Source organism: Martes martes (assembly GCF_963455335.1).
Source record: "Martes martes genome assembly, chromosome: 5".
In the NCBI taxonomy this organism is placed as follows: domain Eukaryota; kingdom Metazoa; phylum Chordata; class Mammalia; order Carnivora; family Mustelidae; genus Martes; species Martes martes.
The window spans coordinates 102,128,842-102,273,020 of NC_137892.1; the positions used below are offsets into that span (position 1 = coordinate 102,128,842).

Consider the following 144,179-nt stretch of genomic DNA (forward strand, 5'->3'; position numbering starts at 1 on the left):
TGGGGCAGGCCTGCCTAATTTGGCGATGTGAGGTGATGACACATAACAGGATCACAGGCACACTGTGGGGTGGGCACTGGGCATTTTCTGCTCTTGATACTTTATCTTGAGCTATTGTAATACAAAACCCCTCTCATTCCTAATGTTTCGCCTAGAAGGGCACCTCAAATCTGGTTCTCCTTATTCCTCTTGAAAAAGATTTCATGTTTTTATGCAGATCATTTCACATAAAGTCCTGCAGGGTGTGTGGCTTCACCATTTTACAGGTAAGGAAACCGAGGCTTGAGAGGCCAGCATGAGGTCTGAAGTAAAGTCAGTACAACCGCTAAGCCTGGGTTTTCACCTGCTATATCCTCCCCGTCAGCCCCTGAAGGCAGCCCATCCATCCCATGCTATCAGGGCAGGCTGGAAACAGACAGGGCCCCAGAAACCCCTCCTATGCTGGCTTAGCCCCCAGCAGTGAACTGGCCCTTGTAGCAGTGTGCACACAGGCTTTGGAATCTAGTCTCCAGGTAGGGGATTCTGTATTTTCTTTCAAGTATGCTCCATGCCCAATGTGGGGCTTGAACTCGTGACCTTGAGATTACATGAATTACATGCTGTACCTACAGACTGAGCCAGCGAGGCACCCCACTCGTGAGGGCTTTTATTTGGCCTCATAACATCCTCCACGGCATTCCAAATTCAGGCCTTTGACAGCTGTCCCTGTTTCTTTACCAATTCAGGTGCCGGTTTTGGAAAGCCTTTTCTGCCACTATCCCCCATCCTTATGCTGTGTTAAGTGTCCCGTCATCCCTATGCCCCAGCCTTCCTGTAGCAATACATACCAGTTACAACTGCTTTTTAATCAGTTTGACATCCCCTGGCTGACTGGGCTTGAGTGCAGGAATCTTCCCTGGGCATCCGGAGCTGAGCCCAAGGCAGGTGCAGGGGGAACGCTCCATTCTGACTTCTGGCCCCATCAGCTAGAACTCCCAAGGAATGGCCGCCAGGTACAGATACAAATGATTGTGTTACTGAAACTTCTGGGACCATCCCCCATACCTGCCCCTCACTGGAACTATAAGCACCCAGGATATACTCCTCAAAATCAGAATTCAAATGAAACCATATTTGAGTTTTTGGCATTTATTGTGTCTCAAACAGCCACTGGCTCTCCCTTAATGAATGCAATCTGTCCTTGGCAACCCTGTGGGTCTGGGTTCACAGGGCTTGGGGTGGGACAGCAAGGCCTCTTCACTTCCCGATCTTTGATGAGAATTCTCCTTATGTACCTCATGGGCCCACCTCGCAGAGGCAGCAAATGAGGAAAAGTTGGAGGTTCTTCGCACAGCTACCAGAAACGACTGAAGTTGTGTGAGCCAACAGATGTGACAGGAAGATGCTCAGACTATTCCAGGCCTGAGATGTGGGCAGGTGCACCAGGATGAATACCACGGGTGAGTTTCAGCAGCTAGTTCAAAGTGCTGGCAGTTGCTATTAAGCAAGCTTAAGAACAAAATGTTTTCCATAGACAGGTGGAAACGTTGTTTTGCAATCTAGTGTTTCATCCATGCAGACAGGCAAGAGTCCTCAGATTTTCATCAGCACCTCTCTGTGGAGGGAGGGGAGTGCTGTGAGAGGCTGATTTCACCACCCACCCCCATCCTTACGGCTGGATACCAGTGTGTCAGTGCAAGAGGTACCAGAGGAGGCTCCTGCGGACAAGCAGCCAGTCAAGGTGGTGGTCTTGGAGCCTTCTTGCTTAGACCATTCACATGACCAAGCTTTGGGCCAAGTCGACCTCTCCTCGGAGGGTTGGCAGCAGGTGAGAGGATGGAAAATCAGAAGCCACATTGCATTAATTCTTAAGATCAGAAGCTGTCAGTGCCAGGGTGAATGATCAGGCATCGGTTCAACAGGCAGGCAGAAGCAGAAACTTCCTTTCGATGTGGAGTGCCCACCTGCTCTCTCAGATCCAGAGCCTGCCTTCCAGTTGCATTCCTTAGAAGAGGAGAGCGGCTGACATTTGACCCATATCCCATTCTCAGGTAGGCTGGGAGCTATAGTGTTGGGGCAGTCTTGGGGGAGAAGTGTCACCCAGGCTAGCTCAGAAAACTCACTTTGAGATGAACTCCAGATAATGGCTGGCTCCCAGGAGCAGGTGATCTGGGCTGGTGAATCAGAAAGTCACATTCAGGAGCAACTGGGTAAGAGCAGCACGGGCCAGGCACTTGGCTGTTCACAAGAGAGGCCCATTCTCTACTTTGCCCAGTCCTGGCAGAAACCAGAGCGGTTGAGCACTGTTGGCACTCTGCCTGGCCGACAGGCTAGCAGTCCCACCAGAGGAGTGCAGCAGTCAGCCACAAATGTGATGAGGCACACTCACGAGTCAAGAGAACATCTATATTCTGCACAAGCATCAGGGTGGTACTCTGGACCTTCAGGCCCCCTCAGTGGTTTGTGTCTTCAGGTGTACCACTGGGACCCGTCAGTTCTGGAAGTGGTCTTCAGAGGTCACTCATGTAGATATACCTATTAAAGTTCACTCCCCTCACTGCAGACTTTGAAAACTGTATTACATAACAATACTCATTAGACCAAAGGGAGATCTTAATTAGAAAAGGGTCCCCTACAACGATGCTGGTTCCAGAGGTAAATGTCAAGCACTGGAGAACAAGGTGAAGTTTATAGAACAAAGACGTAAAGTTTTACAATCTTTAAATGTCAAAATGAAAAGCTGTCGGCAAAAGTTCAAAGGGTACTCTAAAAGTCAAGTCATTCCTTAAATATTTAAGATAAAAGCAGACAAATCTCTTTTCTTCTGCAGAAAGTTAATTAGAATTTCAAAGGACAGTGATTCTGTCATACACCCACAGCCCAAGAGCACAGCAGGCCACTGTAACTCGTCACACTTCTGGACTTCTAGACCGTCCATCCCACCTTCCTCCCTGTGCCTCTTCTCGTGTAGGCCACAGCATGGAATGAGGCACGCTGCTGAGTCAATGTCAAGTGAAATGAAGGCACATCATCTCTATTCTCAATTAAAAAGCAAACTGAGTTGGCTATCTCTGCTAAAAAAAAAAGTCCATCTGTGGCTACTGATTAGTCAGTGGCAGACGAAAGGCTCCGTCCCTGGCCTGCACTAAAGTGTCAGCATATAAATAAACTGTGAGTGTGCACTGGAGAGAATAGAAATTCTGTCCAACTTTTGGCTGGGGAATCAGCAGGTCCAGAAAGACTGAGGTACCCAAAGCCTCAGGTATCCTGTTGGCTGATCTGCTAATTCCCATTTTTGTTTACCTGGACTTACATGATTGAAATGTCCTCTCCTACAGTCACCAGCTACACGGGAGGGGGTTGTGTCCTTTTGACATATTGGGCCAAGTAGCAGAGTTTTAAGTTCATGTGGGTCACCGTAAAGGGGGATGCCGATTATAGCTGTAAATGTTGGGGGAAAGCTAGAGCTTTGTCTCCACTGACACGTGCAGGTTATCACACATCTCACAATTCCAGCTGTTTTCCTCAAAGACACAAATTTTCCATGGCAGTCATCTGGGGCTTTGATAACAGCACCTAGAAACAGAACCTGAGACTTTGGTCTGTTCCTTGTATAAATAAATAAATATTTAGAATGCAGTTCTGAGGCCAACACCGAGCTCCAGGTGACCGTCTTCTCCCCAGGGACACAGGCTCCTTCCCCAGACTTCTGTAAACACGGGCACTGGCACAGAGCAGCAGTTTCTGTCCCCAGATGAGGGGGAGGAAAGCCCTCCGTGTCTCTGCTCAGGGCTGAATATCACTTAATGCTGTAGTCTGGCAGGCAGGCCTTGGCTTGCAGAAGCAGAGAGGTTTCAGAAAACTTGCTAGGATCTCCAGGTTCGTCCCAGCCCTTCTTATCTTCATGGCTGGAAAATCTATCTCCAAGTGAGAAAAAACCAAGGAAGCCATCTCTTTAAAAATGATGGTCCCAGGGCCAGAGAGGCAGAGATAGCACAAGGCCTTGAGCCAGCCTGGCGGAGCTGGGGCTGCAGGACATTATGGGCCCTGGAGCCAAGGCTCACTGTGTGCTGCCCAGAACCCGCCTGCGTGACGGGCATGAGGTCACCAGGAGGGAATGGTTTTAGACTGGGAGTACTTCTGACACTGTCCCGGTTCTCAGTCACTGGGACCTGCAGAGAGAACCGAGCCCACTGAGCACCTTACTGTACACATCCGAGAAGGAAGTGCCTTCAGTGGTCAAAGTCCGATCCACTTCCAGCCTGGAGTGAGCCAGACACTATGCTCTTCCACTATCTGCCTCACCCGCCTCCCCACTTCAGCCTCACGGCCACCTCACCATTGGAAGGCTTCTGTACGGTTCCTGGCCTTGCCCAGGCCCTGCTCTGGAGGGTGGGCGGAGAGAAGGGCAGTCCTGCTACGTGGCTCCTGCCACGTGTGGCAGTAGACAGGAGGAGCGGCAGGACTAGGGTCTTCAGGGTTGGGTGGCAAGCCGGTGATAGCCGGCCTAGGAGAGAAGCTCCAAGAGCAGTCTCCAGATATGCACGGTGCCAGGGTTTTCAAAGCCGGGTCCTGCAGGGGCGATGCTGGCTGCCAAGAGGAACACCTCCCGCTGGCTATCGATAGCCCGCAGGCCCAGCTCCTGCTGTAGCTCCACCATACTCATGGACTCACTCAGGTCCTGGGATGAGACGGAGAAGCCGGTTGGAACAGAGCTCACAGTTTCCCAGCACCCACACTGTCATCCATGAGAAGAACTGTTCTTTGGCTATCCTGGGGAACACTGGGGCCTAAGTTCCCAGAAGTGGCCTCTGGGCCTCTTGGTCTAAATTCTCTCATCTCTGACTTTCCTTTGTACCAACCTCTTTTCATACTACCGTTAGCCACTGCAGTGAGAAACAGCTCTTCCTATAAGCCAGGCATTGTGAGAGGCACTTAAAGTTATCCTCATAATTATAGTTTATAAGTAGAATGATGATGTAATTCATCATCCAAACCAGGGTACTTCTGAGACAATAAAGTGGGCACTATTAATAATTATACCAGAACAACAGCCATAAGTGGGGGCCATACCAGGCAGACCAGGACATATGGTTACACGCTTATAAATGGTTGTCAAGGATATCCTGATAGGCAGGGGAAACTGGGATCAAAGACGTATAGCTTCTCTCCAAGTCAGGTTGGAAACAAATGCCATGGCTCTCAGGAATGTGGGCCAGGCCACAGGAAAAATGACAGAACTCTGTACTGTGGCAAGGTTTTACCTGGCATGTATTGAGAGTGGCACCCTTAGTCTGTGATGCTGAGGGTGGCTGGGCCAAAGGCCCAAGAGAAGTAGAGCATGGTTAAGAGCAGAATCTTTGAGGAAGATCAGAGTTCAAGTCCTGGCTTTGCCACATACCAGTTTTAACTTTGGGTACTGAGGATAATAACAAGGCCCATCATGGGGTTTTGTAGGATTTAAGCCAGGTCATGACTATCAGGTGCTTAGCCTGGCACATTGTAAACACACTTATAAATGTTATTTGTTATTGTTATTTGAATAAGTTCCACTTATCACTTCCCAGCTTAGATCTTTGATCTAGAGCGGGAAGTTACAAGGACATGGCAGAGTGGAAAAGGCAAAAGTTTTGGAGTTAGACATCGCACTTCCACTATTTTCCAGGTGTATAACCTTGGGGAGATAACAGAACCTCTCTGAGCTTCAGATTTCCAATCTGTAAAATGGATCCTGTAGGATCAATTAAAAGCATAATGTGAAATGTCATTCAAAACCATACCTTATATCTAGTGGATGCTTAGTATTTTTCTCATTTCTTCAGGATAGTGGGTGACAGGGAGGGGAGGAGGAAGGCGGACAGAGAATGAGGATCAGGGATGAGGAAAAAGCACAGGTGGAAGAGTTGGGGACAGTATCTCACCCAAGTGCTCCAGATCACAGGCCTGGGCTTGAATCTCTCTCCTGTGCTCCCTGCCTCTGCCCAGGAATCAGTGGATCAAGCCCAGTTGGTCTAAGCCAGCCTCCCTCCCATGGTTCTCACCTGCTTGTTGGCCACCACAACGACAGGCAGGTCAGGGTCCTTGTCCAGCAGCTTGTGCAGTTCCTGCCGGGCCCAGGGCAGCCGCAGCCGGTCAGCTGAGTCCACCATGAACACCAGCACGTCTACTTCATTCACAAACTCCTTCCAGTAGAAGCGTAGGTTCTGGCTGCCGCCGACTGAGGAGAGGCCAGGGGCCAGCTCAGAGCCTCCCTGGGCCCTGGCTCTCTACATATAGCCCCATACCACCCCACTAACAGGTTGCGGCAAAACCCAAAGGTACCATAAGCAATGCGCCTTTCACAGACTAGCATACAAGGTGCCCATTAAATTGTACTCTCTGGTTCTTTTTCCTGAGCTGCTTCCTGCCAGTTCCTAGCTTTCCCCCCCAGACAGTAATGGCGTGGTCAGAAGCCAAGACTCCCTGCCCAGCCTGTACACAGCCATTCCCCATTCAGTGTTTCGTGTTCAGTCTGGTCACTTCATTTTCTTTCCTTGAAAACAGCATACTCAGTCCTACCACCACATGGCTGCCCACATAGTACCCCCAACCTGGGTTGCCTTCTTGTCCCTCTGCATAGTCCCCATTAGCCACACTGCATCCTAGAGTTTCTGGATATACTTCTGACACTTGAGGACTCTGTGCTCTTTGAGAGTTAGAGCTGTTTACATCTGGATCCCCCCAAAGCCCTCAGCACAATGCCTGGCACATAGCAGGCACTCAACAAATATTTACTGAGTGCTTACTAGGTGCCAAGCACTGATCTGGGTGCTGGGGATACAGAGGTGAGCAAGGCAGACAGGGCCCTGCTCTCAAGGAGCTCCCTCTGTAACCAAGACAGACACAGCAATAGCACATAAGCACATTTCAGAAAGGAAATTAAAAAGAAAAAGTGAAAATGGCTTGGGGTGGCTTTGGATTGGACAGTCTGGGAAGGTCTCCCTGAGGAGGCAGCATGTGAGCTGAGTCTGGGATAACGAGAAGGAGCTAGCTAAGGGAAGAGGCAAAGGAAAGCATTACAAGCAGAGTGAAGAGCAAGCTCAATGTGTCTGAAAGAGAAGGCAGCCGGGGTGGCCAAGGCAGTGCCAGAGGGAGAGGGGAAGAAGCCACAGCTAACAAAGCTGGCCAGGGCTTAACCACACTAGGGCTGTCAGGCTACAGTGAAGCTGTGGGGGGGCCCCTTAAAGGTTTTACGCAAGAGTGAAATGGGTTTCTGAAATATACTGCTGGCTGACAGTAGGGGACAGAAGTGAAAGCAAGAAGACCCATAAGGAGGCTATTATAGTACTGAGATGATGGTGGCTTGGACCAAGCAGGCAGTGGTGGAAGTGGGGAGAAGTGGACAGATGCAAAATCTATTGGAAAATAAAGCTGAAAGAACTAGCTAATCAAATGGATAGGATATAGGAAGTGGGGCGAGGAAGGGAAGAGTCATCAAAGATCAACAAAGGGCTCATGCTTGGCTGGCCTCTAGGCCAGGCACTGTAGACTATAGCCAAGCGGGTGTCATGGGAAGGGAGAGTTCCAGGGCTTGAATGGGAGAGCTGGGTTAGAATCCAGGAGTGACTCTACTGAACCTTAGACTCCTGGGTAACATGAAAACACCAACCCCCTTCTCCTAGGTTTGGGGGGTACTGTCTCTGCCAGAGTGGGAGTCAAGTGCAGAATCCCACTTGACCCTTCTGCATCCCTGGCACAAGAAAGGGAGACCGGTAAAATCTTGTTTAAAGGACCAAATTCCAGGTGAATATCAATGTTTGCCACAAGCAGGGAGGAAAGATATAGCCAGGCCCTGAGTCTGATCCCACCAGCTGCTGCTTAACTAAACCCACCTAGTCTTTATGGTCTGAGCCCTTTGGCTGGCAGGAAGTCCACTACTCTCTCACACCCAGTCTGCAGTTGGACACAGGTGGCTAAGTACTGCTGTCTTCTGAATAGCCCCTCTGCCAACCTCTCCTGGAATCCCAAGAAGCCTAACACTGAGGACAGGGGCGGCCCAGACCCTTTCTGATCACTCACTCAACGAGCTCTCCCAGTTACCTGCTTGAGGCTGGGCGCTTGGGACCAAAGCTGGATCAGACTCATCTGTGCCTACTACTCGTCAGGGACATAGGCTGGTATGCAGCAAATGCCAGCTCAGAGGAAGAGCCCTTAACCTAGCCTGGGAATCAGATAAGGTTTCATAAAGATATCATGTTTGATCTAAATCTTTTTTTTTTTTTTTAAGAGTCATTTATTGTTTTGTTTTTTAGTAGGCTCCACACCCGATGCGGAGCTTGAACTCATGACCATGAGATCAAGTCGATGCTCTGTGGACCGAACCACCCATGTGCCTCTGATCTAAATCCTGAAAAGAGGTATAGAGTTTTTGAAGGGAAGAAGGGCTTTCCAGACTGAGGGAACAGTGCAAGCACAAACAGAAGAAAGAAAACAGCAAGTACCTTTCAGAAACAAGCAATGTAGCAGCATGCTGCTTAAAATCAAGAGCCTCCAGCCAGAGAGTCTGCATTAGCAGACTGGCAAACTGGGTGAGCCAGGATTTTATTTAACTTGCTGGGCCTCCCTTTCCTCATGCATGTAACAAGAGCAATAACTGTTTCCAGTTTTTTGTGGAGTTGTTGGGAGGATTTTATTAAGTAATGCCTGGCAGATGTTTGGAAACTTTAGCTTTTGGAATCTCAGTGTTAGGCATGTGAGCTTCAGTTGGGGTGAGGGACAGGCAGTGACCAGGATGGAATTGCCCAATCATGAATGGCCCATCATGACAGAATACAGAGTGTGGACTGTATCCTGTGCCCCAGAGAGGCAGGGGAAGAATATCATACAGGGATGTGTCCTGCTGAGATATACATGCTGGAGACACACCCAAGCAAAGACCCGGCTTGGGTCCAACTGAGGTGATGGGGAGACGGTGTGTCTGGGGGGGGGGGTCTGCTCACTCTCTAACAGGTCCACCTCGAAGTCCTTGGTGGGCAGCCTCACAGAGTTGAAGCCCCAGGTGGGGATGTGGCCTTCCAACGGTGGCTTTCCGGACAGCACGCGTAGGAACGTGCTCTTCCCCGAGCCGTCCAGCCCAAGCACCAGCACCTCGCGCTGCTCCAACTCCTCCAGCGCTGGCTCTTCGTCCTCCTCGTCTTCAGGCTGTGGGCACAGGTCAGGTTGCGGCCGGCACCCTCCTGCCGGACCCTTCCCAAGGGAAGACCGAAGACACCAAAGCACCCATCCCCGCCCTCCACCGGTCAACTGGCAGGAAGGCAAGGCCTAGTGCAGTGGGACCAGCGCTGCCTTCGGAGTCCTGAATCCCAAACCCCGTTCTTCTGGCTTCTCCCGAGTGACCTCGGTGAAATTTCTTCCCCTCGCGAAGCCTCAGCCTCCTCAGACTGACAGTCCCTACGTCCCAGGGTCGCAGGGGACACCGAAGGGGATAAACTCGCATCCCCGCCCCGTGCCGGGGAAGGGGGCGGCGGCCTCTCCCGACATGCCCTGGGCCGCGGTCTGTGCGCACTGCGCAGGCGCCGGGCGAGCGCGGGCTGGACCGGGCGCGGGCTCGACTGAGCTCCGGGGCCGCGCCCTCCGGGCTCCGGCGCCTACGAGGAGGCCCGGGTCTCGCGGCCGCGCAGGGCGGTGCCGCACACCCTCCGAAATGCCCACCCATCCCTCGGTTGTGGGACTCACGACGGCCCGGCTACCACTGCGCGCCCTTTCGCCAGGGTCTGCGGGCTCCGGCGCCGAGTCCCCGACCCAGGCGCTTCTGCCCTCGCGGGGCGTCACACCCCTCAGCCGCACACGCGGAGGCCCAGACCCTCGCCTGGCACTCACGTCCCACTCGTCCCACTCAGGAAGGCGGGCAGTCTCCGCGCCCCACCAGGCCTCGCCCCGATCCCAGCGCCGCTCGCGTCCCCGTCCGAAGTAGGCCTTCCAGAGGATGAAGAGTACTGAGCCCAGCACGGCCGCGGCGCCGCCCAGCGCCAGCACCAAGGGGCTCAGCGGCCGCGGAGCCATCGGACAGGGCGAGGGGCACGGGTGTGGGCTGCACAGGCCGAACCAGCCGGCCCGCCGAAGATGGCCCCGCTGCGACTGCGGCGGCCGCGCCCACCCACCCAACCCCAGCCCCACACTACAAGCCCCACAATGCACCACTGCGGTCGCGACTGGCGGCGGCTCGTGCCCGGGCTGCTGGAGTGGGGGGCGCTGACCCGAGCGCTGGCACTTCCCACTCCCACTGCTACGTGCGGCGGGGAGCTAAAGGATGTACGTGGGCAGGACGGGAGTCGGTGATTTTGGCATCTCCCGAGCACTTGCTGTATGCCTAGTGGTTAGCTGACCGATGTTCTCGGTTACTCCGTAAAATGGTGTTTCCTAGAATGGAAAGCGGAGGCCCAGTTCACACCGTAGTGCATTGGTGTAGCCGGGACTCAAACCCCAAGCCATGTTTCCTGGGCATCTCAAGACTTCGGGGATCAAGTTGAGGCAAGTCACACGGCTATCGGGTGTCAGGTTATGGAGTGGTAGAGGCGGAACTGGAACCCGGGTCCCTGACTTTTAGGACTCTACCCTCTCTTGGCTGCTTCTCAGACCCCAGGAGTTCTGCTCTCTTGGGATCCTGGGCATGCTAATGAAGAAGGTAGGATTAGGGGTCAGTGTTTAGATATCATCGCCTAGTCCTTCTCGACTTCCAGTGGCTGCCAAAGTTTCCAGGTGTAGCAGGAGAAACGGTCTGAGGTACTTCAAAGGAGGACTAGATGAGGGACTGCAGAATGGATAAGTGTTTTTATTGTAAGCAAAGCCAAACCATCTTGATGACCAGGAGGGACTCTGGGTTCTTTTCTGGTCATTTGCAGGTAATGCTCAGATCTCTTTTGTTTCAGGAAACTGTCCTCCCTCACTGGTACTACCTTTCCTTTTCATTGCAGTCCTACTTCGGATAATGTTCATTTCCTATTCTTCACCCAACCCACCCAGGGAAACTGCTCTCACCCGGTCTCTAACAAATGCTTCCCTGCTAAATCCGTTGGTAACATCTTAGTTCTTATTTTGCTTGACCTTGCAATATTTAACACTGTTAAATCTTAGCAGATGCCATTCAAAACCTGGCCAGGGTGCCAGCTCATTCCTTGAGGGATCACCTCCCTGGTGATCTTTGCAAGGTTCCCAAAGAGAAAAATTAGCACCAGTGAGTATCTGAAACTTTGCGGTCAGAAAATTTAAAAAAAAATAAAATAAAATTAAGGGATTTAGTCTTGGTATTCATGTAAGTTTTATGTCATTTCAAAAGATAGAACCTTAATCCCTTGAGCGCTAAAGGCTCCTGGAGGTCTAATTTGGCCTTACCTTACCTTTCCTGCCTCCTGACACACAGTGGGTGATCATCCCCTTGTCTCTCAGCTGGAATTCAGTCACCCTGGGTGGTCACAGTCTCTGCCTGAAGATGTCTGTCCTTCCACTTGAGGATGACAGACCAGACCTTTGTCTTCTTGGGGGTCTGATATGTTCAGTATAAGAATGAGGCCCAGAGTTCACACTTAACATATATTTGGAGAATTGAATCAATTGCACATTCTCCTCCCTTGGCCTCTATGACACATTCTTTTCTTGATCTTTTCCCTCCTCTCTAACCAATCCCTTCCAATCTCCTTTTGCCTGGCATTGGCTGCCATTAGCTGAAACTAACTGGACCATTTGGCAAGGAAACTCTGGAAATGGAATTGTCAGGACTTAGCCCCCTGTCATTGCAGAGCAGAGCAGGTGAAGGGTGAGGAGTGGAGCTGTGATTAAACAGGCCTATGGCCAGCACAGTCTACCCCTTTGCATCCAGTTTTACTCTTATATCCATTTTTAACTTTGTGCTTCCACATTCCATGATGCAATATCCATTAGAAAAATAGTCACTCTTTACCTTCTGAAAAAAGAGAAGACAAAGTCCCATCTGTCAATATATCCATCTCTGGGTGATGCTAATTCCTCTTCAGTCATGACCCCATCTGGATATTCTACAATTAAAGATTAAATTATAGGGGCGCCTGAATGGCTCAGTTGGTTAAGCATCTGCCTTCAGCTCGGGTCATGATCCCAGGGTCCTGGGATTGAGCCCCACATTGGGCTCGGCAGGAAGCCTGCTTCTCCCTCTCCCACTCCCCCTGCTTGTGTTCCCTCTCTCACTGTGTCTCTCTCTGTCAAATAAATAAATAAAATATTAAAAAAAAAAGATTAAACTATAAAGATAACCACTGCCAACTTCACTTATACAGTCCAACTTCCGTATTGCTACACAGCAGTCTTTACAAAAGAAAACCTGGCAATGTCATTTTCAGGTTAAAGTTCCTCAGTGGCTTCCCATCTCCACCAGGATAAGTACTACAAGTCTCTGATGATGGAGCAAGAAGGGCAGCAGGGAACTGACATTTAATCAACTAGATATCAACTGTACATTAGGCTTTGTTCTGGTGTAAAATGTACTACTGTGCAAACATTTGTCTGTCTTCATCTTCTGGGAATAGTTTTCCTAATGATTGAATTAACTGAAAACCTGCCATTTTTTTTTTTAAAGATTTTTATTTATTTATTTATCAGAGAGAGAGAGAGAGAGAGCGCACAAGCGCACAAGCAGGCAGAGGCAGAGAGAGAAGCAGGCTCCCTGCCAAGCAAGGAGCCTGATGTGGGACTCGATCCCAGGACGCTGGGATCATGACCTGAGCTGAAGGCAGTGGCCCAACCGACTGAGCCACCCAGGCATCCTGAAAACCTGCCATGTTTATATGACACTTGGCATGAATAATTAGTCCAAGGGTAATGACTTGGATCCAGCTGAACCAAGGAGACTGTTCCATGGGATTCTTAAAAGTGGTACCCAGCATCTTGAGATCCGTCTGTCTTGGGTGGATTAAGAAGTAAAACTCACCAGCTATAGGTAACCATTTTCCCCACATATGAAGAAGGCGGCTTGAGGTCAAAGAGGCTGAGGTAGAGCAGGAAAGGCAAAGTCAGAAGGCAGAGCTGGAATCCTGGTGCCATTTGCATCCGTGGGTACTGTTATTCCTAAAGTCCAGGGTATATTTGTGTTCAACCCTTTTGTAATTCCTTCCTTCCTTCCTTCCTTCCTTCCTTCCTTCCTTCCTTCTTTCCTTCTTTCCTCCTCCCTCCTTCCTTCCTTCCTTCTTCTCTCATCACTATCTGGGGAATCAAGTATGCCCCATCCACAGGGTGCAGTCACAAACAACATAGTATACAATGAGGGGAACTGCTTTACAGTGAGAGGTGCAGGAGTGGCTCCCTGACCACGGCGTCCCCTGGTTATATCATGTGCCATCTATCCAGGGATAGCCAGCTTCACAGAACACTGGCTTAACCTTCTGCTTTTCAGTTATTTATACCTTTTTCATGCCTTTTAGGGAATTTTCTGAACCTGGTCTTCCACTTGTTTATTTGGTCCTTGGCTATACCCACTCTGCTATTCACCCCAGCCTTTCAGGGCTTTATTTCGTCTATAACATTTTTCGTGTCTGGTTCTATAGTTGGTTCCTTATGATTTCTCGTTTCCCCCTTCATCTTTCCAAAATCCTCTCTCTTCTTTTTTAGAGTAATATTTTATTTTTTTTTAAGATTTTATTTATTTATTTGACAGAGAGAGATCACAAGCAAGCAGAGAGGCAGGCAGAGAGAGCGGGGAGGAACAGGCTCCCTGCTGAGCAGAGAGTCCAATGTGGGACTCGATCCCAGGACCCTGAGATCATGACCTGAGCCGAAGGCAGAGGCTTAACCCACTGAGCCACCCAGGCACCCTAGAGTAATATTTTAAACGGTTATTTTCATTTGTTGTCCTGCCAAGTCCATTAACTCTGGTGTGTTTGGATAAGGTAGTCCTGTATGGCATCTTTTCTCTCATTGGGTGTGTGCCCCTCAGGCATCTCTTATCTACCCCTGTGAGCTCCTTTCCTTGGGGCCAGGACTAAGTGCCTGGGGGAGTTGGCACAGCCCAAGTGTAGTGTATTGCTGGTGAGTTGGGAAGGAGACTCTCTGGGGTACAGTCTGCACCCCTAATTCTTACTGTGCTGAGCAGACACCTGCATCTCTGGAGAAAGTCCTTGTTCCTCGCGGCCCAGGTAAGTCCCTTACTAGAAGCTGCCACCCCCATTGCTATAACTTAGTGCTTAGAGTACAGGGAGAGGGAAGAGGAGTGGTAGGAGAGGGAAGAGGAGTGGTGGGAAAGGCTGCTGAAGTGCCGGCCAGTTCACTGCACTGGAGTTTGTTACTGACTTCCCCACCCAGCCACTGCCTTCTCAGCCCTTGGTAATGGTGATAGGACTGTCCAAGGTCTGCCCAGTGCAAGGCAGGGAAAAAGTAAGGGTCTATCTGTCCAAGAACCAACAGGGCCTGATTCCCTTCTTGGAGCTCTGTCTTCGGCTCTGGGTTGCCATTGTCCACACCCAAGCCCGGCCTTTTGCTGATGGCCACAGGGCTGGTCTCTCTGATCTGCCAGCTTCCCTTTGATTCTCAGGTATCCCTGGATCTGGGGCTTTTTTGGTTTAATAATATACATAAATGGTAATGTGGCATATTCTGATTGAATGGGGGCTGGCGCAGGTGATGAAAGAATACACCCAAGGCAGAACCAAAGAGAGAAAAGTTGAATATACTGCAAGGGAGCAGAAGGCAGGACAGCGAAGGAGAGACTGTCTGCCATGAGGCGGTCATGAAGAGCTATAGTTATAGGGTGGGGTGAAGAAGTAAGGGACTGTATGGAATTTTCCCTTTTTTTGTAACCTCTGGAACTGTGCCTGGTTGTAATTGGTCAGTTAGGGCCTATGGTTATTTTGAGGTGGGTCGCTTGATGAGCCTGTTACAGCTTGGTGGTCACTGTGGGCCCTTTTGCCTTTTTTATGTTTCCACTGCTCAAACCTGTTGCCTAAAAGTGACCTCTACAGGGGTGCCTGGGTGGCTCAGTCAGTTGAGCAGCTGGCTCCTGATTTCGGCTCAGGTCATGATCTCAGGATCATGGGATTGGCCCCACGTGGGTCTCCATACTCCGTGTTCAGTGCGGAGTCTGCTTGAGATTCTCTCCCTCTCCCTGTGCTCCCCACCCAGCACTCGCGCTTGCGTGCTCTCAATCTCTCAAAATAAATAAATAAATAGATAGATAGATAGATAGATAGATAGATAAAATCTTAAAAAAAAAAAAGTGTCGGGATGCCTGGGTGGCTCAGTTGGTTGAGCGGCTGCCTTCAGCTCCGGTCATGGTCCCGGTGTCCTGGGATCGAGTCCCGCATCGGGCTCCTTGCTCCACGGGGAGCCTGCTTCTCCCTCTGCCACTCTGCCTGCCTGTGCTCACTCTCTCTCTCTCTGACAAGTAAATAAATAAAATCTTTAAAAAAAAAAAAAGTGTCCTCTACTGGTAACATACTATTATCTTTGTTTAACACACCATAATGTTTTTGAGATTGACCATGTTGATAACTAGAGATCTAGTTCATTCATTTATAACATTGTGTAGTATTCCCTTGCGTGACTATATCACAGTTTACTTTTTTATTTTTCTATCGTCAAAATGTTTGGGTTGACCGTATTTTTGCTCTCACAAACAGTGAAGGTTGTTATAGGCGTCTCCTTGAGCACATTTGTGAGAACTTTTCTAAAGTATATTCTGGGAAGGGAGGCCTGGGTGGCTCAGTTGGTTAAGCATCTGCCTTTGTCTCATGTCCCCGGGTCCTGGGATTGAGCCCTGTGTTGGGCTCCCTGCTCAGCGGGGAGTCTGATTCTCCCCCTCCTTCTCCCCCTCCCCTGCTTGTTCTGTCTGTCTCTCTAATGAATAAATTAAATCTTTTTAAAAAAGTCTTTAAAATAAAATAAAGTATAACCTGAGGAGTGGAATTGCTGTCATTCTGTTGCGCATCTTCAAAGTTAAGATTGCCAGTTTGCTCTTCAGAACGGTTGTCCTAATTTGTAATCCATTCTAAGAACCTACTGCGTCTCTATTTCCCCATATTTTTGCCAACATATAGTATCATCAAACTTAAAATCTTTTGTAAATCTGACAGAAATGAACTTAAATCTCTTTGTTTATTGGTATTTTTCGCATTTGGAGTAAGGCTGAGCAACTTTTTATATACATATTTTAAGATTTTATTTATTTGACAGAGAGACAGTGAGAGAGGGAACACAAGCAGGGGGAGTGGGAGAGGGAGAAGCAGGCTCCCACTGAGCAGGGAGCCTGACGCAGGGCTTGATCCCAGGAAGCTGGGATCATGACCTGAGCTGAAGGCAGACGTTTAACTGACTGAGCCACCCAGGTGCCCCCCAGATTTATTTGAATTTAATTACCCTTTAAGGACTTTATCTCTAAATACTGTTCTGTTCTGAGTCACTGGGGTTTGAGACTTCAACATGTGACTTTTGGGAGGACACGATTCAGCTCATAACAGGCAGGGACAGTGTCCTCTTTCCCAGTGTATCCCTTGTGCGGGGGCCATGCTCATCTCTTCTGTATCATTCCAATTTTAATATATGTGCTGCTGAAGCGAGCATATCCTCCCCGGTGGATCTCATGCTCTGAGCATCATGCCTGACGTTAAGTAAGACACAAGAACACTTTTTCTATTTAATTAACTGCTAACTGTGTGACACCGGCCTGGTTCTTCTATGCTCTGTACCTTAGTTGTGCCACCTGTAATAATACCAGGCTGGGGAAGTTGTTCTTTAAGGACCTTCTTGACAGTTGACACAACCTCCTTTAATTAATCTCTTCAGTCAAAGCTCTCCCCCTCACCACTAGAGGGAGATGTGACTTCTAGTTTTTTTCTCTGTGGGTGGTGCCTTCAACCCTCCTGTCCCTGGGATATTAAAAGTGGAGGAGCTGAGGCCAAGGACACCGTGCAGCCAAGCTATCAGCAGGGTGTTCAGCCCTGGGCTTGAATTTCACCTCTGCCGTTTCCTGGCTGAGGTATCTTTGCCAAGGTCCCCTTGAGAGTGTTAGTTTTCTCTGCTGCTGAGTGGGCAATGGGAATGCCTCATCCATGATGATATGCGGGGCAGGCTTCCAGATGGAGCTAGCTCTCAGTCTAGAAACCCCAGAAATGCAAATGCCCCACTTGCTTCCTTCTCAGTAAACAAGTTCCTGTCTGCTGATAGGTCATTGAGAATGTTGGCAAGTCTGTCTAAGGAGTGGGCCTTTCCTGAGGGCTTGGACTGGCCAGGGAGGGCAGATGTCCAGAGGAAGGCAGGCAGGCAGGTTCCGTCCTGCTGCCTGCCTCCTCCCCCATGAAGCAGGAATGTAAGATGCTTTGGCACGGGGCGCCTGGGTGTCTCAGTCGCTGAGCGTTTGCCTTTGGCTCCGGTTATGGTCCCAGGGTCCTGGGATCCAGCCTCGCATCAGGTTCTCTGCTTAGCAGGAGGCCACTCCCCCTGCTTGTGTTCCCTCTCTATCTGTCAAATAAATAAATAAAATCTTTTTAAAAAAAAGATGTGTTGGCGCATCCAGTGTGGATCTCTCTCTGCCAAATAAATAAATAAATAAAATCTTAAAAAAAACCCAAGCTGATGCTTATCATTTATATAAGGGTGCAAAGTCCTGTTTCTCCCCCTTGACTGAAATGTGCCTTGTAGCCTATCCTCTTGATGGAGGAGGGCAAGGGGACAGCTTTACTTCTGCAGAACGTAAAAAATTATAGCATATTTTAAAAGTTCCAGATTAACAAAAGTAACATTTTTAATTTTTAAAAACATTTTACTTATTTATTTATTTTTGTGGGTTTTTTTTGGTTTTGTTTTCTGTTTTCTAAAAAAGATTTTATTTATTTATTTGTTTATTTGAGAGAGAGTGAGCGAGGGGGGTGGGAGGAACAGAGGGAGAACAACAAGCCTACTCTGCACTCAGGGCAGATAGGAGGTCCATCCCACAACCCGGAGAACACGACCTGAATCCAAATCCAGACTTGGCTGCTTAACTCACTGAGCCATGCCCAAAGTAACACTTTGTTTTCCCAAAGTAACACTTAACACACAAAAAAAATCACACTGCAAACAAACAAACAAATAAAATAAAAATCACACTGCAGTGTAATTGTGCTTTTCATAAGCTAATTCTAGAATCATAAAAGACTTGAATTCGTGGTGCACTCAAGCCCTGTGGTTTGGTAATGGCACTCAAAGTTTAAAGTTGCAGGAGCAAAGCCTGTGGGCCTGCCAGTAGGCCCAGCAAAGGTCCCAGGCAGAGTCTAAACTTGATCCACCTTCAGTCCTCAGAGGCCCCCTGAGATGAGCCCTGACGGCAAGTTTTGGACATGGGGTAGAAACGGGGATAGGGGCGCCTGGGTGGCTCAGTGGGTTGGGGCCTCTGCTTTCAGCTCAGGTCATGGTCTCAGGGTCCTCGGATCGAGCCCCGCATTGGGCTCTCTGCTAAGTGGGGAGCCTGCTTCCCCCTTTCTCTCTGACTTCCTCTCTGCCTACTTGTGATCTCTCTCTCTGTCAAATAAATAAAATCTTTAAAAAAAAACAAAAAAAGAAACGGGGATAGATTTCTTTTTTCATCTTCTTTTTCTTCCTCAACCTTGTTGTTCTGTCATATTTGTAAACACATTAGGGGGAAAAAGGATTTCTTCCTTCGAGATGTGACATTTGATATGTCATCTCTCCAAGTGTCACTTTTCTTAGTGTAAAAGGGAAATGATATTAGGACCACGTCACCGAGAGGAGAGCAGGCGCTCCTCGGTTGTGCTGTTAGTACGAACCCTGCCGAACCCAGCTCTTTCTGGAAGGGGGTGCCTGCTCACTTCACCTCTTCTTGGTCAAGTGAGGTCTCATCTCTCTGGGCCCCAACTTCACCTCCGCGAAACGGGTTTGAGGTGTCACTTTGCAGTGCCATCTCCATCTTCCTCAGCCTGTCGCGGACCAAGGCAGAGGATGGTGGTAAAGGGTGGCTTTTCTTCAGGGAGTTGGCTGGTTCTACACTCGGAACTGTAGTCCCGCAACTCACCACGCAAATGAAGTCGCGGAGCCTTCCCGACCTTAGACTACAGCTCCCAGCATGCCCCGAGGGCCTCTCGGGCCAAGTATCGCGTGATGTGACGAGACCTCGGAAAGCTTTTACGGGAAGGGTGCCGGCTGGCCCGGCGGCCTGTGTTCCCTTGTTGGTACCTGGGTCCTTCGGTGTCGCTACGGGCATAACGCTGCTCACACCATGGCTTGGGTCCATACTGCGCCACAGCGTCTCGTGAGTCGTGGGTCCTCAGAGCCTCTTTAGTGCCAGAGCTCGGGCCGCAGGCAGCCTCGCGGCGGCGGAAGAACAGGTAATCAGACGGACGGGGCCTGGACCTCCTTGGGGCTCTGTCCTTCGAGCATCCGAAGGGGCGCGTCTCTGGATCCTTCACCAAGGCGCCGACCCGGGGCCTCTCGGTCCCTCTCCCTTCGTCCCTCCCCAGGCGCAGAGCTCGGCCCGACTTCCCCTTGCCTCTCTTGCCCCGCCTTCTGGGGTCTCCCAGTGGGACTTCTCTCTGCGGGTCCCCCTGCATCCCCTGCACCCGGCCTAGCGTCGGCATCCTCAGATTGGCCCAGGCCGGGACCTCCTCGCCCTCACCCCCATGCCTCCGCCTTGCCCTGCCCTCGGAGGACCTTCGGCTTGTGCCAGGGCCGGGCCTTAATCTCCTTTTACTTAGTCTCGCGGGGTGGGAGGGGGGTTGGGTCAGACCTGGCCTTTCAAATCCCAGTGGCTTTGTTCCGTATTCCGTGGAGTCGCGTGAGCTCTGCGGGGGAGTGGGAACAGGGAAAGGGAAGGGGAAGTGGAAAGGATGTATGTGGGTCGGAATGCTTCCTGGACCCGGAGGACGGCTGAACTTTGGTTTCTGCGATGCTCTTTAATGAAGAACTAACTAATTTGTCCCCCGAACTTAATCAGGTGGAGGGGCAGTGTTGCAAGCTGAGAAGCAAATAACTTGGCTTTTTCAGGGCTTTGTTTTAATACCCCTGAAAATGGGAGTGAAGCCACCGGCCTTGCAGATGGGCTACTTATCTGTGACCTTGGACAGATCACATAATCACATCTCCTGATTTTTAGTTTCCTTCTTTTAAAATTTTAAGGGATAAATAATACGTGCCTTGCAGAGTTGTTGCAAGGGTTAAAACACAAGATAAGTGTTGTCTAAAACCCTTAGGAGTTTTCGTGTTAGCAACAAAGAATGGGTTTACCCATTATGGTAAATAGCATCTTACAGTTGGTTAAGTAAGTCCTAACTTACTTAAAAATGATGTGTATAATCACTCTTGCAAGGTTGTGGGGAATGCATGAAGGTCAGGAAGGTGTTTGGCAGACCTGAAGGGCTATACCAATGCTGGTTGTTTGTCACTCTTAGAATCTCTGAAATGGATGGACTCTTCCCGAGCAGCTTTACTAATGTGCAGCAGCTGGACAATGTTCCTCGTTAATACCTGTCTGTCATCATAATCAGTCATCACATCATTTCACTCTGGTAAGGTGACCTTTCTACCACGTATAGTGTCTTTGTCATATCACAGGTGTTAAGATCAGCCACAGGTGAGACCTTTGATTTTCTCCTTAAAAAAAAATTTTTTTTTAATCTCCTTTGGCACGTTTGTCACCCATTGGCTCTTTTATGTGTGCTTCAACCCTGTAAACAAGCCATAAAACTCTGTGTGCCTGTCAGAAGAACAGCACTGGAGCTATTCTTTGGTGTTCACTATAAGAAAATGCCCTTTGTTATTTTTATTAGGTGGCAGGGACTCAGCTCCGAATTCTATATAGAAAAAGCATCTGGATCCCAGTCTTTCAATGGCTTCGAGACAACCAGAAGTGCCTGGTAAACTTAATTCTTTTTGATAAAGTCTTACTTTGCCCTTAATGTTTTAAGCTAAATAGAAACCACTTTTTTTCTCAACTGTGTATTAGTGGTTACTTTCTGCCACCAGGCAAGTATTTAAATCTAATAGATTGGCATCATTTAAATATTATTTTATTAACCACCCAGGCAGGGTAGGAACCCAAACCCTAAACTTAAAGAGAACAGTCATTTCATACTTAAAGGTATGCCAGATTTGTCACTTTCCTACAGATATCAAATAAGAATCCAGAATAAGTTGTGTAGTTCTTGTAATATGTACCAAAACGATTGTACGTATTCCCCTTTTTGGAGGGGATTGGGGGTGGGCAGAACAGAGGTCTGGACAAAAAGTCTCCAGCCTGATTGAAAGGCAGATTAAACTTGGGGAATTAGGAAAGTGCTCACGGTAACGTTTAATGAATCCTGGGTCTGTGTAGGGCAATACTTTCTGCGTTACTGAAGTCATTGATCCCTCCCAGGACTGTTTTAGTGGGAAGGGCCAGTGATTTTTAATGAAATCTGCATCACTCAAATTTTGATTCTCAGTAAAGATAGTGCCTCTCTCTCAAGGTTGCTCTGAAGATAAGCATTACATACGTGGAAATGAGAGTTAAAAGTTAATGATGAATATATATTTACTGCTCAGACAATTTTTTTGGTCTCTGACTGTAGGAGTATATTACCTACTGAATTTTAGCTGGCTTTATTATTTTTAGGAGGGCTGTCGGATGGCTGCTGGGAGGAGCCTTTAGGATGTTTCAAAATTGCTCCCAAATTAAGTGGATTAATAGAGGAGTTTCCCCCATGTCTCCTGATGTGTATCCATCTCTGGTCTCTGACATCATCCGTTTGTGTTTTAGTTTGTCTTTCACTGTTGCTGTGGTTACCATAAACTTCCTGTAACCCCCTGGGCCATAGGGTTGCGCTCAGAAGGTTAAAGCGTTATAGTGTGGGGAGCATGGAGTATTGCACATAGAATGTGAGCACTGGCTTAGATCTGTTATGCCGGGTGTCACTTAAAACCTATGCTCAGTTTCCCGAGCTGGAAAATGGGAAGAATAACTGCTTACTGAGGATCAGGTAAGATGAGGGCTGTGGCTGGCCAGCAAGGAGGGATATTTGGTAATCATTATTTGCTGATGCCTTTGTTTTAATTGAGAGAATACAAATGTCATAAAATTCCCATTTAAAGTGAACAATTTTGTGATGTTTAGTATATTCCCATGGTTGTACAACCATCACCACCATCTAATTCCAGAACATTGCATCACCCCAAAAAGAAAAGCCTGTGCCCATTAGCAGTGACTCCTTATCTGTCCCATCCCAGTCCTTGGCAACCACCAATTCTTTATTTCTATGGATTTGTTAGTAATTATTATTAATAGTAATAAAAATAATAGCTGCTTGTTCCCCTTGCTGTTTAAATGAAGTGTCTTTGCGGGTTTGGGACTTATTGCCATTGAAGTTGATGCCTTAGAAAGTTACGGTATAATTTTAAGCAGGAAGACATCATGCCAAACATGGGATCTGGACTGATGTTCTGCTATAAAAGGATTAGCGGGCAAGCAAAATGAACTTTGCTCCCTGGTCTGGCAGAACTGAGAGTGCCCTTGAAGTGGGGTGCCTGCGTCACCATGGGACATTCTGCTAGTCCTTTCCAGTGAACTGGAATGGCAGGATCTCCTGGCAGTGTTCTGTGAGAGTGGTTGTCAACAATTTCAGTGGTGGAAATCGGCTCTGGTGTTTAAATGATACAGAATACTCGAAACTAGAGGTGACACTGGACAGCAAATTGTTTTAAATATTTCTTGTAACAGCACTTTTGTTTTTGGGTTTTTGTTTTGTGTTTTGTTTTGTTTTGTTTTGGTAGAGTTAGATAGGGAAGGCAGAAGATTTGCAGTTGAGCCCCAGCTGGCTACTTTCTGTATGAGCTTTGGCAAATCACTTTATACCGCTGGGGCTAAGTTTCCTTATCTATAAAATGGGATCAAGAACTTCATATCTTTAGTCCTGCATGAATTGAGAACCTTGGCATTGTGTGGGGTGGCTTCTGTGGCATAAAGAACATAAGCTTTGAAGTCAGATAGGTTTAGATTTTGATTCCAAACTGTACTTTGAAGTTGTATGAGTTTGCTCAAGTAAATTTAAGTTGAACTTTGTTATTCTACTCCATAAAAATGGATTAGGTCTTCTGAATGGGTAAAGTGGAGAATTCAGAGTGTCATTCATAAAGAAAGGACTTAGTACTATTACTTTTCCTTGAGTGGATTAGCTATTCCAGAATGAGCTATGGCTCTGTCCAAGAATAAGAGTGTTTCAGAGCTTTCCTGCCTAGAGATGAATTTAAAGATATTAGCATGTTCAGCTGCTTAACCCATCCTGACAGGTATCTCTGTTCTTAGCTCTTGAGCCTAGTGGGCCTCTAGGCAAGATGTCCCTGCCCATCGGGATGTACCGCCGGGCATTCAGCTATGATGATGCCCTCGAGGACCCTACACCCATGACTCCTCCTCCATCGGACATGGGCAGCATCCCCTGGAAGCCAGTGATTCCAGAGCGCAAGTATCAGCACCTCGCCAAGGTACCTGACTCCACTGACTGCTTCTGGCAAGCCCGACCTCTTTGTTTTCCTTTCTCTGCTCCAGAAGCCTTCAGTGGCTCTGGCCTTCATAGAATTGGGCGGTCACCAATCCCTGTATGTTTTCAGTCCCTCAGCTGGAGTTGGTGGGCCTTTTTTTCCTTGTGAATTCAAATGAGAATGGTCATGTCTGCTACCTGAGACTCTTCTGTGTCATCCCTCTGCCGGGTGATCCAACCATGCGAATTATTGAAGATTTCTTGCACTTACTGGGTATCTTACGCCTCTAAGTCTGGTGTCACACTGCTCGTTGCCTGGCATGTTTATAGTCCCCATCCTGTTCTTTCACCCCTCTTCCCACTCCAGCTGCCTGATAAGTGGTATCCTTTAAGTCTCAGCTCAGACGTCTTTTCTGTGAGGGTTTTCCTCCATCCCCCCGATAAAACTACTGCCTTTCCCTTTGAGCTCTTCCCTGTACCACAGACCGTTGTTGTAATCCCTACATTATTTTATCACCTTCCATTAGCTTTTTGAGGTCAGGGCCATGGCCAATTTTGTACTCCCATCGGCAGTACCTAACAGAGGACCTGGCATAAAGTGGGTTCCCAAAAAAATCTTCATTGGGTGACTGGGGGAAAATTGGCTCTTTTCTGAACACATGCTGTGCTTTTCCTCATGCTGTTCCTCCTGCCTCAGATGCCTCTTCCCACCGCCATCTTCTGTAAAAGCTTCCTCTTTCGGGTAACTGGGTGGCTCAGTTGGTTAAGAGTTTGCCTTTGAGTCAGGTCATGATCCCAGGGTCCAGGGATTGGGCCCCACACTGAGCTCCCTGCTCAGCGGGGAGTCTGCTTCTCCCTCTGCGTTCCGCTTTCCTGCTTATGCTTTCTTTCTCTCTCTCTCTCTCTCTCTCAAAAATAAATAAATAAATAAATAAATAAATAAATAAAATCTTAAAAGAAAAAGCTGCATCTTTCCTAAGGCCCACCACACACCCCACCCCCACCCCTAATTGCACCTTGATCTGCTCTCCAGCACTTTTGTGCAGTTTGGCTTCATAGGTTCTCACATGCTTGTGGCAGACTTGCTTCCTGAATGCGGGGGCTATGTGTCTCCCTCACCTCTGACTCTCCAGCCACCAAGCATGCCTGAATAAACTAGGCCTGCCAAGTTCGGGGAGGCCATTTGACCTGCAGCTAGTTTCACTGAACTTTGAGCCCTGTGACAGCTCAGGGCATGGCAGGAAGTACACAGTAAGCAGCTGGTCAAGCAGACCTCGGGTGTGAGTCCCCTAAGGGACTATGTACTAGCAATGACCTTGGGGACACAGCTTCACCCCTGAGTCAGTGTTTCTCATCTGAGAGCTGAGAATACTTTATGGCATGGACGTGTTGTGGGGCTTACATAGAAGAGGATTAGAAGGCTTGACACACTGGGTGTATAGCTGGTAGTGTGACTTCTGGCTCCTTGCTAAACTTTCACTTGGTAGAGCTGTATTTAATCCTTCCTTTCCAATGAGGCCCCCTTCCCTTGCCCATGAAGCTCTCAAAATAGGGAGCTTCTTTCTACGAAAGCGTCCCCTACAGCTCTGGGGGAAGTTTTCCGGATCAGTTATCTACTGAAATCTGACCCAGTCATTTGCTGAAGAGAAACCATTTAGTGTTGAAAGTCCAGGTAGTGCTTGGGAGAAGGGGCCTGGCAGCCTGGCTGTGAGGCCAGAGCAGTAGACTCGAGGGACAAGGGCAGAAAACAAGCATGGCTTCTTCCTTTTTTTTCCTAAAGATTTTATTTATTTATTTTAGAGAGAGAGGCACGAGTCGGGGGAGGGGCAGAGGGAGAGTGTGTTTCAGGCAGACTCAGTGCTGATGGAGCTGGATTCGGGGCTTGATCTCGTGGCCCCGAGACTATGACCTGAGCCAAAACCAAAAGTCGGATGCTTAAGCGACTCAGCCACCCAGGTGCCCCAAGCATGGCTTCTTAGAGTGCTTTGGCGGAGCACACCCATTTCTTGGTAAAGGCTGCTGCTTATTCCACTGGGCAAGGGATGGGCTTCCAGTTTTCTCTCGTGCCCTAGCTGGGACCGTTGACAGTTTGGAACAGCTGCTCTCTCAAAGGAAAGCTTGGCTTGACTCATTACATGCATTCTTTCATTTGTCCTGACACTCCATTGCCAAACTCAACCACGCTGCAAGTAAGGAAGCAGAGATCCCTTTTATTCGAGTAGGGTTACAGCTAAAAGATGTAAATCCTATTTTGTAACAGGGTTGCAGCATTTCAGGACTTTCTTCTGCTGTCCTCCTTTTGGACCATCTTTCTCCTCAATTCCTTTAGAGAAGCAGAGAACGGAATAAACACAGTTTTTTTTCCCTGCTACTCCTGAGCCTGGTGTCCAGTGTTTAGAAGACAGAAGGTGCTATGTCTCAGCTCTCTCATGTGAAAGACTGGGAGCTACTTAGATGATGATGATGATGATGATTATCATTATTTTGGTTTGTTTAAAAGACCATTACTTGAACCTTTTGGTCTTGGACACCAGCAGCATTAACATCACCTGGGAATTTGTTAGAAACATGAATTCTTGAGCTGCACCCTCCCCCGCCACCGAATCAGCTCTGGGCTGCGGCCAGCAGTCTGCTTAACAAGTCCTCTTGTGGGATTTTGATGCTCAGCAAACTTCAAGAACCACTTAGTAAATGCAATGATGAAGCAAAAGCCAGCACAGTGCCTGGTACATGGTCAGGGCTTAGTAATAAGAGTTTCTTCTGCATTCTTAGGGACACAGTAGTATAGGATATTGGACAGATAGGGGCTGGGAAGGTAGTAGACCTCAGAGTTTCAAATTCTGGCTTTCCCACGTTTATAGATTCACACTGTGTGTATAACGTCTTTGTGTGTTGTCACTAAAGATAATACCTATGTAATTAGGTCGAGACAGCCAACCCCTCTTCAGATATTTCCTTATGTATCAGATGAAAGGTAGTTCAGTACTTCTTCCCCAAAGGAGTAAATCTGGTTGTGTGACTCCCCTGCCCAGCTCAAGCGCCTCCTTACCTCTCTTGAACAGGCGGAGGAAGGGGAGGCCAGTGTCTCCTCCCCTGCCGTGACCCTGTCATCAGCCACTGACGGTGCGGACAAGGCCCTTGTGGTGAAGGCTAAAGCGACTCATGTCATCATGAACTCTCTGATCACAAGTAAGCACTTTGCATCTTCAGAATAGAGGGCCGTGGGGGTGGGAGGAGTTGGGGCTTCCTACAAGCTGGCTCTGGGGGATGGCACAGCATCTGCGCCTTTGCGTGGCATGGCCTGACAGCCTGGCACTTTCGGCATGGTCGCTGACGCACCGGTGCTGGAGATGCATTTAGGTGGAAGGTTGGCCCAATATGAAGCATCTCGGTTAATTTAGGTTCCCTCGCGTTGCTCTGTCAGTGACGTTCTTATTTTCCCGTATATGTCAGTGTGGCATTGGGCAAGTGACTTAACTCTTGAGGCTGTTTCCCTCTCCATGAAATAAGGAATCTGGTGGTTGGTGGCCAGGAGCCACTGCCGTGACTCCTGGTCTGTCCTGGAGAAGGAGACACACCATAGCATCTCCCACCTGCCCTGCCTGCACTACTTCTTCTTCTTTTTCTTCTTCTTTTTTTTTTTTTTTTGTTTAATTGAAAGGCTCCAAGTTGTTTCTCCTTCTGGACCTGAGGCAAGTTTGGTGCCTCAAGTGTCTTTAGCCTTAAGAACGTGTGGTTTGCGGTTCCAATGAGACCAGGAATAAGAGAGCTTGCTTTTCTTTTTCTTCCTTTTTTTTTTCTTCCTCTCTTTTAAAACCTTGTAAGCAGTTAAGGGAACTTGTCAGTTCTGGAGGGCGCTTCTGGAGGCTGTGGGAAGTTACCATCTATCAGATGCACAGCCCTGCCTGTCCGCAGTAGCTCGCACGGCACACGGAGGTGCTTTGGTTGGCTCAGTTTCCAGGTCGGAAGCTCTTGTTCATCTGCTCCAGGAGGGCATCCTCTTGTCTCGGGCAGTTCTGGAGAATTCACTGAAGAACTGAGAGTCCAGACTTTTACTCAGGCTCGTTTTTTTCCAACGTAAAGGACCGTTGGACTCGGCAGATAACTCCTGATGTGTTGCCGGCTTGAGGACATACCGTGGCAGGGCTCGAGAACTCAGCCTGCGCTCTCTTAGCACAGGGTCACTCGGTCATTGAAAACACTGCTCCTCACTGTACAGAATGTGCTGGCAGCCCAGTGTGCTGTGTCACTCAGACACTTGCCTGGTCTCGTCGCTTCCACTTTTAAACGTATTTTTATATGGTCACAGGTAGAGTAGACATACCATCCTATTTTTCTTAACTAGTATTTCCATGAACTTTGTTGCTCTGGTCTTAAATTAAAAACAAAACAATAACTTGAATTTAAAATCCTGGTACTCATTAAATGCTTTCCTGCTTTTTACATCTTCAGATGGCTACCTGGTAAGACTGGAAAACATCTTTATGCATTTTTTCCCTTTGCTTTGATTTCTAATGATCATAAAAGAGTTCCTTAGGAGGGGAATGACTAAGTCATAAAGGACATCTAGCATCTAGGCTTTGGGTCCGCAGCCGCCACATTCCCGTATGAAGGGGTAGATTACATAGTGTAGTGTGGGTGCCGTGGAGGCAAAAATGCAGCTGTCCGTCATTCCACAGGCTCGCTGACTTACGGGTGAGCTGTTAGGCCAGACTGAGCTAACACTGAGTTCGGCCCCTCTGTTACGCCAGGCACTGGGATGGCAGAGCTCATACGTGAGAAACCTTGGCCAGTTCAAGGCATGTTCTCTGTGGTTTGGATCTCCTTGGTGTGTTGGTGCCACGCAGCCGAAATGTGGCCTGTTTCTCTTTGGTGGAAGTCTGTGTGTGGGTGGTGAGTTGAAGCCGAGGAAGCTTTGCGCTTAGAGAACTTGGACTTTCCGGAATGTTAGCTGCCTTCTCCATGCTGCGTTTCTTGGTACAAAGAAAATGTCAGTGCACAAATAAAGGAGGGTGAGGAGTGTTTCCCTGGAGGTTATCTGACACTCCCTTTAGGAGTAACCTGTTCTTAGCATGGTATAAGGGAGGGCTTCCTTCTCGTTAGAGAACTTTTGTACGAGGTTAAGCATTAGTGCTGTGATGCTTGTCTGGGGGACCCCTCTTCCTCAGGTGGTCAGTGTGGTTGGTCTCTTGCTTCTGGGGAGAAGAGTGGCTGTCTGTCTTGAACTCCCCCAGTTTGTGGTGGGAGGGGGGATGGGTATGACCATCATCTCCTCTGTTCCCAGAACAGACCCAGGAGAGCATTCAGCGTTTTGAGCAGCAGGCAGGGCTGAGCGATGCTGGCTACACACCCCACAAGGGCCTTACCACCGAGGAGACCAAGTACCTTCGAGTGGCAGAAGCACTCCACGTAAGCTTGTTTCTTAGGAACTTTAAAAAAGCCCTCCCTGTTCGTAGCTTGAGGTGCGGCTGTGGCTTAGACGTTACTGGCTCGCTTAGCTGGGGAATGTGGAGAGCAGTGGAAAGAATTAGGCGAGCAGTTCAGATCTGGTTTAGTCCCACCGTGGGGGCGCTTTCTGGTTGAAAGCTCTAGGGCTCTTAGTCTGTGGTTTCCGCTAACCCGTCTATAAAGTGGGGGGATCTGCCTTGTTTCCTTATGGTTAGGAGGAGCAGCTGAGACTTGGAGCTTATACGTATGCTGTGTGTGAGCACGTTAGGGCCCACAAAGCGGGTACCTGGTGTACCAGAGTGACCAACTTTGAGGGAGAAAGGAGAACCGGGTAATGTTAACAGAGGTAACACTTTAGCGGGAAAGGAAGATCATGCTCTGTATTTCCTTTTTACAAAATTAAAATCAGATGTAGGATGGAAATGTTTCTGCCTTTTCGTTTCTAAAATTGTAAACGAGTGAAGAATGATTTTTGGTAGGTTAATAACGACCAAGCAGTTGATGGATGACATAGTTTCAAGGCATTTTCTGTTGCAGAATACCAGTTGGTACTTCATAGTGACCTGTGAGGCACTTGCTTTCACTTAATCTTTGTATTGATCCTGGAGGGAGATACTATTGTTTATATCTTATAAATGCAGAGACCGATCCAAGGTCATATATTTAACCAGTCATAGTACTAGAACTCAGGTCTCCTGTTTCCCTATTTCCTGGTGTTTTTCCCCCCATATTCCAAAGTTGTCTGAGAGTCTGGCTCCTGAAGGGGCTCCCAATACACAATATATAGAAGGCTCTGCAATAATACGGATCTGGTGGCCCATGGCCAAGGATAGAAGACATTGTGGACTGTTTGCATTTCACAGTGAGCGTCTCAGATGATTCTTTGCATTCTAAGTTTAAAAACCACTGCCACAGGGGATCAAGGTTGGGTTGGTGACCAGCTCAATCTCTCAGACAAGACAGAAACTTCTGGAGAGGGACACTCTCAGTCTTTGAGAACTTCCCAGGAGAGGTGTGAGTCAGAATTCCTCAGTTGGGCAGTTCACTGTGTATAATGGTAGAGTTGACTTCAGCTCATTTTCTGCATCTTGGCCACACGAGTAGAACATGAGGATGGCTGAAATGTCAGCTCACGTAAACTGATATGGTGCATGTTTGAGAACATTTAGACATGTTCATTTGTTTGAAATATAGCTTGGGCTTACTAGACATGGAGCACAGACAGTGGGGGGGGGGGCGGGGCTTGATCTAGAAGAACTGAGAGGTTGACTTGTCTCTCTCTTTCTAGACAGCTAGTCTGTATGTCAGAAGCATGTTTACAATGCCCAGGGAACCCAGAGTCACTGGCTGTGGGAGGGAAGAGGGAGAGAAGGGGACAGGCGCCACAGAGAAAGCATTTAGCTGGAGAGGAATAGCATGCCTGTCTTCTTGGCTTTAAGACACTGGGAAGGTCAGCGCTTGTACCTGGTAGAAGCAGCAGCCTAAGAGCTCAAGGCCCTACTTAAAAGGCCTGCAAAGTTTCCAGCTTGAGTTCTGGTTCTTCCATTTACTGGGCAAGTATGGAAAAATTACTTCTCCAAAAGTAAGAGCTCTAGTGTGATATTTAGTACAGAGCTGTTTGAGATATGTTGTAGAATGAATAGATTTTCTTAAAGATGGAATTTTGTCTAGTATGGCAAAATCAAGGAATATCTGTTCTATAATCCAAAATTATTCTACGTACTAATGTGGTTCCTTTTGCCTGACGTTGAAGTGTGAAGCAAGTTATTTACACCCAAAGGAGCTATTTTGTATTTGTTTTCATTTTAAAAGAGTTTCTCTTCTTACCCATCTGGACAGAAACTAAAGCTACAGAGTGGAGAGATAACGAGAGAAGAGAAGCAGCCGGCCTCAGCCCAGTCCACCCCAAGCAGCAGCCCCCACCCTTCCCCTAAGCAGAAGTCCAGGTGAGCCCTTCTCATGAGCCTCCCGAGCTGCAGTGTGCTTCTAGAAAAGCTAGTGCTGCATACAAAAGCGGACTTTCAGCCTAGTGGTTTTGGGGGGAACAGGGGGAGTGGAGTTCTCAGTCTCTCAGCACAGGACGCTTCTAGAGGCATAGGAAGAGGATATAACGATATGCGTTATTCTTTGTCTTCCAGAGGCTGGTTCACTTCTAGTCCTTCCACAGCCTTACCTGGTCCAAATCCTGGCAGCATGGATTCTGCAGGTGGGGACAAGGACAAAAACTTGGCAGATAAATGGAGCCTCTTTGGACCAAGATCCCTCCAGAAGTCTGATTCAGGTAATGCAGCTCCTTCCAAAAACACCCATGTGGATGGCATTTTACCATGTCCATTGGGGGTTGCCTACTAATTTGAAATAATTTGCTTTTTGGTTTACTTCTGTAGGAGGTTTTGCCACCCAGGCTTACAGAGGAGCCCAGAAGCCTTCTCCAATGGAACTGATCCGTGTCCAGGCCACCCGAATGGCCGAAGATCCAGCAACCTTCAAGCCACCCAAGATGGACATCCCAGTGATGGAAGGGAAGAAACCACTGCCACGGACGCATAACCTCAAACCCCGTGACTTAAATGTGCTCACACCCACTGGCTTCTAGAGCTCTTTGTGTTCCAGGGACTCTGGATAGAGGGTATCTTGTACCCAACTCCCCTTTTACCTTGGCTTTGACATAGGAAAGGGTTTTTTTTGTCTTTGTTTTTTCTTTTAAAACCTCTTAAACCAATGCTAGAGCTGGAGATACACTTGGTTTTTGAGAAATGTTAGTGCAAAGCTTATCCTTGTGTGGAAGAAGCCATGTTATATGGTTTAAAGTTAAATAATCCTGGCAGTGATGTATGGGGAACCTCATTACTCATTTTTGTATCATTTACCTTAGACAAGAACTTTGATCATTGCTTACTAGGTAAATAACGTTTGTTTTGTTCCGGAACTGAGGTTTCTTGACTTCTTTACCACTGTAAACATGTGCGTGGCCTAGTCATGGAGTAGACCTGTGCCTGAACTAGCTGAGACTTTGACCCTCATGACTGTGCACTTCTGTGTGCTCCAGTCTTGTCAGCTGGGGGACCTGAGATCTGTTTGGTGGCCAGACTTGGCAGGGACCCCCCCGCTTCCTGGGCCGAAACTGGAGCATTCTTGTGTTTGGTAGCCTTCCGGGTCACTTCGCCTGTAGCCACTTCTTACAAGAGCACTTCTGGCCAGTGCTTTTGGAGGGATGCTTCATTTTTCTGTATCACAGAATAAACACTAGTCTTGCATATCTTATTTTGCACTTTTAAAATGAAAATAATTTATCTCCAATTTGATTGAAAACTTCCTAAGGGAGAAAATTCAGTCTACTGGTTTGGTATAGATAAATGGATGTTAAACTTTTTTTCAAGTATGCACAAGGTGGCACCTACATTTAGATAGTAGTCTTGAGGTTCACGTGAAACTAGTGTCACCCTATTTTGATTTTCTTGTTCAGGTCAGGCATAAAATTTTTTTTTTTTTTCTGGGAAGTGCAAGAATTTAAAATTTTTCTGTATGAAATCATTGCCCCCAATAAAGAGCTGCATACTTTTATAAATACGTAAGTCACTGAGGGAAGGAACTAAGGAAGCCACTTAATTTCTCTTCACCATGTATGTGTTCAGTCATTGTCTTAAATGCAGTCTCAAATTCCCACTGTTGTTTTTTTTTTTGGATACTATCATGTCTACGTAAGGAGCTGAGCTGACCTTTCCATAGAGAAGCCCTGGAGTCTAAAATGATCAGAATAATTAATTTATTTGTGTCTTCTGTTATGCTTGTATCTCTTATTTGTTTTGACAATAAACAAACTTCTTAAACTGCTTTCTCAAATGTGGATAGCTTTTTTTTTTTTTTAATTTTTTTTAAATTTAAGAGTTGTTCTTACATTCTGCCTACTCACAGCCATAGAACCTAAGCATGGTAAACTTGGTATTTTGAAAAACCATTGCCTTTTTATTGTATCCTTTTAACATCAAATTATTTGTAATACACTCAGTCCTTTTGTTTCTACCTCCCACCCCCATTACATTAGATCTTAACAGACTGGCCACAAAGTCAAATTCATAGGCAATATAACAGCTCTAATATAGGATGTTTGTGTTCCATCAGGGAGAAATGAGTCTATCTTTCTCTTCTGAAACAGGTTGTCTGTACCTCAAATGACATACACTGATGTCCAGAATTTGTTCAGCAGAGGGCTTCTTTTTTCACATATTGAATGGAAATGTTAAACATATAGTGCATATAGTATTACCTGTTTCAAAAAAAGTATAGATAAATAATTTATGAAAAAATATATACACCTTGTATATTTAAGCCATATCTGAGAATGGGCTAGGATAGAATATCAAAAAAAGATATTTACTAAAGAGTTAGAAAGTCATTATAACCTACAGATAAATAAGACAGGTTTGGTCCTATAAGATTTTTAACTACTTCAGATACTTCTAGAACTTCCAAGTAGCTGGAGCTAGAGTTCAGGAGGTATTCTTGGTGTTCAGTGCTTCGAAGGACCTCAGGGGCTGCTCCAGTTCTTCCGAGGAGGCTCTGCATCAGGGTTCAAGTCGGCGGCATAGAAGAGCAGGAGCTTCAACAAGTGCACCTTGTCCTGGAGCTGGGGCGCCAGCGGCTCGCCCAGCATCTGGGTCAGGCGGCCACGGAAGGCCTCGATCTGCCTCTCCACGTCCACTGCCGTGATGTCATCCCCTTGCTGGGGCTTGGGCTTAATCCTTTTGATGATTAAGTCTTTCCGATCAATCACTGAACTCCGCAAGTGCTCTGCAAGAGGAGAAAAAGTCAGTGGAATCTTCTGAACTGCTTTTTATTCCTTTACTACTTAAGATGAAGTCCAATTTTAGTAGGTGGGGTCTAGGCAAAGACTTAACTGGTGGTTACTGGAGTACAAGTCAAAGGCCACTTAATATCTGTGGTCACTCAATTTCTAAAAGGTCCTCTGTTCTTGGTTCTCTCTGGTCCTCAAGTTTTGCACATTAAAATTGTACAAATTAAAACTGTCTTAGTTTTCTCCCTTTGTTGACTTAAGCAATGGACTTAATGCAACTATACTTCAAGTTAATATAACCACTTGAAAAAGACCCACGTGAATTTTTAATATCTTCTGGGAGATTGATTCGAACTATAAAAAGAATTGCAAAGAAATACTGAATTAGCTTTTTCGTTTACTGTAGTGTTGGTCTATCATAAAACATACACAAAATAGTTTCTTTTAAACCGAATTACTATAATATGTGTATGTTGTATGAGAGACCAAATAAATATATCCATATTCAAAATAGGGGTTCTTGCTGTGGGAGAAGAGTGATTCAGTTACAGAATAGGAGGAGAGGAAGAATTCTGAGGGGGTGGAAATTGAGGTATTGTTATGAACACCTATTTCTTAAAAAATTATGTAATTTACTAACTGTTGTCAGAGGGCCTAGAAGCAGGTACCCCAGTAGTAATTAGCGTACTTAGCACCCAGATTTTGATTTCTTAATGCTTTTCCTCACTCCCTACCAAGAGAAACCAGAATTTTTTGGGAAGAAAGGGTGATTCTAAGACCACAGAAAGGAAATTACAAGGTGAACCTGGAACATCTTTTATAAGAAAGTAGGAATGCTTAAAAACAAGGTGGGGGGAAAGCAAACACACACACACACACACACACACACACAGAGGGGAACACATCAAAAGGATAAAGAAGCCAGCACGATCATGGTTGGCTATGTTTGGGGCATGATCATAAAAAATAACAACAAATATAGATTATGCACATTAAATTTTAAAAAGTGCCAAGTCCATAATAAAAAAGGAGGGGAGGAAGAAAGGAAAGTGGACTTTAGCCATTCTGTTCCAGTTCGCAAGGCCTTGGATTTAATGCTTCGGTAGGCATGGGAGGTCTTAACATCAGAGGCTGTTGGTAATACTGTGTGAGGTGATTTATGTAAAGGTTTTAGCACAATGCCTTATACAAGATGTTCTGGCTCATAGTATTACTGTTAGGTTCCTGGATCAGGTTACCAGGGGTACCTATTATTATTACCATTTTAAAATTAGGCTATTTATTTATTTATTTTTTATTTATAGCAGGGGGAGAGGGAGAGAGAGACTCTCAAGCGGACTCCATGCTGAGTGCAGAGCCCAGCGAGGTGCCTGAGCTCGCAGATCTGAGCTCAGGACCTGGGCAGAAACGGAGTCAGAAGTTCAACTGACTGAGCCACCCAGGCGTAATTATTATTATTTTATCATCCTAGGGGTAATTATTATTATTTTATCATCATAAAATGATGATAGGGGTAGGGGTAATTATTATTACCCCTAGGGGTAATTATTATTATTTTATCATCATCATCATCACTATAGGAATCTCCAACACAACAGCCACACCCCACTTCTCTGTAGGTCTGTATCTTCTTTATCTTCGCTTATCTTCTCTGTAGATCCTTCTCCATTTATGTCCATGTCTGCAATGGCAGAACCTTGGAGCCACATTTCAGACTCAGTCACCCAAGGCCTGAGAACCTGATCTTTAAAGTGCTTCTTTCCCATCCACTGTGTTCCCTGCTGCACACAACCCACACCCTTACCAACATGATCCCCCCGCCCCCCACACACACATCTCTGGATCTCTGGTCTACCAAATTACTCGGCCTGAGGGCAGAGCAACCTTATGCAAAACCATTTTGAGGGCTAATCTTCACTCTTGGAATTGAGTTGGCATTTCTTAACATGGCCCAGAAGGCCCTACTATTCTAGTTTCATCGTGCTATTCTCCCCTTGCTCTCTACATTCCAATCTTACTAGCTTGTCCTATGTTCTTTACATTCACTAAATAACTTCTTGCCTCAGGGCCCTTGGTCATGCCATTTTTAATTTTTTTTAAAATTTTATTTATTTATTTGACAAACAGAGATCACAAGTAGGCAGAGAGGCAGGCAGAGAGAGAGGAGGAAGCAGGCTCCCCACGTAGCAGAGAGCCCGACGCGGGGCTCCATCCCAGGACCCTGGGACCACGACCTGAGCTAAAGGCAGAGGCTTTAACCCACTGAGCCACCCAGTCGCCCCTGTTTGTTTGTTTTAAATATTTTATTTATTTATTTGAGAGAGAGAGAGTGAGTGGGGGTGGAGGGGACGGGGGAGGGGCAGAGGCAGAGGGAGAAGCAGATGTCCCGCTGAGCAGGAAGTCCATGTGGAGCTCCATCCCGGGATCCCTGAGATCATGACCTGAGCTGAAGGCTTAACTGAGACCGAGCCACCCAAGTGCCCCACCAGCACTTCTTAGCTCAGCTGAAGTATCACTTCTTCAGGGAGGCCTTTGCAGGTCCCTCTGAAAATAGATTAGGTGCTCCTATTTTGTGCACTTCTCCTTTCCTTCAGAGCATTTATTTTAATTGTGATTATATGTTATTTATGTGATTATTTCTTTAGGGTCAATCTCTTCACAGTGAGCTCTGTGAGGGCAGGGGCCATGTTGGTCTTATTCACTGAAGTTTTCCCAATGAGCCAGGCACCCAGAGGGCATTTTGTAAGTATTTGTTGCCTGGATGAATATATGACTTGACCTGATCATGCCTGCATCTGCTTTTCTCTCTTCTCTGGATAGGGCTCCTTGTAGAAAGGCTGTGTGTGTCTCTCCTCAAAATGAACTGAGGTCTGACTTCTGTAGGCCATCCTGTGCAAGTTGTCTAGCCAAGTGGAATTCAGGAGAAGCAGATGTTTTCCTTCCTTTAAATACTGTATGTTAAAATTCCTAGCATTCATAGTTTCAAAATAAGAGGCATTAATAATTCACAAATACCAGGAAAATGGATGGCATAAAGCAATTTGCGATTTCGCTGAGGCTCACACTTGAGCTGCATGGCTGTGGAACTGAGGTGCGGTGGGACTGCTACTCTCAGCCAGAGACTGTGAGCTTACCTGGCAGCCCAGCATCCATGCCTCCACGGGGCTGCTCTACCTTCTTTGGAAATATTTACAAAGTATGGGGCTTCAGGATATACTTTACCCCATGCAAAAGTAGTTTAATTTGTACAGAGAGTTTAGAAAACAGGGAGTTGGAAATTCCTTAGACTCTCACCTTCTAATCTCATCCAGTGATTTCATAGAACAATAATTCCTTCCAGTGTGTTTTCACTGCACACAGACTTTGGCAACAGACCTAGATTTGAATCCTGGCTCTGCACATACTTTTCTCTCAGCCTTTTGTTTCCCCATCTATGAAAAGGGGATGATACCTTCACCAGGTTACTGAATTACATACTCCAGGGTGTGTGAATTTCCCTAGCCTTTCTTCTTCTCTCCCCCCATGCTAAGATGTTCCCCTAAACAAAGGACAAGCTTGGGCTGCCCAACTTCTTCCCTTCTTCTCCTTCCTGTGGAGCTGGACAACTCAGGCTGACCCAAAATGCCTTCAACAATGTCCTTAGAGCACTTGCAGAGGACAGGGATGACTAAGGAGCCCTCCCAGTAAAAAGCCTACTGACAGGGATACTGATGATTTCAGGGTACCACTTAGCTGTCTTCTTAGGAGGACACTGTTTCCAAACTATTGGCTCTAAATACTTTTTCTCCTTCTTAACTTTTGGTCTCCAAAGAAAGTGGAGAGGATGGTAAGGCTAAAATAGCATTGGAACACACCTATTTATTCTTGGCCAATGTACACTGGTCTAAGGCTTTCCTCTCCCTTGTTAGAAGCATAAAAATATTCTGGAATGAAAGTGGGTCCCATGTCCATGTTAAGTCACTATTGCCCAAGGACCAGCTGTATTCCCTGGGAAGCAAAACAGAAGTAAACAAGGAGTGTTAAAGGTGAACTTTCAATGAAACCAGTCTGCTTTAATATTAACCTTTCTGCTTGATTTCTAAAAGAACAATTATGTAAACCCTGATGAGGTTAAGTACAACATGGAATTTGCCTCTGGGGCTTTGCTCTGAGAAGGACGTGTACCTTTCTTTGAGGGTGCTAAAAAATGCACAAACAACACAACCACAAATGTCATGGCCTTGAAAATGCACTTTTAAGTTTTAGTTACAAGAGCCTAAAATGTAAAGATCTAGTAGCTTACTCCGGGCTGGGCAAATAGGCAGTCTGAGATTTCACTAATACCAACTGAGTGCTCACTATTTTTTCTTACATCTATTAACAATGAGTCTTGAAAAGTTCTATATTACCATCCCCACTCCACAGACGAAAATGAGGTTTAGAGACATAAAGTTAGCAGAGTAAGTGGTGGAGTTGGGATTCAAACCCAGACCTTCTGTCTTAAATTCAGTGCTGTATTTTTTTATTTCTCTACAACAGCTTCCTCAGTTCTAGGCCCAAAAGGGTATAAGGGCCATTGTACCTTCCCCAGTGCCATTACTGAGCTAAAAATCAACCTCAACATGATGATGGCAAGTAAATATAAAATGTGGGGGCACCTGGGTGGCTCAGTGGGTTAAAGCCTCTGCCTTTGGCTCGGGTCATGATCTCAGGGTCCTGGGATGGAGCCCCAAGTCAGGCTCTCTGCTTGGTGGGGAGCTTGCTTCCTCCTCTCTCTCTCTGCCTGCCTCTCTGCCCACTTGTGATCTCTGTCTGTCAAATAAATAAATTAAAAAAATATATATATATAAAATGTGGATTATATAGAAATGCATAAATTTACATATAGTTACATATAAATACGTACTGTCCCTCCTCACTGTTTGAGAAGAAGTTGAACATTGTGGCCTTCTACCCCTCAATACTTCACTCTGGATTTCCTAAGACTGAGGACAATTATTTTCATAGCCAGGTTTGTTATCAAGAACAGGAAATTTAATATTAGTATAATATTATTTAATCTATTTAAATTTCATAAGTCGTCCCAATAACATACTTCATAGCTTCTTTTCCCTGGTTCAGGAGCCCATCCAGGATCATGTTTTGCATTTAGTATTAATGAGCTTTAGTTTCTTTCTAATTTGGAACAGTTTCTTGGTCTGTCTTTGTTTTTAAGACACTGGCACTTTTGAAGAGCACAAACCAATTATTTTGTAGAAGGTGTCTCCCGTGTGAATTTGTCTGATGCTTCTTTGTGATTAGATTCAGGTCATGGATTTTTGGCAAGAACACTACTTAAGTGATGATGCGTCCTTCTCAGGACATCACATTGAGAGGAATGTGTTTTCTCCCCTAAAAAGTTACGATCTTTTGGGGCATTTGGGTGGCTCAGTTGGTTAAGCACCTGACTTGGTTTCAGCCCTGACTCATGGGATCGAGCCCCACTTTGAGCTCCGGGCTTAGCGGGGAGTCTGCCGGGGATTCTCTCTCTCCCTCCCCCTGCTCATATGTGCTCTCAAGTAAATAAATAAATCTGTAAAAAAAAAAAAGTTACTATTTTTCCTTTTGGAATTAATAATTACATCAGTTATTGGGAACAAGGGTCTTATTGATCTTTGGCTAATAAAATCATTCTCATTTGAAGCAGCTATTCCATTATTACCCTGGTCAATATTCGCTTCCTGAGCGTTAATTAGTCTAACCCTCCTGGATCCTCCTTGATCACTGGCTCCGCCTGGGACTGGAGCAAAGCCACTTTCACAGTCTGTAGAGCGTCTTACAGCTTCCACGAGGTGTATGCTTTTTCCTTCCCACTGATTGGCTCTGGGTTTGTATCCTACTGACCGATGTTTATAATGTCCCCAGTCACTGAGCAAATGACCCAACAAAGACTTCGCAGTGATGGGCCAGGGTAAAATGCTAGGTCTAGTCAGGTCATTACAAAGTACTTCTGGTATGATGGCTGCTGCTTGCCAGTACAGCCTAATAATTGCAGGGACCACCATATTATCTGCCACGAAAAAAGTACGTGATTTATTCTGTTTCATAGCAATGATTGCAAAGAAGTCATTCCTTGCTCCTATAGTTATAACCAAGGAATGATGCTTTCCTTAGGCTAACAAATTAGAATCCCCCATGTAACTTCAATCCATGACAGTGGCCACTGTGAGACTCCCATACAATCTCGGCTGCTTACCTCTTAACACGTGCTGATAGCTGGACAACAGGAACTGCAGGTGCTCAACCAGCTCGTCCCACGTCTGCCACTGGGTTTTATCCGACTGCGGAGAAGCAAAAGCAGTTGGTAGGGGGTGCCTTCTTCAGCTACATGCTCAAGGGTGAGGGTGAAGGTGTTCTAGGCCTGCTGGAGGCAGGGAAGCTCGTACCTGACACTTGAGCAGTGATGTAGAATTGTTCAGAAAGTAGAGGGCCTGGGCCAGAGACAAGGGCAGGCGGGTGGGCGTCTCGCAGCTGTGGAGGAATATGATTTCTAACACTTTGCAGCGCAGAAGGTGGCTTTCCATAGTAGTAAAGAACATCTCCCTGAGTGGGGAAGAGAAAGAGGGTTAACCATCACCGCTGTCACTTCAAGGAATACACACTACGGTTCCCTCTGAAAGCTCTAACCTTTGCCCTAAACCAGAAGGCCAAGAAGGAATATGATAGAGACCTACAAATTCGCAAACCTTGTGAACAGGACAGAGGTGGGTTTGTTCATGAATTAACAACTGCCAGAAGGAGGGAAGGGTCCTTGATATTTGGAAAAGTTTAGGACATATTAAAAAGATTAACTTCATATTAGCAGAGAATTAATACTGGGAATAAATATTTCTAAATGTCCACAATGTGCCAGACACTGTTTGGCACAGCAAAGAATATGAAGATAAGTAAAAGAAGGCATTTCTCTCAAAAAGCTGACTGTTGACCAGTGGCAAAAGGTATGCAGTGGGAACTGAAATAAAGTGCAGGCCCGGGCACATGGGCTGCCTGTGGTGCTCCAGAGATACGCGCGGGAGAGAGTACATTTGGTTGGGGGACCAGAAAGGGCCTTCTAACGGAGGAAGAGGCACGGGATGGTGGTCTAGGAGGAGGGGAAAAGGCTCAAGGCAGGAGGCATTTCACCAGAGGGGAAAAACCTGGACAAAAAGAAATAAGTAAAAAAATACACAGCTGTGGGCATTGCACCTTCTTAAATTTTAAGTCTAGGACTTGAGAGTCCCAGAGGGACTCTTGCCCTTGACTTTGTCACTTTACCCAGTGCAGGACTTGACCAGCAAGTGGTGGGCTGAAGTATATTCAGTATATTCTGAACCTCAGAGAGGAAGAGCTACAAAACTACAGCTGTGCTTCAGGAAGGTTAATCAAGCTCATTGTTCTAGGGTCTTTTAATTATTTTTTTCTTAAAGTAGGCTCCATGCCTGGCTTGGAGCTTGAACCCTTGACCCCAAGATCAACACCTGAGCTGAGATCAAGAGTCAGTTGCCTAACTGACTGAGCCACCCAGGTGGCCCTCAAGCTCATTGTTCTAAAAGCAATGTTAGCTTCCAAAGGAATGTTAGAAATCGTGCATCTCTGGACTGTCCGAAGGTGTAAGCTTAAAGGTCTGTTTGTCAGTCCTTGTCAGGTCCACTGGTCATAGCAGTTCCAGGAGCAGACAGCTTGTGAGCACATAAGGAGGTGCAGCGATGAGGAACAGAGCCAGCCCTGATCCAAGATGTTTTTCTCCTATAAAATCTTGCCCCTTTGTAGTTTTGCAACATCTGGAAAAATAAGGGGTTCTTTGTGCCACTGCCATTTACAAAAATGATAAATCGTAAAGTATCTATTCATTTCTCTTTTCTCCCTTTCCCTTTGCTTTTGCACCAAGCACATATATTATTTGTAGAAAAGCAAAGTTTATAAAGCAAAATGAGTATTTTTAACCTTTCCCTCTTACAATTCAAAAGTTTTGAAAAGTCTACAATTTTGTGAAAATCCATTTTATTTCTTTAATGATGCAAAAACCACCGTATACTTTCTTTGACAAATTTTCTTCTTCTTCTTTTATAAGTAGGCTCCACACCCAGTGTGGAGCCCAACACAGGGCTTGAACTCACAACCGCAAGATCAAGACCTAGACTGAGATTTGCAAGATATTCCCCAAATTCTTTTTAAATTTCAGTTTCTAGGGTCACATGGGTGGCTCAGTCGGTTAAGCATCCAGCTCTTGGTTTTGGTTCAGGTCATGATCTTGTGGGTTGTGGGATCGAGGCCCAGATCGGGCTCCATGTCCAGCGAGAAGTCTGCTTGAGATTCTCTCCCTCTACCTCTCCCCCTACTTGTGTGCTCTTGCTCTCTCTCTCAAATAAATAAATGAAATCTTAAAAAAAAAAAAAAAGTCAAATTTCGGGGCACCTGGGTGGCTCAGTGGGTTAAAGTCTCTGCCTTTGACTCAGGTCATGATCCCAGGGTTCTGGGATAAAGCCCCACGTCGGGCTTTCTGCTCATCGGGGAGCCTGCTTCCCCCTCTCTCTCTGCCTGCCTCTCTGCCTACTTGTGATCTCTGTCAAATAAATAAATAAAATCTTTTTTTAAAAAAGTCAAATTTCTATTCTGTATTTGGCCTATTTCTCTCACAGGACAGTTTTTCTATTCAATAACCTTTTATTTCAAACTGTATTTTCTCTTCTAATTTTATTTCCAGTGCCTGTGTTTGTCTTAGTTTTTTTTTTTTTTAAGATTTTATTTATTTATTTGAGAGAGAGAGATCACAAGTAGGTGGAGAGGCAGGCAGAGAGAGGAGGAAGCAGGCTCCCTGCTGAGCAGAGAGCCCAATGCGGGGCTCAATCCCAGGTCCCTGGGATCATGACCCAAGCAAAGGCAGAGGCTTTAACCCACTGAGCCACCCAGGCGCCCCATTTGTCTTAGTTTTATAATCCATAGGTGGCAAACTCAGAGATATACAAAGGACAAAAAAGTAATTTTAGTGCATTGGCCATAGTAGGAAATGGAGTTACAAAATCCATAGCATAGTTTTGAGTTTCAAAAACAAGATATAGAGGAAGGCCAACATCCAGATTTACAGAATACTTGGCATTGGATTTACCCTCCTGTCATAAACAATTATAAAACTGGAGGAATATATGCAATAATCATTTTCAGGCATTGGACCAGCTGCTTCAAAGTACTGTTGTTCTTAAAAGAAGGGAAACAAAAGTGGCAAACCCCACATTTATCCCAGATTTCTTATGGGGGGGGTACTTCCTAAGGCAGAGGGAAGTGTGGGTCCCAAACACAAAGCAGTGGGCTTGCTGGGCAGAGCAAAAAGAGACTGATGGTCAAGACAGCTGAGGCTGGAATTTGTGTTAGAGGAGGAGGAGCTCAAGAAGTGTGTGTAAAGGGGCCCTTGGCACATGTGCAGGAGGAAGCTCAGAAGCCTGAGAGAGAACAGCAACTGGAAGGCTGGGAGCCCAGTGGAGATTCTGGAGATCTTCCAGTGCGAAGAGACACTGGGGTTTCGGTGAGCCAGAGTGGAGAAACCTCACTGAACACCTCGGGCCTCCAGCTGAGGCCCCAAAAGGACTAGGCCTCAAGACTCAAGCCCTTTAATAAGGGCTGCTTTAGAAGCACCCTTACAAACCCTAGAAACAAGCCTCAACAGGAGAAAACTAATCTGCCAACAAATTGATCGCCTGCCAGAATAAAACTCAACACTCTTTAAAAAAACAGGCAGCAAATTTCAGACCCTCAACAACACAGCATTTACAATGTCCGGCATAGAACAAAAAAATATTAGCCAAGGGAAAAAGCAGGAAAATATGACCCATAACCAGGAGAAAAATGTCCAGAGAAACAAACAAACAAACAAACAAACAATATCCAGAGATGTTGGAATTAGTAGACAAGGCCTTTAGAACAGCTATTATAAATATGTTCAAGATTAACCAGCCAACCAACAGACCAAGACGTATATAATGAGTGAGTAGGTGGGGACTATCAGCAGAAAGAAACTATAAAAATGAACCAACTGGAAACTCCAGATCTGAAAAATACAATATCTGAAATGGGGGGAAAAAAATGACCACTGGATAGGCTTAACAACACATTGGGCACTGTGAAAGAAAAGGTTAGGAATCCTTTAGTCTATTCAAACTGAAATAGAGGAAAAAAAAATCAAGACAAAACAAAGCAAAACAACAATAGAAAACATCAGAACCTCAGTGATCTGTGGAACAGTGTCAAGCAACCCAACATACATGTACTCGTATCCCTGGAATAAGGTAAGAGTTTGGGGCAAAAAAACCATGGCCAAAATGTTTCACAATTTGGTGAAAAATATCAAGTCACAGATTTAAGAAACTCAATAAACCCCAAGCAGAATAAATGTAAAGAAAACTACATGTAGGTATCATAATCAAATTGCTGAAAATCAAAAAATAGAGAAGCCAGAGAAAAAAGACACATGACATATGGGGAAACAACAGCAAGATATTCTAATAACTTCTCATTAGCAAGCCAGGAGAAGATGGAACATCTTTAAAATAAATAAAGAGCGGCGCCTGGGTGGCTCAGCCAGGTAAGCGTCTGCCTTTGGCTTAGGTCACGATTCCAGGACCTTGGGATCAAGTCCCGCATCAGCCTCCTTGCTCGGTGGGAAGCCTGCTTCTCCCTCTGCCCCTTCATACTTTTCACCAAATGCTTATCACATCTTCTCTATCCTTCTCTTTGTCTTTCAACTGTTTTCTCTGAACTACTTGAGAGTAAGTTGTAGACATGATGCCCATTCACCCCTAAATACTTTAGTGTATAATTCCGAAAAACAAGGACATTCTCTTAGATAACCAGATACTATGATCAAAATTAGGAAATTAACTTTACTACAATTCACTACTATTTTATTATCCACAGGCTTTAAGCAGATTGTTTTCATTGTCCACATGATGCTATTTATAGCAAAAGAAAATTGCAGATTACACATTGCATTCAGTTGTCCGCTTTTGTAAGCCCTTTGATCTGGGACACTTCTTCAACTTTGTCTTTCATGACGTTGACGTTTTTAAAAAGTGCAGTTCGGTGTTTTCATAGAATATTTCTCATTTGGGATTTGTCTGATATTGCTCCACAAGTAGACTGAGGTTATACATTTTTGGGGAAGAGTACTGCAAGAACTATATTTTGTTTTTCTCAGTGCATCATATTAAAAGGCATATGATGCCAACTTGTCGCATGGTTGGTGTTAACTTTGAACACTTAGTGACAAAGGTAGTGCCTTCACTATAAAGTTATTACTGTTCCTATTATAATTAATGAGTATCTTGTGGCAATATACTATGAGATTATGAAAATACCTTGGTACTCCACAAACTTGCACCATTTTAATATCCACTCATACCTGAATGAACTATCATGATGGATATCAAATGGCATTTTTTCTGAACTCATGATTTCTTCTTACATTTATTAGTTGGCTTTCAGCTGTAAGGAAGAGCGTCCCTTCTCTTCCTTCCTTCTTGTATTAGAAGCGTAGTTTCTTATTTTATTTAATAGTTTATAGTCTTTTATTGTCAATACTTATTTTGATGCTCAAATTATCCCAGATTTGGTCAGCAGAAGCCCTTTAACTTGACATGTTCTGAACATTCTTCGAACATTTCCTTACTTTCTTAGCACAAGATGTTCCGGGTTCATCTTGTACTTTTCCCTACCTCACCTGTGCAAATATCCTTTTCTTCAAGGAACTCTGGTTCCTTTTAGTGTAAACTGGTATTTAGAAACAAATTCTGGGTAAAAGGTGAGCTTATAAGGTGTAATTATTTCTATACTCTCTCAATGGGTAGTAGTAGGAACAAGATGTATGAATAAATAAATTCCTTTATTTACCTATATTTACTAGAAACCCCAAGTTCATATTGATATCTCCAATTCCAATCCAGCACCACAGGGTTCCTTCTATCCTTCCCCCTTTCCATATGCGTAATTCTCTTCTTTGACAGTGAGAAACCTGGTTCTCATTATCCACAATACATTTATTTGTTTAATCCTAGAATACACATAAGGTAGTTTTTGAATTGTTAACTCATACCTCTGTGAAAAAGAAATCCACTAACTAGAGTTCAATATTTATTTACAGTTCATTTTCTCTTTAGCCTGAGAATACTTAGTCCAAATACTGTGTTTTAAGTTACTTGGACAGGTTAGTGGTTGCCAGGGATTGGGGAAGATGGATGGTGTGGCCATAAAAGGAAAGGGTTCCCTGTGGTGATGGAACAGTTCTGTATTATCTGGATTGTGCTGGTAGTTACATGAATCTACACTTGCGATCACACTGCACACAGATGAGTGCATATAAAATGGGTGAAATTGGTATATGTTCTATGGATTCTACCAATGTTAATTTCCTGTTGGTGATACTGTACCATAGTAATGTATGATGGAATCACTGGGAGAAAACAGGGTGAAGGTACATAGGATTTCCCTGTATTAGTTTTTGCAGCTTCCTGTGAATCCGTAATTATTTAAAAATAAAAACTGAAAAAAAGGTTACTTGAGCTTGTTCTCCCTCATACCCCTTTCCTTACTCCAGTTATGTTATTTATTAAAATACAGGTTAATTTGTATCTGTAGTAAATGTTAGGTCCTCCCTTGATAGATCTTTCAACTCCCTTGTTGATTTATTTTCCTTTTTTGAGACTATAAATACTTACATGGTTCCCAAATTCTAAAAGTTATAATTATATAAAGAAGTACACTTGGAAGTATTATGCCATCATTAGCACCATCACCACTTCGACCCAGTACCTTTTCTCCTTTCCAGCCCATTCCCATGTACCCCTTGTATGTAGGCAATTTGATTAGTCTGCCATTTATCTAAACTTTGTTTCTTTTTCACATCTGATCATAATTATGTACATGTTTAAATTCTCCTTTCATACAAAAAGATACTTGTATTGACTATACATATTCTTTCGTATTTTGCTTTTTTGACTTAACAATATGTTTTGGAAATCAGCTCAGAAATTTTGCTCCTATCTAAAAAAAAATTTTTTTTTTACAGCTGTGTAATACTCCATTGTGCAGATGTACTATAGATATTCAACTACTACCCTATGGATGGGCATTTGGGTAGTTTCTAATATTTTACAATTACAAATAATGCTGTAGTGAATATCCTACATATTGTATTCTCATACTGTTAGAAGTGTGTCTTCAGGGCAAATTCCTAGAAATGAGATTGCTGGGTCAAGAGGTAAATGTACATTTAATTTTCCTGATAGGTTTGTACCATTTTGCATTCCTATCAGCAATGTGTATCTGCTTTCTTAAAACCTCTCTGATGGAATGTATTTACTGTTCTTCAAAATTCTTACTATTTGGATAGGTGAGAAATGGCATCTCACTGTAGTTTTAATTTATATTTCTTTAAAGATGGATGAAGTTGAGCATTATAAGAAAAGGACATAATAGATCAGTATCTCTATAAACACAGATGTAAAAGTTCTTAACAAAATATTAGTAAATGGAATCTGTCAATACACAAAAAGGGTAATATATCACAATGAAGTATAATTTCTTTATTCCAAGAATGGAAAATTTAGGAAATTAATCAGTGTAATTAATCACATCAATGGAATAAAGGAGAAAAATTATGATTATTTCAATAGGTGCAGAAAATATTGTATTACACAAATTTCAATACGTATTCTTCATAAAAACACTCCACTCAGTAAACTAGAAACAGAAGGAAGCTTCCTCAACCCAACAGAGGACCCCTATGAAACGTCAACAGCTAACATTATACTTACTGGTCAAAGACTGAATGTTTCCCCCCTAAGAGCAGGAATAAGGCAAGGATGTCTGCTCTTATCACTTCTTCAACATTCTATTGGATTACTTGTCCATATAATAAGGCAGGAAAAAAAAACAAAAGGCATATAGATTGGAAAGGAAGATGTTAAACTATTTTTATTTGCAGACAATATGATTGTGTATGTAGAAAATCCCAAGAAAACCACAAAAAAATTCCTAGTAGATATAATAAATGAATTTGGCAAGGCTTCAGGGTTTCCATGTACTATCAATAAGCCACTAGAAAATGATAGGTCACATGGGTTATGCATCTGTCAAAATCCATGGAATACTTATATAAACTAGTTATATGATTTAATCGTATGTACATTTACCTAAACTTAAAAAAATTTTAAATAAACCAAGGCAAAGGGTATATAAAGTATATTCTTTTTTTTTTTTTATTTTTTTTTTTAAAGATTTTATTTATTTGTTTGACAGACAGAGATCACAAGTAGGCAGAGAGACAGGCAGAGAGAGAGGAGAAAGCAGGCTCTCCATGGAGAAGAGAGCCCGATGTGGGGCTTGATCCCAGACTCTGGGATCATGACTTGAGCTGAAGGCAGAGGCCTTAACCCACTGAGCCACCCAGGTGCCCCTATAAAGTATATTCTAATATAATTTGGGTACTTGCCAATTTGCCCTCTCTGAGTTTTAAAATAGGGCCAGGCTTTATTTAAATTATTTTTGTTAATGTTAATTCTAAATGTGTTTATAGTTACCCATTCCTTAGATTTCCCATCTTTCATAAGAATCTGGGCTTGAATGAACGGTATGGGATTTGGACCCAAATGAAATATTCATGACAAAGTGACAGAGCAAGCATGACATTTATGTACACTTCTTTTGGTCTGACCGCTATAGCATATTTCTTCCTTTGAATACTGAATTTGGGATTAAAAAGTCCTGACTTTAAATTTGGATTATGAACCTAATTAGCTATGCAAACTTGGATTAACTGTATCACAATTTTGAGTATTTTTCTCATTTGTTCAATAGGAATAACATCATAGTTTCATGAAAATATGAGAGTTAATGTGACAATGACAGCCACATAGCAGAGACCCAATAAATGTTTTTCTTAATCTTAGTGGGGGTATTTTCATTAAATCTCTATTACAGTACTATATAATTTGACATTTTCTTCTACTAGAGGAACCTGAACTATATAATAGTCTTGGCTGCCAACTGGGAGTTTAGGGGATGGGCGTGAGAAGTCTAACAGAGGTGACGGCGATAACTTCCCTGAGGGTCACTATCGTACAGTGGCTTTCTCATAGTTATTTCCTGTGCTAGCAACTATTCATGAATTCATATTCATTTATTTTCCCCTTTAGATTCTAAAATTACTGGTTAAAAGGAGGAATCATTGGTTAGAACTCTGTTTCTTTATCTCCTAAGGCAATACTTTACTAATTCACTGGTAGAGAAACTGGGTTCCTTCTTCTTAAGCTCCATCTGCTTTCATTCTTGGCTCACCACTTCTTCCCCTAATATGGGATATGCCTATTTCATTCACCCATCAAGACTTTAATGAACATTTATTTCAGGCTCTGTAGTTGTGGATCAGGGGATAGATGAAACTTGTGGGATAATAAAGTTTTTAGCCAAATGAATAAAGTAAGAAACTATAGGCTCCAGTTATGGTATCCAGCCTGTTTCAAGAAATTATGCCTTGGTTGCGAATAATTTGTTGAGAACCTCTTTTTTTTAAAAGCTTAAAGAGACAGAAACTATCTCTCCACCTCTTTTTTTCCCCCAATTTAACTACTGTTTGGCATTTTCTTTTGAAATTCTGTTCCCAGGGGCACCTGAGTGGTGCAGTCGGTTGGGCATCTGACTCTTGGTTTCAACTTAGGTTGTGATCTCAGGATCGTGGGATCAAGCCTCCAGGGGCTCTGCGCTTAGGACAGAGTCTGAAACTCCCTCTCCCTCTGCCCCTACCCACTACCCTGCTCACTCTCTCTCTAAAATAAGTAAGTAAATCTTAAAAAAAGAAAGAAAGAAAGAAAGAATTTCTGTTCCCAGAACGTAAAACAGAAACAAAACTAAGACTCACCTCTGACTCCTTTCAGGAATGTCCAGCACAAATCCAAACATCATCTCGGCAATTTTATTGGAGCTGCACGTGGGGGTCCTGTCCACCTCTACAGCTATGGACAGCATCCTCTGCAGCTGACATACAATCCTGTGTCCAGAACACAGAACACAAGTGAGTGGGAGAATCTGGCAGGAGCCACCCGGCCAGCTGGGAGGTCCCCACCCGTGTACTAAATGATCTTGTGAAGCACACAGTAGGTCACAAAGAACTACTCAAGCCATCAGCGTGCTTTTATTTAGCAGTTTCACCTACCTGAATCCCTCTTGCCAGATCATACAATCTGAACCTCTCAGAACCTGTGGTTGAGCTGGAAAAGCAAGCTACTTTTAAATTCAAAAACAGAAACATCTGATCTTAAGGACCTAGAGAACTTTAAGGAACATCTAGTCTATAACTTTTCCATTTTCCAGATGAAAAAACAGGTCCAGAATGACTATTAGTTATTCAAATTTCTTTGATACAGAAGAAAATACATATTTACCATATGGTTTTCCTGTCACTGGTTCCATTACAATTATCTTTTACTAAGTTCAGTCTCAGAGCTTCAATTAGTGGACTGTGACCCTCTCTCTCATCAGACCTAAATATGGGAGAAAGCCAGGCTGATGTGGCAGAAAGAATCTAGGCTACCCCTCAGAAAGGTGGGCCTGGCCTAAAGCCAGCCTTTTTAAACATGCATTATTATCTGTGACAGAAGAAAGGGCTCTGTTTTCAGAAAATCTGCAGTAATACAATAGGTGGCCCAGGGGCTTTGGCATCAGATTCTGGCTCTGCAATGACAAGCTGGTCAACTTTTGACAAATTACTAAACTGCTCTGAGCCCAAGTTTTCTCCTCTCTAAAAAAGGGAGAATAATACCACGTATTCCATAAAGTTGTGAGTGCTATGTGAGATATTGGCAGATACACACTCATTAATAGTAAATGATAGTGCCTACTGTTGTTAACATCATGATAAATTGACTTTTAGAGGACCTTATTTTTATTTCTAGTAATATTTACTTACAATAAATAAAAATATTAATTTAGATTAAAATAAAATAATTTAATTATAATAAAGATTTTTCTCCCATTGAAGGAACAGTGTCTGTCTCTCTTTTGGGTCTGTATACTGGGGTTCTAGGATAACCCAACTTTAGGGCCTCCCCCACTCTGTCAAGCAGATGCTTTATTGTTCTAAACATTCTCCTTTTACATATGAGATTATCTCTTAAATTAATTAAAACCCATTGACCTTATATGAAAATCAGTTTGGTGCAACTAGATTATAAAATAGTGTTGGGCATTTAGGCACAAATGCTGTATTTGATGTGCCTAGTGTGACTGGCTTTTAACAATATGACTGACATGGCATAGTAGGTTACTTGTGCAAGGACAGGTCTGGATCCTACAATCCTGGCATCTCTCAAAAAATGCCAAAACCACTCTCAACCCCCAAAAGAAATGCTAGGAATCTCTTTTCAGTGTGGTCTAAAGTGATGGGACCTTCCCTTGTCTGAGTCATTGCTATTATAATCTGTTAGAATCTGCAGGTTAAACTGCTATTCTTCTCCCAGGACTGGAGGAGAGACACACGAAGGTCCTCGAGGACTAGAGGCTGCTGGAACACCCACTATCCATGACTCCTTCTTTTCCATCAGTGGTCAGCTGAAGTGATGAGCAGCTGTGAACTGGTACTGTCTCTTGGAATCAGGAAATGGAATCCTCCCCCCCTTTTTTTGGTTTCACTTTAACTTTGTAAACTTACGTTCATTTAGTTAAGTCCTATTCATCTGAGAAGGAAAGCATCTGCTTGTTTAACTTTGGCATTAGAATTGAGCCTGTAGCCAAACTAAGATAGTCTTTAGTAAGAATCAGCCTATGTTACAAGAGCTTGTTAATTTTGTGGAAACTTCTTTAAGGAATGCTGCTGTTCTCTAGTATATGTGCTGCCGAAGCGAGCACCTGCTGCTGTTCTCTAAAGCAATAAATCCCAACAGCCCTGGGAAAGACAACTGGTGCCTGCCCCTTACAGCTGATTGGTGTTCTTTGTCAGGTTGGGCTGGGGAGCAGGATGGCTACTGCTAGCCTTCAAGACTCCTGTTCCTGAAGAGGTTTGATTCCCATTTGGGGGCTGAGTTAATCCATCTTCAGTTACTACTTTGACCAGCCACTTGATGACATCCCTGCAACGGAAAAAAGATACAAAAAAAAGTTTAAACTTCTGTCCTTTAAAAAAAAAAAAACTATTTATTTATTTGACAGAGACAGAGAGAGAGAGGGAACACAAGAGGGGATAGAGGGAGAGGGAGAAGCAGGGTCCCCGCCAAGCAGGGAGCCCGATGTGGGGCTTGATCCCAGAACTCTGGGATCATGACCTGAGCCAAGGGCAGACACTTAACGACTGAGCCACCCAGGCACCCCTTAAACTTCTGTCTTATTGTATGATGCTCAAAACCACAGCCTTAACCTGGGCTCTGAGGCCCCTAGATTTCCCCAAAGGCAACAAAGAGGGTTCTGAGGTGATTTTCAATATTTAAACAGTCTAATGGAAACCCCACATTTAGTTGTAGTAAGGTTACAAAAGCTAAAGAAATATCAAAATTTTTCTGAGTTATTACTGAAAGGTACCTCTGGGGTCAAAGAGTACTATCTGTGGCTTCCTCTTTAGGAACATGCATTGAGCAGACAGAAAGTTAGACTGGAAGACCACAGAGATCCTTGCTGGCTTTCTATGATTAGGTGTCATCTACTAATGCTAATAACTGAAGTTTACAGTATGTGCAATGGAGTCATACTTTATGCAGGGTGAAGGCTCTAAAAGTTAGTAAGGTAAAAACATCTCATATAGTCAAAATTACTTTTGAAGATCATTTAGGTAACCCAGGTAAAAATGGTGGATTTAATACACACTTCTAATTTTGTTCCTTCCTAAAATCCCACTGATGCTATAGTCAATAATTCTTTTAAAAATCCACAAGGAAGAGGAGAAAAGGAAGAGAGACAATAACAGTGAAATTTTAGAAGATGGAAGGGAAATGAAGTATAATCACAATAGAATATTACATAGTACTGAAAATGAGTACGCTACAGTGATAAGTAACAGTATGGACAAACCTTAGTACTCTATAATATAAAGTGAAAAATAAAAGTCCCAACAGATTATGTATAGCATGATATCCTGTAATATAGAGTAGGAACTAAAATATAAACATATACTTTATAGGCATTTAAATATAACAAAACTACACAAAAATGGAAAGGAAATGATGAGCATACAAAATGCTGATCACTTTGGATGCAGGAAGGTGCAAAAGTAGGTGATGGGGGATGGATGTGTGGTTAGATGCAGGTAATTGTCAAGGTCCCAGCCTCTAATTTGGGGGGTGGCTTAAGAGATGCTGATTACAAAACCAGGAGTGACCAATTAACCAGATAAGGCAAGTATGTCATGTTTTAAGGATGATCTTTTTTTTTATTTATTTGACAGATAGAGATCACAAGTAGGCAGAGAGGCAGGCAGAGAGAGAGAGGAGGAAGTAGGCTCCCTAATCAGCAGAGAGCCAGATGTGGGGCTCGATCCCAGGACCCTGGAATCATGACCTGAGCCGAAGGCAGAGGCTTTAACCCACTGAGCCACGCAGACACCCCATGATTTTTTTTTTTTTAAGAGAGGGAGAAAAATGGGATGGGGGCAGAAGGAGAGGGAGAGAAAGAATCTTAAGTGGGCTCCACGCCCAGCACAGATCCCGATGTGGGGCTCAATCTCACAACCCTGAAATCATGACCTAGCTGAAAATCAAGAATCAGATGCTTAACCGACCCTGCTACCCAGTTTCCCCTTTAAGGATGATTTAAAAAAAATTTTTTTTAAATTAACATATAATGTATTATTTGTTTCAGGGGTACAGGTCTGTGATTCATCAGTCTTACACAACACCCAGTGAGAGACAGCAAGAGAAGGAATACAAGCAGGGGAAGAGGGAGAGGGAGAAGCAGACTCCCCGCTTAGCAGGGAGCCTGATGTGGGGCTTCACGTGGGGCTCGATCCCAGGATCCTGGGATCATGACCTGAGCCAAAGGCAGACGTTTAACTGACTGAGCCACCCAGGTGTCCCTAAGGATGATTCTTAATCTAAGTCTATGACTTTAGCAAAGGGATGGATTTTAACTGACTTAGCAGAATTGAGAAAGCTGAATCCTAAACCAGCAATAGAGAAGAGCAATTCTATTTAGTCCTATTTACCAAAAAAGAAAAAAGAAAAAAAAGAAAAAAGAATCTTCAATAAGCTGTGCAAATGGCAGTGCAAAGCTTCTTTGAAGGAGAATGAAAGGATGTAAGGGAAAATAAGCATGGGTGGTTTGTACGTTTTTTAAGAACATTCTAGACTCTACACTACAGGTTAACACTGTGGAGCAATAAAACAGAGGGTCTTTGGACTAGGACACCAGGCACAGCTGGGAGGCAAGGGCACCAAAGCAAAAGAGCAGCACGAAGTGAACACACACATGCTGAACACAGAGACCCTTGCTATTTCTCCACACTTGTCTTCCAAAAACCTGGCATCCCAGTCTTTACCCTTTCGGTAGGAGACTGGAAGTCTTCTCTGAAAAACCCATTCAGCCCAAGAGGAAAGACCTAGACACCGAAGGTATTTTCTAAGAAACGGGCAGTCAGTTCCACCTACCGGGAAGTACAGAAATGACAAGTCTTCCCATGTACTTGGAGCTTTCATCAGTGGTTGAGTCTGTCACCCTTAAACTTGGATAGACTACCAAGATTTACCAGACATGTATGGAAATGTTCTACTATGAGAGACAAAGACCAAAATAACCAACGCCAACTCTCCTCTCCCCCTAAAAAAGCAACTTGGGAGAAAATAAGACTATGCAGAGAATAAACAAAAACAAAAGCCATCATTAGTATCATTGAAGATATGAGAACATATGGATCCACGAAAGAAGAAAGAACAGAATACTATTAATTAATTTTAAAAAGGAACATTTAGAGACAAAGTAAAAAAAAGCCCTTGGAAATTAAAAACACAATAATGGAAATAAAAACTCTATTTTCAGGAATAAAGGATGTTTCTAGACTGAATGCCCAGAACAATGGATGAATTACAGACCTACAACAAGCATACTGGGCAAAAAGATTCTAAAAATTCTCAGAGTTAAAAATTAGGGCATATACAAAAAATCAGTGATCAAAGTAACTTACTACTTCTTAACAGCAGTTGTGGAAGCTAGAAGAAAATCAAAGATTTCCTTCACTGTTTTGTAGAAAAGCTATTTCCATCCTAAATATCTATACGGTTATCAATCAACATATGAGAAGATAAATATTTTCAGACATATAAGATCTCAAAAATTTTACTTCCCACATCCATTTCTAAGAAGCTACTGGAGACTGGGCGCCTGGGTGGCTCAGGGGGTTAAGCCTCTGTCTTCAGCTCAGGTCATGATCTCAGGGTCCTGGGATCGAGCCCCGCATTGGGCTCTCTGCTCAGCAGGGAGCATGCTTCCCCCTTTCTCTCTCTGCCTGCCTCTCTGCCTACTTATGAACTCTGTCAAATAAATAAATAAAATCTTAAAAAAAAAAAAAGAAGCTACTGGAGACTGATCCATCAAAATGAGGGGTAAACCAAGAAAGAGAAGATATAGGACAAACACACACAAAAGATGCAACTTTGGAAAGAAGTAAAGGAAATTCTTACATTTATGATAAAAACTGGCAAAGAGGACAACTAATCCAGACTGAAGGAGGTCTTTAAGAAGAAGACTAACCAGAGCAAATGAACATCTTTAGGGGAGATTTAGAACAAACAGAGAATTTGGGGTTGACTTCCAATATGCACAAAGAATACAGGAGAACTAAAAATAAAGCAATTTTTTAAAATATATTTTTTAAGATTTTATTTATTTATTTGACAGACAGAGATCACAAGTAGGCAGAGAGGCAGGCAGAGAGAGAGGAAGGGAAGCAGGCTCCCTGCTGAGCAAGAGCCCGATGTGGGGCTCCATCCCAGGACTCTGGGATCATGACCTGAGCCGAAGGCAGATGCTTTAAGCCACTGAGCCACCCAGGTGCCCCAAAATAAGGCAATTATTAACTCTAAGGAAACACAAAGGTATAAATGAAAGGAAAAGTAATCATAGTTTAGTACTTGGCTCAACTCTGACTAGCACGCATAGTCCAGTAATAGAAACATTGAATATTGATCTGAAGAAAATTATGATATAAATCAATTAATAGTATGGGGGCTGGGAAATGTGTGTGTCAGGGAGGAGGTAGGGAGGGAAATGAGCTAACTTCTTATCCTTCACGTAGAAAGTCAACAAATAATAGTTAATAATGAAAAATCAAGAATTAGCAACACAAGCACATTATTTAGTCATACAGAGGTAAATATCCAAAAAATCACTTAAATGAGTAAAGTGATTACCCTTGTGGGAAAGGAAAATGCAGGTGAAGGGACTTGGGAACTAGTGTATTTCTTAAATCTTATAGAACTAGTTTACTTTTTGTATGCACAGTTAAAAAAGAAAAGAAAGCCCCATATGAAAAGGTACTACAGGGACTGACTTGCTATCTCTCCCTCTTTTTAAAAACTACTATCTTTGAGACAAGAAATAGCAAATGCAAGCGAGGTTGTGCAGAAAAAGGAATCCTCATGCACTGCTGGGAATGTAAATTGGTACAACCACTGGGGAAACAGAATGGAGGTTCCTCAAAATTTAAAAATAGACATACCATTATGATCTAGTAATCCCACTACTGGGTATTTAAAGAAAATGAAAACACAAATTCAAAAAGATACATACACCTGTTCTGTATGGATAGATGTTTTTGTGATTTCTCCCACATAACCGACCATCTGGACATGCATGTACACAGGCAGGCTAAGGAATGTTGTTTGTGAGACTTATGCTGTGTGAATAGCCTTGGGAGCCTGGTTGTTTGAAATACATTTTCTGGCCTCTGGGTCAGAACTGGCTCTTCTGTTCTGGACACCAAGGGCTATAATTCTTGTCTCACATGCCCTCCTACTCTATGCTGGGCTGGCTTCCTGGAATGGAATCCTGGAGGGTAGGCAGACACACAAAGCCCAGGTTCCTTGAAAATATAGAAATAGGATAACATGGAAATGCAGCTTGCTCCAAACCGCATGTAGACAAATATTTAACTTCAAACCCTGTTATTTACCCTATAAATATGGCCCTTATGGGAATGGTCAGTTAGAAGTCTCGCCCGAGGGGAGGATGCTCTCTGCCCAGGCTTCTTCGGGACTTCAGCCTGGCTGTCTCCATGGGGCTTCCCCAGCTGATGAGGCTGGATGTTGTTAAGTACCTGATTTGATGTGATTTTGCCTTATTCTCATGTTTTGTCTATTATTACCTTCATCTATGCATAGGTCCATTTCCTTTTCTGTTTCTATTAGGCTTCTATAATAATAATAATAATAATAATAATAATAACAGAGTTTTCTTTCCTCTTTCCTTTTTGAGAAGGAAACATGGCTGCTGTGAATCTTTTGTTCAGAACAGCACCCCTATGTTCTATGTAGCATTATTTATAGTAGCTAAGACATGGAAGCAACTCAAGTGTCCATCGATAGATGAATGGATAAAGAAGAAAGAATGAGATCTTGCCATTTGTGAGAACACGGATGGACCAAGAGGGTATTACGCTAGATGAAGTAAGTCACAGAAATACAGATATCATTTGATTTCACTTATTTGTGCAATCTAGAAAACAAAAGAAAAAACCAGAAACAGACTCATAAATACAGAAAACAAACTGGTGGTTGCCAGAGCACAAGGGGTGGGAGGATGAGGAAAGCGGGTGGAGGGGGTTAGGGTGTACGGGCTACCAGTTATGGAATGAATGAGTCACATGGCTGAAAGGTACAGCATAGGGAATGTTAATCAGTGATATTACAGCAATGTAGTGTGGTGACACATGGTGGCCACACTGTGGTGAGCATAGCACAACATACAGATGTGTCCAATCAGTACGTTGTATACCTGAATCTAATACAACATCATGTATCAGCTATATTCCAATTAACAAAAACTCATCTTTGAGGTTTATGTATAATAAATTGCACACAGGTTTTTACTTGATAAGTTTTGATAAATATATGTATACATCTGAGTAACCACAACCTCAATCTAATATCCATCTCTTAGTGAATCAAAAATAACAGCTTTTTCCTCCATCTGAACAGATATTATTCTCGTTGATAAAAAGCAAAATAGAGGATCTGGCTTGACTATGAAGCCACAAATGCCTATCTTTAAACCTTAAACCCAAGATCACACTCTGCATAGTGCAAAGTAGAAACGAAAGCAACTGACATGACTGGGTCAAGTAGGTCTGTCCCTCGTCTTCCACTCAGTCCAGTGCCTATGCTCACAGAGCAGAATGGTTGCTAGAGTTGCTCTCATTAATTAAATTGTCATTTTTCCATTTAAAACACAACTATGCTATTCTGTGCTTTTTGTAGATTCTCTACTTATTGGTTTTCTATCCTACAATCATTAACATTTAAGCTACATAAAATGCCACATATCGAAAAATGAATACAGCCATACAAACTAAGCAGGGAAGCTGGATGATGCTCAAAACAATATGAAGGTTCCTCCTTTTCTATTAAAGTAGTTATAATAGTTAATATCCTACATTGGCCCATAGAGTACTATTTTTAACAAACATGCAAGAACATATGGGAACATAAACATGAATGGAAGAGTTTCAATGATGCTGGTAAAAGAAAGGATGCTGGTACTCTAGTTTGGTGAAAACCATTTCCAAAAAAAGCAAGAGTTGTAGTTAGCAGAGGAAAATTCCAGCCTGAGATCACCACCCCAGAAATCACATTTTCTCCCACTGATATAAGGATGTGGTGTCTCCCTGCTCTGAAGCTTCCAGAAGCTCTCTCTTGCCCTGATTCTACAAAAAAGAACACATGCTTCCTAGCTACCATTTTGTCCTGGATTGTTAGCCACATGACCTATTATCATATATTACTTTTCAGAAACTAGTAGTGACAAATAAGTTATTTTGAGTTACTCAGGAATATGGAAATAAATCAAGGTTTATGAAAGCTGTGAAAAGTTTTGCATAGTTAAGATCTTCCCTTGGGTCTCCTGAGGCTGTCTGGACAATTCTGAAATACACCAAAGAACAACTGATGGTCTTGAGAAAAACCACGAAGGCCGTGGTGCCTAACATAGAGCTGGTACAGAGAGATTTTTCTTTTAAGATCACGTACAGTTTTTTTTTAAGATATTTATTTCTTTATTTCACAGAGAGAGACATATACAATGAGAGAGGGAACAGAAGTAGGGGGAGAGGGAGAGGGAGAAGCAGGCTTCCCACCGAGCAGAGAGCCCAATGCGGGACTCGATCCCAGGACCCCAGGATCATGACCGAGCCAAAGGCAGCTGCTTAATGACTGAGCCGCCCAGGCACCCTAAAGGATCATCTATAGTTGTTTGTTTTTTTTTTAAGATTTTATTTATTTATTTGACAGAGAGAGACAGAGAGAGAGAGAGAGAGAGGGAACACAAGCAGTGGGGCTAGGAGAAGGAAAGCAGACTTCCCACTGAGCAGGGAGCCCGAAGCGGGGCTTGATCCCAGGACACTGGGATCATGACCTGAGCCGAAGGCAGACGCTTAATGACTGAGCCACCCAGGCGCCCCAGATCATCTATAGTTTTAATAGCTATCCCTGTTATACTATCAAGTGACTCTAGTCTCATTCCCCCAGTGTTCTCAAGGCTTGAGTTGCTGCCCACCTATGTTCCCAACCTCTCGTCAGCCCCGGGCTCAGACGCTGGTTACCTGACATTGTGGGGCTGCTTGTCGCAGGACAGCACAGTGCTTGCAATGGACTGCTGCAGGTGCTGTCGCTGCCTTCTCAGGATCTGCTGGAAGTCATCTTCCAGGGTCTGTACCACATAACGCAGAAAAAGGACTCGCCCAGGCAGATTCTGTCCCTGTGGGGGGTGGAAAAAAGAGAAGTATTTCCTCTCAATTTCCTGATGACAGTGAGTATTGGGCTCTCATAAATATGAAGTCCAAGGGAAGGCCATGCGGCAACAAGTTTGTACCTAAAAGAAGTTCCTGAGAGCAGGCAGTCTACGTCATTAGAAAAAAGGGAAAATAGGGCAGTCTTGGAGCCTGGAGCCTCAGGACTATAGGCTTCCTAATTTTAAGAGACAGATAGCCATGAGAAGTCAGTCTCTCACTGAACTTGACTATCAGTCTCAGGATAAACCCCAAACTGTGGCTGTCAGAACAGAGAGACAAAAACTGGTTCCTAAATGACCCTGCTGGGCTGCTGATCGAGCAGTCAAGATGTCCATAACACTGCTAAACTTCTAGTAATGTGAGCTGATGCATATCTTCATTGTTCTAGCAAGTCTAAATTGGGTTTTCTGTTACAGTGAAATGATCCTGAGAAAGCCCAACTGATGTAGGTAAGATGTGGGCTTTGATGGCACACAGACCTTACGTATTTATTTTTGCTTGACATTTTTAAACTCAGATCCACACCTTATTCAACTTGTCCTTCTTAGTCTCAGTGTCTCTGTGATTTACGTGGTGATAACCATAACCATACCAAAACCACTGTAAGGACCTGTGACACACCAGGCAGACACACACCATTTGTTGGTTTCCCTTTACTGGGAGACAAGTGCTGGGACCCATGTCCAGGAGCTCAGGCTTTGAAAATTCAAAGAACAAGGCTCTAAACCATTGCTGGACTCTTAAGAAGCTTTTCAAAGACTAGGGAGTAGGCATATACTCTGAGAATATATACTCAGGGACTAGGGTATGGTTTAGTCAGCAGGAAGAAGAATAAACATGGTAAGCACAAATAATTTTTTTCTTTTTAAAGAGGAGGTGGGGATGGGTAACACGTCTTCTAAATGTGTATATTTTTTCTCTTATCTTTATTAATTGGTGCAAATGATTTTTTAAAGATCAAGTCCTTGTGCTAGATTTATGATGGAAGTCTTCCACTAACACCACTCACTCTCCACTACTGCTTGCCCCCTGCAGTACCTTAGAGGGAAATTTTAAACTCTTTCTTCTGAAAGTTAACCTAATCATCTCTAAAAAGACCCTCCTACACTGTTGGTGGGAATGCAAGCTGGTGCAGCCACTCTGGAAAACAGCATGGATGTTCTTCAAAAAGTTGAAAATAGAGCTACCCTACGACCAGCAATTGCACTACTGGGTATTTACCCTAAAGATACAAATGTAGTGATCCGAAGGGGCACGTGCACCCGAATGTTTATAGCAGCAACGTCCACAGTAGCCAGACTGTGGAAAGAACCTAGATGTCCATCAACAGATGAATGGATAAAGAAGAGGTGGTATGTATATATTTACATATACATATATATACACATACACACAATGGAATACTATGCAGCCACAAAAATCCCCGAAACCTTCCTATTTGCAACGACGTGGATGGAACTAGAGGGTATTATGCTAAGTGAAATAAGTAAATCAGAGGGCGAAAATTATCATATTATCTCACTGATTTGAGGAATTTGAGAAACAAGACAGGGAAGGGAGAGAAAAATGAAACAAGATGAAACCAGAGAGGTAGATAAACCATAAGAGACTTTTGGTCTCAGCAAACAAATTGAGGGTTGCTGGAGTGGAGAGGGGTGGAAGGGATGGGGTGGTGGGATGATGGACATTGGGGAGGGTATGTGCTATGGTGAGTGCTGTGAATTGTGTTAAGACATGATTCATAGAGCTGTTCCCCTGAAACAAATAATACATTATATGTTAATTTAAAAAGGGACAATGTCAAATAGAAAAAGAAAAAAAAAGATGCTTTTATCACTATTTCTTGATTTATTAACTTGAGACATTACCTATTGGTTTCTGCTGTGCTAGATAAGGATTTAACTCTATCTATCTGTGCCACTTTCCTGCTTCTCTTCCTAAAATAACTATCTCAATTTATGTTCCAACATCTATAGATAGTATCTCTTGACTCCCCACTTGGGATAGAGATAAAGATGTTATAGCAACCCTACTATTCTCAGAGATCCTATCCCTTTTCATCCCCTAATCTTTATCTTCTATGCTTTTCTGTTTTCCCCTGTCAAGGCTAATAAAATTCTTTTATGCCTTGTATATAAATTGATTCTAAATATTATAAATAGTGTTTACAGTATGAATACTACATTAAAATTATTTACTGTGGCACAGGAGAGAGACTGCTGGCTATGCTTTTGAGAGAGAGAAACATCTGGGTTACAGGGCTCTTTATGTGGGGACTAGCAGTCTTCCAAGGACTGATGATGGAAAGCCATGTAATAGTATACTAAGAAAATCATTCCTTTCTTCTGAAGCTTTTCGTTTTTCCCAAAGTTTCTTTCTTTATTCTCTGTACACTGCCTACAGTGAATACTTTGCTTCTTTCAACTCCTCAAGAATGGTGTTGAATATTGAGAATACCTGTCTTTCCCAATTCTTTTCATTTTTAAAAAACTTTATTATAAAACCTCAAAAATTTACCCATTTTAAAAGTACAATTCAATGATTTGTTTTAAGTTTATTGAGTTTGGCAGCTATGAGCAACAATTTTTAGAACATCCTCATAGGGGTACCTGGGTGACTCAGTTGGTTAAGTGTCCAATTCTTGGTTTCAGCTTAGGTCATGATCTCATGGGTCATGAGATTGAGTCCCATGATGGGCTCCATGCTCAGTGTGCAGTCTGCTTGAAAATTCTCTCCCTCTGCCTCTCCCCATACTCATGAGTGCTCATTCATTCTAAAATAAATAAATGTTAAAAAAGAACATCTTCGTAACTGAAATAAGATCCCTCATGCCTGTTTACAGTTAATTCCCATTCGCACCTCTAGCCCCAAGTAAAAACACTCCTCTACTTTGGGCTCTACTGATTTGCCCTTCTGGACATTTCATATATGCAGAACTATACAGTATGTGACCTTGTGTACGTGGCTTCCTTTTACTTAGTTTAATATTTATTTTGAGGTTTGTCCATGTCATAGCATGTATCAAGAGCTCATTTTTAAAAATTACTGAATAGGGGCACCTGGGTGGCTCAGTGGGTTGAAGCCTCTGCCTTCGGCTCAGGTCACGATCCCAGGGTCCTGGGATCGAGCCCCGTGTCAGGTTGTCTGCTCGGCGAGGAGCCTGCTTCCTCCTTTCTCTCTCTGTCTGCCTCTCTGCCTACTTGTGATCTCTGTCTGTCAAATAAATAAATAAAACCTTTAAAAATTACTGAATAGTATTCCCATGTACAAATATAGCACATTTTGCTTATGCATTCAACTGTTGATGGACATTTGACCAGTTTCCACTTTTTGGTTATCATGAATAATGCTGCTATGAGCATTCATATGTTAGCCTTTATTAGACATATATTTTCATTTGGGGAGTCAGTATCTGGAAGTGGAAGAGCTAGGTCATATGAAAAGCTTATGTTTAATTTTTTAAAGAAACTGCCAAACTGTTTTCTGAAGTGGCTGTACCATTTACATTCCCACCAGCAATTTATGAGACTTCCTGTATCTCTACTGTCTTGAAAACATTTGTTATTTCCTGTTTTCTTTGTAAATTTTTAAAAAATTGTGGTAAAAAACATGTAACAAAGTTTACTATTATAACCATTTTTAAGTGTACAGTTTAGTATTGTTAAGCATATTCACATAATTGTGCAACAGATTCCCAGAACTTTTCCATCTTGCAAGATGAAACTCTACATGCATTGAAAAATAACACCCAATTTTCCCCTTCCCCTAGGCCCTGGTAACCAATATTCTATTTGCTTAAAAAATTTTTTTTTTAATTTAAGTAGGCTCCATGACCAGGGCAGAGCCCAACATGGGGCCCAACACAGGGCCTGAATCCACAACCCAGAGTTCAAGACCTGAGGTGAAATCAGCCATTGAACACCCAACCGAGTGAGCCACCCAGGTGCTCCCATTTCTTTTTTATGTTAATATAACTACTATAGACAGTTCAGGTACATCAAATTATATACTGTCTTTTTGTAACTGGCTTATTTCACTTAGTATTTTGTCTTCATTATGCTACCATCCATGTTGTAGCATAAGGGAGGATTTCCTTCCTGTTTAAAGCAAAATTAATGTTTCATCTTATCTGTATATACCACATTTTGTTTACCTAGTCATCTGTTGATGGACACTTCAGTTACTTCCACTTCTTGGCTATTGTGAATAATGCTGCTATAAACATGGGTGTGCAAATATCTCTTCAAGACCCTTCTTTCAATCCTTTTACATATATACCCCTGTGGGAATATATGAAGTGGGATTAATGGATCATATGGTAATTCTATTTTAATTTTTTGAAGAAACACTATATAATCTTCCACAGGGGCTATACTATTTTATAATCCTACCCACAGCGGGCAAGTGATCTAATTTCTCTACATCCTTGCCACTATTTATTTTCATTAAAAATTTTTGTTTTGGGCGCCTGGGTGGCTCAGTTGGTTAAGCAACTGCCTTCGGCTCAGGTCATGGTCTCAGAGTCCTGGGATCAAATCCCACATCGGGCTCCCAGCTCTATGAGGAGTCTGCTTCTCCCTCTGACCTCCCCTCTCATGCTCTCTCTCACTCTGTCTCTCTCTCTCTCAAAATAAATAAATAAAAATCTTAAAAAAAATTTTTTTTTGTTTTAATGGTACCCTTCCTGATGGGTGTGAAATGATATCTCATCATAATTTTGATTTGCATTTCTCTGTGATTAGTGATGTTGAGCGTCCTTTTACATGCTTATTGGCTATTTGTATATCATCTTTGGAAAAATGTCTATTCTAGTCCTTTGCCCATTTAAAAATCAGGTTAGTTTGCTGTTCAATTTTTCCTTTAATTCTGTCAGTTTTGTAGTGAAATGTTTAAATGTTGTTGAGTTATAGGAGTTCTTTGTATATTCTGGATATTAATATCAGATGTGATTTTTAAAAAATATTTTATTTATTTGTTTGAGAGAGAGAGAAAGAGAGAGAGCATGAGCACAAGCAGGGGCAGCAGCAGGCAGAGGGGGAGGGAGAAGTAGGCTCCCTGCTGAGCAAGGAGCCTGATATGGGGCTCAATCCCAGGACCCTGAGATCATGACCTGAGCTGAAGGCAGATGCTTAACCAACTGAGCCACCCAGGCAACCCCAGATATGTGACTTTAAAATATTTTCTCCCATTCCATAGACTGCCTTTTCAGAACACTGTGTTCTCTAATGCACAGAAGTTTTAAACTTTGATATAGCTCCATTTGTCTATTTTTTTATTTGCTCATGTCTTTGGTGTCATACCAGAGAAAACAAAGCCAAATCCAATGTCATGAAGCTTTCCGCTATATTTTCTCCTAACAGTTTTATCATTTTTGGTCTGAAGTCAGAGATCTTCATTCCATTTAGAGTTAATTTTTGTATATGGTATTAGAGAAGGGTCCAACTTCATTCTTTTGCATATGGCTATCCAGTTTCCCCAAAACCATTTGCTGAGACTATCTGTTCTCCATTGAATGGTCTTGGCACCTTTGATAATATCACTTGGCCATACTCACAAAATTTGGGGGGGGGGTTCCCTCCATTTTATTCCATATGTCTGTATGTCTGTCTTTTTTTTTTTTTTTAAAGATTTTATTTATTTATTTGTCAGAGAGAGAGAGAGAGCACGAGCGAGCATAGGCAGACAGAGTGGCAGAGGGAGAAGCAGGCTCCCCGCGGGGCAAGGAGCCCGATGTGGGACTCGATCCCAGGACGCTGGGATCATGACCTGAGCCGAAGGCAGCTGCTCAACCAACTGAGCCACCCAGGTGTCCCTGTATGTCTGTCTTTATGAGAGTACCACACTGTTTTGATGACTGTAGCTTTATATTTAAAATCAACAAGTATGAATAGTCCAATTTTGTTCTCCTTTTTCAAGGTTGTTTTGGCTACTCAGGGTCCTCTGAAATTCCATATGAATTTAGGATAGATTTTTCTACTTCTGCAAAAAGTGCTGTTGGGATTTTGATAGGGATTGTGCTGATTCTGTGGATTACTTTGGGTACTACTGACACCTTAACAATATTAATTCTTTCAGTCTATGAGCATGAGATATCTTATCATTTATTTATGTCTTCTTTATTTTCTTTCAGTAAAGTTTTATAGTTTTCAGTGTACAAATTGTTCATCTCTTTGGTTAGGTTCACCCCTAAGTATTCTACTGTTCTTGATACTTAAGTTAATAGAACTGTTTTCTTAACTTCCTTTTCAGATTGCTAGTATACAGAAATGCAATTGATTTTTATGTCTTGATTTTGTATCCTGCAACTTTGCTGAATTTGTTTATTGGCTCTAACAATTTTTCTGTGTCAAACCTTTAGGGCTTTCTTCATATAAGATCATGTTGTCTATGAATAGAGATAATTCTGCTTCTTGCTTTTCAATTGGGATGTCTTTTATTTCCCTTCCTTGCCTAACTGCTTTGGTTAGAACTTCCAATACTATGTTGGATAGAAGAGACAAAAGTAGGTATCCTTACCTTATTCCTAATCTTAGAGGAAGAGCTTCAATATTTCAACACTGAATATGATGTTTGCTGTGGGCCATATAGTACTTTTATGAGATAGTTTCCCTCTATTCCTAGTTTGTTGAGAGTTTTTATGATGAAATGTGTAGAATTCTATCAAATGCATCTTTTGCCTCAACTGATGTGATCATGTGGTTTTGTCCGTAATTCTGTTAATGTAGTGTATTTCATTGATTGATTTTTGTAGATTGAACCATCCTTGTATTCTCAGATAAATCCCACTTGATTATGATGTATAATCCATACAATATGGTGTTCAATTTGGTTTACTAATATTTTGCTGGAGATTTTGCATCCATGTTCATAGGGATATTGGACTGCAGTTTTCTTCTAGTATCTGTATCTGGCTTTAATATCAGGGTGATTGCTGGTTTCATAGAATGAAGATACTTTATATGATATCTATCTTTTAAAATCTACTGGGACCTAATTAGTGGCCTAACACATGGTTTATCCTGGAATGTGTCCCACGTGCACTAAGAAGAAGGAGCATGCTGTTATTGGTAGAATATTCTGCGTATAACTGTTAGACCTGGTTGGTTTATTGCAGTGTTTATTTAATTTTTTCTCTTTCCTTATCTATCTTCTATTCATTAGTGTGAGTGGGGTATTGAAGTCTCCAATTATTAATATAGAACTCTCTATATTTTCCCCTTCAATTCTGTCAGTTTTTGCTTCATATCTTGATTATCTATCATTAGGTACATAAATATTTATGACTGTTATATCTTACAGCTGTATTGAATCTTTTAATTAATATATAATGTACTCCTTTGTCTATTGCAACATTTTCTGATTTAAAGTTTATTTTGTCTCATATTAGTACAGCCACCTGTCTGTTTTGGTTACTGTTTTCATGGAATATCTTTTCCCATTCTTTCACTTTCAAACTACTTATGTCTTTTGATGTAAAGTGAGTTTCTTGTAGATAGCATGTAGTTGGATCATATGTTTTTATCTATTCTGCTAATCTATGTCTTTTGACTGGAGAGTTTAATTCATTTATATTTACAGCAATTACTGATAAGGAAGGATGCACTTCTGTCATTGTGTTGTTTTCTAAATGCCTTATAGCTTTTTTGTTCCTTATTTCCTGCATCATTGCCTTTTGTCTTAGTTGTTATTTTTATAGTGAAAGTTTTAAATTCTTTTGTCATTTTCTTTTGTGTATTTCTATAGCTGTTGTCTTTGTGGTTACCACCATGACTGCCTTTAATATTCTGATGCTCTAATTTGAATTCATACAAGTTTAACTTCAATAACATAAAAACTGTTCCTTTATAGGTCTGTCACCCTTTTGGTTGTTGATGTCACATAACTATATCTTCATACAAACAAATTAGTAATTCTTTTAAATGCATTATTATCTTAAATTATGTAGAAAGCAAAATGTGGAGTTCCAAAGTTTTAATAATACTAGCTTTTAGACTAATAATTATGAAACATGAATTAGTCACTTAACCATACACAAAACCAAATGTTATAAAATGTTGTTATAATAATAGTAGTTTTTATAATTGCCCATATATTTACCTTTACTGACATCTTTATTTCTTCATATGGCTTCAAGTTACTATCAGTGTTTCATTTTACGCTGCAGGACTCCCTTTAGGCTTTCTTGCTGGGCATGGCTGGTGGAAATGAACTCCCTCAGCTTTTGCTTATCTGGGGATGTCTTTATTTCTGTCTTATTTTTGAAAAATAATTTTGTTGAATAAAGCAATCTTGGTTGAGTTTTATTCTTTAGCACTTTGACTATATTAGCCCACTAATTTCTGGCTTCTAAAACTTCTGATGAGAAATCTGCTGATTATCTTATTGAGATCCTGTATGGGATGTGTTGCTTCTCTCCTGCTCTCCCTCATTTTTGAAGGATAGCTTTGCTAGATATAGTATTTTTGGCTAATAGCTTTTTTTTTTTAACCTTCAGCACTATGAATATATCATTCTATTGCCTTCTGCTTGCAAGGTTCTGCTGAGAATCTTCCGAAAATCTTATGCAAGCTCTCTTGTATATGGTGAATCACTTTTCTCTTGCTGTTTTCAAAGGTCTGTCTCTAACTTTTGACACTTTGATTGTAACATGTCTTGGTGTGAGTCTCTGGTTTAACCTCATTGGAATTGAGCTTCATGAAATTGTATGTCTATTTCTTTCCTCAGATTTGGGAAGTTCAGGGTCACTATTTTTTCAAATAAGCTCTCTGCTCCTTTCTCTCTTCTTTTCAGACTCCCATAATGCATATATGGTCCACTTAATGATGTCCCATAGTCCCTTAGGCTCTCTTCAATTTTCTTCATTTTGTTTTCTTTTCGTTCCTCTGTCTCAATGATTTCAAATGACCTTTCTTCAAGTTCATTGACTGTTTTCTTCTGCCTGTCAAGTCTGCTGTTGAATCCCTCTAGTGAATTTTTCAGTTCAGTTATTATACTTTCCAGCTCCAGAATATGTTTGATTCTAATAGTTTTTTAATATTCTCATTTTGTTCATGCATCATTTTCATGCTTCAGTTAGTTGACTATCCCTGTTCTCTTTTAGCTCCTTGTGCATTTTTTAAGAAGATTTATTTATTTATTTTAGAGAGTGAGAGTGTGTGCACACGTGTGCATGCATGAGAAGGAAGGAAGTGCAAGAGCAGAGGGAGAGAAAGAATCCCAAGCCAACTCTGTGCTGAGCACAGAGCCTGTTGCAGGGCTTGATCCCATGACAACCTGAGCCAAAATCAAGAGTTGAATGCTTAACTGACTGAGCTACCCTGGCGCCCCTCCTTGTGCATTTTGAGATAGTTTAAAAACATTCTTTGTTAGGAAGTTGAGAGATCTGTGTTACTTTATGGTTGGTTTCTGGAGCTTTATTCTGTTCCTCTGACTGGGACATAATTTCCAGTTTCTTCATATGCCTTGTAATGTTTAGTTGAGGCTTAAGCATTTGGAAAAAACAAACACCCTTCTCAGTCTATTCACTGAGTTCATGCAGGGTGAGATCTTCACCAATTAGCCTGAATAAAGGTTCTGGATTTTCTCAGAACTTTCCTGGGGATATGTTTTCTCTGGGCTTGTATCTGTGCTTTTATCTGTCTTAATTTCCTAAATGGCTTGCCTTTGTTTCTTCTCAGGAATGCAGCCTCTTGCTTCCCTGGTACTTGCCTGTGGAACTACAAAATTCCTGAAGATCTAACATGTGGCAGTGCTCACTTTCCTTTTCAGCAGCTTTCAAATTATACCACTATTCCCATCAGTGATTTGAGTCAGGTGAGACAAAAATTATCCGTTGGGCAGCTCCCTAACAAGCCAGGGCACTGGACTCAAAGTCCACTCTTTTGTTTCCACCCTGAGGGAGGAGCTGGGGTGTGTGAGGTTTCCTACCAGTTGCACCATGCTACAGTGCGTAGAGGAGGGGCATGGACACACAAAATAACCCCGATTTCCTACTCCTTTCATTGAGTCCTTTCTTGATTATGCATTTTCTTGGGTACTAGAGATTCTCAATTATCTCCAGAGTTTTCCCAGAAGTATACTGGTCCATATATTTTTCATAATTTGGCACTTCCATTGGAGAACAATAGACTGGAGCTCCCTTGTCTATCATCTTGGTGATGTTTCCCAGATAATTCTTAAAGTCCAAAGTTATTTTGTTCCAATCTGGACTGAATGCTCTCTAGGTCTACTATGCAACATAATTTTAGGAATTCTATTATTCTCTTGGAGAGATCTTGTTCCCTGGATCCTGGAGATCTGGATCCTGTGCCTCCCTCTTTATTACTCCTCCATTCTCATTCTTTTGATGCATACCTTTAGGTAACCAAAGAAATGGGGCATGGGGGTATTTTTTCAAGTTCCTACATGTCTTTATGTTACACTCACACTTGAATAATAGTTTGGTTGAGTTTAGAATTCTAAGTTGAAAGTAATTTGTTCCATCCAAGTGCTTTGGGTGAGCAGACAGAAAGCTGGCAATTAAGTTTAAGGATCCCTAGAAATCAGAATGCAGAAGAGTTTTTCTGGAATACGAACTCTATACTAGGTGCCTTCGTTTATGACAGATGGTTCATTCAATGTTTTTAGACAATATATCCTCTGACTTTCCCTCTGAAATTAGGTAGCCTGATGACTGAAATTTCTCTACTCAAGAATGGAGAGGTTGTCAGTTCTATCTACGAACTTTTAACAAAGTTATGGCCTATCTCTGAATCCAACCCTCTTATATATATTGTGTTTCTGAGTTGAAAACTCTCTGCTCTAAAGGGTAGATTTCCTCACTCCTTGGCTGCATGTATTATAGCCTGTGGCTTTCTCTGCCTAGCTTCACCAGTAACAATCTTACATTTCCTTTAGTTCTTCTAATTTTCATTCAGATCTGTTGCCCTTCCCCTTATCTTCATTGCCATGGATTTATATCTTTATCTATCCCTTTACTATTCTTTTTAATAGAATCTTAAGAAGGGGAGGGATAAGTGAATGTACTTAATTTTGAATTAGAAGACAGCATATACCATTTTAATAGGGATTTTTTGGTGGGGATGGGAGTACAAGGAGGGAATAAGGTCAAAGACTTTACTACTAGATTTGCCATCACTTCTGTTTCTAATTAAGACTTGTGCAAAAGACACACCCTCATAATTGTTATGTTACCTCTTCCTCCATGACATAAGTGAGCAGCTTCCAGTCCCACTCCACCGTCTTGGCATTAGCTGGATGTAGCCTGAAAGTCAAGTGACACCAGTTAGAATTCTGGAGAGTTCAGTGGAAGAGGGGATGGGATGTGGAAGATGACAGAAACAAGAAACCTCCTTTTATTCTCACTACTCTTGCCCATTCTTTGACATGATACCATGTCACCTGAGGGTAGTGGAACTTTCACTGTCCACTTTTCTTTTGGAAGGCACTAGTAACCCAATTTTGCCTTGAAGAAATCAATACTTTATTACTCTAGCCCATTAGCTTTATCTACTAGGATCCTATGATGAAGCCTATGAAGCATATTTAGCCAATCATGATATTCTATCCTTCAGTTCACAGTGATTGGTTTAAAAATGAGCTCATGTCCTATGTTATGGCAATTAAGGCCTACAAGACTCAACTTCAGAAATCTTGTGTGATTATAAAGGAAGTAGACTCTCTGTCTCATAAAAGCTGGAAGCTGAAAAGACTACTAAGTAGATCCCTAAAAGAAGAGCAAAGCAGGGCTGAAAAATGGATCCTGGTAACAATTTTGAACTGAATTAAATCTTATTCCTAGGTTTCTAGTAACATGAATAATCAAATTCTCTGTTATCAGCTGTTAAAGCTAGTTTGGATTGGGTTTCCTGTCACATGCAACCCAAATAACACTGACATACTAAGTCACACTCTTGAATGGTTAGCTGCGTCAAGCTTAGGCAAGAGAAAGCTGTGCCCTGAGTCCAGGTTCCCTAGGAGAGTCACCAACATCTAAGGTTCATACTGTTGAATTTTCATGAGAAGCATATAGGCCTCCTTTAGGACATCCACGGTCTCAGAGCCACTGAGCAGGATTTTCTGGATGATGTGAGCCACAATTTCTTTGGGTGGGTAATGCTGGGGTGACACAAAGTCCATCAAAAACTGCACAGTCCCCAGGGGAAAATTTTCTTCAATGGTGTTTGTTACCATTCTTAGTCTTCGATGAGGAATGGGTTCTAATTTTTGACCCTTACTCTGTAGAGATAAAAAGAAAGAAATTAGGATAGGTTTCTACAGACATAAAAACAAAAGGTTCTGAAACAGGTTGAAGACAGCAAAATTTTCCATGCATTTGAAATATTCATAATTTAAAAAGAAAAAGACTGAAAAGCCTTATCTAAAAAACTTTTAAGGACATGGGAAAATACTTAATATTAAGTTAAAAAATAAGGATTCGAAGTTGTACATATAATATGATTGCATCTGTGCTAAAATATAGCATAGAAAAGAAAGTACAAAAGAGTCAAGAGCTAGCCTAAGTTGATTTCGGAGTAAGGGTGAGAAGATAGTTAGGGGTAGTTATGATACTATATCAGATACTGAAATAAAGAGTGAAGAAAGATGTTTTAAATATGTTTTATTGTTAAAAAAGAATCCCATTTAGTTGATTTACTGTCAACAGTAAATGTTAAGTTACTTCCCCTACACTCCCTAAAAGTAAGTATCTAAAAAGACTGGGAAAGAATATGTGAAAAGTGGTTTTCTATTTTCTGGGTGGTGGGTTGAAAAATGGATGACTTTCCTTTATATGCTCTTTTGCATTTTTCCATAATAGATACATATTAGTTTCATAATCAGAGGAAAAAAGTTAAAAAGTTTTTTGATATTGGAATATAATAACAACAATAAGAATAATTTTTGAACATTTGACTTATCCTCACTTAAATTCTCACAACAACCTAATAAATACATACTATTATTATTCCTATTTTATAGATAAGGAAACAGATTTAGAGAGTAACCATTAGGCATGTAGCAAATGGCAGAACCTGATTTCACATATGGGGTGATATAACCCCAGATCTACCCTCTAAATTCACACTACTTCTAAACAATAAAAGTAACAATAACTATATTTTTATTAAAAATCCCCATTATTAAAAAATTTAAAATGCTTATGTATAAAAAGGCAACTTAGCAGGAAATACACCAAAATTATTAACAATAATAAATGCTGACTGATAGCCAATAAGTAATTATTTATGTTTTAAAATGTTTTATATTAAACAAGCATTATTTTTAAATTTTTTTAATTTTTATTTTATTTTTATTTTTTTAAAATTTTTTTCAAATTTTATTTATTTATTTGACAGAGAGAGATCAAGCAGGCAGAGAGGCAGGCAGAGAGAGAGGGGAAAGCAGGCTCCCTGCCGAGCAGAGAGCCCGATGCGGGGCTCGATCCCAGGACCCTGGGATCATGACCCGAGCTGAAGGCAGAGGCTTAATCCACTGAGCCACCTAGGCGCCCCAACAAGCATTATTTTTTTAAATCTGAGAATAAGTATTAAATTTAAAACATCAACTAAAGATTTGACAGCTTATGTATAACAGTAAAACAGTGATGGCTAGAACTGTCCATTCAGAAAATCTGCACAAGTCCAGTGAGCTTTCCTTATGTCTCAAATCACCTGAAGGTAACCCCGATCTCACTGACCAAAGACCAATACTGTATCTGGCAGGTAACGAAAATTAAGAGCCAGAGAAGAGAAAAACAAAAAGTCTTGCTTTGGTGACTATTTTACTTGTGAGGCACTTTACCTATATTTGAACTTTTTCATTTCTTGCCTACAAATGGGGACATCTACAAATAGATAAAGTTTACAAAATCTTTTGATGCCCATATACTTAAGGGAAATGAATACTTATAAAACATTTCTTTAGGCCCTGAAAGGCGACTTTGTGCTTTATGTGTTTTTGGTTTTGTTTCTGTTTTTTTTTTTTTTAAGACTTTATTTATTTGACAGAGAGAGACAGCGAAAGAGAGAATACAAGCAGGGGGAGTGGAGAGGGAGAAGCAGGCTTCCGGAGGAGCAGGGACCCCAATTCAGGGCTTGATCCCAGGACCCCCGGATTATGACCTGAGCCAAAGGCAAACGCTTAGTGACTGAGCCACCCAGGCGACCTTGTGCTTTATGTGTTTACTTTTAAGTCAAACAACTTTATGATATGGTCATTATGACTAATTTTAGCGCTAAACCAAGACTCAGAAGATTTAGAGGCAATTAATGGTATGTGGCAGCATGGGGACTGGCTAAGAGGTTCTGGGTGAAAATGACCTAGTGAAGAAGTACTTATTAAAAGCCCAAAAGAAATCACAGGAGAGACAGAAAAGATTTACAGGTGAATGCTAGATGGCCAAGGTTCTTTAAAGTAAGAAACTGAGACAAAAAATCCCTTTTGTTTGGCCAAACTGCCATCTTTTTACCTAAGCTATGTTTACATAGAAAGGGAATGTGGTATCCCCATTTACGTCTACTGGTGGCTTCTCTAGTTGTGCAGCACCTACAAAGCACTACAGCCTTGACTAGGGAAACACTACCTCTCTCAAGTCCCCCAAATGCTCTTTATAATGGCCTGATGTATCACCAGGCAAACCCACAAGAAAAAAAGAGAATGAGCTAGTGGCTGGGGAGAGTCATTCAGAAGAAGACCTAAAACATATCAGAAGATATAACAACAATAAAAATGAGAGAAAAAAAATTCACTCTTCAAGGCCAAATCGACGTGAATGCCTGATACATACTATGCCAGATTGCTGATTGCTCCAAGAATGCACCTTTTGAATTCCTGTCCTACCTCAAGCCAGTCTTCTTAATGTTGACAATAAGGTTATGAATAATGAAAAAATAGCTTCATATTGTAGGACTCAGCCACAATTTTTTTCCCTTACATCTGCTAAGACAAGCATCTGGTTTAGTTGTCATAACTAAATAAAGACCAATGGGAAGTAGCATTCCCGTTAAAATCTTAAAATTGAATTGCCTCCCCCAAATCAGAAAGTAATGATTGGGGGCGCCTGGGTGGCTCAGTGGGTTAAAGCCGCTGCCTTCAGCTCAGGTCATGATCCCAGCGTCCTGGGATCGAGCCCCGCATCGGGCTCTCTGCTCAGCAGGGAGCCTGCTTCCTGCTTCCTCCCTTCTCTCTCTGCCTGCCTCTCTGCCTACTTGTGATCTGTCAAATAAATAAATAAAATCTTAAAAAAAAAAAAAAGAAAGAAAGTAATGATTTTGGAGGCACCGAAGTATCCAGAGTATCACTATCTCTGTGATATGGGAGCGGTAATAAGGGCATCAGGAAGGGGAAGGCATAGGAATTGAAGAGAAGTAACTGATGAAGGCCTAGAAGGAGCCAGACACTCTAATAGGCACTTTATATATGTTATGTCATTTAATAATCCTGTGATGTGTGTTCTTATATCCATTTTACATCTAGGAAAGCTAGGGCTCAGAAAGGTATAGTGACTTCTACAGTGCCAATTGCTAATTGAAATTTGAACCCAGGTCTGACTCTACACTAGATGATTCCACAAGAGGAAAGATAAAAATTTCAAATTTATCCTGGGCCTGTTCTCTCATGCAGGGACTCCTTACAGCATAGTGACTTCATGCAAGGCCTATATAGAGGACACCTAATTTCTTGGGGAAGATATGTTAGCTCACCTCTCTTGTGTCTTTATCTGGTATTAGTGTCTGGAAGAAGAGGTGATGCACTGGAGGTCGTAAGAAGTACTTCAGTCTATGCAGGCATGGTCTGTTGTATAACCCACCTTGTGGTGTTCGTGCTTGTACCTGGGCAGACCCGGGGTTAGCAGGCTCTGACAGTGATCTCTCTTTTCTGGCTGGAGTTTCCATGATGGGGAGCCAAGGAACTTTCTCTAAGGAAGTTTCAGACTGTGGAGACTGTGGGCTGGGAGAGAACCTTGGTGAGGATGGAGCTGAGACTTCCATAGGAGTGTCATGGTTCTGTATATCATTTTGGAGAGAGTAAGACCTGTCTCGTGGTAAGTGAGGCAAGTCTCCAAGTGAGTGTGGCATGTCTCCTGGCAAGCGTGGCATGTCTCCTGGCAAGCATGGCATGTCTCCAGGTGAATGGACCATATTTCCTGGGAAGTCTGGGACTTCTCCAGGGGAATGCGGCACACTTTCTGGTGACTGTGGCACGTCTTCTGGTGACTGTGGCATGTCTGCTGGTGACTGTGGCATGTGTCTTGGTGACCGTGGCACATCAAATGATGACTGTGGCACATTTACAAAATGGATATTTTGTGGATAAGATGTGTTTTGCGGTGGGCCTGGTACATCTTGAGGTGGGCACAGTGAGTCTTGAGGTGGGTCAGATGAGTGCTGAGGTTGCCACGATGAGTCTGGAGGTGGGCTTGGCACATTTTGCTGAAGGCATGGCATATCTTGAGAAGGGCACAGAACTTCTTGAGGCAGGTGAGTCAAAGCTTGTACTTGGCACTGCACGGTTTGTGATGGGCATGACAAAGCTCGTGGTGGGCATGAGGAGGCTCGTGGTGGACATGGTGAGGCTCGCAGTGGGCATGGAAAGATTCGCAGTGGGCATGGCAAGGCTTGAGGTGGGCAAGGCACATCTTGCTGTGGGCATGGCAAGGGTGCTCTCTGATTGCTGCTGCTACCATTATTGCTTGTTGGGGAGAGGGAGCAAATATCTGAAGATAGCTGTAGGCTTGCCAAGAAGCCAAGGTCACCTTTGAATGATGTTGAGCTACAATTTGGCTCTGCCGGATAAACAGAGTCCCCACTGATGGATGTAGGGGGTTGTGGACCTTCAAACGTGGTTTCTTCCAAAAGGTCCAAATCCACAGGGTCGCTGTTAATGATTCTCCGTGCTGTAGGCCAAGAGCTTCTGTCTACCCGCCCTTCTGTCACCTCTTTGCTGGAGAGGCTGGCACATGTCTGAAGACTGGCTGGCTCTTTCTGGGAAGAAGCAACAGGTTCTAGAGTCAAGTCAAGAGTGGCGATAGGTCTGTTTTCTTCTTCAGTTCTTGTCAGGTCAATCACACAGAGTCCATTGCGATCCTTTGCCCTTGGTCTGGTTTCTCTAGTTAAGTCAATGAAGTCCTGTTAAAGGATTGTGAGAATATAAGAGGTCAAGCATGGAGACTTTGCTTTATCTAAGAAGATTTACATCTGAGCTTTTAAGGATAATCATATTTTACCTTTTCAATTCATTGATAATTTATACATTTTATATAACATAAGCATTAATTTATTTCATTTGGTCGAAATTTTGCTACTATCAATTTCTATACCTTCCTAAATTATCCAAGTGCCACATGCATATAATTGAGGGCATAGTGGGAAATTTTCTCTGATCCAAAGTAAACAGGGGAGAAGTTGGGAAGATTTCAACCTTCAGTCACAAGGGAAAAAGCAACCTTTGTTTCGAAAACCAAATACACTGGATAATTTGCAACAGGGACTAAAGAAGGAGGTAAGCTAACATGAGAGAATCTACTATGTACTAAGAACATATTGAGTGTTTTCATATATCTTTAATTTTCATAATATTCCTACCAGGTAGGCATTATAATCTCCATTACACAGATGGGGAAAATGGAGTTCAGAGGGGTTAGGTCATTACCTAAGGATTATATAATTAAGTCACAAAGACAGACATTCAAATCCAGGTCTGTATCCTTCTTTCTCTGCACAATTTCATTCAACATATAACCAGTCAGATATATAGAATAATACAATAACTGTTGCAAAACCAACAGGGTAAGTCTGAATCCTAACTAGGTTAATTACTGGAAAACCTCCTATCTTTATCTCCATTCCTTGCCAAAATGATTAGGCAGTTCATAAATCCTAATGATGCCAGCCAACAGTACTATAATCAATCTCTATGCCATAAGCCTGGAAAAATATTATACTCCCTTTCATTCTCAAAATTGTCTCAGTGTGGATGACAAATAATATCACCCTAATTACTGATCAGTCTCATTGACAAATATGAATGTAAATATCCTCCATAAAGTATTAGCAAATTGATTCCAGTATTTAAAAAAAAAAGAGCTCCATTTCTGATCAGAAGGGCTAGCTAGATACTCTGATTAGCAACCGAATAAAAGCTAGAATTGATATATAAATGTAAAAACACGGGAGGAGATATAACAAGAAAAAAACAACCAAGAGAAAGCCAATATAGCTATATTAATGTCAGACAAATTAGATTTCAATGAAAACAGCATTACTAGAGATAAAAAGGCCACTGTACAATAAGACTTAGTTCATATAATAATATAATAATTTCAAACTGTAAGCCTAGGGGCGCCTGGGTGACTCATTTGGTTGAATGTCTGCCTTCTGCTCAGGTTATAACCCCAAGGTCCTGTGTAGGGCTCTCTGTTCAGCAGGAAACCTGCTTCTCACTCTCCCTTTGCCTGTTACTCCTCCTGCTCATGCTCATTCTCTCTCTCTGGCAAATCAATCAATCAATCAATCTTTAAAACTGCATGCCTAATACCATAATCTTCATAAAACAAAAATAGATATAGGTACGAGGAGAAAAAGGAATATCCATAGTCATTGTGAGAAATTTTTACATGTCTTTCTTGATTGCTAGATCATGCAAATAAAAAAATTATTATGGATACAGAAGATTTGAACACATTTAACAAGCTTCATCTACAGGACTCACAGAGTTATTCATAATTACATCAAACATTTATAAAATTTACCAGATACCAGGAGTCAAAGTACATCTTAATCAATATCAAAAGATTATCACTCAGATCAAAATACTATTAAGTTAGGAAGTAATACAAAAAAGTAACTAGGACAGGGGCGCCTGGGTGGCTCAGTGGGTTAAAGCCTCTGCCTTCGGCTCAGGTCATGATCCCAGGTCCTGGGATCGGGCCCCACATCGGGCTCTCTGCTCAGTGGGAAGCCTGCTTCCTCCTCTCTCTCTGCCTGCCTCTCTGCCTACTGGTGATCTCTCTCTGTCAAATAAATAAATAAAATCTTAAAAAAAAAAAAGTAACTAGGACAAACTCCATATTGCAAATTAAGAAGTATGACCAAATAACATATAGGTCAAAAAAGAAATCATAGAAATTAGAAAAATTTTAGAACTGAACAATAACAAAAATACTAGGTATTAAAATGTTACATGCAGCAAAATAACTGTATAGAAAAAATTTACACTTAAACATTTAACTAGAGAAGGAAAATGGAAGAAAATTAATGTTCTAACCACACACCTTTAGAGAGCAGAAAAAGGACAGAATAAGCCCAAAGAGAGCAGGACAGAGGAAATAATAATAGTGCAGAAATGAATGAAACAGAACACAGAAGAGAAGTGCAACAATGTCACAGGTTTGTTCTTTTAAAAGATTATTAAAATTAGCAAAATTAGCAAACATGATAAGAAAATTAAGACAACAAAGGCACAAATAACCAATATTAAGAATGAAAAAGGGACAAAATTACATACGTTTTTAAGATAAAAAAAGATGAGAAGATGTTATGAACAATTCTGTCAAAAAAGCTTCGGATCTTGGATGAAATAGATAAATCCCTGAAAAAATAAAGCTTACCAAAACTGACTCAAGAAACTGGATGATGGGTATGTGGGTGATCATTATATAGGATGCTTTATTTTTCATGTTTGAAATTTTTGATAGGGGAAAGTTATTTTTCAAGTTGACTTAAGAAGAAAGAAAAAATCAAAATAGCCCTTTAACCAATAAAGAAATGAAATCAGTAGTTGAAATTTTTTCCTTCAAAAAATTCCAGACCAAGGTGATTTTAAAAGGAAAGTTCTGCTAAAAACTCAAAGAAAAAAATTATTCTACTTTACATAAGCTATTTAAAAGAATTTAAAAAATGAAGGGATACCTCCAACTCATATTATGACTTAGCATAAACTTGATCCAAAATCTGAAAGTACAAGGAGGAAATATAAGTCAATATCACTTCTGCACACAGACATAAAAATCTTAAACAAAATACTATAAACTTGGTCCAGCACAACCAAGGTGAGTCTACCTAGGAACCATACCTAGTTTAGCATTAAAAAATTTAATATAACTTGCCACATAAAGGAGAAAATCATATGATCATGTGAAGAGGCCAAAAAGCATTTGATAACAAATTCAAACTCCAGTCTTAAAAAGAAAAAATAAATTCTTGGGGCACCTGGGTGGCTCAGTCGGTTAAGAATCCAACTCTTGATTTTGGCTCAGGTTGTGATCTTGGTCCTGAGTTAGAGCTGTGCACTAGGCTCTGCACTAGGCATGGAGCCTGCTTAAAATTCTCTCTCTTGGGGCGCCCGGGTGGCTCAGTGGTTTAAAGCCTCTGCCTTCAGCTCAGGTCACGATCTCAGGGTCCTGGGATCGAGCCCCACATCGGGCTCTCTGCTCAGCGGGGAGCCTGCTTCTCCCTCTCTCTCTGTCTGCTTCTCTGCCTACTTGTGATCTCTGTCAAATAAATAAATAAAATCTTTAAAAAAAAATTCTCTCCTTCCCTCTCTAAAAGAAAAAAAAATCTCAAAATAGAAACAGAAGAAAAAATCCTTAACTATTAAAATTTACTTACAAATCACACACAGTAAACATTATACTGAAACACTGAAAATATTCCCTTTAGGAGCACAACAAAGGTGCCTACTGTCACTAATTCTATTTAGTACTGTACCAACGCTATACATACAATGCAGGAAAATAAGAAAAGGTATAAAAAGTAGAAAGATTAGAAAGACTAAAAATGTCCTTCATGAATAATATGATTATTTATATGGGAAACTCAAAATAATCTATAGAGAAATATCAGAATAAGAATATTTATCATGACTGTTGGATATAAAAATTACATTTTTTTACACTTTAACAACAGTACCACCATATTGCATAATTCCCACATCACACAACTTCAGGGGAAATCATTCCTATATTCTATAAGAATTGCATCCTCTAGGGCAAAATTCTAGGCAATCCACACAGCAACAATACGAAAATCTTTATATACATGCATACATGTGTTTTTTAAAAAATTCTTATTTATTTATTCATTTGCTAGAGAGAGAGAGTTAATGAGTCCAACAGGGGGAGCAGCAGGCAGAGGGAAAATCAGGCTCCCCTCCGAGCAGGGAGCCCAATGTGAGACTTGATCCCAGAACTCTGAGATCAAGATCTGAGTCGAAGACAGACACTTAAACTGACTGACCCATCCAGGCGTTCCATATGTTTGCTTCTTTTTAAAAGATTTATTTGTTTGAGAGAGAGAGAGTGGGAGGGAGGGGCAGAGGGACAGAGAGTCTTAAGCAGACTCCATGCTGAGCATGGAGCCTACCCGGAACTTGATCTCACAACCCTGAGACCACCTGAGACAAAATCAAGAGTCAGTTGCTTAACCCACTGAGCCACCCAGGTGCCCCAATATGTACACTATATATATTTATGAGTGTGTATGTATATACACCTATGTATACACACGCATGCATGTACATGGGTACACATGCGCACACATACACACACACACACACACACACACACACTACATGTGGCAGTTATTTTTGTGGGTTTCCAAACATTTCCAGTTATTTCCTTAATGGTACATGGTAGACTGTACTTCCTGAATCCTATGATTAGGTGGGGTTATGTGATTAATTCTGCCCAATAAATTATGAGTGGAAGTAACATGTATTACTTCTGGGCTGGGCCCTTTAATTTCTGGATGCAGACACTGCAAAGCCTTCTTTTCCCTCTGATATGTCTCATGCCCATGTTTAAGATAGTGGCAGCTCTGTCAGCCTGTGTCCCCACATGACTATGATATGCAGACGTACTTCTTCCTCTAACCAACGTGTAAAGGACATGTGGTAATGTAAATGAAAATAAACCTTGTTTTAAGCCACAGTATAACCTAGCTTATCCTGACACACACAGTACTTGGGAATAAATTTAACAAGGGGTGTGTAGGACCTGTGTGAAAAAGTATTACAGAAATGTACTGAAGAACACTAAAGTAGGCCTAAATAAAAGTATATACCATTGTTCATGAATTAGAAGACTCAGTGTCATAAATATTCCAATTCTCTCAAAATTGATATATGAATTCAATACAATTTCAAAGTCCAAACAGGTTTTACTGAGGAACTTGGGAAATTAACTCAAAATTTGAATGGAAAGACAAAAGACCAAGAATAGCTAAGACATTTCTGAAGAAGACAGTGTGGTACTGGCACTAGACAGTCAAACAGATAAATGGCACAGAAGAGCAAGTTCACAAATAGAGCCATACATATAAGAAAATTTGATTTATGTCAGAGGTGATATTAAAGATTAGGAGGAAAAGATGGAACTTTCCATTAATGGTACTGGTTATGCATTTGGGGAAAAAATGAAATAAGATCTTGACTTCATGCCAAAATCATAAATCAGTTTCAGATTTATTAAAGACTTAAAATAAAAAAAACAACTAAAAAATTTTTAGAAAAAAATCTGAGAGAATACCTTTATAATCTTTGTGTAAGGAAGAATTTCTTAAAATACAAAGTAGAAACCAGAAAAGAATAAGTGGCTACATTAAAATTAGGAATTTCTGTTTATCAAAAGCACCATGAAGTTGTAAAACAAGCCACAAACTAGAAGGTTCTTGGTAGCCTGATTTGGGAATACTATGTAGAGAAGAAAATAATTAAAGTCACATGCAATAACATTGATTAACTTTATAAGCTTAATATTGAGGCCAAAAGAAAAACAAAAGAGAATAACGGACAATATGATTCTGTGATACTGGACTGCAGAGGACACATTCCAAGACCCCCAGTGAATGTTTAAGACCACAGATGGTACTGAAGCCTATACACACAGTTTTTTCTATACATACATACCTAAGATAAAATTTAATTTATAAATTAGGTAAAGTAAGAGATCAACAATCATAACAATAAAATGAAAAAAATTATAACAATATGCTGTAATAAAAGTTATGTGAATGTGGTTTCTCTCTCAAAATATCTTCTTGTACTATACTCATCCTTCTTGTGATGGTGTGACAGGATAAAATGCCTGTATGAAGATGAAGTGAGGTGAGTGACAGACATAGGCATTGTGATGGGAGTGTTAGGCTACTATCATCCTTCTAATGATATGTCAGAAGGGGGTCATCTGCTTAGAAATGGCAGTTGACTGGGTCACTGAAACCTTGGAAATTGAAACCACAGATTAAGAGGGGAATACTGTCTTGGTCTTCATCCTTGGCTCCAAGCAGAACTCCAGTAAACATAATTTGCTGAGTAAAAGAGGAGGGTCTTTTGTTATTCATAAGCCCCTTTCAACCATACCTCAGTTTGCTAATGACTGATGACTGAAAGCCCCTCTGTAGCTTCAGGATTGGGGCTAGTTGTTACAGGAACTAACCATGTGTTTAGAGGGTTAGAATTTTCAGGCCCACTCCTTCAATCTCTGAGAAGGGGAGAGGAGGTGGAGACTGAGGTAATCACCAACAGCTAATGATTTTAATCAATCTGATGCATGTCATGGAGTATTCATAAAAATCCGAAACAACAGTTTTGAGAGCTTCCAGGTTGGTGGATGCATCTATGTTCCAGTAGGGAGGTGTACCCCAAACTCCAGGGGGACAGAAGCTCCCGCACTCAGCACCCTTCTGGACCTTGCCCTATGTCCCTCTTCATCTGGCTGTTCATTTGCATCCTTTATAATAAAGTGGTAATAGTGAGTAAAGTGTTTCCCTAAGTTCTGTGAGCCGCTATTATCAAAACTAAGGAAAGGAGTCATGGGAACCCCCAATTTATAGCCAAGTTGGACAGAATGGTGGGAACAAGGGCCCAACTACTCACAATTGGCATCTGAAGTGAAGCCACCTGGTCCTGAACTTTTGGGGTTTTTGTTTTTTTTAGGAGTTTTTTGTTTACTGATTCAACTTCTTTGCTGGTTATCAAGTCTGTTCAAGTTTTCTATTTCTTTCTGCTTCAGTTTTGAGTTTTACATATAGGTTATACGTTTCTAGGAATTTATCCATTTCTTCTAGGTTGTCTAATTTGTTGGCATATAGTTTTTCATAATATTTTCTTGTAATTTTATTTCTGCAGTGTTACTTCTCTCTAATTTGCGATTTTGTTTGAGTGATTTCTCTTCTCTTCTTGATAAGCTGGCACTAGAGTTCTATCAATTTTATTGATTTTTTTCAAAGAACCAGCTCCTGGTTTCACTGATCTGTTCTACTAGTTGTGTTTTGGTTTGTTTGTTTTAGTTTCCGTCACTTATTTCTGCTCTAACCTTTATTGTTTTCTTCCTTCTGCTGGTTTTGGATTTTGTTTGTTCTTCTTTTTCTAGCTCCCGTAGTATAAAGTTGGGTTATTTATTTCATTTTTTCCTTGCTTCTTGATGTAGTTGTGTATTGCTAATTCCCTCTTAGAGCCACTTTTGCAACATCTAAGAGGTTTTGGACCACTGTGTTTTCACTTTCACTTGTTTCCATGTAATTTTTTATTTCTCCTTTGATTTCCTGGTTAACCCATTCATTGTTTAGTAGCATGTTGTTTAACCTCCATGTATTTGTGGTCTTTCCAGATTTTTTTCTTGTGGGTGACTCCTAGTTTCATAGTGTTGTGGTGAGAAAAGATGCATGGTATAACTTCAGTCTTTCTGAATTTGCTGAGGTTTGTTTTGTGGGCTAATATGTGATCTATTCTGGAGAATGTTCTGTGTGCACTTGAAAAGAATGTGTATTCTGCTGTTTTAGGATGGAATGTTCTGAATATACCTGTTAAATCCATCTGTTCCAGTATGTCATTCAAAGCCATTATTTCCTTGTTGATTTTCTGTCTAGATGATCTGCCTAATGATCTAAGTGGGGTATTAAAGTCCCCTACTATTATTATATTATTATTGATTATTTCCTTTACATCTGTTACTAACTGTTTTATGTATCTGGGTGCTCCTATGTTGGGTGAGTTATGTGACTTTTTACAGAAATGTTCATTTTTACTGCTTTCGTGTTTCCTACCTTTACACTGTCATTTTTGGTCCTTCCTTTCTACTCAGAGTCTCCTTTAATATTTCTTGCAGGGCTGGCCTAGTGGTCATGAATTCCTTTAGTTTTTATTTGTCTGGGAAATGATTGATCTCTCCTTCTATTCTGATTGATAGCCCTTCTGAGTAGAGTATTCTTGACCACACATTTTTCCATTCAGCACTTTGAAAATTATCATGCCACACCTCTCGGGCTTGGAAAGTTTCTGCTAAAAAATCCCCGACTAGCCTTATGGATTTTTCCCTTGTAAATTACTGTCTTCTTTTGTCTCACTGCTTTTAAAATTTTTTATCACTATATTTCGCCAATTTAATTACAATATGTCTTGCTTTGGATCTGCTTTTGTTGATCCTGTTGGGAGTTCTCTATGCCTCCTGGATCTAGATATCTGTTTCCCTTCTCAGATTAGGATAGCTTTCAGCTATTATTTCTTCAAAAAATTTTCTGTCCCCTTTCCATCTCTCTTCTTCAGGGACTGCTATAATATGGTATTATGTTTGATGAAGTCACTGAGCTCCCTAAGTCTGTTCTCATTTTGCATAATTCCTTTTTTCCTCTCTTTTGTTCAGCCTGATTACTTTCCATCACTCTATCTTCTAGGTCATTAATTCTTTCCTCTGCTTCTTCCAGCCTGCTGCTCATTCCATGAAGGGTGTTTCTCATTTCATTTATTGAGTCCTTTATCTCTGCTATGTTATTCCTTATCTCTGGGTTAAGGGTCTCAGTCATGTCTTCTAATCTCCTCAAGTCCAGTGAGTATCGTTATGATCATTACTTTAAATTCGCTATCAGGCATGTCACTTTTACCTGTTTCACTTAGAACTTTGGCAATGGCCTTCTCCTTGTTCTGTTCTTTCATTTGGGATGAATGTCTTCTCATTTTGTCTAAGTCTCTGTGACTGTGTCTGTGTGTTAGGTAAGGCAGTTATAGCTCCCGTAAGGACCTATGTCTCCTGAAGATAATGGCCTTATGAAGAAGAGGTGCTGTAGTGTCCTGCCATGTAGTGTTCCCTGTTCCCCAGGGCCTGGGGCTTCTGGGATTGTCTTTACCATGTGCTGTATATGCTCTGCTGTTTTATCCTGGCCACTTTATCCTTCAGGCCAGTCATCTGCAGAGGCTCTCTTTGCCTGTAGTGGGCAGTGTTTTGTCCGTGGCCTGAATATGGCTCATTTTAGCTAGGTGTGCTCTGGTCTGTTTGTGAGACAACACCTGTCACCACTGGCACCAAAACTGAGGCTCTGCAAAACTTCTGAGTTGGGAGACACAGTGTAAAGAGGGGTTTGGCCCAGTCTTCTTGGGGAGGGAGCCCACTGTGCTGGGAGTGAGCCAAGTGTGATTGGAAGTGGTGGTTCCACTGGAGCGTGTGTGTGGGTGGAGCTTGTCATAAGCAAGTTGCGTAGTGAGTGTTGGCACTGCTCTGGTTCTTCCATGTGGCTCTGTGTTTATGTTGAGGGGCAGGGGAGGGAAATGGTACCAGCCAATTCCTTTGTTTCTGGAGGGGTCTCTCCACTGACAGTCTCTCTGGAATGCACTCTAAGATGAGCGAATAACATGCCACTGCGTGCTCCAGGTGCTCTTCTGATTGCTGTTTCCATGCTGTAGGTCTGTGGGTTTTCTGCCTGCATATCTCCAACAGCAGAGCAAGGCCCTCTGGGTTCTATCCCAGACAAACCTGCTGACCTTAAAACCCCAGGCTTTAAGCCCCACTGGTTGCAAGAACTCATGAAATTTGGACCTCTCATTTTCTAAGTCAATTGCTAGCTATGGGATTCGTTTTCCCTGTGTGCTCTCCTGTGTCCTAGGCAGTTGCTCACTCTTCTCTGTGACCATGGCTCCCTCCCCACTATAGCAGCCACTGTTTCTGTCCCAAACCAAGTATCTGCACTTCCTACCTTCTTCAAAGTGCCCTCTTCTCTAATTTTAGTTGTGGAGTTTGTTCTGCCAGTCTTCAGGTCAATTTCTGAGGTTTTAGGATCATTTCATAGTTATCCTGTTGTATTCATGGGATGAAGTGAGTCTAGGGTCCTCCTACTCTGCTGCCATCTTCCCCACTCCATTTTTTTCTTTCAAGATTTTATTTAAGTTCAAGTTAGTTAACATATAGTGTAGTATTAGTTTCAGGAGTAGAATTTAGTGATTCATCACTTACATATAATACCCAGTGGTCATCACAAGTGCCCTCCTCAATGACCATCACCCATTTAGATCATCCTCCCACCTCCCTTCCAGCAACCCTCGTTTTGTTCTCTACAGTTAAAAATCTCTTATGGTTTGCCTCCCTCTCTGTTTTTATCTTATTTTATTTTTCCTTCCCTTCCCCTATGTTCATTTCTTTTGCTTCATAAATTCCACATATGGTGAAATTCTATGGTATTTGTCTTTCTCCAACTGACTTTTCTCAGTTAACATAATACACTGGTTCCATCCATACCCTTATAAATGGCAAGATTTCATCCTTCTCGAAGGATGAGTAATATTCCATTGTGCATATACCACATCTTATAGTCTTATAAGAGATGTCTAGAAATACATCTTATAATACAAAATGACATATATTTTTATGTCTTTTGCACATTTCTTAAACTCAATTATTTGTTTTTTGAGTGTTGAGTGTGATAAAGTCTTTATAGATTTTGGATTTTAGCCCTTTATCTGATATGCCAATTGCAAATATCGTCTCCCATTCCACAGGTTGCCTTTTAGTTTTGCTAATTGTTTCCTTCTCTGTGCAGAAGATTTTATCTTGATGAAGTCCCAATAGTTTATTTTTGCTTTTGTTTCCCTTGCCTCCAGAGACGTGTGTTGTAAGAAGCTGCTATGGCTGAGGTCAAAGAGGTTGCTGCCTGTGTTCTCTTCTAGAAGTTTGATGGATTCCTGTCTCACATTTAGGTCTTCATCCATTTTGAATTTATTTTTGTGTATGGCATAAGAAAGTAGTCCAGTTTCATTCTTCTGCATGTTCCTGTCCAACTTTCCCAACACCATTTGCTGAAGAGACTTTCTTTTTTTTCCATTGGATATTCTTTCTTGCTTTGTCAAAGAATAGTTGACCAAATAGTTATGGGTCCATTTCTGGGTTCTCTATTCTGTTCCATTAACCTAGGTATCTGTTGCTGTGTTGGTACCATTCTGTCTTGATGACTAGAGATTTGTAATATAGCTTGAAGTTCAGAATTGTGATGCCTCTAGCTTTGGTTTTCTTTTACATTACCTTAGCTATTTGGGGTCTTTTGTGGTTCCATACCAATTTTAGACTTGTTTATTCTAGCTCCGTGAAAAATGCTGGCACTATTTTGATGGGGATTGCACTGAATTTGTAGATTGCTTTGGGTAGTATAGACATTTTAACAATATTTCTTCTTCTAATCCATGACTATGGAATGTTTTTCTATTTCTTTGGGTCTTCTTCAATTTCTTTCATAGTGTTCTATGGTTTTCAGAGTACAGGTCTTTTACTTCTTTTGTTAGGTTTATTACTAGGTATTCTCTTGTTTTGGTGCAATTGTAAATGGGATGGATTCCTTAATTTCTCTTTCTGTTGCTTCATTATTGATGTATACAAATGCAACAGATTTCTATGTATTTATTTTATATTTTACTGAATCCATGTTTCAGTTCTAGCAATCTTTGGGTGGAGTATTCCAGGTTTTCTACATAGAATATCATGCTGTCTGTGAAGAGTGAAAGTTTGACTTCTTCCTTGCCAATCTGGATGCCTTTTATTTATTTTCGTTGTCTGACTGTTAAGGCTAAGACTTCCAATAGGATGCTGAACAACAGTGGTGAGAGTGGACATCTCTGTCATGTTCCTAACCTTAGGGGAAAAGCTCAGTTTTTCCCCACTGAGGATGATATCGCTGTGAGTCTTTCATATGTGGCCTTATGATGTTAAGGTATGTTCCTTCTATCCCTACTTTCTTGAGGGTTTTTACCAAGAAAGGATGTTATATTTTGGCAAATGCTTTTTCTGTATCTGAGAGGATCATATTGTTCTTATCCTTTATTAATGTGGTATATCACTTTGAGTGATTTGCAGATACTGAGCCTCCCCTGTAGTCCAGGAATAAATCACACTGGATTGTGAATAATTCTTCTAATGTACATTTGGATTTGATTAGCTAGTACCTTATTGAGAATTTCTGCATTGAAGTTTGTCAGGGGTATTGGTCTCTAATTCTCCTTTTTAATAGGGCCTTTGTCTGGTTTTGGAACCATTCCTCAGGGAATGAATTTGGAAGTTTTCCTTCCACTTCATTTTTAGGAACAGTTTTAGAAGAATAGGTATTAATTCTTTAAATGTTTGGTAGAATACTCCTGGGAAGCTGTCTGGCCCTGGACTCTTGTTTGTTGGGTGATTTTTGGTTACCGACACAATTTCTTTGCTGGTTACGGGTCTGTTCAAATTTTCTATTTTTTCCTGTTTCAGTTTAGTGGCTTATGTGTTTCTAGGAATTTATCCATTTCTTCCAGATTGTCCAATTTATTGGCATAAAACTGCTCATAATATCACCTTATAATTGTTTGTATTTCTGTGGTGTTGGTTGTGATCTCTTCTCTTTCATTCATGATTTTATTTATTTGGGTCCTTTCTGTTTTCTTTTTGATATGTCTGGCTAGGGGTTTATCAATTTTGTTAATTCTTTCAAAGAACCAACTCCTAGTTTTGTTGATCTGTTCTACTGTGGTTTTTGTTTGTTTTTGGTTTCGATATCATTTATTTCTGCTCTAATCTTTATTACTTCCCTTCTTCTTCTGTTTTTAGGCTTTATTTGCTGTTTCTTTCCCAGGTCCTTTAGGTGTAAGGTTAGGCTATGTGCTTGTGACTTTTCTTGCTTCTTGAGGAAAGCCTATATAGCTATATACTTCCCTCTTATGACTGCCTTTGCTGCATCCCAAAGGTTTTGCACTGTTGTGTTTTCATTTTCTTCTGTTTCATGTATTTTTAAAAATTTGTCTTTTTATTTTTAAAGATTTTTATTTATTTATTTGACAGACAGAGAATAAGCAGAGGGAGCAGCAGAGAGAGTGGGAGAATCAGGCCCCCCTCTGAGCAGGGAGCCTGATGTGGAAATCGATCCCAGGACCCCAGGATCATGACCTGAGTTAAAGGCAGATGCTTAACTGACTGAGCCACCCAGGCATCCCTCTTTATTTATTTTAAAGATGTTCCATTTTCTCCTGGCTTGCTAGTGAGAAGTTATTAGAATATCTTACTACTGTTTCCCTATATGTCATGTGTCTTTCCTAAGTACGTAAGACTAGTTCAATATCTAAAAATCAATTAAGAGTGGGAGGAGTTAAGATGGCGGATTAGTGGAAGGGACCCCGAGCTTGCCTCCTCCCTTGGACACAGCTAGATTGGCTTCAACGTATCTTGAACAACTAGGAAATCAATATGAGGATTAAGAGAACAATCTCTTCATTGAGAAGAGTTTTTTCTTTCCGCATAATTCTAGATGATTAAAATGTTAGACTATTAGATTTGGCACAAATCTAATTAGTTTGATAATATCCAGGTTGGCCACAGTATAAGAAAACAGTTATTTTCATATACAGTTTGTATAAGAATATATGTTATAACCTTTTGGAAGTGTAATTTGATGGCTATATGTCAATCAGTGATTTTAGTTGCAAGCATAAAACAAAACAAATCGCCCCCCAAAACTCCTCTAATTTAACCATAAAAGGAACTTATTAGAGGATAACGGGTAGAACTTAGAATCCAGACAAGAGCCTAAAAATTAAGCTTGGAATCTACATGGCCAAAATCTGGTACTCTGAACCATGCTGCACAACTGAATACCCCATTATCATGGTCACTGGGCATAAACACCCCAGCTTATATGGCCAGCAGCACAGTGTTGTACCCTGCCACCAGAACCTTTATAACTGCTACATGTCATTGCTGATGCCATCTCACCAAAATGGAGTGCACTGACTCTGCTTCTTCTCATCACCAATTTCTAATTTAAAATTTGGAGTAAGTATGTCTGACTGGTGTCTGAGACTGAAGCCTGAGAATGTATCTGGCATTTCAGCTTCTTTAGAAAGAAACAGACTGTATCTCTAAAGGTGGGAGTTCTGCAAACATAGTTGTGGGGTTCTGATACTAGAATCCCACAAAGAATGACACAATAGCCACAAAAATGGTATACATTAAAATTATAAATACATACTACTCTTTAATTCCAAAATTCTGCTGTAAAGAACTTGTCCTACAAACATGTAGAGAGCTCATAACATCATAGTCTATAATAGCAAAAAAATTAAAATCAGTAAGAGGCTGGTCCCATAAATTATGGTATTTTTTAGAATATTAGATAACAGGAAGCTCATAAAATGTTTATTAAATGAATACTATGTGTCAAGAATCATATTATGCACTAGGAATACCACTGTAAGCAAAACGGGCAGTAGTCTGAGTGAGGTACTAATATTTTTAAAATTTATTTATTTATTAATTAAAGATTTTATTTATTTATTTGTCAGAGAAAAAGAGAGAGCACAAGCAGGGGGAGCTGCAGGCAGAGGAAGAAGCAGTCTCCTGCTGAGCAGGGAGCCCGAAGCAGGACTTGATCCCAGGACCCTGGGATCATGACCTGAGCCAAAGGCAGATGTTTAACAACTGAGCCACCCAGGTGTCCCTTTTACTTTATATTTTTAAAGATTTTAATTGTTTATTTGAGAGAGATAGAAGTTAGCGCAAGCAGGGCGGGGGGCAGAGAGAGAGAGAGAGGGATAAACAGACCTCCTGCTGAGCAGGGATCCTGATATGGGGCTGGATCCCAGGAACCTGAGATCATGATGTGCGCCTAAGGCAGCCACTTAACCAACTGAGAAACCCAGGAGCACTCCCCACTTTGTAAAGATTTTATTTATTTGAGAGGGAGAGAGCACGAACAGCGGGAAGGGCAGAGGGAGAGGGACAAGTAGACTCCCTGCTCAGCAGGGAGCCCAACGGGGGGCTCTATCATAGGACCCTGAGATCATGACCTAAGCCGAAGTTAGATGCTTAACTGACTGAGCCACCCAGGTGCTCCAATGTACTAAAACCTATGTATTTTTTAATGCCTAAAATATATTTAGAGGTAAAAAAATTAGTGTAACTTCATTAGGGAAAAAAAGACATTTATGTATTTTTATGTACACAGAGAGAAATTTTCTGGAACAATACACAAAACCTGTTAGTTATCTCTGGAGTAACAGTGGATGGGGGAGTTTTTTTTCTGATACCCTGAATTTTTTTTACCTCTATTTAAAATTTTTAAAATACCTTTTATAATTTAAAATGGGGAAATTTTATTTTTCAAATGATATGATTGAGTACCTTAAAACAAACAAAAACAAAGAGAACCCATTGGAGAATATAGGGTTTCTTTCAGGAATAAGGAAAATGTTCTAGAATTAGATAGTGGTAGGGCTTAAACAACTCAGGGAATTTTATGGGTGATTTTTATGTAAGGTATGGAATTATATCTTAATAAAGCTGTTAATGGAGAATGGGGGAAGTGATCTTCAGGCTTGTGTGGGAGCTGACCCTGATTTAAGATTTGAATTAGTTTGGCATTTGATGTTTTAAATTCAAAATGTAGGTGAACTTTGCCTTTTACTCTAGACATATACATATTTTTCGTTCCAAAAATCTTTATTAGTCTGGGGAAAAAATTAGCCTGGGATAGGTTCCAGATTTATCTTTTGGCTTTCCCATTACAGAAGGTTATTTTGATATAACTGTAACAAAACTTACCAGGAGAAAAAGATTCCTCAGAAAATCAGTAATAAGAATTCTGTTTCTCCTTGAACAGTTACTGAGCACCTATTCTGTTCAAGGCATTAAGCTACTTGCTGGTATATGGATGTGTCCAACAGTGAACTTATTATTTAGGGGGAAGAGACTGAGAAAAAGATGATGATTTTAAAAAATATTTTCAAGTAGATGATAGAGTTTTAAAAAACAATTATGGATTAAAAAACCCCAGTGGTGGGCGCCTGGGTGGCTCAGTGAGTTAAACCTCTGCCTTTGGCTTAGGTCATGATCTCAGGGTTCTGGGATCCAGTCCCATGTCAGGCTCTCTGCTCAGCAGAGGCCTGCTTCCCCTCTCTCTCTGCCTGCCTCTCTACCTACTTGTGATCTTTCTCTGTGTGTCAAATAATAAATAAAATCTTAAAAAAAATAAACCAAAGAAACCCCAATGTGTCTATTCTTACAAAATGACACATTTAAAGAATAGAATTATTTTGTAATTCGCTTTTTTCAACTATCCATTTATTTCTCCAGAGGATGTGCCCTTGGAAACCTGGTAAGAGGTTTGCAAGTTCACCCCAGGATTTTCAAGATTGAGAGTAGCGGTGGTAAACCATCTCTACCAGTTAGCACCTGGTCGACCCTGCCTCAGATTCTTCATCTATCAAATAGGGGTAATAACAGTATCAACCTTATGGGGCTGCAGTGAAGATTACATGAGTTAATCCATGCAAAGTACTTAATTAACATGCTGCCTGACATAAATGCCAGCTATTCTTACTATGTGAGGCTCACCATGATTAACATGTTCAACCCTAAGAGGCAACCAGTCATTCAGAATCAAAACATTAGCTCCAGGAAAAGAAAGGCACAGGATTCAAAGAAAGTTTTACTGATTGCCAAAAAGTAAACCCCATAAAATAAAAGTTAAACCATGTTTCTAATTAGGAAGACAGTATTATAAGGATATTAGTTCTTTCTTAATTAACTTCTGAATCTAATGTAGTGGTTCTGAACCAGTGGCAATTTTGCCCTCCAGGAGACATTTGGCAGTGTCTGGAGACATTTCTGGTTGTCACAAGTAAGGGGAGAGAAGTGCCGCTGCTGGCTGGCATCTAGTGGGCAGAGACCAAAGATCCTACTAAACATTCCGCAGTGCATAGGACAGCCTCCCACAGAAAAGAATTATCTGACCCAAAGAAACCCTGATCTAATGTAATCCTTGACAAACGGATTCTAAAATTCTTTTGGAGGACTAAATGGGCACAATCACCAAGAAATTTTGGGTAAAAAAATAATGAGAGGTAATTGCTCTATTAGATAACAAAAAATATTATCAAACTACAAAAATAAAACATTAGAATTCTGTCACTGAGAATAGACAAATCAATGAAACATACACAAAAAACCCCAAGAAACAGACACAAGTGTGTAAAATAATTTGGTGTTAAAAATGTGTTTCAGGGGTTGCCTGGGTGGTGCAGTTGGTTGAGCGTCTGACTTTTGGTTTTGGCTTAGGTCATGATCTCAGGGTCCTGGGATGAGCCCTGAGTTGGGCTCCAGGCTCAGCAGGGAGTCGGCTTCAGGATTCTCTCTATCCTTCCACCCCACCCCACTTACTCCACCCCCTGCTCGCTCACATGCTCGCTCTCTCTAAAATAAATAAATAAATCATTTTTTTAAAAGATTTTATTTATTTATTTGACAGAGAGAGACAGCAAGAGAGGGAACACAAGGACGGGGAATGGGAGAGGAAGAACCAGGCTTCCTGTTGAGCAGGGAGCCTGACTAGGGGCTCGACCCCAGGATGCTGTTATCATGACTGGAGCCGAAGGCAGGCATTTAACGACTGAGCCACCCAGTCGCCCCTAAATAAATCTTTTAAAAATATGCGTTTCAAATAAGTGGAGAAAAGATAATTATTTGAGAAATTATTCTCAGACAATTGATTAACATCATATATTATAAACTCTAACATCTAGAATGTTTCCCCCATACATCTAGAATCAGGGTACATCTAAGAGTTGCTCTCACATTTCATGTGTTAGTTTCTTTTTTCCTGAAAAGCTGTTTATCTTAAGTTGACAGCAAATCTTAGATTTGGTGCTATCTTAGAAATATGGTAATACAGTATGTGGAAAATGGTGAGTATACTTCACGCCATCTAAAACACTTCAGATGAATTAAAGACCTAAATGTTAAGAATGAGATGGTAAAGGAACAATAATAAGGAAATAAAAGGAAAGTAATCTCAGGACAACAAAGATCTCTCTAAACATAAAACAAACAAAAAAACCCATAAAGATAAAAGATGCACAAATACATACATAAAAGTGTAAAACTTCATTAAGTAAAACACCATAGACTATGGATTTCTCAATTTAGTGTAACCCCAATTTTAGAAGCAGAAATTGTTTGGAAGTTGACAAAAGGACTTTAAAGTTATCTGACAAAATAAATATATAAAAACTAGTCAAAAAATTCTAAAAAGAGCAATGAAGAGTTTTTTCTATTTATTATCATTGTTATTTATTTTTCTTTTTAAGTAGGCTACATGCCCAACATGTGGCTTGCACTCATGACCCTGAGATCAAGAGTCATGTGCTCTGGGGGCACCTGGGTGGCTCAGATGGTTGAGCATCTGCCTTCAGCTCAGGTCATGATCTCCAGGTCCTGGGATCAAGCCCCATGTTGGGCTCCCAGCTGAGCAGGGAGTCTGCTTCTCCCTCTGCCTCTCCCCCTGCTTGTGCTCTGTCTCTCTCTCTCTCTCTTAAAAAAAGAAGAAAAAAAAAAGTCATGTGCTCTGTTCACTGAGCTAGCCAGGTTTTCTAAGCCCCTCTTCTGCTTATTATTAAAGCAGCACTGGGGCACCTGGGTGGCTCAGTTGTTAAGTGTCTGTCTTCAGCTCAGGTCATGATCCCAGGATCCTGGGATGGAGCCTCACATCAAGCCCCACATTGGGCTCTCTGCTCAGCAGGAAGCCTGCTTCTCCCTCTAACACTCCCCCTGCTTATATTCCCTCTCCCTCTGCCAAATAAAGAAATAAAAAATACTAAAAAAATAAAGTAGCATGTACCAAGGCCAGAAGAGAAGGTCCAAAAATAGATATAAAATATATAAAAATTTACCATTTGATAAATGTAATATTTCAAACCACTGAGTAGACAGAGAAAAAAATTCAATAAACAATGTTGGGACAAATAGCTAACCATCTGGAAAGAAAACTATTAGATTACTCTTCTCTCTCTTTTTTGAAACTAATTCCAGGTGGATTAATAAATTAAATATAAAAATACCTTTATAGGGGCGCCTGGGTGGCTCAGAGGGTTAAAGCCTCTGCCTTCGGCTCAGGTCATGATCCCAGGGTCCTGGGATCGAGCCCCACATCGGGCTCTCTGCTCAGCGGGGAACCTGCTTCCCCCTCTCTCTCTGCCTGCCTCTCTGCCTCCTTGTGATCTCTGTCTGTCAAATAAATAAATAAATTCTAAAAAAAAAATACCTTTATAATCTTAAGAAAAAAGCCTTTCGAAGGAAAAAAGTGATAGGACTGACTACATAAGAACTTAAAACTTCTATAAAGGGATGCCTAGGTATGGCTCTGTTGGTTAAGCATCTGCCTTTGACTCAGGTCATGATCCCAGGGTCCTGGGATCTAGTCCTGTATTGGGCTCCTTGCTTAGCGGGGAGCCTGCTTCTCCCTCTGTCTGCCACTCTCCCTGCTTGTGCTCTCTCTCCCTGACAAATAAATAAATAAAGCCTTAAAAAAAAAAAAAAACTTCTGTAAAGAATCAAAAAGAAGTCAAAAGTGGGGCGGGGGAGCAATGTGTATGACACAGGGAGCTGTATTATTTTCCTAGCACAAATCACTGCAAACTAGCTTAAAACAGAAATTTTTCCTCTCACAGTTCTGGAGGCTTAAAAGTAAAAATCAAGCTGTATGCAATGCCACGCTCCCTCGAAGTTGCTAGGGGAGAACCTGTTCCAAGCCTTTCTCTTAGCTTCTGGTGCCACCAGCAATACTTGGCATCCCTTAATTTGCAGTTGCAAATCCCATCTTTGTTTCCACTGTCACGTGGTGTTCTTCCCCTGTCTTCATGTCTTCTCATAAGGGCAGCAGTCATATTGGATTAAGGGCCCACCCTACACTGTATGATCTCATCTTGAATTATAACATCTGCAACTACCCCATAAGGTTACATTTCTGTAGTGGTGGTTAGAACTTCAATATTATCTTTTTGGAGGACCCAAGTTAACCCATAAAAAGTCTTTAATATGTAAGGAAAATGTACAAATAACACCCCAATAAGAGAGCAGGTAATTTTCACACGCACACACCATCTCCACCGCCATGTATATATATATATCCAACATGTCTATTGGCGATAGAGCTGTGCAGCTCCACTACGTGCTGAGCACACTCTCTGATCTCTGACCTCACTAGCTGCTCCTCCTTCCCTTGCCTTCACCTGAGGCAGACACTGTGGTGTGTCCTACCACTGGGTCCAGGATGCTTTTCCTCTTATAGATTCTTAGCCTAGATGATCTCACCCAGATCAATGATTTTATTACAGTCTATGTGCCAATGACACCAAATTATGTCTCAAGTCAGAACTTCTCCCCTGGTCTCCAAACTCAGTACAAACAATATACCTTGCATCTCCAGCTGGCTATTCTGTAAGTATCTTAACTTATAACGCCTTCAAAACGGAAGTCTTGAATCTTTCTTCCAATCCTGTTCCTCCTCAAGTCTTCTTCATTTCCGTTAATGACAACAACATGCATCCAGTGGCTCAGGCCAAAACCAGGACATCATTCTTGATTCCTCCCTTTCCCTCACTATCCCCATCCAAGTTCTCAGGACTTGATTTTACTTCCTAAATATCTACTAAATACTTCCAGTAACCCAGCCCACTCTATTCCAAGCTACAATTATTTTTGGTCTGGACTATTACAGCCACCTCAAAAAATGATTTCGCTGATTCCACTTTGGTCCTCTTACAGGAACATGATTATACTTCTGGTTTGTTTGGGGAAGTTCCAGTTTTTACCTGTTGCTTGACCTTCCCTCCAGTCAGCACCCGCTTCATCTTCAAAATGATTCCCATTTGAATACTACATTATATGATCACCTTACCTTACAGTCCTATCTTCTCACAGTAGCTAAAGTCATCTTTTAAAAATATAAATCAGATCATGTCATTCCAGTGCCTTGAAACCCTTCAAAGACTTATTATATAAGGATAAAATCTGAACTCCTTATTGTGGTCTACATGACCCCAAATGACCTAGCCCACCTATTCCTCATCTCTTAGGACTCTGTTGTGCAACCATTACATTTAAGCCCCCCTGGTCTTTTGATTCCTCCAACTGGTCATGTCATTTCTACTTCCAAGTCTTTGCTTTAGCTGCACCCCTTCCTGCTACCTTATTCCCTTAGAACTTCTCATAACAAATCTGTTCTGTCATTTTGTTCTCAGATCAAATATTAACTCTTCAGAGAGAGGTCTTTGAAAACACATCTAAATGTTCCCAACCCCGCCCAAGTTACTATTACATTGTTCACTTATTTAATAGTTGTTTATTACTTGTATTTCCCCACTAGAATGTAGGTCCCTTGTTACCTTATTTACCTTTGGTCCCCAGGGTCAGAGCATGTGCTCAATAAGTATTTACTGAAAAAATGACTTACAACCAAAGAAAAAAAATTAAAACCGTAACAGCTCAAAGAATTTGGCTATCACATCAGCAAAGATTAAAAGAACAAAAATGCCTATTTTCCTTTCTAATGCTTTGTATATTGTCTGACATCACATTTATGTGATTATTTGTTGTTTGTCTCCCCCTGACTAAAATACACAAGGCCAGGGACTTGGTTTTATTCACATCTGTATTCTTAGCACCTACAAGTGCCTGGCATATAATAAGTGTTCAGTAAATATTTACCAAAAAAATTGACAATATCTGGGGTGACTAGATAGTAGAGAAAAGGGTATGGTGAGAATATAATTGGTGCATAATTTCTGTAGGATATGTGGCAATGTATATCAAAAGCTCTCAAAGGGGGCATACCTCTTGACTTCACACTTTCACTTCTAAGAGGAACTTATCCTAAACAAGCAAATGAACAAGGGTACAAAGATTACTTATGAGGGACTTTATACTGTGTTGTTTATGGCACAGAAAATTTAGAAATGTCAGCATGATATCCTTTAATAGGAGGTTATAAATATAATTATAAATCTGTACAATGAAATACATTAAAAATATTTCAGAGGAGGGGCACCTGGATGGCTCAGGTCATGATCTCAGGGTCCTGGGATCAAGCCCCTTGTTGGGCTCCCTGCTCAGCAGGGAGACTACTTGTCCCTCTGCTCCTCCCCCAACTCATGTTCTCTTTCTCTCTCTCTCTCAAATAAATAAATCTTCATAAAAAAGTTCCTCCCTGTTTAAAAAAATATATATTGGGGAGGCATGTATGTATTGGTGCAGCAAGAGATAAAAAGTATATTAAAAGGCAAGCTAAACAACCCCACATGAAGGGGCACAAGGGTGGCTCAGTTGGATAAGCATCCACCTCTTGGTTTTGGCTCAGGTCATGGTCTCAGGATCCTGAGATGGAGCCCTGTGTTGGGCTCCTAGTTCAAAGTGGAATCTGCTTGCAATGTTCTCTCTCTCCCTCTTCTCCTTCCCCTGCTCTCTCTTTCTCTGTAAAACTATGTAAATAAAATCTTAAAAGAAAACCCCACATGTAGAGCAAAACTTCATTTTTGCAAAAACAATGTATGAGGAAGACACATGGTGATATGTATGAAAGTACACAGGCATTTACAGGTAAGTTTGGACAGACAGACTTCAAAATGTCAACACTGGTGATCTTTGGATGGTGAGAGTAACGGCAATTTTCATTTTCTTCTACATACATTTCTAAACTTTTCATAATTAGGTCAACAAAAATTACCTGACTATGTTCTGCTTTTTAGGTGGGAAACAAAAAGCAATTAAGTATTATGGAAAACACAGACACACTTCATAAACTTAATGAAGACTAGAGCCCAGGTTTAGAACCACGGGTTGAGAAATGTTAACTACAGTATTGGAGATGATTTTCTGATTTCCTGAGTTCAAGCAAGTTGTTTTCTCAGTCAATATTTGTAAAAAAGAAAAAAAAAACTTGTTTATTTCATTGCCTGCCAAGCTTGAGAAGGTCAGGCTTGATTGAGAAATAACACAAAGTGTAGCAAAAGCTACCATTGATAACTAGGCATTTTCCTTGCATTGCCTCATTGAAAACCTTCTAATGGTCCTGCCAGGTATCAACATTCTCAAGTGCAAAAGCTGAGAGAGGTGACAGAACTTGTCAAAGTTCTCCCAGATGCTATGTGGAAGATCTTGATTTGAAGAGGTCTCTCTGAGGGCACCTGGGTGGCTCAGTTGTTAAGGGTCTGCCTTCAGCTCAGGTCATGATCCTTGGGAACCCTGCTCCTCCCTCTCCCACTCCCCCTGCTTGTATTTATTCCCTTTCTCGCTGTCTCTGTGTCAAATAAATAAATGAAATCTTTAAAAAGAGGAAGAAGAAGAAGAAGAAGAACAACAACAACAACAACAACAACTAGTAGTAGTAGTCGTCGTCGTCATCATCTATCTGACCTCAAGGCCTTCAGGGAAAGTTAGACAAAGGAGCTTTAGGCTTTAACCTTGCAAGTCTCTTAATGCCTCTGATCGTTTACATGGCTATCCCGCTGCCCTATTTAATTTGCAAGAACAATAAAAGGAGAACGAGCCTGATGTTTTTAAGAAAATTGGAGTAAATACATGGAGAAGCAAGATTTACAGTGGGTACTATTCAAAAGGCTCAAGGTCAAAATGCTTGGTTGGGTAGTTATAGGGGAGGGGAGCAGTTTGAGAGTGTACCCACGTATGTGTGTATGAAGGGCCACAAGAGACACCACAGAATGGGATAAGGATGACATCTATGCACTTGAAGGGAGCTGGGCCACGATGAGGGAAGCTGGATAGTACCTGGGAGGAAAAGGAGCTGGTAGACTGACAAAGTGTAAAGGGGGATTGAGAGAAGGAGCAATAGAAAAGAGGAAGAACTAGGAGGAAAGGCAGTTATAAGTTATTCTGCAGTATTTTTTCCTTCCACCTTTTTTTCTCCCTTTAGTCTCTTCCTTGCTGATCTCAGTCACAATTCGGCCCTCAGTGCTCTTTTCTATCTGGATGATTACCAAATCTCTCCAGTCCTGACCTTCCTCGAGAGTTCCAGAGTCCCCTCCTCTGAGGTCCAAAATGAATGCAGCATCCCTTATACATCAAGCCTGCTCCTACCCTTGTACTTGCTCTCACTTAATCAAACATGTTCTCTCTCTTCTCTTCCTTCAACCATTCTTTCATCCAACAAACATTTACTGTGGCTCTATTAGGTCCCACACACCGCCATTAACTTACCAAGTTGGCTCACTTCTACTTTGAAAATCTTGTCTGTCCATCTCATCTAAATTCTTACCTGAGATTTACTGAGAAATCCTTCATGCTTCAGCCATGGCTACACAGGACTCTAAGTTAATTGGTTTTGCATGCCCTTCATTTTGTAATGACCACCTAGCAGGTAGCATTATACCTGGGACACAGAAGGGGCTCGCAGTGGAGACTTACGGACTGCAAACTAGTTGGGATTGGAGGAGCAGAAGCTAGGAGATTTGGCTTGAAGGAATATTTGCATACGAAGAAAGATGTCTTCCTTAAACTCTTGGTTACAGATCTGTACAAATAACAGCAGCGTCAGAATTCTTTTATTTCTGGGGTGTGGCCATAGGAGGCTGGGAAGACCGCTTAAATCTGATGTTGAGAGTCTTCTGATAGAGAGAAAGCCCGTCCACCTCCCATCCCTTGAATACGCAATAGTCACTTGTTGAATCTATCACCATCCATGAGAGGGACCACGGATGTTGTGTTCTCCTTTGTATCCCCAACGCCAAGCACATCGAGCACACATTAGGGGTTCAGTAAATATCTGTGGAGGATTCGAGAAAGGCAGGGACCATAGATATTTCATTCATCGTCTCAGGAAGAAGGACAAAGACTAAGGGGCTCGAGGGAAAAAGAAACAGTGCAAGACATTTCCCTCCTACTCCTTTAGAGGTTGGTAAATGTTTGCTAAGCGAAATAAATCGCCCTCTTGCACAGCTCCAAAATCGGGCCCCTCGCTCGGCTGCCAGGCCCTGGAGCGCGGCCACCATCTGGCTCAGGCTCAGGCCCACGCTTCCCTCTCTCCCAGCCCAGGCTCCTGTTACGTCCCTGCACACATCTGTACTCAAAACAGGCCCAACAATTACACGCTCCCGCGGCCCTGCCTCGAGATCCGGGACAGCCCCCAGGACCGCGTCCCCTCAGCCCCCCGCCCCCCACCCTGTGTCCGGGGGAGCCCGCGGCCCGGCCTAAGGCCGCCTCCTGCAGCGGGTTCCCGCACCCCGCGCCGCAGGCGCGCCAGACGCCGTCCATGTGCTCAGCCGCCGTCGCCAGCCCTGGGCCGCGGCGGCTGGAGCAGGGAGCCCGGGAGGCCCGGCGGCCGCGGCCCTGGCCCGCCGCGCTCCTCCGGGCGGGAGAGGCCGGCGGGCGGGGAGGCGGGAAGCGGCTGCAGCTGTGAGGCACCAAGGGGCGGGAGGCGGGGGCGCAGGGGACAGCGGGCCAAGCCGGGGTGGGGGGGCGGCACCCCCGCCGCGGTGGGGCTTGGGGAGCGGCGGCTCGCTCACTCACCACAGTCCGGCGGGGCAGCGCGCCGGGGGTCCGGGACAGGGCCCGGCGGAGCCTCCGTGCCCTGCCCGAGCGGGCCCCCCCGGAACTCTCGGAGCCGCTGTCGTCCGAGATCACGATGAAGTCCTCCATGGCTACGGGCCCTAGCCGAGGCAGCGCGCGGGCCGCCGGCGACCCGGGCAGCGGCGGCAGGGGCGACTTCAGCTCCCGCTGCTGAGGCGGCGGCGGCAGCGGCAGCGGCGGCGACAACGGGAGCCATCACCCCGCCGGCCCCGCCCCTTCCCGCCCCGAGCCCCGCCCCCGCCGGCCGGCCCCGCCCCTCCTGAGCCTGCCCCACTCCGTCCCTAACCCCCCCCGCGGCAAGCGGCGGGCGGCCGGGTCAGGGAGGCGGGTGCGGGTCTCCGCGGGGGCACTCGCCCTCCCTTCCCGGGGAGTGAAAAAAGAGAGAGAAAATCAAGTCGCAGCCGGCTCGGACCAGTGTTGCGGGTATGCCTGCGTGACGCTAAGGCTGCGAGGGCTTCCCCACCTGCTTACAACCGACCCAAGTGTGAAGTGAGGTGTGAACAGGCCTCTGACTGAGCCCGCGTCCCAGGGGAGGGACTTGGCCTCCGGCAGACGGGGTGAGGAGCCCCTGACTGACTGAGGGTAGATGGCCTGGCTTGTGGCCAGGTGGGGCACAGAGGCCCCACTTCCTTATGCACATGTGCAGTAGGTCTGTAGGATAAATTCCTAGAGTGGAATTACTGGGTCAAAGGTGATGTTTCTGCTGTTTGAATAAATAATGCCAAAGTACTCCTAAGTTGTACCAATTGGCAGTTTCACCAACAATCTGTGTCACTCAGGAATTTATGCTGTGAGATCTAGACACTTGGACACTTGTACAGTTGGTAGCAGGATCAGAAACTTGAAAAAAGTCACAAAGGGAAGCCATGATGTGGCACACGTGAGGAATAATAAGGTGTTAAGAATGAGCAAAGCTATAAAGATAAAAAGAAAGATATACCCCATAGAGGGCGGAGGGGTAGGTAGTTGGCTGGTTGTAGGTTACCAATGTTAAAATCAAGATAGGATCTGTGTTACAAGAAATGTGGGGTATTGACAAAAATCCTGTGGCTCATGCACCAGCAACTTGGTAATATGTGTTGACAGATCCAATCGGAAATTGTATTTACCTGAAGAGGGTTCGGTTCTCAAAGGAATGGTTGTCATGTGCTACCTAAGTAGTGTCTAGGGCAGTGATTCTCAAACTTTAGAGAGCATCACAATCACGAAGGAGACTTGCTCAAACACCAATTGCTGGGCCTCACTCCAGAGTTTCTAAATCTGGAGGTATGAGGAGGAGGTATGAGGCTCTGAATTTGTATTTCTGAAATTTCCCAGGTAATGTTGATGCTGCTGTTCTGGGGACCATGCACTGAAAATCACAGGTCTGGTGGGCGAGGAGTCCACGGCCAATGGATTTCAAGTTCTGGTCAAATGACTGAAATCATCCCTTTTGTGAAGGGCTTCATTAAATTGTCTTCACCAAATGCCATTAGACATTTGGTTTATTTAACTCCCTGTTTCTTTTTTCTTCTTCAAAGTTTTATTTATTAGAGAGAAAAAGAGTGAGAGAGAGCATGAGAGGGGAGAGGGTCAGAGGGAGAAGTCTACTCCCTACGGAGCCCGAAGCCGGACTCATCCTCTATCCTTGGACTCCAGGATCATGACCTGAGCAGAAGGCAGATGCTTTACCGACTGAGCCACCCAGGTGCCCTTAACTCCCTTTTTCTTGAAACACCGTCTTCACAAGGCTTCTGTGACTCTGCATCTCTCTTACTACTTCTTTTTAGTCTCCTTAGATGACTCCTGCTCCACTACTCACTCCTTAAATCTTGATGTTCCTCAGAGGTCTGACATAGGCCACCTGCACACACCTCGCCCTACACAATGTCAACTATTCTTGGGGCTTTAAATGATAATTTTCATGCCAATGACTCCCTAGGTTTATCTCAGGCCTGTTCTCAAAGCTCTAGATATATATATCCAAATGTGTATCAAATCTCACAGGCAACTCAAGTTGAAAACCGAACCCCTGTCCCCTCAAAAAAAACCCTGCTTCTTCTTCTTTGTTCCCCATCTCATTGCATGGTGGTACTACCAGCCAGCAAATGCTCAAGTGAGAAATCTAAGCATTATGCTTGATTTCTACTTCTTTCTCACCAGCAAGTCCTGTCTCTTTTTATCTCCTAAATATTTTTTGCACCCCTTCACTTCTTTTTGGCCTCTACTGTTAGGACTTTCGGCAAACTAAGAGATAATCTCTGGCCCAGTCTACTATAGCAGCCTCATATCTTGTCTTCCTGAATCTATTCTCGCTCTCTTTCATTCCTTTTTCCACATTCAGCCAAAGTGATCTTTTTTTTTTTTTAAAGATGTTATTTATTTATTTGACACAAAGAGATCACAAGTAGGCAGAGAGGCAGGCAGAGAGAGAGGGGGAAGCAGGCTCCCTGCTGAGCAGAGAGCCCGATGTGGGGCTCGATCCCAGAACCCTGGGATCATGACCTGAGCCTAAGGCAGAAGCTTTAACCCACTGAGCCACCCAGGTGCCCCAGCCAAAGTGATCTTTAAGAGAGTGTGTAATCAAACCGCCTTTAGTGGGTTCCTAATAGCACTATGTCTAGCTTTAAGTCTTAGTTGGCTTAGGCTGCCATAACAAAATGACATGGTCTGGGTTAACTAAACAAGAGGAACTTATTTTCTCACAGTTCTGGAGGCTGGGAAGTCCAAGATCAAGGTGCTGGCCGGTTTGGTTCCTCTCTCTTTGGGTTGCAGATTTCTTGTTATATCCTCACATGGTCTTTCCCCAGTGGGTGCATACAGGGAGAAAGAGAGGGAAAAAGAGGGGAGGGAGGGAAGAAGGGAGGGGGGGGGAGGGAGAGAAATCTCTTCTTATAAAGCCACTAATCCCAGCATGAGGGCCCCATCTCCATGTCTAATCTAACCTTAATTATCTCTCAAAGATCCCATCTCCAAATACCATCACATTGGGGGTTAGAGTTTTAACATATGAATTTTAAAGGAACACAAACATAATACTATAAACTTTTAAATAGAAAGATTATATATATATATATATTTGTAAGTTACGTGTTATATTTATACATAGTAAATATATGATTTCACAGTAAGTAAATTTTACCCTAAAAAAAAGACATGGAAAAAATTTTGAACTCTATGATATGTTTGCTATAGCGAAGGGATGAAGTATACTGATGTCTGCAAGTTACTTTGAAATGCATCTAAAATAAGATAGGTGAATGTGTAGATGGATAAATATGGATAAAGCAAATATAATAAAATGTTAACATTGTCAAATCTTCATGGTAGTTATATAGATGTTTATTTTAACTTTTATGTAAATTTGTATGTTTTTGTATTATGTTGAGAAAAAAATCTAAAATTAAGAATGTGAGTTATGATTTTCCCACAATTTAAAAACTTTTTCTAAAAAGGTGAGAGAAGGGATATCTGGGTGGCTCTTTTGGTTAAGTGTCTGCCTTTGGCTCAGGTCATGATCCCAGGGTTCTGGGATCGAGTGCCACATCAGGCTCCCTTCACAGAGGGGAGCTTGCTTCTCCTTCTCCCTCCGTTGCTCCCCCTGCTTGTGTTCCCTCTCTTTTTCTCTGTGCCAAATAAATAAATAAAATATTTTTTTTAAAAAAGGAGAGAGAGGATTATAGTGAACCCTCTGTGTCCATCATCCAGCTTCAAGAATGTACAATCTTACTCCACTTATATTCTCACCCACTCTCTCATCCCCACCTTCCTGAATTATTTTAAAGTAAATGCAAGACATCACACTGTTTATTCTAGAGAAATTTCAGTTTCTAGCTTTAAAAGATAAGGAATCTTCATTTAACAATTTGTCGAGCACATATGCTGTACTCAAGGGATACAGTGGTGAACAAGGTAGACATGGTCTCTGGTTTATGGCGATTATAGTTTATAAGGGAGACAAACAATAAACTAGTAAACTGGTAATAAACTAGTAAACTAGTAAAATATGACAATAACCGCTTTGAAATATCTTAACTTGTGAGATATAAATATGAACGATTTTATTGTTTCTCCAATAACCATTACCACTGTCTCTAGAAATCCTCTTGCTCTCTGACAGTGAATTCCTTTAAGAATATCCTACTCTGGGGGCACCTGGGTGGCTCAGTGGGTTAAACGCCCAGCTCTTGATTTTTTTTTAAATTTTTTAAAAAGATTTTTTAAATTTATTTGACAGACAGAGATCACAAGTAGAGAGAGAAGCAGGCAGAGAGAGAGAGAGAGAGAGAGGAAGAAGCAGACTCCCTGCTGAGCAGAGGGATCACGACCTGAACCGAAGGCAGAGGCTTTAACACACTGAGCCACCCAGGCGCCCCCCAACTCTTGATTTTGACTTCGGTCATGATCTCAGGGTCATGGGCTCTAGCCCCATGTGGGGCTCTGCACTCAACTCAGCATCTGCTTGTCCCTCTCCCTCCCCCTCTGTTCCTCCCCTGTGGTCTCTCTCTCTAATAAATAAATAAATAAAATCTTAAAAAAAAAAAAAAGAATATCCTACTTTGTGTGTATATGGACCACATCTTCCTTATCCATTCGTCCGTTGAAGGGCATCTTGGTTCTTTCCACAGTTTGGTGACCGTGGCCATTGCTGCTATAAACATTGGGGTACAGATGGCCCTTCTATTCACTACATCTGTAATTTGGTGTAAATACCCAGTAGTGCAATTGCAGGGTCATAGGGAAGCTCTATTTTTAATTTCTTAAGGAATCTCCACACTGTTCTCCAAAGTGGCTGCACCAACTTGCATTCCCACCAACAGTGTAAGAGCGTTCCCCTTTCTCCACATCCTCTCCAACACACGTTGTTTCCTGTCTTGCCAATTTTGGCCATTCTAACTGGTGTAAGGTGGTATCTCAATGTGGTTTTAATTTGAATCTCCCTGATGGCTAGTGATGATGAACATTTTTTCATGTGTCTAATAGCCATTTGTATGTCTTCATTGGAGAAGTGTCTGTTCATGTCTTCTGCCCATTTTTTGACATGATTATCTGTTTTGTGTGTGTTGAGTTTGAGAAGTTCTTTATAGATCCTGGATATTAGCCTTTTGTCTGTACTGTTATTTGCAAATATCTTCTCCCATTCCTTGGGTTGCCTTTTTGTTTTGTTGACTGTTTCCTTTGCTGTGCAGAAGTTTTTGATCTTGATGAAGTACCAAAAGTTCATTTTCGCTCTTGTTTCCTTTGCCTTTGGAGACATATCTTGAAAGAAGTTGCTGTGGGTGATATCGAAGAGGTTACTGCTTATGTTCTCCTCTAGGATTCTGATGGATTCCTGTCTCTCTCTCTTAAAAAAAAAAGTGATAGGACTTTAGGGGTACAATAGTGTTCTGATTATATATATCTTTCTCATCAGCCATCCTGCCTGAAATTCAGGAAACACAGAGTCCCTGGTTGTGTAATAAGAGTATACTTGAAACGTACCCTGACCTTATCTGACAACAGAGATGGAAGAGTACTGGCCCTGAAGCTGCCTTTCTTAAAACTGTGATTAGTGTTATTTGGTCATCCTGGATCTGTCTTGAAATATTCTGTTTACCCAAGGCTTCCAAAATGATGGTGTCTTTTTCAAAAACTAGTGTGTTGGTGTATTTTCCTCTTCTTTTTTTCTGGGTGATCTGTCTTATTTTATTTTTCCAGATTTATTAAGATACAGACATATATTTAATGAGATATTGACATATAACATTGTATAAGTTTAAGATGTATAATGTGATATTTTGGGGTGCCTGGGTGGCTCAGTCGGTTAAGTGTCTGCCTTGGGCTCAGGTCAAGACCCCAGAGTGCTGGGATGGAACCCCGCATCAGGATCCCTGCTCAGCAGGGACTCTGCTTCTCCCTCTGCCCCTCCCCACTGCTTATGCTCTCTCTCTCTCAAATAAATAAATAAAATATTTTTTAAAAAGATGCATAATATGATATTTTGATACGTACATATATTATGAAATTTTTGCCATAATAAGGTTAGTTAACACATCCTTTACTTTGCATAATTATCATTTTGTTGTTGTTGTTATGGTGAGAACATTAAAGCTCTACTGTCATAGCAACTTTCAAGTACAATAGAGTATTACTAACATTATCAACATGCTGTACATTAAATGCCCAGAACTTACTCATCTTAAAACCGAAATTTTGTTCCAGTTGATTAATAGCTCCCCATTTCCACCCCCACACCAAACCTAGCAACCACCACTTGCCTCTTTGTTTCTGTAAGTTTAATGTTTTAGTTGCCACATATAAGTGAGATCATAGAGTACTTGTCTTTCTCTGAATTATTTTACCTAACATAATGCTCTCAAGGTCCATCCATGTTGCTGCAAATGGTAGGATTTCCTTCTTTTTTATGGCTGAATAGTATTCCGTGTGGGTTTCAAGGTGATACTTCTTCATAGACTTATTCTTCTTAACTCATGCATCAATCCCATGTACACTGAGAGGCTAGTGCAGTCATTTATCTACCCAATGAATACTCCCACTTTTTGGAAGTTTCACATTATACTGCTTTGCTTTTATGGAAGACCTACAATAGTATTTGTTTTTGCTAACCAAAAGAAATCTGAAAAGGATTTTTCACTCTTAATGAAAAAAGGCAAAAAGCAAACATAGTGTTCAGCACTGGTTTTTCAGCCAGCCATTATGGAGACAGCAGCAGCCCCAGCAGTGAGAGTCACCCTGCCAAGCTCTGTCCCTGGCAGCCACACTTAGCATCCCAGCATCTAGCCACTGCAGCTTTGAACTATATCTGTGAGCGTCTGTGTTTTCTCTCAATTTATTCTGTTAACTCATAGCAAGATGTGTCCTATGGTAATGGAAAAGCCTAAGAGAGGTTTTTTTTGGGTCTGGGAACACTCAAAACATTCTGTATAAATTAATGGTAATTGCTTCTTTGCTTTATGCCACTTCAGCTTACAAAAGGTTTCACAGGAGCATTCCAGTTTTGGGTGGCAGGAGAAACTTGTAGTCCTGAGTGCCCACTGGGTGCCAGGCACCTTGTTAGGGGCTGGGAATAAAACTGAGCAAGATAGGCGTAGCCTCTTTCTTAGAGAGCATAACAGCCCTAGTTTGTGAGTGCAGAAAATAAACCTCAGTCCCTTACTTTCTTTTAATTAAAAACTTGAATATGAAAAAAATACGTGAAAATGGAAGTCAAAACCATTTCACACTCATTACAATGGCTATTATTTTAAAACGATGGAAAACAAGTTTTGGCAAGGATGTGGAGAAATTGGAACCCTTGCTCATTGGTGGTGGGAATATAAAATGGTGTAGCTGCTGTGGCATACAGTTTGGCAGCTCCTCAAAAAGTTAGACATAGAATTACCATAAGATCCAGCAGCTCTACTCCTGGGTATTTACCTCAAAGCTTTAAAAGCAGGGAGGCAAACAGATACTTTTCCACGTATCTTCATAGCAACATTATTCATAATAGCCAAGAGGTGGAAATAACCTGTGTCCATCAGCAGTTGAAGGAATAAACAATTCTATCCAGCCTTAATGGAAATTATGACACGTGCTACAATATGGAGGAGACTTGAGGACATCATGCTAAATGAAACATGCCTGTCACAAAAGGACAAGTATTGTATGATTCTACTTATATGAGCTAACTGGAATAGGCAAATTCATAGAAAGAGAAAATAGAATAAAATTATTGGGGGTAGGGGAAGGGAGAATGGGTGCTATTTAATAGATGCAGAGTTTCTGTTGGGAAGATGAAAAAGTTCTGGAAATGGATAGTGGTGATGGTTGCACGATACTGTGACTATATCCTAATGCCATTATATATTACACTTAAAAATGGTTTAAGGGGCACCTGGGTACCTCAGGCAGTTAAGTGTCTGACTCAGAATCTCAGCTCAGGTCTTGATCTCAGGGTTGTGAGTTCAAGTCCCATAATGGGCTCCATGCTGGGCCTGAAGCCCACTTAAAAAAAAAAAAGAAAGAAAAAATGCTTAGAGTAGTAAATTTTAATGTATATTTTACTACAATAAACATATGTGAATATTTTCCTTTTATCAAAAACTGAAACATTATGGACAATGTTAAAACCTCCTTTGACCACCACCTCCATCCTGATCCCAGTTCCCCCTCTTCATTGGTTCTGTGTTTCCTTTTCTAGAGCTTTTCTATATATTTGCTTGCATTCATAAGTACTTAGAAAAATGACATATATTTTTAGCTTTATCCAAAGTGCATGTCTGCTTTATCATGGAGATTTGGAACCATCATTTGTAGTAAAAATGTTCTGAGCAGTAGGGCTTTCTGCCTTATTGGGGATTTTTTTTTTTTTTGGATGGATGTACATTTTTCCAAAGTTGTGATTTTCTTTCATTTTTCTTTTTTTCATTATGTTGCAGGGTCAGTGCCTGTGGACCTCTTTTGTTTATGCTACAGCTGGCCAGTTCAGATTTCTCCTGTGCCTTAGAGAACACTCTGTCCTTCCCGCTGGATTCCAGGTATAACCTCCTAGTTTTGGGTCACTCCTAGCTTTTCCACTGGACTGCTTTAGTAGGCAACCTCTCATTGTACATAACTTAAATAATTTTAAAGTAATTTAGAATGCTTATAAAACAGAATGTGTAACCACATCACCACTTGGATAACATCTTTCTAGACTCTCTGAATGGTGATTACTTATAGGTGCGTACAATTTTACAGAAACAGGATCATACTATGCATATTGTATTGCAATTGGCTTTCTTAGTTCAAAAAATATTTCCTTACGGTTTGCTGTGTCAGTGAATATAGATCTACAGTATCCATTTTATTGGCTCATAATAATAGTTGTTAAATAGTATGACATGTTTCTTCTTATTTAATAGAAAAGCACAAAGAAGCAAACAAAAAAGTGTATCACATTCTCTCAACCCTGATATCCTACATTGAACAGTTTGTAAAATTAAAAGAAACATATCTATGAGATTAGCAAATTCATGCTACAGAAAGTTATAAAATAAAAAGTGCAAGTTGAAAGCCACCCTCCCTTTTCTAGTTCAGTCTTCCCAAGGCCAAATGCTTTTATCAGTTTCTTGCGAATCCTTCAAAACATACAAAATTACTTACATATCTGTATTTCTTTCTCTTTTTTGTGTGTTTTAACACACACACACAAAATCACATTATTATATAGAGTTTTTTACTTTGCTTTTTTCATTTGATATATTTTGGGGATCATTTCTTAACTGTAAGGTAAATAGATCTTTTTTAATACCTGCATTTAAAAAAAGTCATTTTTAGGATACACCACAATTTATTTAACCAATTCCTTGTGGTAGATATTTTTGTTGTTTCCAGGGTTTTGCTTGTTTGTTTATTATGCAGTTTTGATTTTACTATTACCAGTAATGTTGCAAGAACATCTCTGTACTTACCTTAACAAGGCTTGCCAACATATCCATAGAGAAAATCTTAAGTACTGGGGAGTGGGTTCAAGGGTGTATGTGTTTTACGTCTGGGTAGAAATTGCCAAATCATCATCCAGAGAGGTTGCACCAAATAACATTATGACAAGTGTTTGAGAGTGCTTGTTTCCTAAAATTCCACAAGCATTAGTTATCAAACTTTCTGGTTGTTGCCAATCAAATGAATTAAAATTGTTTTTTTGTTCTGATTTGCATTTATTATTATGACGTTGAGATACTTTTTGTTATGCCCAAGTTTTCGCGTCTGAGAGACCACCAAGGAGCCAAGCACCGATGCAATCGCACGAGGATTTATTTGACAAGCTTAAGCTTGGGCCCAAGTATACCGGACACAGCAGAGTAGGGACTTGGACCCCGAGCCAGATTACAGTCAGGGTTTTTAAAAGGCAGAGTAGGGGTAGACTCAGCAGTGGGTGAGGACAAAAGGGGGTTATGGATGATGTAAGTCTCTAAGGAATTTTGGAAGCGAGGTCTCCAGGACTTTGAGAGTTTAGCTATTGTTTGGGGAAAAGGTTATTCATTACCAGTAATAAAAATCTTCTCGTGAGACCCTTTAGATGTATATCAGTGGATCATATGCTTGATAATGATTGCTGACACTATCTTGGAGGTTTAGAGATAAAGTTTCACATTTCTCTCATCAAGTGTCCTTGTTAGTGAGATTTAGGTTTAGAAGAAATTTAACTTTATTTACATTTCCTTCTGCCTCAGCCTCCTTCAGTTTTATGGTGGGGAGGGCGACATTAGGGCTTAAGGAACTGAGTTATTTGTTTCTTGAAATTGGGCTATTGAGAAGATAGCTTCGTTGTTGTAAATCACTAGGACATTTGTAAACTGAGGGAGACTCCTGTCTTGCAGGATTGTGATCTCTGCAAGTTAAATATTTGTTTTTCTTTTAGGGCAGCCAGGGGTGGCTGAGGAATGTCACACATACTACTGAGGGGAGGGGAGTGGGTGGAGAGGGGGTGCAAGGTGCCAGCTTTTGCTTTGCCAAGATGGCTGTACTTATGTCAGGCCTGGACTCGAGGTGGGTACAGCCTTGTTTTTCTTGGCCCCCACACTTTTCAAATGTGCATTGACTGTAGTTTTTTCCTTGAAACTGTTCATACACATTCACCATTTTTTTTCTCCTAGACTGTTCATCTTTTTTAATAGCTATCAGTAGAATTTGTGTGAATAGGTAAGATATTATTGAGCAAGGCAATATTACATTGCTTGGGTAATGTATTCAACTAGTTCCCTAATAATGAAGAGTTAAAATGTTTACAATATCATACTACAGTTTCAAACTTCTTGTACTTGCATCTTCGTGCTCTGAATCAAATATCTCTTTAAGTTAGATTCCAGAAGTAGAATTGCTCATTGAAAGCCAAATTCTTTGTCAAAATTTTCAAAATAGCATTGTTTGATGGGGGATTCGTCCAATTTGGGGAGTGGGAGAAAATAAAGAAACTAAATAGGAGCTTCTGATTGGAAGGCTAATCTGCTCTAAATTAGAATTGAACTAAAAGGCTAATTGGTGATGTTATCGTCCTAGCTGCTTTCATCATAAGCTTCTTAAAATCCTAAATCTTCTCCTCCATTTGGTGCTTGGACCTCCTGGGAGTCTGCAAATTCTCCGAAGGGAAAAAGAAAAAAAATGTAATTTCCAAGTGAATAATAGTATTAAAACATAATTATAAGCACATTTTGAATCCTTGTATGGCCATGCAATTTTGGTGCTGGCTTTACATTTCTGTTTACAATTATCTGAGTGGTGCATACTGTTTGAAGGAACATTTGGCATTATGGTAATTCATTAATTTAAATTGAACGGAAGGAAGTAGTAGGAGACTTGAGTCAACTTACCTACAAGACTGGTGGCCTCCTGCTGAGCTGAATTCACAAAGAACCTGTGCAACAAAGCAATCCATTAAATTAGAATAACATAGGAAACGATTTGGGGGAGGATGAGTTGCATAAATGTTGTCTTTGTACCTAACAACTTGTTCATTAGCAGTTAGTGTCCTAGAAAATAGAGTGAAGAAATTTACCTTTCTGATTGGAGTAATAATTGGATTAGGACACCCATTCAGTCCAATTGCATTAATGACCACAAAGCCAGCCTTAGTTTTACTAGGTTTATTAGGTGACACTGCATTACACTAGGCGTTCCAGGATTGCTTGGGCAACTTTGACTAAGTATGAGGTCTGCCTCGGTATCTGCAAAATTAAAGAAATGAAGTGAGTCACACTGATGAGGGAGTGGAAGGCGAGCTGAGGGTAAAGCACAGGCTGACACCCCGCGGCCTCCCCACCCCCTCCACTCCCAGGTGGGATCTGTAGGACACCCCTCAGGTACGCCTCGCTGCCCTAAAAACTAAGGGAAGACAAAAACAAATGGATAACTGATAGAGATCACTGTCCTGCAAGACATGAGCCTCCATCTGTTTACCAATGTCTTCGTGATTTACCAGGAAAAAGCATTCTGATCAATAGCCTAGCTTCCAGAGACCCATAACTTAATTTCCTGGAGCCCTAACATCACCCTCCCTTCCACGAGTGCTGTGGGAAACAGAGGCAGAAGAGAAAGTAAACAAAAGTTTCTTTATGACCTGCAGCCTATTTATTAACAAGGACTTGTAATAGGAAGAGTATAGCATTCCTCCAGAAAGCTCCCATATATCCTAATGTTAGTGCCTTACTGAAAGGGAAAACAACCTTAGCTTGACAATAGCAAGGACTCCAGCATCCTGTAAATCTTCTTTAGCATTTGAAAGTTCTTTTGAACACCTCCCTTTTTTCCTTACCTCCCCCAGCTCCCAAATATATAATCAGCCATTTCCCCACAACCACCATGGAACAGCTCTTTCTGCCCACGGGTCCTGTCCCGGTGCTTTAATTGAAATCACCTCCCCCCCCTTTTTTTTTCACCAAGGACGTCTCAAGGATTCTTTCTTGGCCGTCAGCTCTGGATCTCACCAACATTCCAAAATTACATCAACACCACTTTGTACAACATAATTATCCGAACAGACATTTTCTGCGTTAGTATTTTGACAGACAAAAATAAATAGACAAAAATTGGTTTGCCCTCATTTTTTGTTCTAATATGCATTTATATGATTATTATGAATATAAATATGCACATACATGTAATGTTAGTATTTTTTTCTTTTGAAAAAAAAAATCCTAGATAAAAATCTACCATTTAGGGGCGCCTGGGTGGCTCAGTTGTTAAGCAGCTGCCTTTGGCTGGGGTCATGATCCTAGGGTCCTGGGATCAAGCCCCGCATAGGGCTCCCAGCTCTGCGGGAAGTCTGCTTCTCCCTCTCCCACTCTCCCTGCTTGTATTCCCTCTCTCGCTGTGTCTCTCTCTGTCAAATAAATAAAAAAAATCTTTCTAAAAACCCTATCATTTAAATAAAGTTTTCTTTTATCTTTGTTACTTCTACCAGCATATTCAGTTTTACGTATTTGCAATGATGTTATGTTATGTTAACATGGCATTTCTTTTAACATATACCATAAATATTTTCCCGTTTTACGAATCTGTTTTTATTCTTGTTTCTCTTTGCTTCATGCACTTCCCCTTGCCCACCATCGTGTACCCAGTGTTTGTGCAGGTATGTGAGCTCACTCATTTTTCTCCATAACCATGTAAGCCTGGTGGAAAAGATATACAGATACATGTGTACAAATATAAATAAATATATAAAATACATATAAAAAGTTGAGTTGTCATTCGCTTTTACAAAAGCGAGATCATAAACTATATGTATTTTTAACTTACATCTTTTCATCTTTAATTCATCAGGGCAGACTGCTGGGTCCGTAGCCACAGATCCAAGTTGATTTTTTAACAGCAACCTAATTACCCATACTGTAGACATACACATTATTTATCAATAGAGAATCCCTCTGCTGACAGACTTTTAAGTTGTTCTCAAGTTTTTGTGTTATTACAAACAATGCCACAATAAATATTCTCATAGATTTGTTCTTAGATTGTTAGTAGTGGGATCACTAGATGGGTGGGGGGTATGTGTATATACATATATACATTTTATTTATTTATTTATTTATTTATTTATTTATTTATAGAAGGAATGGGGTGGAGGAAGGGCAGAGGGAAAGGGAGAGAGAGAATCTTAAGCAGGCTCCACACCCAGCACAGAGTCCGACACAGGGCTTGATCTCCCGACCCTGAGGGGCTTGATCTCCTGACACGGAAATTATGACCTGAGCTGAAATCGAGAGTCAGACACCTAACTGCCTGAGCCACCCAGGAACCCCTATATTTCTTGTTTTTAATGTATAATGCCATATTACTTTAAAAAGCTGCACGTGGATCTTGTCTGGACCTTGATTGAGGTAAACTATAAAATTAAGAGGTGTATTTATAAGACAATTAGAAATTTGAGCACTGACTAGATATTTCATTAAATTAAGGAATGGTGGGGGGGCTTTTTTATATGTGATATTGGTAGAGATACATACTGAAATATTTATGGATGAAGTAAATTGGTTCAGAAAAGTACTGGAGGGAGAGAAGTGGATTGAAGCTGATATAATGGAAATTCATTATACCATCGTCTTCTTTTACATATGTTTGAAATTCTTCGTAATAATAATAATGATAATGAAAGCTGTAACAATTCATGCTGTATAATGTATGAGAAAACGTATTTCCTTACATTTCCCATAGCACTGGGTGTTAATACTTTTTTATTTTTGTCAATCTAATGTATGACAAAAGATATTTGTTGCTAGTTTGTATTTACCTTACTATTAAGGAGGTTATCTTGAAAAAGTGTAAAGCAGCTAGTGGCCAGGCCATGGTGTTCCCAAATTAACATAAACAATACTAAGGGACCCTGGGTGGCTTAGTTGGTTAAGCGTCTGCCTTTGGTTCAGGTCATGATCCTGGGGTCCTGGGATGGAGCCCTGTTTCAGATTCCCTGCTCAGTGGGGGGTCTTCTTCTCCCTCTCCCTCTGCCTCTCCCTGTCCCCCTTCATGCTCTGTCTCTCACATGCTCTCTCTCTCTCAAATAAATAAATAACATATTTTTAAAAAAAAAAAACAATACTTCTTAGACTATAAATAAACTGTACACAAGACCACTCAGTGACTGTTTCTAGAACAAGACAGAGAATGACCGCTTTGCAACCATAAAAACAATAGAGCATCCCCCACTTCTGACTAAACTGAGTCACAGCAGCTCCTTTACTAATGACAACTTTAGATTTGCTTTAATCCTCCTACTTCCTAGATAAAAATTATTCATTTAGGGACGCCTGGGTAGCTCAGTGGGTGAAAGCCTCTGCCTTCGGCTCAGCTCATGATTTCAGGGTCCTGGGATCGAGTCCCGCATCGGGCTCCCTGCTTGGCAGGGAGCCTGCTTCCCCCCCGCCACTGCCTGCCTCTGTCTGTCTACTTGTGATCTCTGTCAAATGAATAAACAAAATCTTTTAAAAAAATTATTCATTTATCCAGTCACTAAATTGCCCCAACTTCTTGACAACCTTCAATCCATAACTGGTCCCTACTTCTTTATCTTTTCTGGGAATAATCTAGCACAAGTCCCAATACTGTGAGACGCCTCTTCCAAGGTCCTCTTGCTGAGGCCTCTACAGTTCCTCTGGAGTACTTTGTCTCTTGTAGGAGAGTAAATCTAACTTTTTTTTTTTTAAAGATTTTATTTATTTATTTGACAGAGATCACAAGTAGGCAAAGAGGCAGGCAGAGAGAGAGGAGGAAGCAGGCTCCCCGCTGAGCAGAGAGCCCGATGCAGAACTCGATCCCAGGACCTTGGAATCATGACCTGAGCCGAAGGCAGAGGCTTTAACCCACTGAGCCACCCAGGTGCCCCCTAACTTTTTTATATAGATATGTTCCTAGAGGAAAAAAGCCCTAGTGAGCTTTTTGAACGTTTATTGTCTATTTCTTCTTTGGGATATTCTCCCAATTCAATGGGTTTTCTGAAATTTTCCCTTTTGAGAGTCAGTACCTCTGTTTACCTCCCCCATTCTTCTCTAGGAGCCATAGGCTCTACTTTCTTAGAAGAGGTAAAAGAGGGGGACCTAGGTGGCTCAGTTGGTTAGGCACCTGCTCAGGTCATGATCCCACACTCCTCAGACAGAGCCCCACATTGGACTCCCTGGGCAGGAAGCCTGCTTCTCCCTCTCCCTCTGCCCCTCCCTCTGCTCATGTGAGCATGCTTTATCTCTCAAATAAATAAATACATAAATAAATCTTTTTTTTTAAAGAAGAGGTAAAAGATAATGATTCTTTTTTTTTAAGATTATTTATTTATTTATTTGACAGAGATCACAAGTAGGCAGAGAGGCAGGCAGAGAGAGAGAGAGAGAGAGAGGAGGAAACAGGCTCCCCGCTGAGCAGAGAGCCCGATGTGGGGCTCGATGTGGGGCTCGATCCCAGGACCCCGGGATCATGACCTGAGCCGAAGGCAGAGGCTTTAACCCACTGAGCCACCAAGGCACCCCAAAAGATAACTATTCTTAACTGAGTTGGATCACTCCAGGTTTGATGCTATTAGCAAGAATCTTCAGGATCTTATTAATTCACCAGTAATGCTACTGGGAGCCAAGTGAAGTTGGACCTCTCCATTTGCTCCAGATCCTTCTGGTTATTCTCTTGACCACCAGTCCAGTTTGGCTAATGTTGACAACATGTGTGTGTGTACCATTTATTGCTCATTTCATTAGGTATTAGGGGAGAAAATTCATCCTCTTAACTCAGAAGTCTGGCATTTATATTAGATTTTGGTCTATTTACTTAAAAGCTCTGATGTGAGATATGTAAAAATTTAGTACTTCTTTGTTAATTGTTCTTTTACTGATATGAAATATCACTGTTTGTTCCTTTTAGTGCTTTCCATCTCGAATTCCACTGTTTGTTACATTAACATTGTAACACCCATAACATAATCTTTTGTTTGGTGTGCTGGGAAAATATTTTGATATTTAAACCCATGTGTTTTTATCCAGTATGTAACTCTCTATTCAGATGACTAGACTCTGAGTCATCCTTTGCCTTAAGGGAGATTGTCTCAATAGAACCAGAATACAAAAGAGGCAAATTCTTGACTTGTGGATTTCGAAGCTGGGGTTCAGGTGTAAGACACCCTGAGCCAGTTTCTTTCCTCTGGCTCATAGGAGAGTCATGTTCTGTTTGGTCTGTTCTGTTTCCTTAGGTGTTACTTCTTTCTTTTGTGGGGTGTGGGGTTTCTCATTTTTGATATTAAAACATTCCTCAAATGTTTTGTCATTCTTGGGTGCTCATCTTAATTTTTGAAGTTCCTTATTAGCCTACATGTGAGTGCTGCATCCATTTATCACATCTTGTTGCTATTAATTTCAGGAAAGAATTTGGACTTGCTGCTCTGTGGGGGAGTATTCTTTAATATCTAGGACTGGAACTGGGGACAACCACATTATTGCCATGGCCATGGCAATGCCTTGACTCTTTGGCTTAGGTGCTTATAGGGACACTCACTTCTCTTACTGCCAGTTGCTTGACAAAGGTAAGAAGGTAATCCTCCTCAGCTGCCCATGTCTCATTCCTATTTCCCCATATCCCCTGCCTCTGAGGCTGGAGAAACTCAACCTTTTTTTTTTTTTAAAGATTTTATTTATTTATTTGACAGAGAGAGAGATCACAAGTAGGCAGAGAGGCAGGCAGAGAGAGAGGGGGAAGCAGGCTCCCTGCTGAGCAGAGAGCCCGATGTGGGGCTCGATCCCAGGACCCTGAGATCATGACCTGAGCCGAAGGCAGAGGCTTTAACCCACTGAGCCACCCAGGCGCCCGAAACTCAACCTTTTGATCAATTTTTGTTTCAGTTTTTCTTCCTCTGGAAATTTGAGGTTATGATTTTTTCTTTTTAAACAAATTTTATTTATTTGTTTGTCTGTTTATTTGTTATTTATTCATTAATTATTTTTTTTTAATAGTAGGCTCCATGCCCAACATGGAGCTTGAACTCATGACCCTGAGATCAAGAGTTGTATGCTCTCTGGACTGGGCCAGACAAGTGCCCCATGATTTTTTTCTTTTAATCTGATACCATTTGCTTTCCCTTTTAAGAGATTTCCTTATAATTTCCGCAGACTAATATGATTATCAACATCATATCAGCCCTCAACACTCTGCATGATTCTCCATCTAATCGGTTTGATTTTCCACTCTCTGCAGTTATTTATGTCACATTTACTACTCTCCTTAAACTTCTGACTATTCCAGCTCCCTTCATACTGTCAGAAACCTTGCTATTTTTCACACGAAGAAAAATAAAACCATCAGATGGGAACTCCCTCGTCCTCCCCAAGCCAAACTCCAATAGTGCCCACAACCACATCCGTCCTCTTCTTCTGCCCTCTTGTGGCACTAGGTGTGCCGTTTCTCATGGCATCTAAGGCTGGGCTCTACAGCTGTGGTCTGCACGCAGTTCCCTCCCATCGTCCCCAAAGCTTACAATCTCACATGATTTTTCCCTTACCCATGTATCCTCCTACTCCTTCCCATCTCTGTCCTTCCCATGCTCTTAAACATGAATGAGTCTGTCCCACCTTAAAAACAACCACAACCTGAACTTTCTTTTCATTCCACTCACTCTCTCCTCTAGCTCCCATCCCATTTCTTTTGTCTCCTTCATAAGCTTTCAGAGAGAGTCATCTACATTAGCAGCCTCCATTTCCCAGCCTCACATTGACTTCTCAACCCACTCCAGTCTGTCCCTCAATACTCCGCAGATAAAGTGCTCACTTAGATCACCCGCCATCTGTGGTCGTTTTAAAATATGGCCACAAATTCTTTAATGTTCCTCCTTTACAAGGTAGAGTCTAATCCCCCTCTCCTTAAGTGTGGGTTGTACTTGCTTCCAGGGCATTAAATATTCTGGAAGTGATGGTGTGTGACTTCCAAGGCTGAGTCACATTGTAGCTTCAACCTCTCTCCCTTGGATTATTTGCTCTGGGGAAGCCAGCTCTGTCCTGGGAGAGGATCGTGTAACACAATTAACCCCTCAGATGACTGCAGTCCTGCCTGACATCTTGACGCAGCCTTGTGAGAAACTCTGAGCCAAAACCATCCAGCTGAGCAGCTCCTGGCTTCCTGGCTTTCAGGAATAGCGTGAGTTAATAAACATTTGTTGTTGTAAGCTGCTGAAGTTTACGGTATTGTTACACAGCAGTAGATAACTCATATAACCTCCATTTGTTAAGTCTAAAGAACTCTGACTTCTCAACGCGTTGGACACTGTTGATCTCTCCCTCTCTGGAACACTCTTCCCTTTGATTTCCAAAGTCTCCTACCTACCTTCCCAGAATCCTTTGCAGGCTTTTTCTCCTCTGCAAGCTATGAAACATTGTGCTCCTTAAAATCCAGTCCTAGGCTGTCTTCTCTTTTTTAATCTTCTCTTTCCCCAAGGGTTTCACTCAGCCTCTCAGTAAATATGCAGTTGACCCCCAATTTCTTCATCCAGCCCAGACCTCTCCCCAGGACCGTTCACCTATATATCCAGCTATTTGCTTGTCATTGTTCTTGATTATCCCCAAAGCAAATCTCTGTACTCTAAGAACAAACTATTTTTCCTCTCAAAACTGGGTTTTCTTTTTGTGTTTTCTACTTCAGTGAAGAGCACCATAACCATCTGTCCAGTTGCTTTTGACCATCTAGGTACTTTCCTCTCCCTACTCATACTTACCCAATCAATTACCAAGACTGTTGATTTTTAGCTTTTGAATGTCTTGTAAATCTCTGCCATCCAAGTCATTCTTTCTTGCTAGGACTATTGCAGTAGCTTCCAAACCCATTTCTTTACCTGTATGGTAAGGCTGTCTCTATAGTCTGTTCTCCACATTATTGTCTGAGAGATTTTCAGTATTTTTTAAATTATGACACATATCTGGTCATGTTTCCTTTCTGCTTAAAAGTCTTTTAATGTTCTCCTATCCGTCTTTGAATGAAGCCCTCAAATTCTTTTTTATTCAAGTTTTTATTTATTTATTTTAAAGATTTTGTTTTTTTGAGAGAGAGAGTGAGAGAGAGAGAGCAGGAGAGGGGAGAGGGTCAGAGGGAGAAGAAGCCTCCCCTCTGAGCAGGGAGCCTGATGTAGAACTCGATCCTGGGACTCCAGGATCATGACTTGAGCTAAAGGCAGTCACTTAACCGACTGAGCCACCCAGGGGCCCCTTTAACTTTTTATTTAAGTTCCAGTTATTTAACATATAGTGTTATATTAGTTTTGGGTGTCTGATATGGTGATTCAGCACTTTTGTATGTCACCTGGTGTTCATTACAGCAAATGCACTCCTTAATCCTGACACCTATTTTACCCATCCCCCACCCCTTCCTGTCTGGTAACCATCAGTTTGTTCTCTACACTTAAGAGTCTGTTTCTTGGGGTGCCTGGGTGGCTCAGTGCGTTAAAGCCTCTGCCTTTGGCTCAGGTCATGATCCCAGGGTCCTGGGATCGAGTCCTGCATCGGGCTCTCTGCTCCTCGGGGAGCCTGCTTCCTCCTCTCTCTCTCTCTGCCTGCCTCTCTGCCTACTTGCGATCTCTGTCTGTCAAATAAATAAATAAAAAATCTTAAAAAAAAAAAAAGAGTCTGTTTCTCAGCTCGTCTCTCTTTTTCTCCTTTGTTCATTTGTTTTGTTTCTTAAATTACACATATGAGTGAAATCATATGGTATTTGTCTTTCTCTGACTTATTTTGCTTAGCATAATACTCTCTTAGCTCCATCCATTTGGTTGCAAATGACAAGACTTCATTCTTTTTATGGGCAAGTAATATTCTACTGTGTGTGTGTGCCTGTGTGTGTGTGTGTATACACACACACACACACAGGCACACACACATATATATATGTGTATATATATGTAATCCCATATCTTCATCCATTCATCAATCGATGGATATTTAATGAAGCCTCAAGTTCTTAGTATGACCTGCCTGTCTCTGCATCCTTTTATCACAATATATATCTTTAGCCTAATTGTGCCCATTTCCTACTTGTTGAAATTCAGCCATACTGACCTTTCAGCCTTTCTGATGTGCCGTGGCCTTTGTAGGAGTCTTTCTGAAACGCTTTCCTTGATGGTGGATCTCAGCACAAGTATTCCTGGGTCAGGGAAGGACCCCCCTTCCCATACTTCCAGGCTATATCAAGTTCTTTTTCATATCCTCCTGGAGAATTGGGACCCTTTTCTCTAGAGCATTGCCTAATTAATAATTGAGCCTAGAGACAATACCCTTTGATTAATATTTGCCTCACTGCATTTGATTATAAGTGCCATGAGAGCACTGAGACTAGTATAGTACCTGGCACAGGGCCCAACACATGTTGGGCTTTTGATAAAGGAGTGTGGACTAACTGTTCCTTGAAAATTTGGAAGGATTGCAGATACAATTCTCTGGTCTAGTGCCTTTTTTTTATTGTGGTAAAATATGCATAACATAAAATTTACCATCTTAACCATTTTAGAGTATAAATGAAAAGTTCAGTGATATTAAATATGTTCATAATGTTATGCAACCATTGCCACCATCCATCTCCAGAACTCTTTTCATCCCGCAAAACTGCAATTCTACACCAATTAAACAATAATGCTCCATTGTCCTTTTCCCCTAGCTCTCAACAACCACCATTCTACTTTCCATTTCTATGATTTTGACTACTCTAAGTATCTTATTTAAGTGAAATCATGCAGTATTTGTCTTCTCATGTCCTTAGGATTCATCTATGTTATAGCATGTGTCAGAATTTCCTTCCTCTTAAAGGCTGAATAATATTCCATTGTGTGTGTATGTATGTGTGTATAAATATATACATACATGTATATATGTACATGTATATATACATGTATGTATATATTTATACATATATGTGTATATGTATGTATATATGTGTGTGTGTATATGTATGTATGTATATGTATACATATGTATACACACATACATACACACATATGTATACATACATACATACACACATACATATACACACATACATATACACACATATATGTATAAATATACACACATATTTATACATATACACACATGTATATGAATATATACATGTATATAAATATATACATACATGTATATATACATATATACATACACATATATACATATACATAAACATACATACACATATACACATATGTATATATGTATAAATATATACATACATGTATATACATGTACATATGTACATATGTATATGTGTGTATATATGTATATATGTGTATATACATATATATTCGTATACATATACATATATACGTATGTATATGGGTTGCTTCTATGATTTAGCTGACGTGAATAACACTGCTGTGAACATAGGTATACAAATATATCTTTGAGACCTGCTTTTAATTCTTTTGTTTATAGTCAGAAGTGGAATTGCTAAATCATATAATAACTCTATTTTTAATTTCTTGAGGAAACCCTGTATTGTTTTTCATAGTGGCTGCATCATTTTACATTCCCACCAACAGTGCACAAGGATTCTAATTTCTCTACACCCTCACCAACATTCGTTATTTTCCATTTTAAGTAGTGTCTTCTTTTTTTCTTTTTCTTATTTGGCCTGAATTTTTGCATCTTTATTTCTCTGTAATTCACAGTCCTTTTGGTATGCAAGATCAAGCTAGTTGGCATACTTTTTTAAAAAATTAATTTATTTATTTTAATAAACATATAATGTATTTTTATCCCCAGGGGTACAGGTCTGTGAATTGCCAGGTTTACACATTTCACAGCACTCATCATAGCACATACCCTCCCCAATGTCCATATCCCCACCACCCTCTCCTGTCCCCCCTCCCCCCAGCAATCCTCAGTCTGTTTTTTGAGATTGAGTCTTTTGTGGTTTGTCTCCCTCCCAATCCCATCTTCTTTCATTTTTTCTTTTCCTACCCCCCCAACCCCCCCACATTACATCTCCACTTCCTCATATCAGGGAGCTCATATGATAGTTGTCTTTCTCCGATTGACTTATTTCGCTACGCATAATACCCTCTAGTTCCATCCACGTCGTCGCAAATGGCAAGATTTCATTTCTTTTGATGGCTGCATAGTATTCCATTGTGTATATATACCACATCTTCTTTATCCATTCATCTGTTGATGGACATCTAGGTTCTTTCCATAGTTTGGCTATTGTGGACATTGCTGCTATAAACATTCGGGTGCACGTGCCTCTTCGGAGCCCCACGTTTGTATCTTTAGGATATATACCCAGTAGTGCAATTGCTGGGTCATAGGGTAGCTCTATTTTCAGTTTTTTGAGGAACCTCCACACTGTTTTCCAGAGTGGTTGCACCAGCTTGCATTCCCACCAGCAGTGTAGGAGGGTTCCCCTCTCTCCGCATCCTCGCCAGCATCTGTCATTTCTTGACTTGTTAATTTTAGCCATTCTGACTGGTGTGAGGTGGTATCTCATTGTGGTTTTGATTTATATTTCCCTGATTCTGAGTGATGTGAAGCATTTTTTCATATGTCTGTTGGCCATCTGGATGTCTTCTTTGCAGAAATGTCTGTTCATGTCCTCTGCCCATTTCTTGATTGGATTATTTGTTCTCTGGGTGTTGAGTTTGCTAAGCTCTTTATAGATTTTGGATACTAGCTCTTTATCTGATATGTCGTTTGCAAATATCTTCTCCCATTCTGTCAGTTGTCTTTTGGTTTTGTTAACTGTTTCCTTTGCTGTGCAGAAGCTTTTGATCTTGATGAAATCCCAATAGTTCATTTTTGCCCTTGCTTCTGTTGCCTTTGGCAATGTTCCTAGGAAGAAGTTGCTGCCGTTGAGGTCAAAGAGGTTGCTGCCTGTGTTCTACTCAAGGATTTTGATGGATTCCTTTCTCACATTGAGGTCCTTCATCCATTTTGAGTCTATTTTCATGTGTGGTGTAAGGAAATAGTCCAATTTCATTTTTCTGCATGTGGCTGTCCAATTTTCCCAGCCCCATTTGTTGAAGAGGCTGTCTTTTTTCCATTGGACATTCCTTCCTGCTTTGTCGAAGATTAGTTGACCATAGAGTTGAGGGTCTATTTCTGGGCTCTCTATTCTGTTCCATTGATCTATATGTCTGTTTTTGTGCCAGTACCATACTGTCTTTATGATGACAGCTTTGTAATAGAGCTTGAAGTCTGGAATTGTGATGCCACCAACTTTGGCTTTCTTTTTCAATATTCCTTTGGCTATTCGAGGTCTTTTCTGGTTCCATATAAATTTTAGGATTATTTGTTCTATTTCTTTAAAAAAATGGATGGGATTTTGATAGAGATTGCATTAAATGCGTAGATTGCTTTAGGTAGAATAGACATTTTCACAATATTCGTTCTTCCAATCCATGAGCATGGAACATTTTTCCATTTCTTTGTGTCTTCCTCAATTTCTTTAATGAGTACTTTATAGTTTTCTGAGTATAGATTCTTTGCCTCTTTGGTTAGATTTATTCCTAGGTATCTTATGGTTTTGGGTGCAATTATAAACGGGACTGACTCCTCAATTTCTCTTTCTTCTGTCTTGTTGTTAGTGTAAAGAAATGCAACTGATTTCTGTGCATTGACTTTATATCCTGACACTTTACTGAATTCCTGTACAAGTTCTAGGAGTTTTGGAGTGGAGGCTTTTGGGTTTTCCACATATAGTATCATATCATCTGCAAAGAGTGATAGTTTGACTTCTTCTTTGCCAGTTTGGATGCCTTTAATTTCTTTTTGTTGTCTGATTGCTGAGGCTAGGACTTCTAGTACTATGTTGAACAGCAGCGGTGATAATGGACATCCTTGCCGTGTTCCTGACCTTAGTGGAAAAGCTTTCAGTTTTTCTCCATTGAGAATGATATTTGCAGTGGGTTTTTCATAGATGGCTTTGATAATATTGAGGTATGTGCCCTCTATCCCTACACTTTGAAGAGTTTTAATCAGGAAGGGATGCTGCACTTTGTCAAATGCTTTTTCAGCATCTATTGAGAGTATCATATGGTTCTTACTCTTTCTTTTATTAATGTATTGTATCACATTGATGGATTTGCGGATGTTGAACCAACCTTGCAGCCCTGGAATAAATCCCACTTGGTCGTGGTGAATAATCCTTTTAATGTACTGTTGGATCCTATTGGCCAGTATTTTGGTGAGAATTTTCGCATCTGTGTTCATCAAGGATATTGGTCTGTAATTCTCTTTTTTGATGGGATCCTTGTCTGGTTTTGGGATCAAGGTGATGCTGGCCTCATAAAATGAGTTTGGAAGTTTTCCTTCCGTTTCTATTTTTTGGAACAGTTTCAGGATAATAGGAATTAATTCCTTTTTAAATGTTTGGTAGAATTCCCCTGGGAAGCTGTCTGGTCCTGGACTTTTGTTTGTTTGGAGATTTTTGATGACTGTTTCAATCTCCTTACTGGTTATGGGTCTCTTCAGGTTTTCTATTTCTTCCTGGTTCAGTTGTGGTAGTTTATATGTCTCCAGAAATGTATCCATTTCTTCCAGATTGTCGAATTTGTTGGCATAGGGTTGCTCATAGTATGTTCTTATAATTGTTTGTATTTCTTTGGTGTTGGTTGTGATCTCTCCTCTTTCATTCATGATTTTATTTATTTGCGTCCTTTCTCTTTTCTTTTTGATAAGTCTGGCCAGGGGTCTGTCAATCTTATTAATTTTTTCAAAGAACCAGCTCCTAGTTTTGTTGATTTGTTCTATTGTTTTTTTAGTTTCTATTTCATTGATTTCTGCTCTGATCTTTATGATTTCTCTTCTCCTGCTGGGTTTAGGCTTTCTTTGTTGTTCTTTCTCCAGCTCCTTTAGGTGTAGGGGTAGGTTGTATATTTGAGACCTTTCTTGTTTCTTGAGAAAGGCTTGTACTGCTATATATTTTCCTCTCAGGACCGCCTTTGTTGTGTCCCACGGATTTTGAACCGTTGTGTTTTCATTATCATTTATTTCCATGAATTTTTTCAATTCTCCTTTAATTTCCTGGTTGACCCATTCATTTTATAGAAGGATGCTGTTTAGTCTCCATGTATTTGCGTTCTTTCCAAATTTCCTCTTGTGATTGAGTTCTAGCTTCAGAGCATTGTGGTCTGAAAATATGCAGGGAATGATCCCAATCTTTTGATACCGGTTGAGACCTGATTTATGACCCAGGATGTGGTCTATTCTGGAGAATGTTCCATGTGCACTAGAGAAGAATGTATATTCTGTTGCTTTGGGATGGAATGTTCTGAATATATCTGTGATGTCCATCTGGTCCAGTGTGTCATTTAAGGCCTTTATTTCCTTGTTGATCTTTTGCTTAGATGATCTGTCCATTTCAGTGAGGGGAGTGTTAAAGTCCCCTACTATTATTGTATTACTGTCGATGTATTTCTTTGATTTTGCTATTAATTGGTTTATATAGTTGGCTGCTCCCATGTTAGGGGCATAGATGTTTAAGATTGTTAGGTCTTCTTGTTGGACAGACCCTTTGAGTATGATATAGTGTCCTTCCTCATCTCTTATTATAGTCTTTGGCTTAAAATCTAATTGATCTGATAGAAGGATTGCCACCCCAGCTTTCTTCTGATGTCCATTAGCATGGTACATTGTTTTCCACCCCCTCACTTTAAATCTGGAGGTGTCTTCGGGTCTAAAATGAGTTTCTTGTAGGCAGCATATTGATGGGTTTTGTTTTTTTATCCATTCTGATACCCTGTGTCTTTTGATTGGGGCATTTAGCCCATTAACATTCAGGGTAACTATTGAGAGATATGAATTTAGTGCCATTGTATTGCCTGTAAGGTGACTGTTACTGTATATTGTCTCTGTTTCTTTCTGATCTACTGCTTTTAGGGTCTCTCTTTGTTTAGAGGACCCCTTTCAATATTTCCTGTAGAGCTGGTTTGGTGTTTGCAAATTCTTTCAGCTTTTGTTTGTCCTGGAAGCTTTTTATCTCTCCTTGTATTTTCAATGATAGCCTAGCTGGATATAGTATTCTTGACTGCATGTTTTTCTTGTTTAGTGCTCTGAATATATCATGCCAGTTCTTTCTGGCCTGCCAGGTCTCTGTGGATAGGTCCGCTGCCAATCTAATGTTTTTACCCTTGTATGTTATGGACTTCTTTTCCCGGGCTGCTTTCAAGATTTTCTCTTTGTCGCTAAGACTTGTAAATTTTACTATCAGGTGCCGAGGTGTGGACCTATTTTTATTGATTTTGAGGGGCGTTCTTAGCATCTCCTGGATTTTGATGTTTGTTCCCTTTGCCTTATTAGGGAAATTCTCTCCAATAATTGTCTCCAATATACCTTCTGCTCCCCTCTCTCTTTCTTCTTCTTCTGGAATCCCAATTATTCTAATGTTGTGTCGTCTTATGGTGTCGCTTATCTCTCAAATTCTCTCCTCGTGGTCCAGTATTTGTTTGTCTCTCTTTTGCTCAGCTTCTTTATTCTCTGTCATTTGGTCTTCTATGTCACTAATTCTTTCTTCTGCCTCATTTATCCTAGCAGTGAGAGCTTCCATTTTTGATTGCACCTCATTAATAGCTTTTTTGATTTCAACTTGGTTAGATTTTAGTTCTTTTATTTCTCCAGAAAGGGCTTTTATCTCTCCGGAGAGGGTTTCTCTAATATCTTCTATGCCTTTTTCAAGCGCGGCTAGGACTTTGAGAATTGTAATTCTGAACTCTAGAGCTGTCATATTACCAATGTCCGTATTGATTAGGTCCCCAGCCTTCGGTACTGCCTCTTGTTCTTTTTTTTTTGTGGTGAGTTTTTCCACCTTGTCATTTTGTCCAGATAAGATTTGCTTTCTCCTCCTCTGGAATTCCACTGTTCTTGGTGAGTGAAGTTGGTCTTGGCTGGGTTTCTTGTTGATCTTCTGGGGCAGGGGCCTGTTGTAGTGATTCTCAAGTGTCTTTGCCCCAGGCGGAATTGCACAGCCCTTACCAGGGGCCCGGCTAAGTAATCCATTCGGGTTTGCTTTCAGGAGCTTTTGTTCCCTGAGCGCTTTCCGTAGAGTTCCGGAGGACGGCAATGAAGATGGCGGCCTCCCAATCTCCAGCCCGGAGGAGCGGAGAGCTCGGGGTCCCGCTCCTCAGTGGGCCCTCAGAGAAAAGCGCCCAACCGCCCCCGCCTCCCTGGCCTCCGGTCGCGCCTGGAGGAAAGCGCTCAATTGCTCGCACTTGGAGAAAAGCGCCTGGTTGCTTTTCTCCAGGACCTGGGGTTACGCTGACCCCGTGTGGGCTTCCCCCCGGTTTAGCCTCTGGAGCGATGTCCCTCCGTGGAGCAGACTTTTAAAAGTCCCGATTTTGTGCTCCGTTGCTCCGCCACTTGCCGGGAGTTGGCCCCTCTCCCCGCGGTCTGTCTTCCCGTCGCTTTGGATTCACTTCTCCACAGGTCCTACCTTTCAGAAAGTGATCGATTTTCTGTTTCTAGAATTGTTGCTCTTCTTTTCTTTGATTTCCTGTTGGATTTGTAGGTGTTTGCAATGGTTAGATAAGCTATCTAGCTGATCTCCTGCTACCCAATGTCATCTCAGCCTGCTACTTCTCCACCATCTTGACTGATCTCCTTCTTAAGTAGTGTCTTCTTAAGCAAAAAAAAAAAAAAAAAAAAAAAAAAAAAAAAAAAAGTTGTAATGTTGATGGAGTGTATCAAATTTTTCCTTTATGGATCGTGCTTTTTGTGTTGTATCTGTGGACTTATTGTTAGTCCAAGGTCATAGGGGTTTTCTTCTGTGTTTTCTTCTATAAATCTTGTAGTTTCAGCTCTTACATTTAGAACTACGCTTCATTTTGAGTTATTTTTTGTGAATGATGTGACAAAAGGACATGAATTCATCTTTTTGAGTGTGAATATTCAAGTATCCGAGCATTATTTGTTAAAAATAAAGTTTTTCCCCTGTTGAATTGTTCTGGCATCTTTGTTGAAAATGCTCAACTGAGCATAAGTATAAGAGTTTATTTTGGGACTCTCAACTCCTTTCCACTTATCTATATGTTTATCTTTATGACAGTACACTGTCTCAATTTCCATAGATTTATAATTCATTTTGAAATTGGGAACTGTAAACCCTTCAACTATGTTCTTTTGCAAAATTGTTTTGACTCTGCCAGGTCTTTTGAATTTTTTTTTTTTTAGGGCTTTTGAATTTTTATATGAATTTTAGGATCATCTCGTCAGCTTCTGTAATAATGGCAGCTGAAATTTTGATAGGATTATATTGAATCTATAGATCAGTTTGAGGGAGAATTGCCATTTTAAGAAGATTGGGTCTTCTAATCCATGAACATGGAATGTCTCTCCATTTATTTAAATCTTCTTTAATTTCTCTTAGCAATATTTTATAGTTTAGAGTGTATAAGTCTTACTTTTCTTTTGCTAAATTTATTCCCTAAGTGTTTTACCTTATTGATCCTATTATAAATGGAATTCTTTCCTTTTTTTAATTTTTAAAGACTTTATTTATTTTTATATATTTGTCAGAGAGACAGAAAGAGAGAGAGAGAGCACAAACAGGGGGAATGGCAGGCAGAGAGAGAATCAGGCTCCCTGCTGAGCAAGGAGCCTGATGTAGGACTTGATACCAGGACCCTGGGATCATGACCCGAGCTGAAGGCAGATGCTTAACTGACTGGGGTACCCAGGTGTCCCTGTAATTATTTTCTTTATTTCATTTTCAGATCGTTCATGTTACTAAGTAGAAAAAGCATTGATTCTTACATATTGATGTTCCAGTCTTTGATCTTGCTGAAATTATTTGTATCACACTATTTGTTTATTTAACTGAGTTTTGTTGTTAGTGCTGGTATTACTAGTTCACTAAATGCCCATCTGCTCTTGTCCTGACAAATTCCAGTGCCATTTCTTTTGTCAGTAATGAACACCCAGTTGTTTGCAGATCACTCAGCCTGATCAGGAGCCAATGCAAAGTTCATTAGGCGGGGTATAGCTAACCATCTCCCTATTTTTAATCCTCCTTTTCATCAGGGTTGGAAATGCACAGTCTGGGATGCCTCCTACCAGGGAAAGGACCAAGATGCTGAAAGAGTCAGTGGTTAAAACTGAACAGCAATCTCTCTGACCCAGTTCCATACTTGAACAGTCCCAGGATCTGGATCCCCTGGGGGATCTGAAGGTTCTTGGATTTTGTTCCAAATCCCTACTCCAGCTCCCTGGGAACTGAGGAACTCTACCTAGAACTCCAAGTGTGCAGAATGTGGCTTGTTTTGGTAAGATATATTTTCCTGGGGGAAGATGAAGGCTGGGCACTTTTCCTGCCTTGTCCCTATTTCTCCAGCTGCATCTCTGCGACTTCTCAGCAGATGTGACTCCCATCTAAGTTGATGCCAGCCTGCAGGGGTTGCTCTTCTCTTTGGGGGACCCTTGCTTTTTGGTTACTGGGAACTGCAGCTGACACTTGGGCAGCTTTTTGTTTGGGAAGTTGAAATTGTAAATAGGCCAGATGGGTAACTGTGGGCCTTCCCCAGGGCCAGGTATTAGCATTGCAAATACGATTCTTCAGTTCTTGTTAGTAAGGTAACGCCCAGGGAGAGAAGGAATTGTGCCAAATAAGGAACGATTTTTTTCTTATTTGTAATTTTAGCCAGCAGCAGGAGGCTTTCAAAACACAGCGTCTGTCTTAAAAGGCTCCATGCTCTCTAATTATCATAATAATTATTATAATCATAATGTGAATTTAAATTTCAGTCACAATCTCAGGTGTGCATAAAGTGTAATTTTATTTATTTTTAATACCTCTTTAATTTCTGACTTTGCATCCTCATTCTGTATAATGGCAGATAGCTACTTGCTGGTCCCAGTTGACCCCAATCCTCTTGGTCAGTCTCTGCTGACCAACTTGGACAGTGTCCCTTCCCCAGATTCAGTGATAGCCTTTACTGGAGCCTGCTTCAAACTTTGCTCATTGCCCTATAAAAGAATCTCAAACTTCTAAGTAACTCCTTGCCCAATTTTTAGTTGACATTTTAACTTTTTCATCATAAGTTTAAATAGTTATAAAAGATTTATTAACATAATGCATGTATTGATTTTTAAAAACAAAACTATTATCCCATACTTTTAAATATATCCAAAGAAGTCTAAATACTATAGCAGTTTAATTTTGTTAAAAATGTCGTAATATTTTAAGATGAGGAACAAGCTAGGGGTGTCTGCTTTCACCACTTTTGTTAAGCATTATACCTGAGATTCTATCCAGAGTATTAAGACGAGGCAAGGAAATAAAAGGGCCACAGTTTGGAAAGAAAGAAGGAAATTGTCTTTATTCACAAATGAAGACCACCCAAGTGAAAATAGGCTGTTTATTCAGAATTTGTTATATCGCAGATAGTCGCTAACACTTGCCTTTGACAGAGACTCAGGTCAGGTAAGAGGGAGGGAGAGGCTGTAGGTAGAAGGGAAAGCTTCAGGTCTGCACTGATTAGAGGCTATTATCATGGGGAGGCTAGACATGGATTAACTAGAAGTGGTGTCTTATGTGATGGTTTGGGGAGCATGTTTGTGTTTTTCTGCTTGATGTTTAGTTGGAAGCTGTGTCAAAAAATAGGGACCCTAGCAGTCACTGATCAAGTTCTGACCATTCTGGGTTGATTGCTCCAGAGGGTGCAACTGGCTTCCTAGAGCGGTTGCTGCCTGGGGTGGTGGGTCAGAGTTCTGTTGTCACATATGGTCTGGCTGCTGTCTGTATAGTCAGTCCCTCAGACAACGTGAACATGTATGTAAAAAGTCTAGAGAAATCTACAAAAACTCTAGAGTTCTTGTAAACTCTAAAACTAAAACTCTATTTTGTAAAAATAAATGAGTTTAACAAGGTCTCATGATATAAGGTCAGTACATAAAAATTAATTCTACAGATAAATCCATAGAAATAGCAACAGATTAGTGGTTGCCAGGGTCTGGGAGAGAGAGAAATGGGGAGCAACTGCTAATGGGTGGAGTTTCTCTTTGGGGTGATGAAGATGTTATGGAATTCGATAGTGGTGATGATTGTACAACCTTGTGAATATACTAAAACCATTGAGCTATATTCTTTAAAAGGGCAAATTTTATGGTATGTGAATTATATCTCAATAAAGAACATTTAATTGTATTTTTATATAGAGGCAATAAATTACTGAAATTGAAAAAGTAAAAAAAATCATGTATAGCAACATCAATAGATATGAAATACTAAGAGATAAATTTTAACAAAATGTATGCTAGACCTGTACACTGAAAATTTTGTACAGTGTAAAATTACAGGGAAATGAAAGAAGACATAAATAAATGGAGAAATACACTATATTCATGAATTCAAAGATTCAATACTATTACGACGCCAATTCTCTCCAAATAGATTTATGGAATCACTGCAACCCTAATCCTGGCAGGCTTTTTTTGTAGAATGATAAGCTGATTCTATATGATTTAGAATAGCAAAAATAATTTTTGAAAAGAAAAGTTGGAGGATAGAGGGATCTGCATACAGGTAGCCAAGTTCCACCACTTATTAGCTATAAATCCTTGATCAAACTTCTTTGCCATCCTGACCTTGCTTTCTTGATCAGTAAAAAGGGAATAATAATAGTATCCACTTACACAGGATTTTTGAGAGGATTAACTGAGATAATACATATAAAGTACTTAGGAAAGTACTTGGAACATAGAAGCCTTCAAGTGTATTGTTACTGTTGTTGTTGTCATCTCTGCCTTGACCAGTCTGGGAGCCTCTAGAGACCGAAGCAGTCTCCCTGATTCCTTGCCCAGATGTAGCATCCTGTCCTTTTTACTGTATGCCCCTGTCCACTGGTACATCTGTGGACATCTGTGAGTACTACTCTCAAATGCCAGACAGGAGGTGGTACGTGTCTTATTCTTGGGTCCCTTGGATTTCAATTGGCACTTCATTGCCTTCTCCCTCTGCCATAAACCTAGATATAGGGAAGCTGGTGTGGAGCTTGAAGCTACTACATTGCTTCTAATTTTCTTTATTTGTTTTCTACACTCTCCCCTCTGTGGGACTTTGTAGTCTTAGGCCAGGAAGAAAAGCCAGTTTTCCCTGTTTACATAGGCTCAAAAATTTCTGTCTCTTACCCACTAAACACTAAGAAGTGGTACCTTTTTGTTCCAATAGGGCAGTCATTAGCTTAAGATGCTAATTTTTAAAAACTGAATTGAAAATTTACATGCAGTGAAATATGTTAATCTTAAGGGTATAATTCAATGAAATTTGACAACCAATACCCCAATAAAGATATAGATTTCCGTTGCCCCAGTAAGTTCCTTCATGCCTCATTATAATCAGTCCTCAATCCTCTTCTCTCAATAGGCAACCACTATTCTGATTATTATTGAAACTGGTGGTTATAGCTCCTAGATAAGGCAGCTATATCAGGTCCAAGGGAGCGATAATCCAGCTAATATTTTGAAATAAACCACAAGAAAACTACTACACTACTGTTACTGTGAGCCTTTCTTGATTATTTATTCTGTAACAATCACTTCAAAAAGGACTTTATGTGAATTCTCTCATTTAATCCTCAGGAGAGCTCCGTGTCATCCCCATTTCCCAATGAGAAAACTGAGGCTCTGGGAGGTTAAGTTGCTCGCCAGGTGTTTCACAGCTATTAAGACCCAGACCAGAGATGAAAATTTTGAAGGAATTTCAAAGCCAGTTCTTTTTATGCGGGGGACATAGATCTAAAACTTTCATATAATTCAAAACATGTCCATTTCTAAATTAATAACTGACATCACTTGTTTTTGTTTTAATGCTGATTTCTAAAAATTTCTTAGCATGATTTATATTCTTCAGCAGAGTGTACTCTTCTAAATTGTCAGCATGGTATATCATGATGACTGGTCTTCCTCTTAAGGTTTTTATCATCTTTCACATTTGGGGACCACCCTTCATAGCTCTGTAATCAGAATTATTACCTAACGAAGTATTTAAAGGACACTGTTACGGAACATGGAGAGGATATTACATTACAATAACAAGTGAATGTAAAGTGAACAAGTGAAAATTTAACTTGGGAAAATTTTCCAAAGCACATAAAAGCTATAGTCTTTCTTTTTGCCTGCTGAAGGATGCCCAATTTGGCAACTACGTAAGCACAGTATACAATTCACCTGGCCTGCTAGTTTTGAGATTATGTGATTCTTGGCAGATGTTTTAAATTGGGGTGGGGATTGCATTACTTCTATTTTCTGCATACAGTGAGACTTCATTAATATTTTAACTATGGTACTATCTCAGGGTATATCATTTTAATTCAAACATAAAGTAACTGCCTTCTTTATGAAATGAGAACAGGAACAAATCGCTTAGAGAACAGCATGGAGAAATTGACCAACTTTCCATCTTCAGCCAAGTCTGTGAATACTGAACACATTTAGAAATGATTCCTACAAAAAAAAAAGAAAAGAAAAGAAAAGAAATGATTCCTACAAGTGAATGGGTAGTGAAATGTGTACATTTGCAGGACCAAGAGATTTTTCTGGATGGGACAGTCTCAAATCATATAAAGATAACTTGTAGGAATAGCTTAAAAAGAGTATTGGAGGGCAGAAAAATGGGGCTGGGGTGCCTGGGTGGCTCATTTGGTTAAGCGTCAGCTCAGGTCATGATTCCAGGAGCCCCACATCTGGCTCCCTGCTCAGCGGGGAGCCTGCTTCTCCCACTCCGACTGTCTGCTGCTCTCCCCACTTGTGCTCTCTGTCAAATAAATAAATACAATCTTAAAAAAAAAAAAAGGAAAAATAGGACAATTTCATGATGTTAGAGAAAAAGAATCCAAACTCTACTTACAAGATGTTAAATTTCTGATATCTGTTACAAGAGTTTGTTGAATGAAAGAGATATTTATAGTGTATTCCTGTTTTGTGGTACTACGCATCCATTAAAATCAGGAAGTAGATCTATGTGTGGTGAAATGAAACAACTTCCAGGATTTATTATATTGTGAAAACAGTGAGGTACAGTATGCCACCTTCTGTGTGTGTGAGTATGTATGTGAGTGTGCACATGCATGAACCACACATACGTGACCGTTGAGTAGAAGAATTTCTTGGGAAGTTTGCCAGAAGATTGGTAGCAATGTTGTCTCTGGGAAAAACTGATGAACTGGGCAGCAGGAGAGGAAGGGATACTACTTTTATGCAACATGTTTCTGTTTTACTTTAATCTATTTTGCCTATTTAAAAAAGCAGACAATTTTGTATCTGTTTTGCTTCGATGACTTGTAGATAATCTAAGGCAAGCCAATCAGAGTCAATGAAACATTTGCTGGATTTGTTAAACAAGCATGCTTTAATTAATTAATTAATTATTTTTTTTTACTGGAGTTGCTGAGAGGATAGAATATAAGCCTGAACTTGGTGACAATTTTTTCACCATGGCAAAACTGCTTGATAATGAGACGACTGTGGAGGAAATCTGAGAACAGAGATAAAGAGAGCAAGACTAATTCCTGAGGATGTCATTTGAACGTGTGGATCCAGCCATGCCTGAAGGGACCCATTCCTGAACTTTACAATTCTGTGAGCTCATAAATGCCCTTTTGTGATAAATCAGTTGGAAATGGGTTTCTGTCACTTAGAAATGAAAAAGTATTGACAAATATAGAAGGAATGCTGCCTGGACATTGTATTTCCATGTGACTTTTAGATAAGTTCAGAATATTGCTTAAACCTTTCTGAATGTCCTAGACCTTTTTCATTAAACAATACTTTTGTATTTTGAAAAACTTTTAAAGTTTTAAGAATGGTGCCATAATTTGCAAGAATGGGGCAAAGAGCTCTCACCTAGAGTCACCAATCAATATTTTGCAAACTATTGACTGCCTCATTGACTCATTACATTTTATTACTATTATTTTTGTTGAAGCATTTGAGAATTAGTTATAAATATTATGAACTTTTACCTCTATATATTTCAATGTGTCTCTCCTAAAAAGAAGAAAATTCCCTTCTATAACTACATTGTAATGATCAAACTCAGGAGAATTAATATTGACACAATATTGCCATCTGGTATAAAATTCATATTCAAACTTTGTTGTTTTAACATCCTTCTTGAAAGTTGGAATATAATTCAAAGACTATAAAATCCTCCCTTTTAAAGTGTATAGTTAGAATTTTCACACTATTTGCTCTATTTACTATACTGTCTCCCAGAATTTTTTCATCATTCCTATTAGTAGTCACACCCCATTTCCCTCTCCTTTACCAGCTACTAATCTATTTTCTGTCTCTATGGATTGGTCTATTGTGGACATTTTATCTGAATGGAATTACATAATATGTGACCTTTTTTGTCTGGCTTTTTTCAGTTATGTTTTCAGGGGTCATTCACATTGTAGCATGTGTCAGTACCTTACTCCTTTTTATGACTAAATAATATTCTATTATATTGATATACCACATTTTGTTTATCCATTCCTCAATGATAGACATTTGGGTTGCTCCCATTCTATTGCTTCTTGAGTCACTTTTGGTAGTTTTTGCCTTTCTAGGAATTTGTCCATCTCCTTTCATCTAGGTTGTCTAATTTGTTGACATACATAGTATTTCCTTATCATTGACTTCGTTTCTGTAGGGTCAGTAGTAATGCCCCCTCTTACATACATGATTTTAGTAATTTGGATTGTCTTTCTCTTTTTTCTTGTTCAAGCTAGCTTTACTTATCAATTTTGTTGGTCTTTGCAAAGAACCAACTTTTAGTTTCCTTGATTTGCTCTATTGCTTCTTATTCTCTATTGCATTGATCTTTCGCTCTAATTGTTATTTATTTCCTTTTGCTTTCCTTAGGCTTAATTTGCTCTTCTCTTTGTAGTATTTTAAGGTAGAAAGTCGTTGATTTGAGATTTTTCTTATTTTTAAATATACATATTTATAGCCATGTAAATCCTTTAATCAGGGCCTTAACCGCATCTCATAGATTTTGGTATGTAGTGTTTTTGTTTTCATTTGTAGCTAAGTATTTTCTAATTTTCCTTGTGATTTCTTCTTTGACCCATTGATTTTCTTTTCTTAGGAGTGTGTTTAATTTTCACATGTTTGTGAATCCCAGTTTTTTCCTGTTACTTCTAATTTTATTCCATTGTAGTCAGAGAACATACTTTGTATGATTTCAGTCCTTTTAAATTTGTTGAAACGTGTTTTATGACCTAACATATGTTTTATCCTGGATAATGTACCATGTGCACTTGAGAAGATTTTGTACTCTGGTTTGGATGAAGTGTTCTCTACGGAATCTGTTAGATATATTATCTTACAGTGTTGTTCAAGTCTTCTCTTTCTCTGTTGATCTTCCCATCTATTTGTTCTATTATTCAAAGTGGAGTATCAAAGTCTCCAACAATACTGGTCCACCTGTCTATTTCTACCTCCAATTCTTTCAGTTTTTATATTATGTATTTGACTAATAATGCTCTCTTGTTTGCAATGAATTGATCTTCACTCTAAATTTATTGTAATGAACAGACCAATGTTAGTTTGAGGTTATGTTGTTTTTACTTTTTGGTATTCATCAATCCTTTCTTCAACAAAATGATGAGAATAGTAAATGATGGCAGTATATATATATTTCAGATATCTTTTACTTGGCAAAATGAAAGTTGACATCCCTCTACCTGTGCTTTTCCTTTTTTTTGTTTTGTTTTTAAATTTATAGAAGCTTTTTATAATGTACAATTCTATCAGTTTTAATACACGAACTGATTCCTGAAACCACCATTGTAATCAGAATCAGAAAAGTTCTATCACTTTTTTATGGGTTGAATTATATCCTTCCTTCCCTTCAACACTACTTGATGTAGTGTTGAATGATTCATTAGTTGTGTATAACACACAGTGCTCATCAGACTGCATGCCCTCCTTAATGCCCATTACCCAGTTACCCCATCTGCTCACCCTCCTCCCTTCCACAACCCTCAGTTTGTTTCATAGAGTCAAGAGTCTCTCATGGTTTGTCTCTCTTTCTGATTTCTTCCCATTCAGTTTTCTCTCCCTTCCCCTATGTTCCTCTGTGTTATTCCTTATATTCCACGTATCAGTGAAGCCATATGATAATTGTCTTTCTCTGATTGACTTATTTCACTTAGCACAATATCCTCCAGTTCCATCCATATCAATGCAAATGGTAGGTATTCATACCTTCTGATGGCTGAGTAATATTCTATTGTGTATATGAGTAATATTCTATTGTGTAATGGCTGAGTAATATTCTATTGTGTATATGAACCACATCATCTTTTTTTTTTTTTTTTTGAACCACATCATCTTTATCCATTCATCTGTTGAAGGGCATCTCAGCTCCTTCCACTGTTTGGCTATTGTGGACCTTGCTGCTATGGACATTAGGGTGCATGTGCCCCTTCTTTTCACTACATTTGTATCTGGGGTAGAAACCACTAGTGCAGTTGCTGGGTCATAGAGTAGCTGTATTTTTTTTTTTTTAAGATATTATTTATTTATTTATTTGACAGAGAGCTAGAGAGAGAGCACAAGCAGGCAGAGGGAGAGAGGGAAGCAGACTCTCTCCACTGAGTAGTGAGCTCAATGCAGGGCTCAATCCCAGAACCTTGGGATCATGACCTGAGCCAAAGGCAGCCCCTTAACTGACTGAGCCACCCAGGTGCCCCGAGTAGCTGTATTTTTAACTTCTTGAGGAATGTCCATACTGTTTTCCAGAGAGGCTGTACGAGCTTGCATTCCCACCAACAGGGCAAGAGGGTTCCCCTTTCTCCATATCCTTGTTGACATTTATTATTCCCTCTCCTGTTAATTTTAGCCATTCTAACCACCAGTGTCCTTTAAAAAAGGAGGAAAATACCATCGAAGTTAGAAGCACACACGGATAAAGGCCATGTGAAGATAGATAGAAGATAGGATTTGAGCTATGCTCTCACAACCCAAGGAATGTAAGGATGGGGCTAGGAGAAGCTGGAAGAGATAAGTGAGGTCCTCTTCTAGTGGTTTCAGAAGGAAGATAATACCTATCTTCAGTCTAATACCTTGATTTCAGACTTTTAACATCTAGAATTGTGAGAGAATAATTTTGGTTGCTTTAAGACAACCAATTTTGTGGCACTTTGTTATTTATGTCAGCTCTAGGAAACTAACACATACCTCGAAACACTCCATTATGGACCTCTTTAAAGAGATAACCTCCCCTGGGGCGGACTTGGCAACGACTGAACTGATATCCTTCAGTAGTTTGTCTTATCACATGCATCATATAAATAGAATCATATTGTTTATAACCTTTTGAGATGAGCTTTCAAATAGTACACCTTTTGAGATTTATCTAGACACTATTGATACATGCTGAGTAATAGTCCATTGGATGAATGTACCAGTTTATTCATTCACCTAATTGAAGAACATTTGGGCTGTTTTCAGTTTGGGCAATTTATGTTCCCCTAACAATTACCCTGGATTGGACCCTACCCTGGATTCCTGAAGGAACACATACCTTGGACCTTTTTCAAACATAAACCCCTAACCTCATATGACAGGGAGACTCACTTCCCCCTTTCTTAGGCTCTCAGCCACTTTGTCTGCTATATTCTCTTACAAATGTTATTCAATAAACTCTGCTTTCTCTTCCTCCTGGCTTGCATTTGGTTCTATCCTAGGTGAAACCAAGTATCTTCCTGGGTGGTCCTGTGGGACCCGGACCTGGCCTACCTGTGTCAGAAGCATTATTTTAATATATTTTAATGTATTTTTCCTGTGTATGTATTTTTGATGTAGTTGGGATCATATAGTAGATATAATTTTATATCCTGCATTTTTTAACATAATAGCATACTGTAAGCATTTTTCTACTTTAATTTTAATCATAATCCTGATACTGATTTAAAAAACAACTGAAGGAAGGACAAATCATATATTATTTCAGTGAACCAAAGAAATAAAATATTGGTAAAAATCAATCAATTTGCAAGGCAATGTGGTTTAGTGGAAAGAATTATGTCCTTGGAGGCAGATGGGACTTATTTCAGAATGCTGACTCCACTGCAAAGTATGACCTTAGTTAAATCACCTATTTATTTATATAGTGAGTATGAAATTAATGCCTTACCAAACACTAATTAAAGAAGGCCTGGATAAATATGGAAACATGTTGTGTTCATGGACTGGAAGACTCAATATTGTTAGTTCTTCCTAAACTGATCTAAGGATTTAAAGCAATCCCAACCAAAGTCCCAGAAAGCTTCTTCTATAGAATAAATATTTATGCTCTCAACTCTCCCACAATTCATATGTTGAAACCTAATCCTCAGTGTGATGATATTTGGAGATGGGCCTTTGGGAAGGGATTAGGCCATTAGTGTGGAGCCCTCATGAATGGGATTATTGCCCTTACAAAAGACACTCCAGATAGCTCTTTCGCCTCCTCTGCCTGTGCTGTGCGAGGACATAGCAAGGAGACAGCCACATATGAAATGGAAAGTGGCTCTCACCAGACAGTGAATCTACAGGTTCTTGATATTGGACTTCCCGGTCTCCAGAACTGAGAAGAATATATTTCTGTTGTTTGTAAGTCACCCAGGCTATGATATTCTGTCAAAGCAGCCTGAAAGGACTAAGATAGCTTCTTTGTAGATATAAGCTAATTCTAAAATTTATATGGAAAGAAACTAGAAAGCCAAAACAGTTTTGAAAAAAGAACAGAGTTGGAGGATTTCACTACCTGTTTTAAGATACACTGTAAAGCAACAGTTGTCAACACAGCATGATATTGATGAAAGGAAAGTCATACAGACACATGAACTATATATATGATATAAAATCATGCAGTCAACTGATATTTGACAAACGTGCAATGGCAGTCCAATGGACAAAAGACAGTCTTTAGCTGATGGTGCTGGACTATCCACATGCAAAAAAGTGAGCCTTGACCTACATCTATGTCACCTACAAAAACTAACTCCAAAGGGATGATAAGCCTGAATGCAAGACATAAAACTATGAAGCTCTTAGAAAGAAACATAGCAGAAAACCTTTTACCTGTTGAGTTAGGTAAGTATTTCTTAGATAGGGTGACACAAGCTTGATCCATAAAGTAAGAGTTGATATATCGGGCCTAGTGAAAATGAAAAATTCTTGCTTTGCAAATATTACTCTTTTTTTTTAAAGATTTTATTTATTTATTTGACAGAGATCACAAGTAGGCAGAGAGGCAGGCAGAGAGAGGAGGTGGCAGGCTCCCCGCTGAGCAGAGCCTGATGTGGGGCTCGATCCCAGGACCCTGGGATCATGACCTGAGCTGAAGGCAGAGGCTTTAACCCACTGAGCCACCCAGGTGCCCTTGCAAATATTAGTAGAGTAGAAGAGAGAGTAGAAAACCAGCGCCATACTGGGAAAAAATATTTGCAAACACACATAAGAAAAATCATTTGTGTCTAAAGTACATAAAGAACTCTCAAAACTCAGTAAAACTTAACCAAACCAATTTAAAAAGTGGGCAAAAGTTTTGAACAGACTTTTCACCATACAGGATATAAAGGTGGCAAATAAGCAACTGAAAAGGTGCGACATCATTAGTAATGATTAAAACTACAACGAAATATTACATACTCATCAGAATGGCTAAATTAAAAAATACAACACGAAGTGCTGATGCTGAGTAGCTGGGACACTCACATTTCTTTTAGGAACGCAGACGGTGCTGCCATTTTGGAAAAGAGCTTGACAATTGTTTCAACAAGTGAAACATTTATTTATCATGTGACCTAGAAATTCTACTTCTAGGGATTTATCCTAGAGAAATGAAAACTCACGCTTACAGAAACATCTGTGTGTGTGTGTGTGTGTGTGTGTGTGTGTGTGTTTATAGCAGAGTAACTTACAATTGTCAAAAACTGGAAACCACCCAAATGTCTGTCAGTGGATGGATAAACAAACTGGTATATTCACACCATGGAATTAGCAATGAAGAGAAACACAGAGTGTACTGAGGCACACAACGACATGAATGACTCTTAGATGTGTTAATTAAGTGAAAAAACCTTGTCTCAAAAGGTTACATAATATTTTATGTGTATGACATTCTGGACAAGGAAAAAATATAGGCACAGAGACCAGATCAGTGGTTGCCAGGAGTTAGGGTCGGGAGTTTGAATATGAACGGTCACCTACAAGGGAATGTTTTCCTTGGTTGGAATTATTCTATATCCTATCTGTAACAATGGTTATAAAAATGCATGCATGTTTAATATCTTATAGAACTGTACACAAAAAAAGCTAATTTTACTGTTTGCAATTAAAAATTTAAAAAGAAAGCTGTTTTGCTGGGTCGTCATTGGTGTTCAATGAAATAGGATTCGTCTGATTCATAAAGGGCGCTCCACAGACATAAGCTGCTGTTGTTACCATTTTCCTAGGGAGTAGAGAATAGGGGTTCAGAGCATGGGCTCTTAACTGGCCTACATTCAGGTCTTGCTCTGTCACCTACTGGCTTGTGCTCTCT

The 144,179-nt window shown here is 41.3% G+C and overlaps 3 protein-coding genes across 6 annotated transcripts; 1 reads left to right on the forward strand and 2 right to left on the reverse strand.

Annotated features, from left to right (window-relative positions):
• Nucleotides 1-1,115: 1,115 nt before the first annotated feature.
• On the reverse strand, nucleotides 1,116-11,211 carry ARL10 (ARF like GTPase 10). The gene is made up of 4 exons (XM_080804225.1): nucleotides 9,838-11,211; nucleotides 8,958-9,159; nucleotides 6,021-6,196; nucleotides 1,116-4,660 (listed from the first exon to the last, which is right to left on the reverse strand). The coding sequence occupies exons 1-4, from the start codon at nucleotides 10,018-10,020 to the stop codon at nucleotides 4,487-4,489; spliced, it is 735 nt and encodes a 244-aa protein (XP_080660351.1). The 5' UTR covers nucleotides 10,021-11,211; the 3' UTR covers nucleotides 1,116-4,486.
• A 7,864-nt stretch (nucleotides 11,212-19,075) lies between these two features.
• On the forward strand, nucleotides 19,076-32,699 carry KIAA1191. 2 transcript variants are annotated; one of them, XM_080803620.1, is made up of 9 exons: nucleotides 19,095-19,295; nucleotides 20,355-20,471; nucleotides 20,733-20,819; nucleotides 23,243-23,421; nucleotides 26,480-26,606; nucleotides 28,702-28,826; nucleotides 30,705-30,811; nucleotides 31,004-31,146; nucleotides 31,253-32,699. In XM_080803620.1, exons 3-9 carry the CDS (start codon nucleotides 20,792-20,794, stop codon nucleotides 31,459-31,461), a joined length of 918 nt encoding a protein of 305 aa, XP_080659746.1. In that variant the 5' UTR covers nucleotides 19,095-19,295; nucleotides 20,355-20,471; nucleotides 20,733-20,791; the 3' UTR covers nucleotides 31,462-32,699. The 2 variants fall into 2 exon arrangements, with proteins under 2 accessions (XP_080659747.1, XP_080659746.1); XM_080803621.1 differs by lacking the exon at nucleotides 20,733-20,819 and having other exon boundaries at nucleotides 19,076-19,295.
• Nucleotides 32,616-102,472, reverse strand: SIMC1 (SUMO interacting motifs containing 1). Of its 3 annotated transcripts, XM_080803613.1 has the most exons (10): nucleotides 102,189-102,472; nucleotides 75,322-76,746; nucleotides 71,625-71,857; nucleotides 70,814-70,883; nucleotides 59,432-59,586; nucleotides 51,615-51,767; nucleotides 49,562-49,690; nucleotides 40,065-40,221; nucleotides 39,875-39,959; nucleotides 32,616-33,656 (listed from the first exon to the last, which is right to left on the reverse strand). In XM_080803613.1, the coding sequence occupies exons 1-10, from the start codon at nucleotides 102,315-102,317 to the stop codon at nucleotides 33,394-33,396; spliced, it is 2,799 nt and encodes a 932-aa protein (XP_080659739.1). In that variant the 5' UTR covers nucleotides 102,318-102,472; the 3' UTR covers nucleotides 32,616-33,393. The 3 variants fall into 3 exon arrangements, with proteins under 3 accessions (XP_080659739.1, XP_080659740.1, XP_080659741.1); XM_080803614.1 differs by lacking the exons at nucleotides 32,616-33,656; nucleotides 39,875-39,959; nucleotides 40,065-40,221 and adding an exon at nucleotides 47,460-47,547 and having other exon boundaries at nucleotides 102,189-102,399; XM_080803615.1 differs by lacking the exons at nucleotides 32,616-33,656; nucleotides 39,875-39,959; nucleotides 40,065-40,221; nucleotides 49,562-49,690 and adding an exon at nucleotides 49,941-50,183 and having other exon boundaries at nucleotides 102,189-102,399.
• Between the last annotated feature and the right edge of the window lie 41,707 nt (nucleotides 102,473-144,179).

Bases quoted from the DNA above. Each gene is read 5' to 3' on its own strand.
- ARL10 (XM_080804225.1), bottom strand. From the start codon at position 10,020: ATGGCTCCGCGGCCGCTGAGCCCCTTGGTGCTGGCGCTGGGCGGCGCC. The intron at 9,160-9,837 runs GTGAGTGCCAGG...CTGTGCCCACAG, and splicing joins CTGAGTGGGACGAGTGGGAC to CCTGAAGACGAGGAGGACGA. The intron at 4,661-6,020 runs GTGAGAACCATG...GTCTCATCCCAG, and splicing joins TTGTGGTGGCCAACAAGCAG to GACCTGAGTGAGTCCATGAG.
- KIAA1191 (XM_080803620.1), top strand. From the start codon at position 20,792: ATGGCTTCGAGACAACCAGAAGTGCCTG. The intron at 20,820-23,242 runs GTAAACTTAATT...CTCTGTTCTTAG, and splicing joins GAGACAACCAGAAGTGCCTG to CTCTTGAGCCTAGTGGGCCT. The intron at 31,147-31,252 runs GTAATGCAGCTC...TTACTTCTGTAG, and splicing joins CCTCCAGAAGTCTGATTCAG to GAGGTTTTGCCACCCAGGCT.
- SIMC1 (XM_080803613.1), bottom strand. From the start codon at position 102,317: ATGGAGGACTTCATCGTGATCTCGGACGACAGCGGCTCCGAGAGTTCC. The intron at 76,747-102,188 runs GTGAGTGAGCGA...ATCCTTTAACAG, and splicing joins CGCTGCCCCGCCGGACTGTG to GACTTCATTGACTTAACTAG. The intron at 70,884-71,624 runs GTATGAACCTTA...CTTGACTTTCAG, and splicing joins CTTCTCATGAAAATTCAACA to GCTACATCCAGCTAATGCCA.